The 109,325-nt window shown below is 49.3% G+C and overlaps 2 protein-coding genes across 2 annotated transcripts; one reads left to right on the forward strand and one right to left on the reverse strand.

The window, feature by feature from the left end:
- Positions 1-6,963: 6,963 nt before the first annotated feature.
- Ezr (ezrin) lies at positions 6,964-50,255 on the forward strand. The gene is made up of 13 exons (XM_021635715.2): positions 6,964-7,113; positions 27,063-27,146; positions 31,205-31,300; positions 32,238-32,512; positions 33,131-33,214; positions 34,099-34,245; positions 40,135-40,231; positions 45,827-45,990; positions 46,236-46,366; positions 47,096-47,256; positions 47,553-47,645; positions 48,779-49,030; positions 49,210-50,255. The coding sequence occupies exons 1-13, from the start codon at positions 7,102-7,104 to the stop codon at positions 49,372-49,374; spliced, it is 1,761 nt and encodes a 586-aa protein (XP_021491390.1). The 5' UTR covers positions 6,964-7,101; the 3' UTR covers positions 49,375-50,255.
- Positions 50,256-50,359: 104 nt separating this feature from the next.
- On the reverse strand, positions 50,360-104,440 carry Sytl3 (synaptotagmin like 3). Its single transcript, XM_021635727.2, has 16 exons — positions 104,233-104,440; positions 101,787-102,005; positions 89,633-89,697; positions 79,072-79,123; positions 77,584-77,653; positions 75,995-76,073; positions 72,462-72,586; positions 69,294-69,428; positions 62,785-62,963; positions 59,771-59,873; positions 55,158-55,328; positions 53,768-53,873; positions 52,824-52,926; positions 51,726-51,931; positions 50,735-50,875; positions 50,360-50,510 (listed from the first exon to the last, which is right to left on the reverse strand). Exons 1-15 carry the CDS (start codon positions 104,340-104,342, stop codon positions 50,766-50,768), a joined length of 1,833 nt encoding a protein of 610 aa, XP_021491402.1. The 5' UTR covers positions 104,343-104,440; the 3' UTR covers positions 50,360-50,510; positions 50,735-50,765.
- Between the last annotated feature and the right edge of the window lie 4,885 nt (positions 104,441-109,325).

The raw sequence follows: 109,325 nt of genomic DNA on the forward strand, positions 1-109,325 counted from the left end.
GCCTAGGAGTGGCAAGCATGCCCTGAGAGACAAATGTTGGACCTAATCCATACAACAGATGCTAAATCAGGGCCGTGGAACATAAGGCAAAGGAGATACACACACATGGTCTGTGCACATGCTTTATCCGGCTTGAAGAGTGTTTTGAAGGAAAAACAGAAAAAGGTTCAACTCATTGTCAATATTTAACAATTGAGAGATTCATATAAAAATCATGGTTTTAGGTTTTTTGGGGACATGGACTATTGGCAGGACAGGGCCCACATTCCAGCTTTACAGCAGCCCTCCCAGATGTCTTGCTTCTCCAAGTCCCAAGGGCCTTAGTCCACCCGCATCCTTGTCTGTCACTAGGCCAGGGTCTGAAGTGACTGCCAAAGCTCACAATTAATGCTGGGGCAAGGGCCAGACCCAGTTCCTGGAGTCCTTGGGCTCTACCACCCACTGTCCATGCATTCCTGAATAAAATTCCCAGGGTCACCTGAGGACCCAGTTTGAGGAACTGGCTTGGAAATATAAATCACCCAAGTGACAATGCCAATTTCTTAGAAATGCAGGGGAAATCTGGTAAACCCCAAACAGCCAAAGGCCGAAATGAAGTGTAAACTTCAGGGTTTTCTCCTTGCAGCTAGCCCAGCGCTCAAGGAGAGATCATGTAGCTCAGGAAACATTTGTCAATGAAATACATGGTCAGATGCAGTCATGTTGCAGACTAGGTCAGAGCATTGCTTCAGATGTTATTAAGGCTGGGCATGTTGGCGCATGCCTGTAATCCCAGCACTCCAGAGGCAGAGGCAGGTGAACTGTTTTAAGTTCGAGCGAGGCCAGTCTGGTCTACAAAGTGAGTTCAGGACAGAGAAATCCTGTCTCAAAAAAAAAAAAAAAAATCTTAAGATGAATTTATTCTGGAGGGAGGCGCCTATATGTCAAAGCTCAGAGTCCAGACAGCTACACATTGAACGAGCCATCACCAGCACCACAAAGACATGCAGGGTTCTGTGTTTGCTTCACTTCACAGACCTTCACTGAGCTCCACCCTGTGTGGGGTATCCATCCTGGGCACCGAGGTACCAGGACTTGGCAAATGATGGCCCTACCTTGGAGATGGGACAGACAGACAGACAGAAGAGACTCATGATTTTAAAATGCTTAATGTTTTGTTTGCAACTAAACATGTAATAGCTTTTTTAAAATCTGAGAACTAGTGTGTGTCACATAAACAGATTTCTTTCCATGTAAGTCATGACTCTACACAATAAAGACATGACATCTTTAGACTATCCACTGTTCTGATGAGGGCTACGTAGACTTTGTCTAGATAGAAGACTTCTTTCCTTGAAAATCTGAAGATAATGGGATGAACTATTAATAGTCATTGAACCTGTAAATCGTGGTTATCTATCTGTCGACTGAAAATTGAAAACATCAAAACCTTTCAATAGCAAAATAGGGGCTGGGGAGATGGCTCAGTGGTGAAAGCAGTGGATGATTTTCCAGAGGAGCTGGGCTTGACTCCCAGTACCACCTGTATCTCCCTGGAACTCCTGTGTCCTCTTTTTTGACATCCATAGGGTACACAGGCATACATGCAGTAGACACCACACCCATATACACAACAAAATTAGATAAAAATATTAAAAGCTGAAAGACTGCATTTTCTGACAGTACAGAGATGGTATATGCCCTTGCCTTGAGACATCACTGCAATTGTCAATCCACTCCCAAGTGGGGCCACCAGCTCCTGAGAAATGTGCTGTGCCTGTGAGCTCAGGTGGTATACTCTAAATCGGCATCTGTTCCGTATCAACTTCTGCCTCATGGTGATCAGCTGCCCCCGCCTTAGGTGGCCCTCTGGTCCGCTATGCCCTGGGGAAAGGAGACCAGTGATGGAGCCAGGGCTGTAGTTGGTAGAGTGCTTGCCTAGAATGCACGAAGCCCTCCGTAAAACCAGGTATGGTGGCACACAAGCCCACAATCCTAGCACTTGAGAGGTGGGGGCAGGAGAATCAAAAGCTCAGTTGGTCTCAGCTGTATGGCAAGTTCCAGGTCAGCCTGAGCTAGGTAAGACCTGCCTCAAAAACAACAGCAAAACAAACAAAACACAGAATGAGGATGGGCAGATGAGAGTTGGTGGGCAAAGTGCTTGCATGGAAGTTTAAAGGCCGGAGCTTGGCTCGCCAGAACCCATGTGTAACTGGACAGGGCAGCACATGTCTGTGAGCCCAGTGCTCCATGGGAAGATGAGAGGCAGAGAGGAGAGTCCCCGGAAGCTCATAGGCCAGCCAGCCTGACATAGGCAGTGGTGAAAGAGAGGGTACCTTGAACGAGGTGGGAGGTGAGGTCCAAAATCTGAGGTTGTCCTCCGATCTTCCTATGTGTACCATGACACAGTCACTCCTGTACTTACACTCTCGAACACAACATCACTCATCTACACACATTCAAAGGTACAAAAACAAAAGTAAACAATGAAAATGGTAACCCGTGGACTTTAAGAGGAATCCAAAAAACCTGTAAACACACATGTAAATTACTGTTAATATTTTGGTTTGGGGCAGTGCCTTGGGGAGTCAAAGTGGTTAAGGAAAGAGACTTCTAGGTAAGCCATGTCATGGCTAGTCATCATCCTAGCAGACAGGTGGGATGGCGAATGGAAGGTAACCTAACCTGAGAGCCCAGCTTTGGCAGTAAGTAGTAGTGTCTGTTCATTTGCTTATGAGACATTGCTCAGACATCTACAGGGCCCCAGGCACTGGCCCAGTGCTGAGGGCCTGATCTGGAGACCAGACAGACAGGAGGACTGGCCTTTGTTGGGGCGAGAGCAAACAGGAGCCAGTAAGTGAGGTAAATGCAGAACAGCCATGGGCTGGAAGGGAGTACCACAGATGAAAAGCTAGCTGGAAGTGCTCCCGGAGCCAGGCCTTTGGAACACAGAAGGCTGCTGGATATGGGTCCTTCCTGAGACGGCTTGAGGAGTGGGAATCAAGAAAACTGGGGAAGGCAAGGTCAGAGCTAGAGATGTGACCGAAGCCCTGGGAGCTGAGGAGATGACCTAGGGGCAGCCTACCCAGATGAGGGCCTGATCTGGGTACACAGAACTGGGAAAGACTGGGGAAGAAGAATGAAGGCAGAGGAGAGAACACAGACACCCTCGGAACAGAGTAGTGTGGGTTCAAATGTGTCCAAGGTGAGACAGGGAGGTGTGGACCCTGGGACCAGCAAGCAAGAAGTAAATGGCAGCCCTGACAAGGGAAGTCTGCTAGAGGAATGAGAACTATTCACTCAATGGCCCTGGCTTGCTTTGTGTAAAATGAGGGTATCCGAACAGCTATGACATGGCATTCCTTTCTTCTCCCGGGTGTACTGCACACAGAATTGAGAAATGTTTCTCTTTCAAGACAAGGGGAAAATGGTCAAAAGCCAAGAAAACATTGTAATATCAGAAGATACGCTATCTGGGACTTATTTGCCAAACAACTACTCTTTTCCCTAAAAGGCTATTTATGCAAACTGTTAAAATAGAACAGCGATGGTAGTATTCCTCTCTGCAAGCTGTGCTGTCAGAACTGACCTGGGACATAACCTTGTTCACTGTCCTGGACAGCTCCTTACCAAACCTTCTAGATGTAACACACACTTGGAAATAGCTGAGGGGCACCTTCAGGCTGTTGAGCCTCTGTTGTTTAAGCAACCTTTCACCCACTTGCTTCGAGGGGACCTGCTACCCTTCAAGAAACAGAAGGGAATTCCAATGCTATCAGGAATTCGCACGAGCAGTTCACGGGACTTCAGTGAAAAGCTTACCCTGGGGTTATGTTTAAAAGAAATATCTCAGGGCTGGGGAGATGGCACATTGGCTGCTCTTCCAGAGGACCTGGGCTCAATTCCCAGCGCCCACACAACTGTCTAACTCCAGTTCCCGAGGATCTGACACCCTCACACAGACATACATGTAGGCCAAACACCAAATGCACATAAAAAAAAATAACTTTTTTAAAAGGAAATATTTTAGTCCTAGAAAGAAGGCAACAAAAGACCTTGACATAGCATTACTAATGCTAACAGTTCCCTAAATGCCCCATCTCTCTATCCCCAGAGTCCCCTGTCCTCAATTTTCACCCAAGGTTAAGTGCTGAAGGCACACCCATAGCCTTGGTTGGCCAAGGGCATGCTACATTACATGTGTTTGTTTCTCTGGCTTATTGACTGTCCTTGCAAAGCTAGAGATTGACGTACTCTTCGCAGACTTGTTTTAATTGGTTGAGATTAACCTGGCACCGCTGTGGAGACAGGCTCGCAAGGGGTCTGATAGAAAGACCAGGGGCTATGTCAGAGGAAGTAGCTGTTCTCAAACTCTGGTGGCCAGGGGAGCCTCTGTGTGCTTTGGTTTAACCTTGTCCCAAGAACTCCAAAGCAAGGTGCGTGGGGCCTTTCTCCTGGCTCTTGCGGAAGACGTGATCACGCTCCCCCGTCTGAAAAGCAGAGAGCCTAAGACAGGGCTTCAGTCAGAGTACACAGCCAAACTAATAGCTAATGGGGCCGTGTCTGGAGTCCTGGCTACACTGTTTTCTCTTCGCCTGCAGAGGCAAAACCGATTATCCTGCTATCAAAACACTCCTTTCAGATACAGGTAAAACCTCACAAAGGGCAAAGAGACATCGATATGTCCTAAGTCAGAAGTTCTCAAAATTTCAAAATTACGTGTGTATCACAATCACCAGGAGAGGGGTAATGGGATGGCTTGTCAATTGTATAGATTTATTTCTGTCTTGTGAGTCTCATAGACTGCCTTGGAGTTCAGATCCTCAAAGTGCTGGGTTGAGGGAATTTAGGTCAGATAAACACAGATGACCCCCTGAAAAATTCCTTCTAAAACACTCATATGATATAATGTAAGTGCCTTTCCCGGAAGGAGGTTTTTATCCTGCACAGTAATATCCTAGTATAAGTTTTAAGGATTATAATCATGGGAGCTGCATGAGAAGAGCACACACAGAATGTGGCTTTGTATGCTACTTCATGTGAGAAATAATATACAGACGTTGAATATTCCTACGTGCTCTCCCCTGAGACTCAGCAGCCTAAGGAATCTGTTCGGTATGTACTGTCACCTTACTTTAGGATCGAGGAGATGCACTGGGGGTGCATGATGACCAGCTGGGAAGTGCTGGAGACGGAATACAGTTTTTGTCTTTAAACCCGGACGGAATACAGCTTTTGTCTTTAAACCCGGTCATCTTTGTCACGACACCACTCAGGGCTATTTTCCAAAATTCCTCTGGAGGGTAAGGTTCAGAAAAGGGGTCTGGAGGCCTCAGGCCACTGCTATTTCCACCGTCCTCTCAAGACAGCATACTGTAAACCGACAGAGACTGAATCTGGATTAGATGCCCCTACCAAAAGGCATCCTGGGAGTAAGGCAGCCTAGGCTGGGTGTGTTAGGGTATGTCCAGTCCAGGAGGTTCTTGCTGTAGGTGATCTGAAAATCTCCATAGCTTCCTTTCAACTCATTATATATTTATTCTAATAAAGAAGAAATTCTGTCTTTCCAGGGAATAAAGCCCGCTGGTGAGAGGTCATCTCAGCCATGGCCTCACTCTTTGCCAGGCCTCTGAAGTGCCCAGACGTGCCGTTACGAGTCATGTGACCCACGGCAGGCTGAGTTTTTCCATTTACCCAGCACTCTGCTAACTTCACATGTGTATTTCATGTAAGTCTACATTTGTGTGAATGTCGCTCCTGGGAGGCCAATTGCACAAATCTGCAGACAGAGTCCCAAAGGAACTTTTCCCCGTCATTAGTTATACTCAGTCCTGGAATGGGGTTGAGCGCATTTCACATTCAATACACTTAATCCTCATTACAACCCACGGAACAGATGCCATAAAATCGGGCACTTTTGCAGCTAAGAAAAACGAGCAACCTACCCTCCCTTCCAGTCCCGCACCCCACCACTGGCCACACCATTAAGAAATTCAGGAGCAGCTAGGGTCTCCTCAATCACCCAAGACTCTCAATCCTACCCCGACCCCAAGTAATACTTTAATCACAGTCCAACAGATTCCACACATCATCCGGGTACGTGTGCCTGGAGTGTTAAGGGGGGGGGTGTCCCCTTGAGAACTATTGGAAAACAAAACCCCAACTTTTGGAATTAGTTCTTAGGACGACTTCAGAGACGACTACCTGCGGAGCCTTTTGCTACAAACTAGTTCTTTAAGGCGTGCGGTCCCAGGGTCTTCCACGCGCGTGTCCGTCTCGGGGGCTGCGCAGGCCACGTGTACCGAGACTCGAGACTCGGGGCCGGGACCGGAGCGCGACCCGGCAGCCCCACCCACGAACAGGCCCGGTGGCCGCCGCCCCACCACGTGGAGGTGCATTTCCTCGACTCCGCTCGGGGCAGCGTGGAGCATCAGCGCCACGGCCCCGCGGCCCACCCGCGGCCCCGGACCCCGCAGAGGGGCGAACGAGGGCGCGCGCAGGGAGGTCCCGGGTCCCGTCCCGTCCGGGTCCCGCCGGGCCGCGGCCATCTTGGCGGGCCCGCCTCGCCGGCCGTGCGCTCGGGCCGGGAGAGGGGCGCGGCCCCGGGGGCCCGCTGGCTCGGGCCGGGACGGGGAGCGGCGGATGGGGCGACCGCGCGCGCGCGGGCTTGGGAGTCCCCACGCGCGGCGGAAAGCGGAGCCGAGCCTCGGGTGCAGCCCGCGACCCTCGTTCTCCGGGGCTCCTTCCCGGGGCCAAGGCGTAGCGCGGGCCGCGCGTGGACACGCCCTCTCCGGGCTGCAACCAGTTTGTTAAAAAAAAGAAAAAAGTGGTTTGTTTTTTTTTTTTTTTTTTTTTTTTCCAAAAAGGTCCCGCCGTTGCGGTTTCGGCTCCAGGCAACGGTTGCTACCCGAAGTGCAACCCGCCGGGCGCTCGGCCCCGCCGCCCGCGACCCCGCCCCGCGCCGGGCTGGGCGGTGACTCACGCGGCGCCGCCCGGCCGCTTCTTAAGCTCGGGGCTGCGGGGCGCGCGCAGGGCTTCCCTCCGCCTGCAGGTCCGGACGCGCCTCCGCCGCCGCCGCACAGCCGACCCTCCGGGCACCCACGCAGCCACCGACCCGCCAAAATGCCCAAGCCAGTAAGTGGTCGTCGTCGAAGGAGCGGGTGGCGTGCGCCAGGCTGGCTTTCCTCGGGGAGTCGCCTTGCGTGGGCAGTTTCTGGGGAACAGAGTTGCTGGCTGCCCTCTTGTCGCCTGCGGACGCCTTTAGCCCCGTTGGCTGGCGCTCTCGGGTGGCGGGCCGCCCCCGCGCCCACCCCTCGGGGTCTTCGTCTGCTTTAAAAGTGTCTTGCTGATGGGACTTCCAAGTTCCTCAACTAGTTCAGATCGCACGGAGCCCGGGCGGCTTCCTAACGCCCTACACCTGCTCGCCCGGTTCCTTCGAGCGACCGAAACCACCTGCAGCCCACACCTTCCTGGGCGGCTTGAAGGGCATCTGGGAGAGGAGCGGCTCTGCCTGGGCTAGCCTGGTCTCAGTCTGTTTCTCGGAGGCTGGGGAGGAGCGGCCGGGCTAAGCTGAGGTTTTTTTGCTGGTCGCAGCAGGATCCCTATCGCGGGGAGGGTTGGCCGTGGACATGAATTGCAGATGAGGCAGTCCCGAAGGCTTGATAAGGAGGCTCGCTGGGTTCCGGTCGTGAACTTGGGCTAATTAACGAGCAGCGCGCTTGCCTCTCTGATCTTGAATCTGATTGTGTTGAGATTGCTGGCGGGACGGGGTTGGGGAGCAGGGGAGAAACGACCAGCAAGGCAGTTCTTGAGTGTCCACATTTCACCTGCCCATACACTGGGGAGCTGGTGAACGGGTGGAGGCAGTTTTATGTCTTTAAGTTGAGATGGAGAACAGAGTCAAGATTAATAAAACTACAAAGAGTTTTAATAATTAATAAAACTACCAATCATTAAGCTACAGTTTGTTTCTAATCTTTAGGGCTTACCTGGTTTTTACTACTTTTACATTTTATGTTCTCTGAAAGTAGATTCTTCTCTGGAAATCTTTTTTTTATTCAGTCAGGTTAAAGAAATTACTCATAAAATGATCCAGAAAAAATATAGTTTTTTATCCAAGTTATTCATGAGAGAGTATTTTGGCCCCACACAAAATGCATTGCAAACTCAAAAGTGACTCATCCAGGCTCTACAGTGCTGTGGTATAAAGCTGGCCCAGGATGTGGCGCTGCAGCAGCGGGTGGGGGTGGGGGTGGGGGTGGGGTCAGTACATTAGTTCCGGGCGTGGTTTTCTTGATTTCATTAAAACCTACAGAGATGGGGGGTGGGGGGAAGAAAGGGGAGCAGGAGCCTGTTTCCAGTTACTCCTTTTTTCTTCTCTCCTTACAAACTGTAATTTCTCTTTCATCCCTATTTTTAATTGTGAGCTACCGGTAGCGTATACTTTATCTTTATAACCAGTTTTAAGTGTGTAGTTCCGTGGCAGAAAGTATACTGTTAAGCAGCCATCACCATCGTCCACTTTTCCGATCTCGCTGTTCTAAACGGATTCTCAGTACCCTGCAATACAAGTCTGCGTTTTCCCAGACCCTGGCGATCTCTGTACTGTTCTACTTGTGTGTATTGAGTAGGGACCTCGTGAGGACCGAAACTTACCCAGCCCATCCTGTCTCCATTAGTGTAAAGTGTCAGAAGCCCAGGTCCTGCACTCTGTCAAAACTGCCTCATTTTAAAGGCTTTCTCTCACCCCCCTCGCCCCCTTTTATAATTGATATGTTTCAATTTTAAAGGTCTCCTGTGGTTAAGAACCTTGTTCTGAAAAAAAGTGGAGTTGTTTAGCTGTTGAGGACGAAGCTGTTGTTTAGCCTGTGAGTGTATCAGCTTCAGTTACAGAGTAACTTTTTTGAATAGGCAGAGTTAACCATCTCCAGACTTTGCGGAGAGGGCCCCTTTTAGGTGCAAGGTGCGCGCCTGTGAAAGGAAATCCCCACCGGCCCTCTGCAGGTGGGGAAGGTGTTAGAGACCGCGGTTGGACTAACCTCTGGGATGGCCTAGTGGCCATCTCTAAGGCTGTTACTGGGAAATTGAATTTGTTTAGTTTGTTGGTGTGTGTGTGGGTGATTGGGGTTTGCTTATTTCCTGCCTGGGTTAAGTGTTAAGCGAAGCATCCACCAGCAAACTCTGTAGGTATGTCCTTTAAACAAAAGGTTATTGACTCTGTTTAAGCCCAAAATGAGAATTTTCCCTGTGTGGCTTGAGTGGGGTTGGGTGCTTTACTGGATTAAGGGGCAATGACAGTTAACCGCAGACACATCTGAACTTTGGCTTTCCACATGGTGGTTGATTTCTTCTCCAGGCTGAGTCAGATTACTTTGTTCCTAAAACAGTACAAATGACATGATATCTGCAGCCTGCTTATTAAAATGTTGGACGTTATTCCTTCAGCAGGCAGGGTGGCGGCACAGAGAGCCAACATGGCTCTTTTCTGGGGGGAGACTCACAGTCTGGTTCTCCAACCAAGACAGAACTTAGCCAAGAAGGAACAGTCTCCCAGTTAAGACAGCCTCTGGGTGGGGCGGGGGGACCGTGGGCCTCTGGAGAAGCCTGAATTTTGGCTGAATCCCCTGGAAGGCATTGGAGAGGGTCTGGTTCTCAAGGAAGGACAGCTGTGGTCTGTGTCTGCGCTTGAACCTCCTTGGTCATTTTGGAGATCCATGTGGTAGGAGTAATGGGCTTCTGAGGAAGGCAGTCCAGTGCTCTGGAGTGTGCCTTGGCCCGTGCTCTTACGGTGCCTGGATTGGGTGCTCTGTGGCCTCCTTGGGGACACGGGTGGGGTTGGTTTGATGAGTCGGTGCAGGAAGCAATTGCACAATCTTTTCAGGCAAAGTGGCCCGGGAGCTCCTCTCTCCCTTCCTTCTCTCCGTTCTCCCTAACCTGCTATCCTGGTCTGGTGGGAAGCTGCAGGCAAGCCCCAGAGAGAAGGGTGTTGCCTTTCAAGCGGCCATCTCAGATATCCCGCAGCTTCAAGGGGAAATGCCTCCCCGACACACCAATATGCCTTAACCAGGCTCAGTCCAGAGTGGTGCTATGGACCCAAGACTTACCCTTTGTTAGAACTTAGAAGCATGTTTTCACATCCACTGTGAACTAAAACTTTGTTTTGCACTGCTAAGGACAGAACCCACCGCTTCGTGCATGCTAGGCAAGTGAGTCAGGGTAATTTCTGAGCAGCCTCACCTCTTTGTCAATATTCCCTTTCACTTGGTATTTTGACAGGGATAGATTTCAGTGAATATACCTACGGGTTTTAAGTGCACACGTGCCAGCCCGCACACACCCCTTCATTGAGAAAAGCACACGGACACGCTCCCTGCCCCCTCCACATCCCCTCCACCCAAGGCAGATGGTGAATTAGGTAGCTAAGGTTTTGGGCATGTGGCACTGGGAAATGCTGGCTAGGGTTACTGATCCGCCTTGTCATCACACAATAAGCCTCGATGAATATTTATAGCTTGGCCGGGAGTTCGGCAGACATTTGCTAAGTTCCCGTGAGGGGTGTTGAGGCCCCGGATGGCAGACAGAGAAGTAACCCTGTCACTGGGGTTCGTGGTCTGGTTTCGGGGCAAACTGTAATCGCGGTAGATGCTGAGCTGTGGCTCTGGCAGTTGTGGGAAGGATGCTGACCAGTGAGGAATGAAGGGTATTAAAAGGGGGTAAGCACCCTGGCCCAGCCGTGCTAGGAAGTGGGAGGAATGAGGGTTCCGGTCGGAGCCTGGTGTGGCGCTGTGCCGTGCCAGCCTTACTCTAGCTCGCTCTCTTAACTCAGGTTTTGGAAGGAGCAACCTTCTGGAAGGAGCAACATGATGAGTGGCATAAGAGACTGTGGGACCAGGGGAGGTAAAACTGAGAGAAAGGGAAAAAAAAAAAAGCCATTTGTGGTAGATTGGATACACAGGGCGACACAGGCTGGATAGGTGGCCTTCCGGTTTCTGTCTTGCACAGATGAATGGGTGCTGGGAAAGAACCAGCGATGGGGCCTGCCCAGAACCTGCTTTTGTCCATGCTAATAAAGTTGAAAACAATTCTTTTTTTTTTTTTTTTTTCTTTTTTTAAAGTCTGACCTCATGCTTATTTTGCTGTTTTGGGCTGTGGCTTGTGACTGAGGTAGGGAAGGTTCTCGTAGAATGGGACTCTTAACTTCAGGAGGACAATGCTAGCCTTTGCTCTGCATGGGGTCCAGGAACGGAGCCTAATTTGGAGTTTAATTTGGCCTTGGCTCTTTGTGTGTGTGGGGGGAAGAAGACTGATCCTTTCCCTCTTTATTTCTTCGGTGTTGGCTTCTGTCAGGTTGCCACCCTAAAGGGTAACATTGTGATTTCTTACCATAAATGTGGACCATCTTGATTAATGTTTAGAGCCCGGATGAAGAAAACAGCACCACCTAGTGAACTGTAAATCTCTTCTTAGTTTTTGAGACTGAAACTTTTGTGACCCTTTGACCTTTTGGAGATCCCCAGCATGGCGCAGTGTGCTGGGTCTCCTTTAGTCTCTGGGACAGTCGGCTGTCCTGTATGAAACAGCTAAGTTCAGTCTGCTCTCACAATTAGAAAAACACAGTTAGACCTTTGCTTTCTCTGCAGCATTAACTGCGTGCAGATTCTTGGATCTTATTTTTAATTTGCACTATCGCTGTTGAAATATGAAATGCTTTTGGAAGAGACCAGAAGCATCCTCCTGTAGCATCCTAACTAACATGCTTACCCTCCATTGAGGTTGACTTCCGTAATTCAGGTGTTGGTGGAGAGTTCTCATGTAGCCCAGGCTGCTTAGAACTCACCTTGTGGCAGAGGATGACCTTGGATTTTTGCTCCTCCTACCTCCAAATCCCAAGAACTGGGGTTTCAGGTTAAATCCAGTGCATGCTGTGCTGGGGATTGAACCTAGGACTCTTGTGCTCAGTAAGCAAGCACTCTGCCAACGGAGCTACATCCCCAGGCCAAGAGCTTTTTTTTTTTTTTTAAGAACCAAACACGTGCGGTTCTTGCAGAGGACCTGGGCTTGTTTCCCAGCATCCACCAAGGCGGTTCACGACTTTTGTAACTCCACTTACAGGAAATGTGACACCCTTTTCTGGACCCCTCTAGAATGTGTGTGATGTGCAGGCAAAACACTCATATAAAATAAAGATAAAGGACCAAACAAAAGCATCCTGTTAAAATGTGACTTAGAAACTTTGACTGAGATATTTATTATTTAGCGAATGTACATTATTGCTCAATAAAAATGCAGAGAACCACAAAATCTCATCAAGTATGCAGCTTGCCCTTAGAGAAGCCTTTTAGCATCTGCAGGGCTCAGTCTGCCATCTTGAGTAAAAAAACGCTTCAAGTGCAAAAGATGCTACCTAGATAAACTGAGGCAAGGCTTAAATTTGTGACATTCAGACAGCCGATCTTAACACACCATAGGTGTGTGACTCTGGCGTGCGCCTCTCGGTATGAACTGTCAGGGAAACCGAGTTCTCGTTCAAGCTTACCCATCATCTTCACAGGGAAAGGGCCACAGAAAATGTTCAGTAAGAAACGAAGCCTCTGTCTCCCAACCTGCTGCTGTCAGGATCCCCCGGGAATTCTGCTTCCTGTGTGTGTGATTTGTCACGTGGTGGGCCTGGTGCTGGGTGTAGAGGATACGAACACTGGCTTTGCCAGGGAGGAGTTCTGCTGGAAAAGGTGAGTGTAGGCAAAGGTCATAGTGAGGTAGGAGAGTGACCAGGAGCAAGTGGGGCCAGGGCAGGCCTCCTGTTGGCCAGTTGCTAGGGGACAGATAAGGGATAAGGTGGAGGGCTAGGAACTTTTCAGGCCACTGGCTAGTTCCTTTTTTTTTTTTTTTTTTCCTTTTTTTAAAAATTTTAATTCAGTAAGGCCTTTTATTTTATTTTTTAAACTTTCCTACAGATAGGTGGCAATGGTGTTTCAAAGGAAAAGGACAACTTCATGACTGTGTTACCCTTTTAGTTTAACATGTCTGAGAGAACAAACTTTTAAGGTGAAACAAATTTTCTGACTACAGTTTAGCTTTCTCTGAGGCAAATTAGGGGTCAACAGGTGTCTCTTGGAATGGCAGCACACAGGTCAGGACAGGACAGGCATAGTTTGCCCTTTCTTGTGAACTGGAGGTCTCTTTCCACAACCAAGTGCTTTCTGGTTTTTGGTTTGTTTTTTCCTTTGGCCTGGGGTGGGGAACTCATCACAGTAGATGGTGGAGATCTCTCTCTTCATTTAAGGAAAAGGACAGGTGAAGCATCAAGAACAGGCCAACCTTTTCTTTTTAAGGTCTCCCAGCTAAGAATGTGTTTAGGTTTTTGAAGCCTTGTTTTAAAACAACAGTGTGTGTAAATGCCAAATAAGACTCTTAAAGCCTAAGCTTTTTTTTTTTTTTTTCTCCCTGTGGGCCTTCACAGAAAAAAAAAAAAAGGCCGAAAAAAAAAAAAAAGGCCAATTCCTTGCTTCCAGGTTAAAGGTAACTAGTGTCCAGCTTATGTTAGACCTTGTGTATATTTTATGACTAGGCCAATATTTGGAAGGAGAACCACTCCTCTGTTTCTAGTTTTTACAAAACTGTTCTCATAAAGCAATCTGTTTGTGTCAGTAGGTTCTAAGTGCATCCCATGTCCTGAGCACAGACTCCGGCTGGACAACCTGTCAGGGAGTGCAGGCAGGGTTGGGGCTGAAGTTATATTGTAACAAGACTGGCGAGGGCTGCCTTTTGTCTCAGGGAAAGTGGCAGTATCTTGTGTCGTCTCCTAGCCATTGTCTAATGACAGATCTTTGGCACATGCTGAGAGCAATTTGTACCTGATATTTGAGTTGGAAAGAGAATATCTATAAGTAAGTTGCTTTTTTTTTAATCATTGAAAACTTAAAAATTAAACCTATCTAGAATGACACTGACCCCTTACTCTCCATTATGTTTCACAGACCTTAGCTTTGTCTGTCTTGATGTTTGATACTTGTTCATTTGTGCCTTTCCTGGCTGTACAGTGAGATATCAGACAGTTGAAAAACCAAAAAAACCCAAAACACTATCTGCTTCCAAAAAGACCTTTAAATTCTTGTGTTATTGGCTGATACATAGGGGATGGTAGAGAAGGTACAAGCCTGCATTTCCCTGGGAATTCAGCTCCCTCTGTGCCCCTAAACAAGAACCTGACTGCCTACTTGTAAGGGCTGGGGAGAAAGGGCTGTGTGTGTGTGTGTGTGTGTGTGTGTGTGTGTCTGTCTGTGTGTCTATGCACGCGCAGTGGGTATTTCACTTACTCAGCCTTGTGCCTGACCCTGGTGGGTTCTACTTGCAAATACAGAGTTCTCATTTAATTGGAAGTTTTCTCATCCCATGACAGTCATTCTTTTCCCTCTCACTTAGACAGCCCAATGAACTAGGCAGACAATAAAGTTTGCTTTTGCTTTTTTGCTCTCGTGAGTACTGATCACACCCCTCCAACGTATGGCAGCTGTCTACTACCCCAGGGTTTCAGGAACTGGAATTACATCAGCTAACAACAAAAGGCCTTCTAAGCCTGGATCACTGTTGCCTCCGTGCCTCTCTCTACACAGTCACCACATGCATCATGGCTGACCAGTTTCCATCTGATGTGCATTCTAGCCTTTCCTGAGCATGCCCCGCCTTCTCTTAGTGGCCAAAGGCCAAGGAGAGTCAGTACAGGCCTGAGATAGCATTTCTGCCAAGGGGTCATGAGGAGCAGCACCTCCCGCTGCCCCTCCCTAGGGAAGGACCTACCAGCTCTCAAGAAAGGTTGATACGAGACGGGGGTAGGGAGTGGAGGGACAGATTCTTATTAAGATGTGGAAAAGCAGACAGATGGCTGTTACATACTTTGCAGCCTTGTCAAGGGGTAGTTACCCTTCTTTCATTTATTAAGTGTTTTTGGGTGAAGAGTTACAGCTATGGGGCAGAGTGACCAGAGTGGGTGGGTGGGAAGCGGTTCTTGTTTGTTCCTAGTAAATCACTAGCGCTGTCCGTGCATGAGCGCACTGCCTTGAAAATTCTGTTTTCACATAGATTTGGTGGTGGGTGTACGTCCGAATCTTCCAGGTCCCCTGAGACATGCATCATCTGTCGGATCTTGTGGGTCAGGGGTGTTGCTTGAGAAGCGTCTGCCTGTCTCCCTGTCTCCCTGGGGTGGCTGTGATTGCTCAGTGTGTCTGGATACGGGATCCAGTCTTGGTCCTGGGATGGTGTTTTTCAGCACAGCTTAGAGCGGACTGGACTGTCTTCACGTGCTGTTAGTGTTCTCCCCGTGGTGCGGAGGTATGGGTGAGCCTCCTCGGTGAGCCTTAGCCAGGGAGGGAGGGTTGGGACAACTGTGCATCTTCCTAAGGAGCTGGCTGGAGAGGATGGTGGAAGTGCCGGAAAGCAGGGCAGCAAAATGTAGTAGTTGAATTTGGATAGACCAAGCATAAAAGGACTCGTGGGTCCACATGCTAAGTGTGTAGGTGATAGGATTTGAGATCCTTAAAATGCACAAAGTTCACTCTCTCTCCTCTCTTTCTCTCTCACACACATTCGTTCTCCTTTTCTCTCATTCCCACCCCCCCCAGTAGATGAAGCCTTCTGAGAGTCAGTGGTGGTAGAAATAGGAAGTGCACCGCAGTCTTACAGCAGCTCGCTGCCTTTCTGCTTTTGTGACTGTTTCAGTTGTCTGTAGGAGAGTTTGTGCCTTTAAAGTATGTGACGGGAAAGGAGGCGAGATGGCTCAGTGTGTGAAGGAGCTTGCTGCCAAGCCTGAGGACCAGAATCCCCAGAGCTCATGTGGTGGAGCAAGAGGAGCAGTTCTCTGCCGTGCATGCACAGAGCACACACGCACTGGCACAAAATATTTGCATCTGCGTCTTCTTCCACCCGGAAATCCAAACAAGGCCCTGAAGTGACTTCACAGTACTGTAGGTGACCTGTAGGTGCTGATCTAATGAACAGCTGATGTCACTGTACCTGGGCTTTCGGCCTCTCCTCAACACACACTTTTTCTTGTCTTCTTTTTCCAGACACGGTTTCTCTGTGTAGCTTTAGACTGTCCTGGACTTGCTTTGTAGACCAAGCTGGCCTCAAACTCACAGAGATCTGCCTGCCTCTGCCTCTCTGAGCACTGGGATTGCAAGTATGTGCCATCATGCTCAGTGCAACACACACATAAAAAAAAAAACTATTTATTTATTATGTGCACAATGTTGTACCTGCATGTACACCTGTGCACCAGAAGAGGGCACCAGATCTCATTATAGATGCTTGTGAGCCACCATGTGGTTGCTGGGAATTGAACTCAGGACCTCTGGAAGAGCGGCCAGTGCTCCTAACCTCTGAGCCATCTCTCCAGCCCCGCAACACATTTTTAAGGCAGCCTCTCATCAGAATTGCAGTTGACATGGAACCCCACAAACTGTTGGTTCCCAGCCATCCTGCTGTTAGTCTAGAATCCAGTACTTGGGGTGGGGAGGAGGTGTCCCAGGACTGGAAATTGGAAATGAGCATAATAAAGTATGAGGCATATACTGAGTGGAGGTCTTCTGCAGCTGTTAAGGAGGTCTGTCCTGGTGTGGGAAGGCAGGCCAGGTGGGGAAGGGGCAGGGAACACAGATGATCTGGGCAGGGTTGGGGGTCAGGAGCTGAAAAGTGTGCAACCTTGTGTTCTCACCCCCATGCCAATTACTTGCGTACGTAACCCCTTTATGGTCGCTGGTTGTGACAACATGGAAATTGAAGAGCTTGGTTTAACCTAATATAACTTCAAAAACAGAGAAGTTTTAAAAATAGTCTTTTTTTTTTAAAGTCTGCCTATTCAAGCAGAGTTTATAAACATGCTGATTTACAATGGTTTTTTTTTTTTTTTAAGTTAAGTAAGCTGTTGGGGGCTGGGCTGTAATTGCTGCAGGCAAAAGGAAAGACTTCATAGGAGTAGCCTAACTCTCCTCTAAGCCTCCTTTAGGAAAAACGTTCTTTAAACTGCAAAATATTCCCGCTCGTGTGGCCTTAACTGGGGGCAGATTTGCCTCAGAAATCACAGTGGATCTGAGTGTGGTTTGCGTTAGAGGCCTGGCCCCAGAACAACATGTTAGCAAGGAAATCAGGCTTTCCTAAGTCCCCATGTGTTCCCAGCCCGTCCGCCTCCACATGACTGGAAAAGACTTTACAGACTTCTAAGTTTACAGAGAAAATAGGATGTCCCAGGTGGGTTTAGTCTGCAGGCCTTTCATCTCCTTGTGCTGTGAGCCGAGAATTAAAACCCAGGATAGTGTGTAGTAGCCGCCCTGGCTTGTCCCCACCTCTGTCTTTACGGGAATCTCCAGTTTGTGTGTATAATTAGGCAGGTATTTCGGCAAGCTGCATCCAAGCTGACGTATGTGTGACACAGCTAGTGAAACCAAAATCAGATGGCGCGGGACCCAGACTCCGCTAAAGAGAAAGTGACCTTGAGCCAGAATTCCTTTTGTCTACCTTGGTGGAGGGAGGTGGGGGTCGGGCTATCTGGGCTTCTCCTTAGCAGCAGGTGAAATGCTTTGGTTATTTACCCCCCTGCCCTACGTGGAGTGGTTTCTGAGAGTTATTGCCTGATTCCCATGGGAATCCCAGGCTGGAAGGAATGGGGTCTGTCCTGACAGACAAGCACACCCAAGGGTGTGAGACGCTCCAGGAAGCCGTGGCCCAGAGGCCTCGCAGTCCAGAACGCGTCCTTCAGAGTGTTCTGCCCACAGGGCCTCCTGCTCTGGTGTGGGCTGCCCGGAGATCAGTGGGGAGGCCTCAGCACACCCTGTGCCCAGCCAGGTAGAGGGGGAATGGACCCTCTTTTTTAATCTGGATGCTCAGAAAGTTCCCTTCGGGTTCTAAGGTCAGACTTTTTTCCCTGATCATAATGAGCACAGACAGGACTGGTTTGTCTGCTCTTTGTGACTGTTAAGCAGCGCAGCGTTGGTCTGACAGGAAGTAGGTCTGGGGGCAGGAAGTAGCTTACGTTCTGAGACAAAAAGGAGCTATTGAGAAGAGTTAGGATCTCGTTGCGGGTTCTCAAAAGTTATGGGAAAGCCCATCTGAGCCCTTAGCCATTTTCACTCTGGAATTCACTAATAAAGATTTTTCAGTTCAGAAGCTTAAAACCATTGACTTAGATACAACCTGAGAGATAAAACACAACGGCTGTATATGGAGAGGTGAGTATCAGAAGTTGAGAAAGTTGCCTAAGACCTCTGGGTCTCAGTTCCCTCTGTTATTAAAAAGATTTGACTGTCATGAGGCCAGGTGCCTGCCTGCTGCCCAGGGGGCTGAGGCAGGGGGCTGGGAACTCTGAGGGTGGACTGGGCACTTAAAGAGACAGACACAGAGCAGAGATACACGCCAGCACTCACGCTTGTTGTGGGTAGGTGTGCGGAAGGAACACGTGTGTGCACGCCCCCCCCACACGCACACACTAGGAATGCCTAGGAAGGAAGCAGTAGCCACTGAGCGTCACCTACAGAAGGGCTAGCCTTGTCACTGTTGTAGTGACAACGTACACATTTATGTTACAGGGTGGGACCCTGCCCGGGGACCGTCAGCAGTAGTTTCCAGGCCCAGCATCCGTGCGGGTATATTGGGAATTTGGTGTTTATAGTACCGTGGTGCTGCAGTGAACAGCTTGGAGAAGGGCGTGGGAAGGGCGTTGCGTTAAATTTCATAATTCAAGTTACTCACAGCACTCCCTCGGAGTGCACTTGTTATCTGTTCAGGGAGGTGTGCACCTGCCCCAGGGGTTAGATGTAAGGTGTTTGTAGACAGCTGTGGTGGTGAACATAAGCATGAATCATGAAGGGGGGGGGCTTAAATTTGGCAGCTTCTGTTTTGTCAGTCGAAATGATGACTTGAGACTTTCATTTGATTTAAAGTTCATACTCGTGTTTTCTAAACACCGAGGAAAGACAGTACCTACCATGAACTGAGGCAGAGAGAGAGAGAGAGCTGCTTGCTTTTCATGGAGTCAGGCCGGCTCCTTTGGCTTTGGCCTCTGTGGGTGCCGCTCCGCCCTTCGTTGGTGGTTAGTGCCGGGGCGCGCTCCAGTCGGCACTGCGGCAGTAAGGAGGCAGTAGCTCGGTGGAGTTGGTCTTAAGTCATCCCCCGCCAGGAATTCCGTCCTTCCTGCATCCTTGCTGCTTGACCGTCTTGCTACTGAGCCCTAAAAACAGAGTGCTCAGTGGAAAAGCTGACGCTGGCCTGTGCTCCAAACCCTGCCCCCAGGTCTCTGACTGTATTTCTATGAATGGTCTGACTGGCATTTGCGGTTCCTGGGAAAGTTGAGGAGACAGCAGAACTGCAGGCCAGCACTTTGACCTCTGTGGCGCTGCCCTCTGGTTGTGTGACAAGTGGACTCTTCTCGGCTCTGACACTGGATTTTTTTTATTACTATTACTTAGGCAGTAAAACATGTATAGCCCGGTGTTGTATCATCCTATGGAAACTGTATTTCTCTGACACCATGCATCCTCGACAGATGTCTTTGTTGGCCTGCTGTGTTAGAGACAGTGACACGTACAGGTTTTCCTGTTTGCCTGACTGACAGTTTTTGTAGTGGTGGACCCAAGGCTGAGCTTCCTTTTACGGATGGCAGACTTCCTGAACGTGTTGATTACGATGCGCTGTACACTGTTGGGGAGGCAGTATGACGCGGTGACCAGCTCTGACTTAGAGAGACGGAGAGCTTGGTGTAAATGACCAGACCAGCCGAGGGTGCTCCCTGGCTTCCGATGAACTGTGGATTCTCCTTGGGGCCTTTTCATCCCTACTGTGTGTTTCTCCTGCTATTTTCTCCTTCTCCACACATCAGCAAAAGTGTTCCAGAGTCCTAGCAGCAAGAATGCTTAGACGTATGCCGGCCTGCCCTTGATGCCCGGTGACGGCTGTAGCTGTGGGCAGGAAGTGTGGGAAAGAGCCGCCGTTGCCGATGCTGGATTAACAAGCACCACTCCAACAGTGTAACAGATAAGTTTCTTAAATAAAGGACCCCGTATCGTGGAAATTCTCTCCACAATCTTGTGATATTTCGGTCAGCTCTGGTTCAGCAGAGTAGTTTTGGCCCTCTCCAAAGGAAGGGGTAGCTTTGTGGGATTTTCAAAGGGTGGAGTGCTACAAGTGAGTGCTTTCTAGAAATAGTAACCATAGAAAACAAGGCCTGAGAGTTGCCCTGCGGCAGTTTTACAGACTTTATATAGGTTGTTGGCCATCAAGGTTTAGGGCTTAAGGATAACGGGGCGGGTGCGGACAGGCACCAGGTTTCTTTTTGAGATCACTCTAAAACTAGCTGGGTGTGGCGACACACACTTGGAAGCCTGGATTGGCACAGGAGGATTGTACGTTGAAGCTGACCATACTATGTAGCAGTATCCTGTCTCGAAAAATAAAAAAGTCTAACACTTGATAGCAGTGTTCATTGTGTAACTCTGTGAATGATTAAAAACCCCAAATTGCATATTACAAATGGGTGAATCTAATGGCATGTAAATTATATTTCCTCAAAGCATTTTAAAAAAGCACAGACTCGACACCAAAGTGAAAATATAGACTTGTCTTAATTATCCCGGCCAGTAGCCTGAAAGAGCAGGTGAGCACACAGCCGGCGTCATTTGTGCACCTCCACACCCCCCTCTGAGGAAGAACGTTACTATGCCCACTTCCTATTTAGAGCATTTCCAAGCGTTTAATACCCAGATACCTGAAGGTTGTTGGAAGTTGCTGAAGTGGCACCCCGGGCTGGAATGCTGGGAAAACTGCCGTGATAAGGAAAGCTGGGCCCTCAGCACAATCCTGGGCCCACACTGAGCTTTGAGCCCAGGCAGGTGATAACGGGCGCAATCTTATCACTGCATCCCCTGCTGCCTGAAATCCAAACATTCAAGAGCCACTGTTTGAATTGCCTCCCATTCCATGGTGTTCCTGATACTTGCCTATAGCAGAAAGGAGAGGTTTCACCGCAGCGGCCATTGAAGCTCGGCCTGCCCCTTGGCAGCTGTGTGTTTGGAAGAAGTCAGTCCAGAATGTATTCCTGTGTCAGGACTTGTAGGGTTTTTTTCTGTTTGGTTGGTTTTTGTTGTTGTTGTTGTTTTTAGACAGAACTTGTATGAGTGTTTTACACTGACTGTAGAAGTGAGCGTAGAAGCTGGCCATGATGGTGCACAGCTTTAATCCTGGCATTCAGGAAGCAGGTGTCAGATCTCTGTGAATTTGAGGCTAGCCTGGTGTACATATGGAGTTCCAGGGCAGCCAGGGTTACCTGGTAGAGAGACCCTGTCTCAAAACAAAACGAACAAAAAGTGTAGAAGAAATCTTAAGCTAAGTTCAAGTCTTTCGTGATACTACCCAAAGGAAAGTTGCGTAACAAGATTGATTTACCAGAGAAAGAGCTGGGAGATAATTTAACATAAATCAAACTTGGTAATTACACATGGGACAGATAGGATTAGATGGCACAAAGTTTCACAGTTTGCCTTAGCTAAACAAAGGAGCCAGAAACTTACATGACCTTGAGACATGGTCCCATCCCCATGCATTCCTATTCCTGCTCTCTCTCAGCTTTTCCAGACAGGGTTTCTCTGTGTAGCCTTGGCTGTCCTGGACTCGCTTTGTAGATCAGGCTGGCCTCGAACTCAGAGATCCACCTGCCTCTGCCTCCCTGAGTACTGGGATTACAGGTGTGTGCCAAACAACACATTCGTCTAGAGAACCACACGGCCACTGACACGGCCAGAAAGAGTTGCCAGGCGGATTTCAGACCTTACATGTGGCTCAGGTTGGGGAGTCCACGTAGCTGGAGAGTGGGTCGTGTGGGAGAACAGAGCGATTCTGGCCTTTCTGCCTAGTTATTGGGAGACCGGCAAAAAGAGAGGCTGGGTTTATTTGCTCTAACAGGGTAGCTGCTACTGGTTTGTTCATAACAAAACCAGGTTGGGTGACTAGGTTTTTAATCTCCATGGCACAGAAGTGGTTTGGCCTGCCCTGTGGCGTGGCTGCCAGGAAAGGTCATCCCCAAACTTGAAGTAGATGTCCATGAATGTGTTCTCCTGGCTGCCTGCTACTAGGCTCTATCTGCTGTTATTTTCTTCCTTGTGGTGATGTTATAGGCTGTCCTGTGTTTCGTCTGCATGCCCCTAAGAAGGCAGGCCATCTGCACCCTCACTTCCTACCCCACATCTCTGGACAGACCTTGTTTCCCCTGGAAACGGTCCCCCAGCCAGCTGAAAATATCAACCTAACTTGCATCTAGCCTTTCTTTCAGACCTGAAAGGAGGCAGGACTCATAGCTGTCCTTTTGCAGCTTAGGTGACTGAGGCCCAAGGACAGAGCGTCCTCTGCTCTGGGTTGAGGAGCAGTCCCTGACACCTCCATTCTTGCCAGTGTCCCAGTGATGCCTGCATTTGGCCTGCGCTCAGAAGCTCTTGGCTTGATTTTAAGAAATACAAATCCCTGAGCCAAGCACGGTGGCACACACCTGTAACCGACAGCATTCTGGAGGTCACGGCGGGAGGATCATGAGTTCCAGAATAATTCTATATGCTTAGACCTTGTCTCAAGATAACAAAAGGAAGATAACTGGCTCCTAGACTCTGAGACTGACAGGTCGGTATTTAAGTCCAGGGAAGCTGTTGAAATCTCCCCCAAGGGAGAGGACGGGGCAGAGGTGACAGGATAGTGTGTGTTTGTATGTTTGCGGGGGTGGGGTGGGGGAGGCCTGTGCTGTCTGCTTATGGTGCCCACAGATGCCTATACATCTTGAATGAGCAAGGACATGGGAGATGCCCATCAGTAGGGTCAGGCCTGTTTAAACTCATCACTTCTGGGAACAGTAGGTTTAAACTGAGCTAACCTAGACTTACTGGCAAACAGTGCTTTGAAAAGATTTATTATTCTGCAAAGGTGGGTGGAGTCAGGGCGAACAGGCCTCTATTCAACCCTGATGCTAAGTAATGTGTGCATTTTGTGGTTGAGTGGTTCTTGTGAATGCTTGTGAAAGGCTGGTTGCTCTTCATTAAACAAAAAAACAAAACCACAAAGCTTTGTTTAAATTTAATTTCTACTGGCCAGTTTCATCCTTATTTTTGGTTTTAGGCAGTTTGGTTCAAAAGAAGCCCGGCACCCTGATCTGGCAGGAAATGAGAAGAAACTAGCCCTTGCCACCAAAATAAAAACCATTCAGCAAATTTGTGCTGCTGCCTGGGCTAGGATCAGTGTGAAGCATACACATGTTTATTAGAGACTCACTTTCTTCCTGGGGCTCGGCTACCATCAGTACCACGTTAGTGTGGCTTGCGTTCAAGACAGCCTCCTTTAAAAAGGAAGTTTAAATTAATGAATTTGGGGTGGAGAGGGTGTGTTCCTGCTACTGGTGTGCATGTGGAGGTCAGAGGACACGTCAAGAGAGTCTGTCCTCTCCTCCATCAGTCACGTAAGTGCTAAAATTAAAGTCAAGTCGGGCTTGGTGGCCGGCGCCTTGACTTAACGTGCCGAGCCATCTCATGTCAGGATAAGTCATTCTAAAGCCGCTGTAGGAAGACACCATTATTATTAACCTGAAGAATGCTGCCCATGTGCACACATCTGTACCTTTCCATCTGAAGCAGTTGAGTGTGAGTATGTTGCTTTGGGATTTCAACATTTTAGAACCCTAGGTTTGAATTCTCTCACATCGGCCTCACCATTGTAGAACGGGCATAAGAAGCACATGTGTAATCTTAATCTCCACTGCGTCCCTGTTCCCACACACACACACACACCCAGATAGGAACTAAATGGGTGATTTATAGTATTTTGGTAAGCCTGAGATAAATCTTACTCTTTTGGGTATTGGGGTTGGATTTAAAATGACTAACTGGTGTGTGTGTGTGCGTGTGCGTACAAGTGTTTATGCTGACATCGATATTGGCAATGCTGAGATGAATATCCAGGAGCTCAAGCGGAAGAGCCCTGGGCTGCACCCCAGCCCTTCAGCATCGCGTCTGACAAGTATTAGATGCAAATTATCAAGACAGTAAGAACTGCCATGGGCCCTCTGCTCTCCAGTCTTTGGGTTTGTCAATCAGTTAAATTCTTTGTGGGCCCATCCTCCTGTCAAGAGGACCATTTAATGCCCCTTTATTTCTGTGACATTGCTGCCATTCAGACACCAGGTGCATCTAAATCCTCAGAGTTCATTAAAAATCATCATTTACCACACAAACCCAGCACTGGGGTAACGCGAAGCGGGGCGGGGGGGGGGGGTTGTTCCATGTGTGCCCTCAGTTGTCGAAGACTGATCTCTCTCAGGCTCCCGTAACGTGTATATAAACAGTCCTGTTAACGGTTAGTAAAGCTCCAATTAAAATTTTGATGAAAGTTTATGCTGCGTTGCAACATTATTAAAGACTTAGAAACTGAAAACAACCCTAATGGTCTCTCTAAACACAGCACGGTTTAGCGTGCTGTAGACGAAGGCGGTGGGCGCCATATCTGGGAATGTGTGCTTGGGGAGTGGTGCTTTTGGATGTGCTTTTAGGTGACTTGTCACACCTGAGCTTAGACACTTCCTCCAAGGACTATTGACGGCTCTGTGGCTCTTGGGATAGTCTTGTAGAAAGATCACCGTGTCCTGATGCCAGCAGGGTCCTCAGTGGAGACACTGGTGGGCCATAAGTGCTGAGCGGCGCACACCCATCAGCTGAGCAGGGTAGCCCTGGGCCTTCAGGGCTCTGCTCCTCTTCCAGACCGGTGCCTTAGGGGTAGCTCCAGCACACTGTTGTGAGGACCGGGATTGTGGAGATGGCACTGTGTGTGTGTGTTAATGTTGACTTGGTCCCTTCAGGGAGGGTTCTTTTGTTTGTTTTTCGTTTGGTTTGGGGTTTTCAAAAGAGGGTTTCTCTGTGTCGTCCTGGCTGTCCTAGAACTCACTCTGTAGACCAGGCTGGCCCCAAACTCAGAGATCTGCCTGCCTCTGCCTCCCAAGTGCGGGGGTTAAAGGAGTGAGCCACCACACCTGGCTTAGGGAGGATTCTTAAAAGTTTGGTGTATGCCCAGATCAGAGCTAGGGATTGCCCTTTGGATAGGGCTGGTGGAGGGAAGCCATCTTGTGTTGCTGAGGCTGTGGAGACTAAGCCTCTGCCATGGAAGATGGGGACTTACAGATTCTCACAGACCTGAGCGAGCTTTAGAGGCATGCTTTGTACACTCAGCTGAGCTATGATCGCCTGAATCCGCACAAGTGGTTATGAAGCTACACACTTTCCTTCCAGAGTTGTCTGGACTTTGACTCAAATCAAGCCTAATCAGAAACCTAAGGGGGCACATGGCTGGGTGTGGTGGCACAAGCCTCTAGCTCTGGCAGAGGTCAGAGGATGGCCCGTGAGTTAGAGGCTAGTCTGGGCCACATAGTGAGCTCTGGACCAGTCAGGGCTACACAGTGAGACTGTCTCAAACAAGCCTCAAGAGGAGATGGGTATTACATTTTAAATTACTAATAATGTGCTGTGTGTAATTTCCAGAATGGGTGATATCAAGTGTGTGGTGTGTGCATATCTGTGTGTACAGGTGTGGACACATACATGTATGCAGGTGTGTGTATGTGCATGTGCCTGCCAAGGCCTGAAGTTGATGTCGGTAGTTGTCTTTAATTGTTGTTCACTCTATGGAAGTCGGGTCTCTCATGAAACTCTTAAGATCGCCAACTCCAACTACTATAGGCTTCTGTATACCCAAACTCTGGTTGCCATGCTCTGATGTCAGGTACTTTACCCGGAGCTATCTTCACAGCCCTACAGCATCTTTTTGTGGTAATTTACTGGCTTTGGTGTTATCTCCAGTGAGATGACTTTGTTTTTTCAGAACAGGGTTTCTCTGTGTAGCCTTGGCTATCTTGGACTCGCCTTGTAGACCAGGCTGACTTTGAATTCATAAAGATCTACCTGCCTCTGCCTCCTGAGTGCTGGGATTAAAGGAGTGTGCCGCCACCACCACCCAACTAAACTTTTTAGTGTGTGTGTGTGTGTGTGTGTGTGTGTGTGTGTATGTTTTGTCTGCATGTGTGCCTGGTGGACATGGAGATCAGAAAAGGGCATCAGATGCCCTGGAATGAGTTGCAGACAGTCATGAACCACCATGTGGGTGCTGGGGAACTGAACCTGGGTCCTCTGCAAGAGCAACAAATGCTGGAGCCAACTCCCCGTCACCTGGACCCCCTCAGTTCAGGCTGTCCCCATCACCTGGACCCCCTCAGTTCAGGCCCTCCCCATCACCTGGACCACCTCAGATCCCGGGAGTGTTTGTGAGGTGCCATTCTAATGGAGCTTCCTCTACCTGCTCTCATGTCTACCATATGAGCTAGTGTGGATAGACTCTATACCACTTGCTTATCACAATTTTAATTTTAATCACCTTTTTCTCATTTCTGCTTTAGCATTTTAAATGGCTGCATGGTGTTCTATTCTCTTTGAATTTGATCTTATTGTATCATTTTTCTGTCAGTTACTAATGTCACCAAACTGTCAGGCACATAGCCCCTCCTCCCCCCTCTATGCTTTGCCTTGGTGTGAACCTCCAGCTGGCACCTCAGGAGCCCTGTCTCCCTCAGCTTGCTGTTATGGGGGTCATGAGATGGTGTATGGGGAAACGTGTTATTAAAGATTTTACAGACCTAGCTGGGCGTCAGTGGCACATTCCTTTAATCCCAGCACTCGGGAGGCAGAGGCAGGTGGATCGATGTGGTTCGAGGCCAGACTGGTCTACAGAACAAGTTCTGGGACAGCCAGGGCTACACAGAGAAACCCTGTGTCGGGGGGGGGGGGGGATTTTGCAGACCTCAACATGAACATGCTTTATTGATGCCCAGAACCTGTACTTGCTGAACCTTACTTCTGCCTGCTGTACCTCATTTTGGGTCTGTGGCTGGTGTTTTGTGATTGGCATGAAGACGTGTTAAGAGTGTGCAGCTTCTGTACGACTGCCAAGCAGTTTAAGGGTGGGGGGGCTGCCAGGAGAGAAGATTCGGGGAAGTTTAAGGGTTTTTATTCTTTTCTGTTTTCCAGATCAATGTCCGGGTGACCACCATGGATGCAGAGCTGGAGTTTGCTATCCAGCCGAACACCACTGGAAAGCAGCTGTTTGATCAGGTCAGTCTCCTACGTCGGGGGGGAACTGATTGCTTAGGACAGGTCTGTGATGGACCAGTCCTTTTGTCTTCTAAGCAGATTGACTTGTTTTGTTCCCTTGAGGTTGACAGAAGAAAATGGCCTTTGAGAAAGTAGAGTGCTGTTCTAGTTCATGATAGCATCCACCTGGAGATACCTGGAAAGCCGGGTCTTTTTGCTAAATATTCTTAGTTGATAGCATTCATTTGCTAACCGGGCTTGTTCATAGCACCACTACTCCAAATGCAGTTTTGTCAAATGGCTCAGCCCTTCCCAAAGTGGACTAGAAAACATTGTTTAGCGTTGTCCGACAGCTGTGTGTCAGGGTCAGCAGGGCTCTTTTGCAGAGGGGCCAGATAGGCAGTCTCTTAGGTTCGAAGACCATGTGGTCTGTGTTGTAACTGTTCATTCTTTCCTCTGTTGTTGAAATTGGCCACAAATCCGTGAACTGAATGAGCATGACCTTGTTCAAATAAAAACTATATGGGGCACTGAATTTTCAAAGGGATTTCCTGAACCTTCCAAAGAGACAAAAGAAGACAAAAGAAGAGAACCGCATTCTTATCTTGTGGGCTGCACAGATAGTCCACAGGCCAAAGACTTGGCGTCCAGCCTGCGGAGGCTGTCTGCTGCCGCCTTGTGTAGACTCCTCTTCTGGGGTCCAGACAGAAGCAGCTCTGCTAATGTGAGCACCGTGACAAGGACAGGGCAGAGCGCATCTGACACCTCGTGGTTCTGGATGCATCGCCCTGTGGTCCCTCTTGCTTTTGTGAGGAAACAGAATATCCTGTGTTCTGTTTCTTAACAAAATACCTCAGGTAGCCGGCTCCAGCAGGCAGTTCCTCTGCCAAACACTTGGTTTTGGAAAGCAGCTTTTCCGGAATGTTCTGCGCGGCTCTCACATAGAATGGAGAGAGGGGTCACCCCTTGTTCCCATCTTGTGGTGCAGGGCTTGGGGAAAAAAAAAAAAAAACCCTTTTTGGCTCCTTGTTCTGTGCCCGACTTCATAGACTAAATGGGCCCAGACAGTAGGGGAGGGATGACCAAAGATGCCTGTGTAATGCTGCTCAGTGCATCCGGGCCCTCAGTGGGATCTATAGAAACCTTTTTTGGGAGGTGGCAGGGGAAGTGTGCCCATGCCTCCTTAAGCCTGAGGTGAGTGGCAGAGATGAAGGAAGGCAAATTCTAGAGAGTAGAAAAGGGTCTTGGGATACAAGGCCAGAAGTGAGTCACACAGCACTTCTCTCCCCAGAGCTTGTCATCCCAAGTGGCCCCACTGCCTCAGGGGTGGCACATAGCATTCAAGGTCCAAACCAGAAGATGGGACTGCTGGCGCTGGGGAGACCTGGGAAGGGGGTTTCGGCACCGTTGGAGGCTCCGGGTGCCGCTCACTGCCCGTGCTCAATCCAGTCTTCTCTGGAAAGTGACACAGGGCAGTGCAGGGTGGCCCTGCAGCAGAATGCTGGTGCCAAGGCATGCCCAGACCTGTTCTGCAGGGCTGGGCGTGGGTCCGGGCTGTCAGTCACTATTATTTGAAGGTTGTTCTCTTCTAGTGAGATTTTAGATATTTTCTGCTCCAGGGTGAGGCTGGATGAAGGATGAAATCTAAAAGGGTCACCTGAAAGATCCCCAAAAGAAGCTGGACACAGGCCCTGAACCCTGGGAGGCACTGTGTCCAGGACCTGAGCCTGAGCAGCGCTCTGCCTGGCCCCCAGCTTTGGCTCTTGAGCACCACCATCCCTTGTAATCCAGTGCTGGGCCCAAAGGCAGAACTGCTTTCAGAGCAGAGCAGGGAACTGTAGTGTGAGTGGAGAAATGAGACCATCGTCATAGACCCAAGGTGGAAGAAGCTTGTTCCATAACAACCCTCTAGCCTGATGAAGCCAATCGAAAGGGACCACGAGCACGTCAGCCCCCCACTGTGTCAACACCCTCACTGTGTCAGTCAGTGCCCCCACCATCCTGCCTCTGCAGCAGCCTCTTCCCTCTCAGTCTGGGCTGCAGCGTGTTACTGAACTACAGCTGGAGAGCCTGACGGAGCAAGAACTGGCATTGGATGTTCTGTGGGACAGGAGGGCTGGGACACAGCGCTTCAGCTGCTGCTTGGAGTTGACTGATCAGGCATCCCTGTCCTTGCCGTCTAAAGCTGGTCATGCAGACCCTTCCCAAGGCAGTGGGAAAGGATGGCTTCATGGGAGTGTGGGATTCCCCTATAGGGAGGACCTGTGACCTATGGGGTGGCTTCGGAATGGCGTGAGCTGTTTAATATGGTATTGTGGAGGGGATGGGGAGCCCAAGTTCTGAAACAAAATACTGAAGACCATTTATCAGGAATGGTAAGGAGTGGGCGGCACGTCAGTGAGTGTGCTGGCCTTGGCTGTGCTGGATGCTTGCAGACTGACATGTCTGTCCATCCACACAGACGCAGGAGAGGACTCAGAGCAGTGGAGGAGCAGGTCAAATGGACAGGAGGCTCTGACCAGCCGCTCAGGTCTAGGCAGGAGCTGCAGTAGGGTAGATGGGGTGGAAAGATTAGTGCCAGCACCTGCTTGTTAACATGTGTGGGATTTTCCTGTGCAACCTTGTGTCACCTCAGATAAGGCGCGGGTTTGTAGGTAGGATGTCTGCGCTCAGCACAAAGGGCATGGACTTCACAAGGCCCTGGGAGCAGAGCACTGTGAAAGAGACCGAATTCCTTCACTCCATGATAAAATCTTGAATTTGGTGTATCCCTGCTGTTCTGTGGGCGAGTAGGGGGAGAAAATGAACAGGGCAGCCCTTGGCAGTTAATAAGCAGAGACTCTGGAGTGGTAGCAAGCATCTGCCCCCTACAGATGAAGGTAACAGGCGTGGCCAGGATTTTACTGGAGATTTCAGGCTTAATTTAAGCCGTTGCCTTGTGTATCTGGTTTCTTCCTCTTTTTAGGGAAGATAATCTCATTTCGTAGCCGGGGTGATCTCTAACCCTCACCTTCCTGCCTCACGCCTCTTAAAGTGGGATTGCTGGGTACCATGACACCTGGCTTCCTGTCAGTCTAGTGTGTTCAGTCAGTCTAGTGTGTTTAAATATCACAGGAACTCTTAAGAAGCATGGAAACCTTTTCTAAAGGTTTAATGTTGCCTGTCATGGCATTTAAAATCACAACATCTAAGATTTGGGACTTAGTTCTTTTAATTTTTTTTAATTACATGTGTGTGCGTGCATATGAGTGCAGGTGCCTGCAAAAGCCAGAAGAGGGGGTCAGAGCCCCTGGAGGTAGAGTTGCAGGCTGTTGTGAGCTTCATGACTTGGGTGCTGGGAACCAGACTCAGGCCTTCTGCAAAAACAGCATTTGCTCTTAACCACGGAGCCACCTCTCCTCCCTCAGGGATTTAATCCAGATGATGTTTGGACACTGCTTTTCTGTCCCCAAGACACTCGTGAAGATAACCAGCCTGGAGAACTGTAACGATATAACACAGGAAGTTTTCCCCCTCGTGGTGTCCCTACTACAGTTTTGGATTGAGATCTTAGCGTAGCAATGAGGATTTCACCTTTCTGGAGGCTGTTGACATGTGAACATGGCCCCCTACCCATTGCACTCTTACAACCCTGGAACCAATGACACCTACTCCCTGCCAAGGGCCTTTGCCTGTCCTCAGGAAGGTAGACTCCAGTTGGCTTACAAGAAGATGGATCAAGTCTTGTGCTGGTTATTAACAGCCATTTTCCACCTGGGTGCCCTGGTGCGGGGCAGTATGCCTGGCCATTCCTGGAGATGGACTGGTGGTTCTGTGCTCTCATCACAGCCTGAAGCAAGAGGCTTTGGGTGAGAGTTTGTAAAACTTAGATAACCCTGAGTCTGGCCAGATTCAGGCTAAAAATGTGTTGTTTGTGCTTTCACCTGACATCTGTGGTTCAGAGGTTAAGGCTGAGACTCTAGTCCTGTTCATTGTACCACAGTGTCAGTCTCCGGGGCCTGCTGAGCTCATGCGGGAACTTGCTGTTGCCTGCCTGTGTGGCTTCTCTCTCACAGTGGGCCTCTCGCTCTCTCTCGCAGGTGGTGAAGACCATCGGCCTCCGGGAAGTGTGGTACTTTGGGCTCCAGTATGTAGACAATAAAGGATTTCCTACTTGGTTGAAACTTGATAAAAAGGTAAGTAGGGTTAACTATTTATGGGCTATTAATCGGAAGCCGATTCTGTTTAAAGCCAGAATGCTTTTACTGCATTTTTGTCTTTTTGTTCCTTGTTATTTATATAAAGTTTTTGTAGACAGAGGCTACAGGCTTCCAGGAAGGGACAATATGGAATAGAATTAGATCTTGGCTAATTCTCATCCCTCCTCCTGGTTCTCTCTTCCAGGCAGGAAATGGTTAACTGCTTCATTTTTTTTTTTTTTTTAGTTGGCCTTAGTTTTGTTTTTTGTTTTTTTTATGAGTCATCTATCATATTGTCAGAACCTGATGCTGCTCTGTTTGAGACTGTAGTAAATTATCTTCTAGCTCCAAAGATTAGATAACCCCGCTCCCAGTAATGAAATCATCAGCTAAGTGTATTTTCTTCAGACCCTTGGCAGGCTGTGCATTTTCCCCACCTCACTTTCCATGTTACTGTAAAGGAGGGTGAGGGAGGGTCATGACATTCATGGTCCAGGACCAGACTAGCCTCAGGACCGTGCACAAAAGGAAGGACATGCATCACTCCTGAATGAATTCCCTGCAGTTTGAAAGCGTGGTCCCAAGAAATGAGGATGGGGCGAGTAGTCCTGCGGCCCAGTAGCTGGGTTTCCAGCCGAGGGGGGGTGTTATGGACTGCCTGCCTGCCTCAGGCTACAGCCGTGGATTCCAGGGCGAGGGAGTGTGGCTGAGTTGCTTCCTGGTATGAAACCCTGTGTAAACCAGGCGTGGTGGGTCCCGCAATCCAGGACTCAGGAGGTAGAGGCAGGAGTATCAGAAATTCAAGACCCCCCTCCATAGTGTGACCTCTGGGATACTCTCGGATGATGACAGCAATGATTATGTGATAATTTTGAGTCACTGGTGCTCAGGGATGGCCTGGAGTTGGTTCTGAGCACTGCCGTCTGTCTCACAGGTCTCGGCACAGGAGGTTCGGAAGGAGAACCCCGTCCAGTTCAAATTCCGGGCCAAGTTCTACCCCGAGGATGTGGCTGAGGAGCTCATCCAGGACATCACGCAGAAGCTGTTCTTCCTTCAGGTCAAGGAGGGCATCCTCAGCGACGAGATCTACTGCCCCCCAGAGACGGCCGTGCTGCTGGGCTCCTACGCAGTGCAAGCCAAGTTCGGAGATTATAACAAGGAAATGCACAAGGCCGGGTACCTCAGCTCCGAGCGGCTGATCCCTCAGAGGTGAGCTGAGGCTGGCCTGGGTGAGCACAGGCCCCGGCCCGGGGAGGAGAGAGGTGCGAAAGGGAGCAGGGAACTGTGTCACAGTCCAGCGAACTTTAGGCTGGTACTTTCCTGAGTGCTCCCTTTGGAATGTTCTGAGCCAGCACGTTCCTCTGATGATTAACTGTCCCTTCCTCATGGGTCTGTTGACCAGGCCCTTCTGACCTGCCAGGTATACAGTAACCTGGCCTCTGGCAAGCCTGTCTTTTCTTACTAATGGTGATTAAATAAATAAATAAATAACACCCTCTTTGGAAGAAAAGGTCATTTAAAATAATTTTTTAAAGACTTCCAGTGGGATTGTATTCACTGAAAGGCTAAACCTTTAGGTTTACGCTCAAGAAAGAAAACCAGAAGAAACAAAAACTTGCCATGATGGTATCATTCAAAAGAACAGTAAGGGGGAGAGGGGTGGCCTGGAGAGATGTCTCAGCGCTTAAAGGCACTGACTGCTCTTCCAGAGGACCCAGGGAAAAAAATATTAAAAAAAAAAAAATGTGTGTGTGGGAAGTGGCCTCGTGGCTCACAGCTCACAGCCCTGAAAGGTGACAGTTCCATGTTCCTCTTTTTGAATCCCAGAGTCATGGACCAGCACAAGCTCACCAGGGACCAGTGGGAGGACCGCATCCAGGTGTGGCACGCGGAGCACCGGGGGATGCTCAAGTGAGTGGGGCCTCTTCAGCTTCCCTTCTCATGGGACTCTGGGCAGCACTCTTGGAGAGGTCAGCTTTTGGTCTTCGTGCTTGGTAAAGTCCAAGACAGACAAGCAGGGCTCCCTCGGGAGAAGACTGTCTGAGTTGTGTTTTTTAAACAAGGCCTGGTGGTCTAGCCTGGGGGAAGAAGCAATGCGGTTGAACCCTCAGCTGGCTCTGCCCGTCCCTTCAGAGCGAAAGCCAGGGCCGACATTCGCTGAGGGGAGCACTGGTCACCACAGGGGTGGGGTCTTCCACCCCTCGTCAGCTCATTTGCTTATTAAAATAAAGTTATTGATTCAACACTAATCATAATGTAAGCATGGGCTGCGTGTTAGAAGGGCAGTGAAGCTTGAGGGACAGGAGCGGGGCTTTAGGGCACTCAAACGAAGACCAGTCCCTGCCTTTGGCCTTGTGCACACCCCTCACTACTTCCTTGCAGTTTTGGGGGTTGGGGACTGTGCCACAGAGACCTTGAGTAGGCCAGGAGCCTTTGATTGTCCTTTGTTGGGATCCTTGGTTGTTCCATGAGTGCAAGAAACAGGGTTATCCTAGCAAGAGAATAAAAAGAAAGAAGTCTGTCTCCTCAGAAGCCGGGGCAGATTGGTCTGTTCTTCCTGAATGTGTGGGGTGGATACATTCCAGGGCTCAGGATAGCACAGGCCCCTCTCAAGGAGCTGCTTACAGGCTGTCCGGCTGCCTTGGTTGGTCCACACCTCACCTGCCTGTCCGTCATACCTCCACATGTCTCCATGTCTACTCGACATGACTGGCCTGCATTTCCAGCATAAGCAGAGGCTTGGGGGCGGGGGTGAATGCTGCTAACTGGAACCCCTCTGTTTTCTTTCCCGTTAGGGACAGTGCTATGCTGGAGTACCTGAAGATTGCCCAGGACCTGGAAATGTATGGGATCAACTATTTTGAGATCAAGAATAAGAAAGGAACAGACCTCTGGCTTGGAGTTGATGCCCTTGGACTAAATATCTACGAGAAAGATGACAAGTGAGTTGGAGTTGATCATTGATTTTAGCCTGGAAAACAGGTGAAGTGTCAGGGTGTGTGTGTGTGTACGTGTGTACATGTGTTAGACTGTGTGGAAGCATCTTATGTGGAGGCCTGGACGTTAGCACCTTGTACATCCAGGCTATTCCACACTGCAAGGAGCCTGTGTCAAGGGAGGGCCCCGAATGCGGTGACTTTAGGGCCCTGAGCGCCTCCAAGTAGAGAGAGACAAACGACTTCCCCCTCCACGGCTGTTCCTAGGCTGTTGCTAGCCAGGGTGGACTCCTGGCTGCAGGCTTGTGCTAATCCAACCAGGAATGTTGATAATGCCACCAGACACCCCAGGATTCTGTAAGCAGCCGAGCAGCCTTCGAGTCTGAACAATTAGCTAAATCCCCTGAGCCTGCACAAGGTGTCTAATTGCTTCACAGCCATTACCCTGTCGAGCTAGGTCTGTGAGCCGAGACAGACAGCTGCCTGGCACTGGGAGCCTCTTGTCAGCTGCAGGTTTCCATCCCTGGGCCGCCTTCTTCCCACCAGCGAGAAATCGGCCCACTTTACCACAGGTGAGCCGCTCCTGGTGGGTGCCTGAGCTCAGAGGACAGGCTCTGGCTGAGGAGGTGTGACACAAGGGTGCCTCAGGTTCTTGATGTCCAGTTCGTGGGACACGTTTGTGAAATGGAGGCCTAGAGCCCTGAGATGCAGCCAAGCCCCGTGAAGCGTGTCAGGGTGTGCCACTCTCCCTCAACTCTTGTCAGTTCCCCATCTCTCACTCACCCTGTCCCCATGGTCTCTCTGGACTTACCAAGGAGAGTGGCCCCGTGATAGTAAATGACATGCACAAAAAGAATGCAGCTAGTGGCCGGGCGTGGTGGCACACACCTTTAATCCAGGGCTCAGGAGGCAGAACTCTGAATTTAATGCCAGTAGGAGATACACAGTGAGACCCCGTCTAAAATAATGAATGAGTGAATGAATGACATTATTTAGAACCATTCAGAACGTCCCAGGCACCCTGAACTCTTGGAGTCCAGGGGAGCTATGGAGGGCGCTCTCAGAGCCAGCCCGCAGACTTTCCTCTATCTCGTAGTGGAGGCCGGGCCCATGAACCGTCACCATCCAAAAAGCTCCAGCCTGGCACCAGAAAGTCAGAGCACCGGGCCCTGCCTGGTCCTTGTGGAAATGCATGTCAGAAGCTGCCTCTGTCTTTCAGCTCCATTTCTGAGCGGCCAGATTTTGTAACAAGCCCTGGCAAGGGCTGTCCAAACAGGTTTTTCTAGCCGTAAGAAACAGCGATAGGCAGGAACTTGCTGATGTCAGTCTGTAAGCACCTTAGTTCACAGAAATGTCACGTAAGTTTGAGCTGGGCTGGGCTGGGCCCTGCCGTTGCCCCTCAGGCTCCCACTCAGCAGCCAGCTGCCGTTCTCGGCAGTGGTTCTCAGTGGCGGGCAGCAGGCCCAGCCCCGTCACCAAACCTTCTAAAGAAGGCACACCCGCTCCTCAGAGGAAAGGCGTTTAAGTAGACATTGAATCCGTTGACAGCTCCGTTTTTTCCCAGGTTGCAGTAGCTGCTGGAGACGGTTCTGGGCTCCCAGGGACCAGGGCTGTAAGGGCCAGGGTATCGGATTGCATCCTTCACCAATAGCACTAATGGTGGGGATTGGATATTCTTGATGCATTGTTAATAAGGGCAATCTGATACGCAAATAAACAGATATATCTCTATCATAGCCTTTTTGAAATTAAATGGGCTCCGGCTGGGCAATGTCTCCCAGGACCCCCTTTTCATGGTTATATGTCACACAGTTCAATGGGAGCGTGGATTCCAAAGGCCTTTGTCTCTCCCTTTCTCTAACCCTTGGCTTGGAAGGACGAGGGGAGCTAGGCCAAATCTCCCCTCTCTCTCCTAGGCATTATTCACAGAAGTCCAGATGAGCTGGATTATAATTCCTCCTGACACTCTCATACCAAAACACTCTGACACAAAGGTAAATTAAAACTGAGGATACTGAGGCTGCCCAAATCCGTAGTCTTTGGCCAGTGACTATCCCCCACTCCCTTAGTATAACCACTCTCTGTGTCACTCCGTCATGAGGTGGTTGTGTAGGCAGCCTGGCTCAGGGCCTCACGTCTTTAGGAGAGCAGGACCTGGGAAGCTTGTGGACGGGTTGGAGACTGTTCTAGCAACTTGCTCACTGAGAAAGGCTTACTAGAGTAGTGCTTTCTGGCCTGGAGCACTCTAGCCTGGAGCTGGTGTTATGTCTCCCGATGAGTTGTGGAATCTGTTCTCATCCCAAGAAATGGAAACACAGATTGAAGGGTAATAGAACATAGCCTTGTATTTTATTTGCTGAATTTTGACAAATACACCCGAAAAAAAAATCACAAATTCTACCAAGACATAGAATATTTGTCATCTTCAGGCCTGCGGACCCAGGTGTAACCATTAGAATGCTGGTGGCGCTGCCCTGTGGTGACAGTCTGTGGGTCTCTGTTCCGCTTGTTCTAACAGCTGTTTCCACTTCCAAACCAACATTGACACAGTATGCAGCTGTCCTTGGGTCTGGACTGAGGTGGTCTTTGTCATTGCAGCTTGCATTGCCTGAGATTTGCTCAGGGTCAGATTTGAGTTTTGCACTTTGGGTGAGAATCCCACAAAAGTGCCTCAGGGCCTCCCACAAAGCGACACGTGGTGTTTTTAAGTCAGGCCAGCCTCCAGCGGTGAGTCAGTGCTGGCCGGGACCCTTCTGACATGTCTGTCCTTCTCAGTATAGCTGGTAAATACATTTTGGTGAGATTCTGTGAAGCTCTGTGCTTACTGACACTCGTTCTAAAACTTTCAGTTGTTGATTCTAATGTTCATGGATAGAACTTTCCTGGGATTAGTACTGTGTTAAGAAATGGCAATCTGGGGCAGGAGAGATGTCTCAGAGCTTAAGAGCGCTGTCTGCTCTTCCAGAGGTCCTGAGTTCAATTCCCAGCAACTGCATGGTGGCTTATAACCATCTATAATGAGATCTGGTGCCCTCTTCTGGTGCGTAGGCATACATACTGGCAGAGTACTGTGTAAATAATAAATAAATCTTTAACAAGTATATTAAAAAAAAAAAAAGGTAAACTGGAAGGGACCAGCTTTTTTTTTTTTTTCCTGTTTATTCAGTTCTCTGTATTAGCGTGAACTTGTGGGCATTTGTTCGCAGTATTTATTTTGTTAATGAGGTTGTTTGGGATTCAGCGTGTAGGAGACCTCGGCATTGGTACACATGTTCCAATGACCCCATCGTGCTGAGGGTGTCCTTACCCTGTTCTGTGCATGTCCAGCAACGAGCCATCTCCACATTCCTCTGGTTCTTGATGGAGAGTCTCATCATCATTAGCCTCCTCCTCCTCCTGCTGTTCCTCTCCTCCTCCAATTCAAGAGCTTAGAAGTAGCCCAGGCTACCCTAGAGCTCGCCAGTCTCCTGCCTCAGCTTCCCAAGTGCCTGGAATCTAGACATAAACCTCCATGCCCAACTCTTCTTCCCAGCTTTTAAGCAGGTGACACATGAGGCACATAAATCCTGCAGCAGCCTTCTGGGTGGACAACGCTCACGTCTTACATGTGATCTCTTTCTAGACAGAGAGAGGAAAAGAGGATCCTCGTAGGCTTTCATTTTCCAACTCGTTAAGAAGTAAAGGAGGTTCTCTAACTCAGAAGTGAGTCACCGCTTTCACGCTTAGCCCCTGCTTGGTACCACAGTTACACTTACGAGCAGCTCCGGCTTGTTACACGTGTGGGCTGTCAGAGTCTTGAGGGCCATGCTGGACCCAGCCTTTGGAAAACAGACACCAGCTAAGGTTGGAGGCCTGGCGTTTCTAGGTCAGAAGCTAGAGAGACCTGTATAGACAGGAGCTGCAGCACAGAGCCTGGCCTCCGTGGGATTGGGGGGTCGGTGTTGTTGACCTGGCTGTGTGGCCATGCAGCCATGGGCTGAGTAACTGTCTCCTGGTTCCTAGCTCTTCTGTGGCCAGCTTTTGCTCATAGGGTCTGGGGTAAGTGTTCCAGAAGCAGCTGCAGCTGCAGCTTTTCCCTGTGAGGGGGACACAGGCAGAGATGGTAGCAATGCCAGGTCATAGCTGTATTTCAAGTGTTCTTCGACTTGTCAGCAAGACTCTATTGGTGAAAGTCCTGCATCCCAGGGGTGATGGTGAAGTGATGGCTGTGCTGCGTTTGACGCCATGGTGCACGTTGGCATTGGGTTAGCAGCAAAGGTGAGAGATCGGTGAAGACAGGCCAAAGGCCTAGCGCGTACACCAGGCTGGCTGCCCAGTGTCCTACAGCTTCTGCGGTGCCCTGGATGCTGTCCCTGGAAGCCACCTGCCATGCTTCTTTAGAAGTCTTCTTGTGGCCTTCAGAGGCTACCTTGGGTTTTTGACCCAGCCTTCACTGCCAAAGCAGGACCCATCCTGCCCGTTAATGTTAGGCACTGAATTCCACCCCAGACCCCAGGCTATCTGTCATCTGCTCAAAGTGGAAACCATAGGAAATGACTGAGGTTTCAAAACTATTTTTATTTTAGGGGTGTGTGTGTGTGTGTGTGTGTGTGTGTGTGTGAGAGAGAGAGAGAGAGAGAGAGAGAGAGAAAGACAGAGACAATGTGTGGGTGGTATATGCACACATGGGTGTGGCTGTGTGTGTACAGGATCCAAAGGACATCAGATGTCACGATTGATCACGCTTCACTTTATCCCCCTGAGACAGGGTCTGTCATTGAAGCTAGTCTGGAGGCCAGGGGAACTCAGCTTTCCTGTTGTCTCTGCGGCCACAGTGCTTTTCATATGAGTTCTGTGGATTTGAACCCCGAACTCCAATTTTTACACTTAGGCAGAGAACACCTCACCTGCTAAGCCATCTCGCCGACCCAGGGATGTTTTTGATGGCAGTACTTGTGGTTTTTAGAGAGTCTGTTTTAGAATCCGGCCTTATTCTGGTAACGTGTTAGAGAGAAGGGTGGGACACAGTTAAGCAAAGCAGTGTGGTCTTGACATCTCTTGATGGAAAAGTCCGAATTGAGGCCAGTGAGGTAATGACGTTGAGTAGTAAGGCCAAATAGGGCTTTTGTATAGTCTCTGACAGGGCAGCATCTAGCCAGGCCATGTGCCTGGCCGGGATGAGAGCCGGAGGGTGGAGAACACCCCTGCTCACCCCGGGAGTCAGCACCTTCTCTGTGAGGAAGGCCCATATGGAACACAAGGCATGTTTTTATAACACTTAGAGTATCACGGACTTAACACTTCACTGGTTTCTGTTGGAGAGGAAAGAAGGGGGGGGGGACGAGGAAACGTGTCGGCAGCCCAGAACCCTATGTTGGAAGTGTAGTTTTAGAGCTGAGAGATGCTCTCGGGTGAGTAAAAACTCTGTCACATATCTGAAGAGAGAACTGGCTGGCTGATAGGGAAGTGATGAGACCAGCAGGATGGACGTGGGCTCTGGCCGTGTGAGAAGATGGTTAGTGCAGATATGTGGGGATTTGGGTGCCAGGGAAGAGGGTCAAACAGAACAGAAGATATCCCTCATTAAGAACCTTTTACCACAAGGTGACCCAGGTGACCACCGCAGCCACCTGAGACAGAAAAACTAGAAAGTGGCTGCACCAGAGTCACTCCTACATTTGGTTGAACCTGGGATGGCAAAGGCTGTTTAAACGTGGTGTGTTTGTTGTTGTTGTTTTAATTATACTTCTTGGACTTGCTTTGTATTTTAAATTAAGGGGTTTCCTAAGGTCTCTCAGTCTGAGTATGCGAGCTCGCGTGCGTGCGTGCGTGTGTGTGTGTCTGTTTCTGTGTGTGTGTATATCTGTATCTGTACCTGTATCTAACTCACCACTGCTTTTCTTTTTATAACCTCAGATTGACCCCGAAGATTGGCTTTCCCTGGAGTGAAATCAGGAACATCTCTTTCAATGACAAGAAGTTTGTCATTAAGCCCATCGACAAAAAGGCCCCTGTAAGTTCAAGTGTAGACCGGGTCACTGCTTATGGTCTCATAGCTGACTGGGTTTTCAGAACACTGAGGCTCCCCAGTATCCTGGGAAGCCTGAGGAACAGGCTTCCCTCTAATAGAAGCTCAGAGACCTCTGAGTCACGGGACTGACACTGCAGTGGGAGGTTGCTATGGAAACCAGATGGCGCCATCCAAAGCTACATGATGTAATCCTGGTCTTCATACAGAGAAAAGGCAGTTCTCAGTTCTCATCGACCTTGACCAAGCAATGATAAGCATTTCCCAAATGACACGGTTCTGCCGCGGCGCACCCAGCTTGCCCAGTGTTTGCGTGGGCAGCCAGCCTACCCCTGGTACCAGCTTGTGGGTGGAGCTCGTGCTAGTGTCTCCTCAGTGGCTGTTTGGAGCACAGATGATAAGACTTTTAAGTCCAATGAACAAAAATGGGGCTTTCTGTAAGGCTTTGGGCTTAACAGTCAAACTTTCCAAGTGTTCCAGAGCCTGGTGGTCCCCAGGTTTCTACTCTCCCTCTTGCTTCCTCCTTACCATGGGACACCCCACCTTTCCCCTGTGGTCACTCTGTCCATCACATGCTCTTCACTCAGTCACTGTGCTCAGCACGCGTGGGAAGCAGAGTGGAAAGTAAGAAAAGACCAATGGATTATGAAACGTTGAGGGTTTTTTTTCTCCACTTTTTTTTCCAGTTTATTTTACATCCCAGGGGTGCCCCCTCCCTCCTTTCCTCCCAGTTCTCCCCTTTCCCCTCTTTCACCCTTCCCTTCTCCCCTTTCCTCTAGAAAAGGGGAGCCTTCCCCATATCAACCCTCTCTGTACATCATTAGGGCTGAGCATATCCTCATCCCCTGAGGCCAGGCAACAAGGCAGTGCTGCCGGGGGAAGTGATCCAGAAGCAGGCAACAGAGTCCATGTTAGAAACAGGCCCCTCCCCCTCCACACGTGCCACATTTAAAGAACAAGCCACCATTGGCCACATAAGTACAGGGGGCCTAGGTCCTTACGTGCACACTCCTTAGTTGATGTCTCAGTCTCTGTAAGCCCCCATGGGACTGGGTTAGCTGTCTCTGTTGGTTTTCTTGTGAGGTTCCTGTCCCCTCCAGGTCTTTCATCTTTTCCCCACAATACTTCCACAGGACCCCTGGAGCTCCTCCCCACGCTTGGCTGCAAGCACAGCAAAGCATCATTATTAGTGTCCGGGGCTGCTCTCTACCGTGGGGTGGGTCTCAGGTCGGGCCAGTCATTGGTTGGACATTTCCTCAATCTTTGTTTTCCCTTCATCCCTGCACTTGTAAGCAGGTTGATTTTTGGATCAAATTTTGTCAATGGGTTGTTGCTCCCCTCCCTCCACTAGCCCTGCCTGGCTAGGAGGTGGTCACCTCGGTCTTCATTCCTCCCCCACCCTCCCGGGTAGGAGTCTCAGCTAGAGTCAAACCCATATCCTCCCAGGACCCCACCCTGCTGCAGGCCTCCAGCTTGACAAAGAGATGTCCCCCTCAGTTTCCCTTCTTATTCCCAGCACTCTTACCTCCTACCCCTTTTCTCCCCACATTTGATCTCCATCCTTGTCTGCTTCCCCAGTTCCTGCTCTTCATCCACGTCTGCTGTCTATTCTATTTCCCCTTCGGAGTGACATCCTGGCGCCTTCCCTTGGGCCTTCCTTGTTATTTAGCTTCTCTGGGTTTATTTGAGTTTCATTCTGTCAACATGTAAACTTTTAGCTGATCTTAGCTCAGAATATTGAAGACCTGTAGATATACCTGTAACACGGTGGAAATGGCAAGAATTCTGTTTAGTTTGGAGGTATTTTTTGTTTTTAAGTGTGTGTGTTTTAAGAGCTTGCTCTGGTTTTTAACCACAGTTCTAGGTTGGGAAAGACCTTGAGTCTGTGTATCCACCCCCGCCCCCCTTGGTTACCTAGTTACAGTGGTTACCTTAGAGCAAACATGTGCTGTGACCATACTGTAGATGTCTGCTAAGCCTCTTAGGGCTGAGTGCCGCTTTGCAGTGGCAGAGCCACTTGGAACACTTTGGTACTGCCAGTTACCCCCTGCCTCCCCCATCCTCCCACCCCCCCACATGGGCTAGGCAATCAGAATTGTAAAGTCAGCAGGTCTCTCTCGACTTGGCTTGTGTAAGTATTTTATTGAAATGTTTCCTGCTGTTTGTAAACTTGTGACTCCTCCACTCCCCTGGCACTCACATAGTTCTTTAAAATTACACTGTGTTTATTACAGACTCGGGCTCCATGGTGACGGCTCCATCAGTATGCAGCCCCACTAGCCGAGGGTCAGAGCGAACCCATGTTCTGTGGGCAGTGAGGTGGCCTGGCTTGAAAAGCCAGGCAATTAATTCTGAAGTCTGGGTAGCTTGGTTTCTGCTCAGTGTGGTGCTGATACATTTGCAGAACTTTTTTCTTTTTATTTCAGCTGACAGTAGAGGAGGTCTTTAGGGCCAGGGTGTTGAAGAATGTGCATGCACTTTGCTATACATTTTAGCTTTTGAAAATCAAAAGAATGCAGAGGCAGTCATGGTTGGTGTGATTAAATTAGTGTGCACATGGCCACTATCAGCAGCCCCGTGGGAAGCTTTAAAGAAATGGGTGCTGTGGAAGCACGAGACCCTGAGTCTGGGTCCCAGTGCCTACATTAGCGGCAAGTGCAGTTGGAGGCTTGTGGAACCCCAGCGCTGAGGGGAAGGTGAGATGCACACAGGCAGCTCTGTGGAGCTCGGTGGCCAGCCAGTCAAGCTCAGTTTCTGAGCTCCAGGTTGGAGGACACCCTGCCTCAGGAAAAAAAAAATCAGGTGGGGAGGGAGAGCTATAGAGGAAGACTCATGACATCGGTACATCCCTCCCCCAGCACACGCCCTCTGGCTGTGTTCCAGGATTGACCCGTGGACGTGGGCAGTCGCAGGTCTGCATTGTGGTGGGAAAAGCGCTAAAACCAGGCAAAGAGTAGGATTCTCACGGTGAATCTAGCAATGCCTCTTAGAGGAAAAGTGACGCTGGCTGAGGAGAGGGAAGGGGATAGCTGGGCCTTTCAGTGTAGGCCCGAATTGTGGCAGCATTAGCTCGGGAGCTGATGGAGGAGGCAGTGATCAGGTGACCCTCCCTACCCCTCCAGGGCTGTGGAGTAGCCATGCCCAGTCCCAGTATTTTACTTTGTGCACAAGAAAGCCACATTTTCAAGGTTAGGCTTTGACATAAAAGACTACAGAAACCCTGAAGGTGATGAAGGAGGTATAGGATTTGCTACTGGGTGTAGCCTTGTGAAGGGAACCCTGGGAATTTACAAAGCTTCTCTAGAGGGCCAGGAGGCACTTTGGGGCCTGGTTTTGACTTTTAGGTGGGATCTCCGATCTCCTTTCCCAGGCAGCCTGTGAAGGGCCAAGCAGGCACCTTTCCCTTCAGAATAGGCCCTACTGTTCCTAAAGCAGCCAGGGAAAGGCCGAGAGCTCTCGGACACCTTCAGTGGCTTTTGAACTGTTAGGAATCTGGACTCTGCTCAGCAGAAGGCTCAGAGCAGCCTTCTTTTTTTTTTTTTTCCTTTTTTTTTTATTTTATTTTATTTTTATCAGTTACATTTTATTAACTCAGAGCAGCCTTCTTAGGAGCCCCTCTGACACAACAGAGGGTCCTGGAATTGGGCTGTGGCCTCATGGGAACTTCCTGGGAGTGTACCGTGGCTTGTCTTCTTTGCCTGACAAGATTTTGGGGTGTCTGGAGGTCCCCTTTCCATGCTTTTCTTGTGCCTGCTGTTAATTTTTAGTACATGGACTGCCTGTCCACTGAGAAAGCCTCCGCTTGTCCCTTCTTTTTGCATTAAAAGGAACATTGGGGAGGTAAACTCAGGACTCTAACTTGAAGTCATAACTGGCTTCTTTCAAAGGCGTGAGAGAAACTCTCTCCCCTCACCCATCCAGCTTGCCAACTAACTCTAGAGTGTTTTCCAGTTTCTGGGTCCGTTTCTTGCAGGCAGGGTTTGGGGCAGTCTCCTGTAACTTGTAGTTCTGACTCTTGAATCTTTGTGATTTTTTTTTTTTTTCCTGAAGGGGAGTTGGTGCATTTCCTTGCACGTACTTGTGAGTCACAGTGGAACATTTTTGGGCTGTGTGCCTCTGAAGCCTTGAGCCAAGGTTGTTTTCTCTTGTGTAATAAGAGATAGGTGGCTCATAAAAATTCCTCCTTGTCTTAGCACTATGGACTCCTCCCAGGAAAAGCCAGTCTGTGAAACCAGAGCCCCACCCGGGAAGTTGAGGGTTCCCGGTGGCCTCACATAGACAAGGGGGACTAGCTGGGTTGCCCTTTGCCTGTCCCTTGGCTGTTCCAGCATGCTGTCAGTCTCTGAGGTGGCCGTGGATGGGATGCACATTGCTGGCTTCCATCACCTTCCTTCCAGATGGCTGGAAAGCCATCTGTCCCTGAACTAGCCCTGGAAGGAGCGAGAAGTTAGGAGACAGAGCTGTCTGCCATCTTCATGGCCCTAAAACCCTTGTAGCCACTGGTGACAAAGCTCCAAATACCATGCTCTGCCCTCTGAGAAAGCAGCTGCTTGCATTGTGAGTACAAAGGGCAGCTTGCACTAGTAGCCCCTGTGCATGCCAGCCAGTGTTTCCTGTCCCAGGTCCTACTTAAATCTCTTATGAACATTCTCTGATCCAGTACTTATGTTTCCATTATACTGTCACCCACATTCCATGACCCGAGGCTAAATGATGGAGTGGCTTGCTTGGGTTATAGAACTCAACTCAGCTGTGGTGCTGAGCATTAACAGCTGTCACCCAGCAAATATTTGTTGAGCACCAGTAACTACTGAGTATTGATTTGGTCCTAGGAAGACAGATGAGTGGACGGCCCCTGGTCTCGGGGAACTGGGAGTCAGATGATTACTAGGCAGTGGAGTGCCATGCTAACACAGTGGCAGACCCCTCTACCCGATACAGCAGGCACAGAAGCAGGGCTGGGATCATTGGGTGGATGGGGTTGAACTGGGATAGGATGCTCGGAGGCACGACAGTGCAGCTCAGGAGTTGACACCAGTGTTAGGGCCGGCGCTATAAGGCTGTGGTGTATCTCTGGCCCAGGAATCTGGAGCAGTGAAGATCAAGGCAGTGACCAGTCTGTAGCAGTGTGACAGGCTTGGCAGGAGACAGGAAGCTCAGAAGTTGAGGGGTAGCGTACATGCAGGAACAGGAAAGGAAAGGATGGATGGTGACAGGATGGGGGGCCTGAGGAAGCAGACACCAAAACATGCTACCCTGGGAGGCCAGTGATAACCAGCTTTCTCAGTGCGAGAGAGGCCTCTTGGTAGAGCGCTATAGGTGGAGATTTAGCATATACACACTGATGCTAGGCACAGCACACAGACCACACATATACAAATGGATGGACACACATGCACATATACAGATTACCCCCTCCCCCCAATTGACCCACTGAGCGTATATTCCACATACGAGGAGTAGACATTTCTGATCGCCTTTGGCCTTTTAGAGAAGGCTCATGAACTCTGAGAAGTGTGGTCTTGGGAAAGAAGGCTGTTGAGGGAGAGGAGGCTGAGCCCACCCTGTTCTGTTTTGTAGGACTTTGTGTTCTACGCCCCACGCCTGAGAATTAACAAGCGGATCCTGCAGCTCTGTATGGGGAACCATGAGCTGTACATGCGCCGCAGGAAGCCCGACACCATTGAGGTGCAGCAGATGAAGGCCCAGGCTCGGGAGGAGAAGCACCAGAAGCAGCTGGAGCGGTGAGTGAGGGGCCTGTGGTGGGACACAGTCCCTGTCGGGGACGCCAGGCAGACAGACAGCCTGGCAGCATGGGACCCAGTCTGAGCAGGGACTGTCCTATGAGCTGTTCCCACCTGACTCGTCACCATCAGGCACAGGCTGTGGCACCCCTCTGCTTGCTGCAGTAAGCAGCAGCTTTGTCTGCAGGTCTGGTCTGCCTGAACCTCACCCTTCCTTCATGTCTGCTGCCTCTTCCCCACACCAGACAACAGTTGGAAACGGAGAAAAAGAGGAGAGAGACGGTGGAGAGAGAAAAGGAGCAGATGCTCCGGGAGAAGGAGGAGCTGATGCTCCGGCTGCAGGACTATGAGCAAAAGACCAAGAGGGCCGAGAAAGGTCAGCAGTCACGCCGCCTCCCCTTCCCACCCTGCCCCCACAGTCACTAAGGGGTTGGCTGTTCCCCCAAGAGAGCAGGGCAGGGCTGGCTCACAGCCAAGAGGGAGCTTGTTCAAGAGTGCTGTCTCTGTTTAGCACAGTCCCCCTAAAACAGTCGAGCCATGACAACGCCGTCATTGAGGGTAGAAAGCTTCCCCCCCCCCCACTTCGCTGAGAACGTTCAAGTCCAGTGAGGTAGATCCCACGTCCCCTCGGCACATACACAGCAGTCACAGCCAGCCTGTGGCACCTCCACCATTCATCCCAGGGTCACAGGAGCAGCCCTGCCCTCTGAGGACATTAGAGAATGGGGGGAGGGGCGGTGTTTGGAAAGACAACACAGGCTATTTCTGTGTCCCGAGTCAGTGTCCAGGTGATGAGTGAGTCGTAAGGGTGTTCCGCCTTAGGGTGCCACTAGGGACTATGGTGCCATTAGGGTGTAGCAGGGTCAGACCTGGCCTGGAAACGGGGTTTCTGACTAGTTGCTCTTCAGTATCCTCTAACCATACTGAAATTCATAACAGCAGCAGGAATGAGCCTTGAGCTGTCCCTGCTCGCAGCCCTGTGACTTGGCGCAGGGCTTTGTGAGCTTGGCTTTCTCTCCTTCAGCCCACTTTGGGTGGGACTGGAAGGCCAAGGTTCCTTTCCTGCCTGGGAGTCTGAGCAGCTCTGACTCCATGTTCTCTGCAGAGCTCTCCGAGCAGATTGAGAAGGCCCTCCAGCTGGAGGAAGAGCGGAAGCGAGCCCAGGAGGAGGCTGAGCGACTGGAGGCTGACCGTGTGGCTGCGCTGCGGGCCAAGGAAGAACTGGAGAGACAGACACAGGATCAGATAAAGAGTCAGGAGCAGCTGGTAGGGATTGCCTGGTTTCAAGATGCTGAATTATGGAGAGCCTTTCAGAGCTTTTAGCCAGGGCTTGTGAGCAGATCTGCTGTGGCAGCGGCAGGGTGGGCTGGACTGGTCTGAGTCCTCAGTGAGGGAGGTGGAGTGGGTGCTCCGGGCCCCACAGAGACAGAGAGAGGTGCGGATAGGGTCCCCTGACCATGAAGATGGAGGGAGCACAAGGCATCATCAGGAGGCCATTCATTCTTGGGGGTGAGTGTTGGTTCACCAGAGAACTCTGCCACAAGGATTTGCCTTTCCTCTAGGCTGCAGAGCTGGCTGAGTACACTGCCAAGATTGCCCTGCTGGAGGAGGCTCGGAGGCGCAAGGAGGACGAGGTGGAGGAGTGGCAGCATCGGGTGAGTTGAACCCCGGAACCATGCGTGGCCGCGGGGCACATCTTGGGGGAAGAGTATTTTGAGCTCAGCTGCAGGTCACATCCCAAATTTCTGGAACCTCTTAAAATCCTCTGCAGATGCTTTCTTTCTTAATGAGGCAGAAATCCCCAGAGGAATGGCCTGGGCCCCGTTCACGAGGTAGAACGGCGCGCTGGCGTTGGATTCGCGGAGGAACAAAGGCCCACTTATTCCTTTCCTCCCTGTGTTCCACATCCCACGCTCTTCAGCCGCGATCAAACCCCCCTGATCGGGAGCTGGTTTTGATTCTAATTGCTTGGGTACTCCCTGCGATGGGGTCACGGAGCCTGAAGCAGAATGTGACCCGTGGAGTATACCGGAGAACTTTGGCGGTTTCCAGAGCAGTGTGGCAGCCCAGGCTCCCCGATGGGCGACGGGAGGCTCACCTTTGAGCTTGCTTCCTCGGAGCTGGGGCAGCACGTGGCGTGGGGTTCTACCTTTTGCTGTACACAGGGTCAGTCTGCAAGAGCTGGGATTGGGAGTCCTCGCAGAGCCGCGTCTGTGTTCATGTACCCTGGGACATCAGAGCGTCCAGCTGTGGTTCTTACCATGGGCTTAGCCCTAGGCTCTGAGAAGCCCCTTCTCCACGTCTCCTGCTTCTAGGGATCCCTTTCTGGAGCTGCTCCAGGCCTGCGTCCCCCATCTATTCCTTCCGTGCTCTCCAACCCATGGCACGCAGAAAACATAAGGTTCAGGGAAAGTGCTCATTGTAAAAGTATTAGGTGAAGAAAGCCATTTATAAGGCAGGTCAGACTGAGCTCACATCTAGAAAGGGGGTGCAGGTGGATGAGATGGGCTCTGGGCCCCTGACTGACAACCCGAGAGCTAGATGCATGCGCAGACTTACTCCATGAGGTGGAGTACATAGCTGGAGAACATAGCCCGTGAGCCTGTTCTTCCAGGCAGAAAGAACCGGTGCTTTCCGGCATCTGGAACCCTGATTTGTGTGTGTGTGGACATGTGTGCTGCCGCTCTGGTGAGAGCCAAGTGGAGGCAGAGCCCTGGCTGGCAGGCCACACCACCTCTGCCAGGACGGGCTGTGGCTTCTCACCTGACCAGTGGTCTCCTCCCCAAAGGCTAAAGAAGCCCAGGACGACCTGGTGAAGACGAAGGAGGAGCTACACCTGGTGATGACGACGCCCCCGCCCCCGCCACCCCCGGTCTACGAGCCTGTGAACTACCATGTGCAGGAGGGACTGCAGGATGAGGGGGCGGAGCCCATGGGCTACAGCGCGGAGCTGTCCAGCGAGGGCATCCTGGATGACCGCAACGAGGAGAAGCGGATCACGGAGGCGGAGAAGAACGAGCGCGTGCAGCGGCAGCTGCTGGTGAGTGGGCAGGGGTCCTCGGGCCCTCGGGCATCGCTTGCAATCATCTCTGCAAGCAGGCGTTAGTGAGGACCCCTTTCCTGCCCTTCCGCATCCCTATCTCCGGGCCACTCCCCGAGGTCACACCATCAGCCCGTAGGGGAGGCAGGTGGGTAAATGTAACGTGCTTCGTGTTGCAGACCCTGAGCAACGAGCTGTCGCAGGCCCGGGATGAGAACAAGAGGACCCACAATGACATCATCCACAATGAGAACATGCGGCAAGGCCGGGACAAGTACAAGACGCTGCGGCAGATCAGGCAGGGCAACACCAAGCAGCGCATCGACGAGTTCGAGGCCATGTAGAGACCAGGCTGGGACCAAGGGCGGAGGGCACCTCATGGCAGGGCGCTGTCACGCTGGGCCCTGTAGCTCTTAAGTCTAGAAACCCCCTGACGTGTTCTAGCCCCTTGCAGTTACCGGCAGAAGCGCTCTGCCCCAGGACCCGTTGGGGGGTCCTCTCTGGTTACTTCCAATTGTATCGTAGTGCCAAACAGGCCAGATTGTTAGAACAGCTGCCGACACTTCCTGTTTGGAGCAGGGATTCGGGTGGCTCTAAAGTCTAAAACTTCACGCCGGACCGTGTTCCACGAAGCTCACTGTCACCAGGGACAGCTCTGTGGCTCACACGGGTGCCATACTTTCTCTAGTTTTGAAATGAGCTCAGATCGATTTTGTTCTTGATTTCTATGAAGGATCCATCTCTGTGTTTTGAGGGGTGAAAATGATTTTGAAATTTGGGCCTAAGGTACGCCCCCGCACAGCCTCCTTCCTCCAGGGCGCTGGCAGAGTCCGCGGCGCCCCTTCAGAGTGGACGGTACAGGACTCTCCGATACAAAGCTTTTTCCATGCTTACCTGTTAGCATACGTCGTTGGACTTACATACCTAATGATCTGCTGTAGAGAATAGTATTTATATATAAGTGATGATATGGGTTTGTAACATTAGTTTTAAAAAGGGAAAGTTTTGTTCTGTATATTTTGTTACCTTTTACAGAATAAAAAGTAAATATTAAGAACCATGTAATCGCGACACTTGATCTGACGTGGGGGCAGTTGGGAAACTGATCAATCACCGCTGTACAAAATGTTGGTGGGCTTAGTGCACGTAAAATGCACACTTCAATTTCCTGTCAGTTTCTTCTTTGAAAAAAATACAAAATACAGACTGAGAGCATTCCGATCCAGCCCTGAAGGGAGTCCGGCCTGTTTATTGTGAGCGCCTTGTTCCTGTTCTCACCTTGTCCTCCCTTCTGTGCGCCACACCAGATTTACACACAGTGAAAGCGCTCCAGGGCCTTGCGTCCGCTTGCAGGGGGTCCTTTCGGGACTTGCCTCAGGCGTCGCGGAGCATGCTGACTGGACAGGTGCCTTCCCGGGCTCCTCTCCCTGGGAGGCTCGCTACAGCAGAGGAGGTGGGCAGTGTCCACTTTCTTTCCCCTCTGAAACACATACAACAAAGCCTAAATTCCTGTTGTTGAAATGCCAGGAGCCGTGGACTGCTGTTGAGCATGTACTGAAATCAGGACGTTTCCACGTGTCCGGGCAGTAACCCTCCCCGACTCCCTAGACAGCAGTAACTGTGCGTTCCTCTAACCACACACAGCCGTAGGCGGTTCCCGGTGATCCAGCGGGGCTGAGTCTGGTGACCCCACATCCTGCTGACCTTTGAAGGTAGGCGGTCACCTCAGGATCGCTCAGTGCAGGACGAGGGTCATGTCTGTCCATAAGTTGGGGCTGGACAAGACTTTCTGCCACTGAAGCCTGGACTGTGAACACGAGTCAGTACAGCCTGCAGCGCCTCCCTCTGCAATGAGAGAGAAGGCCATGGGTGAGAAGGCTAACCCTGTTCTCTCCCTCACCCCAAGCCCTAGGCTTCCAGGCTCGAAAGCAGCAGTTTCCAACCCATGGGGCCCACCCCTTTCGGGATCGAATGACCCGTTCACAGGAGTCGTAGATCAGATATCCTGCACTACAGTTATGATGTAGCAACAAAAGTTTTATGGCTGGGGTCACCACAACAGGAGGGACTGTCTTAAAGGGTCGCAGCGGCGGGAAGGTTGAGCGCCACGGCTCTGAAGGGAAGTTTGGTTTGTTGTTTTTGAGGAAGGGTCTGCTTGTTGGCTCTCCAAGGAATGCAGCCCCAAGCCTGGCAGCCTCACGGAGCTGTGCGTAGGTGACTGCCTGCGTCAGGGCCCCACTGAGAACGAGATGGGGCCCCAGACCTGCCTGTTCCCAGTAGGAAGCCGGCCGGCCACACAATGCCAGCAGCCTCCCCGTGAGCCACACTGAATGGCGCCCTTGTCTGTCGCCTCAGTGACGTCCTTCCACATTTATGTTTGTCTGGACTAAGAGATTTTCCTTAAGAAAATAATCCTCTTATGATTGACACCAGGAACAAAAGTAAATACTGCCGTGAAGCCTGGAGCTTGTTTCTTTAGCTGATCCAAATCTGATTTAAATTGCTGAAATACTTGGCTGTATCAGCACTCTGTTACAGAGTTAGGCCTGGACGTGGGAGTTCCCATTATGGTAGGACAGGGCAGGTTCAAAGCCAGATGAATCATTTCCACTATAGAAACCGAGTGTCCATGTTGGGCGATCTCCAAGGACAGAAACCTGATAAACTCTGATCCACAGAAAGTGAACAGACTTACGTGAACCGAGCCTGACTCCCCCAAGGAGACGGTCGTTCATGCCGAAGACGGCCTGGTCCCAGACAGTCAGCTCCAAGCTGGACTGCCGCAGCTGAGAGCTGCTTACGCCACTAAACACGAAGGAGTGTTTCCACTGGGGACAGGCCTGCTTCTTCAGCACGGGGGACTTCACCCGCAGTTTTTGGTGGTCTGGCAGGGTGAGACAGCTGAAAAGGGAAAACAGGATCCTTGAGGCCAAGCTCAACATGCAGCCTCCTTCCCCACAGGTACCCACCCATCCTACGCTGAACTGGGTTAGCATCCCAGGGCCTGTCCACAGTCCCTCTCCCTGGGATGTGCCTGTTTCCACAGAGCCCTCACTGTAAGCTCTCCTCGTGGCCACACCACCATTAAAACCAATGCCTAGGGACCAGTGCTCTGTATACAGATGGCTTCATTTTGCTCCAGTCTCTGGAAAACAGATTCAGAAAAGCAAACTTGCCATAGGGCATACACAGTGGTAGCGAGGGGTTTCGTCCTGACAAGACACCATGTAATTATCAGTGTTTCCTTTGAGGACCCTAGCACACCTGTAGTGACTAAGAATGACAAAGACCATATGATGCTTAATCCAGGAGGAGGTGCTGAGCTAGGGAAACGTTAATTGATTTCAAAACCAATTCCTGGTATTTCAAGAACTGATGAGGTCGCGGTTCCTGGTTAAAATGTGCTATTCCCAAATAAACCTTGCTTGACCAAATTTTACTTCCTGGAAATCATGGCCCTTCAAAATGTGCTATATTCCATTTTCTAAAATCGAATCGCAGTGTTTCCTGCGCATGCACGTAAGAAGAGGTGTGCATGCCCCACGTGTGTGGTCACAGAACAAGTTGCAGGAGTTGGCTCTCCTTCCAACCGTGTGGCTGGCTCCAGGGGCCTGGCCTCGGGTCAGCATGCTTGGCAGGTGCCTTAATCCACAGGGACAGCTCACCAGGCCTGTTTGAAGGTTTTCAAAGGAAAGCTAAAGCGAGGTGAATTCAAACAGCCTGGCCTTTTTGGTGTTTCCTACAGATTTTGGACCATGCTCAATACACACTCACCAACACATCTAATACCAACCCTTTAACAAACGAGTTTAAGGTGCCGTCCGGCCTCACGGGTAAATTCTTGGCTCCCAGCACGACCAAACAAAGTTGACCAGTAAGCACTCGCTGACCTGTTCCTGGAAGGAAAGTCAGAGCTGAGTTAGGCCTGTTTTCCCGATCGGCGCGTATGCAGTATCAACACCCGGAAGGTGGTAGCTCCGAGAGGACCCACAGCCCCTGGGCCTTAAGACAGCGGGAGAAGGCACGCTTCTCCCACCAGCTTCGTGGGCTTTGGGTACACACTGCCTCTGTGGCCAGTGAGAGGACCAGGAACATGCCCACAGGAAGGTGGCAGTTAGAGGACTGGGGAAACCATGAGGAGAAAAGCTGTGCAAGCCGACTGTAGCTGGTGGTTGGAGAAGGGCTCGAGGAGCGGCTGAGGGAGGGCTTTGGTGACCACCGGAGGGTGCACGCTGCTGGCCCTGGGAGCTCAGGAGAGTGTCCCACTCCTGCCAAAGTCACCACTCTACCCGTCGTCTTGTGAGTTCTCTCCATGTCCTCCTCGGCCCTCCTGTGTCCACATACCTTGCATTATCTAAGTTAAATAGCTGGAGGATATGCCCTTGACCCACTCCATCCTGATGTCTGAGCACTGGGGCTCCCAGTGCCCTGGATGCACTCTTGGTTCTTAAAGAGACTAGCTCTGACCTCTGGATTCATGCTCTTGCAGTGTCCCTTTTTCCCCCTCAACAAGGCCACCAGAGACTGGCCCGTCTATATTTTCAGAAGGATGTTGTGTACACTGGAGGCCTCTCCTGTTCTGATCACCTGCATTGCCTCGCGTCACGAGTTCCAGGGACTGGGATGCACAGGATCAGCGGGCAGTGGGGAAATCTTTCGCCTACCTCAGACTGCCTGCCCTCCGGGTTTGGGGGACAGTGCCACAAACAAATGCTCACAGGGCTGGAGGCCACCAACCTTCTTGGGCCTCCTGGAGCTTTCTCGGCCCTGCAGGAAGGACCAGTTTGGCTCGAACAGCAAGTTCTCCATTATTCTGAGGAATATTCTCTTCGTATTTCTCAGCCTGGGGGCAAGAGGCAAAGCTCAGAAGCCAGATCCTTCCCGGTTGCCCCTCAGAAGCACCTGTACTGTGCAGGTAGTCTCAACGCGGCCCACAGAGGGCCCACCCCCACAGACCCTCCCGAGCCCAAGGCATGGGGTGGACCCGCCTGGTGGACTCGTCCTGGTGGACTGCCCCATCCCTGCCACCCTCAGCCCCTCAGCACGGGAGGGGCAACTCACTGTCCTGACAACATCCGAAGCCACTGGGAAGAGCGTGGCTGTGGGAAGGCCGGAAAACGATTAAGGTCCTTCCCTGTCCACCAGCTCTAGGTCGAGCTAGCCTCCCATGCCAGGGTCTCCTTCAGGCACTGAGGGCAGAGAGCGTTGCAGACTATGCCTGAAGCCATAGGCAAGCTGTATAGGCTGTGGGTTCTAGCCCCTGTAGAGATGCCATTCAGTCTACAGAAGTGGCTTCTCTGGTCACGGGTGATTTTGTCAGAGTGAGAAGCCCAGAGAGAAGATGATCCTGGATTTGATGGACTTTCCATCCTGGGTATGGAGAGGTCTACTGGGAGGGAAGGTCATGTCTGCCACCACCAGAAGCGAGAAGCTGCCCTCAGGGTACCCAGGACGCCAGGGAGCCTACATGGGCCTGCACCGAAGCATTGAACAGGTCCTTGGGTGCCAACAGAGACCCTCAAGGTCTAGGAAACAAGCACCTGCCCCAGAGTACCCCAGTGGTAGAGCTCCGTGGCAGGCCTCTTCCTATTCAGTGGCAGGATGCTACGCTCTTAGCCAGCGTCACGTAGGGTGACTTTAGCTTGGCACTCTGCCACAAGCCCATTCCACCAAAGGAGGCAGGATGGGACACTCATAGATGCCAGCCAGAGATAACCTAGTCATGTTCATGTCGCCAGTGTGTGTGTGTGTGTGTGTGTGTGTGTGTGAATGAAAACGCCACTTCATAGACTCAAGTTGGTGGCACTGTTTAGGGAGGTCACAGAACTTTGGGCATGTGGAGCCTTGCTTGAGGAAGTGGGGAGTGGGCTCTGATGGTTTGTGACCTCACTCCATGTCTAGGTTGCCCTCCCTGTTCCTGTGTGGCCTTGGGATGTGACCTCCAAACTTCCCACTTCTGCTGCTTGCTGCCATGCCTCCCTGGAACCATAAGCCACAATAAACTCCTCCCTAAGCTGTTTCCAGTCGTGATGATTTATCACGGTAACAGAACAGTAACAAATACAGCCAGCACCCCCACCCCCATCCCACCCCACCCCCACCCCACCCCACCCCTGCAAAGTCAGACCTTGGCCCGAAGTGGGTACCATCTGGCATTCCGGGTCTCGCTGTCCTCAAAGTCCCACGTGGCCAGGGGAAGGATCACCTCTCCGAGGAACGCCCTCCGGGCAAGGGCGCCTAGGTGCCACACAGAGACCTGAAGCCTCCGGGTAGCCAGCTGGGCAGGGTCCACCTGGTACTGCAGATGCGAGGACAGGCTTGTCAGCCAGGTCCCCCAGAACCACCCCCAGAGCCAGGGGCCAAGACAGAGCTCTCTGACGCTTGCCCAGCACCTCTCACAGCCCATTTCTCATCCCCTCCCACCCTTGTTCCCACCTGACACCCTTGCCTAGCTCAGGACTGCTGCAGACCAAACCAGGAACTGTGTCAACACAGGCTCTGCCCTTGCAGAGGGCCACACCTCACCAAGCCAATATTATGCCAAAATACTAAAGACCGGGCTTCTGATTTTTTAAAAATGCAATGGAACCAGGCAGGGCTGGGTTTAAAAGATAGGTTTGACATGCCTCAAGTCCTAGGATCTGTCCCCAGTGCCACAGTAAAATAAACAAATAATGAAAAAATGCAAAACGTAACGCTTTCATGCCAGTGTGTTTACCTTGACTAGAAAATGCATGTGAGCGGAACGTGGGGCCAGAGATCAGGACTGTGGGTGAAGGCTATGCCATGGGGAGCACCCTTCTCAGCCTCTGAGAACCTGCGTTGTAATCTGTACCTTGTACTTTTTTGATAATGAACACAAAGGCCAGGTGCCGGGCCCTCGTCTTGTACCAGGCGTTTTTGACCTCCACAAGTCCTGGCGAGGTCAGTACCATTTAACATGAGTGACTCAGTTAAGGTGGGTGTGCCACCTCCATCTGGAAGCCACCGGTGGAGGGTGGCGATGCCCTGACTTCTCACCCTTGACCTTTGCACCGCGCTGCCTTACTCAGGGGTTGTGGCGTGGTGTGGGCAGACCACAAGGGTACATGTGCAGTCTAATTGAATTTTGCATCTTTCCTGCTCTCCGCACCTTTCTTTCCCTCTGAGGGACAAGAGGGAAGGAGACAGGAACCGAAATACTGTTTGCAGACAGAGAAGGGGGGTGGTGATGGGTGCTGTCCCTACCCATCTGGCTGGCCTCCTCTTCCCTCGGGGATCTGCATGGCCAAGGGTCTAGGCACTCTAGCCATGTTCCCGCTCCACAGCCCTTGGCTCTGTTTTTTATTGCTTTCCACATTCCTGTTTCATTTCCTTGTTGTTGTGGTTGTTGTTGTTTTTGAGACAGGGTCTGACTGTGTAACTCTTACTGTCCTGGCACTCACTATGCAGGCCAGGCTGGCCTCAGACTCACAGAGATCACCTGTCTCTGCCTCCCACATGCTGGGTGGGATTAAAGGTCTGTGCCACCACACTGGTTCCCTTCTCTGTTTTCTACCTCTGTCAAACAACTAAATCATCCCAAACTTCATCCTGCCCCTTCCCTCATGAAAGGTCAGTTAAGCCCTGACCTCAGGCTGTGCCTGCTTCCCTGTGAGAAACGAAGCTGTTCCAAGAAGAGCCAGCTGTGGGCCCATGATGCAGTGGGGGCCATGGTGCTGGCTGAGGGCCGTTCCCGATTACGGCCCTGCAGGCCCCTGTGGGGCTCCAGGAGACACTCAGGCTTGGATTTCCTAGATCCCCGCTGGCTGCGCGCCCCTAAATGATGAACAGTAATTGAGCTGACTGGTTGGACGAGCACTCTCTCCCCTTGGGCTCTCCAAAGCTGCACCAGCGGCCCGAGGCTGCTACCCACCACGGGGTCCAGCACATATGCAGGGCCAGAGAACAAGAGCAGACAAGGACCAAACCCCCAAATGTGCTGTCTCTGTCCCCTCTGATTCCCATTCAGATGGTCTCAAAGGGAGTGGAAACCTCCCTGGAGCCTAGAGGGACCCCAAAGACATTCTGTCCCGAACACTTTGACAACTGACTTTTAGACTTGTGTGTGTGCAGAGTATGTGTGTATGTGGGGTGCATGTGTGTGTGTCCCATGTGCGCATCATGTGTGTCCAGGATATGTGTGTGTGTGTGGTGTGTGCACTCTATGTGGAATGTATGTTGTATGTGTGCATTTATGTTATGGTGCGTGTTGTGTGTGTGTTTGTGCGCAGTGAATATAGTATATGAGTGTGCTGTATGCAGTGTATGTGGTATGTGTATGTGTGTCGTGTGGTGTACATTGTGTGTGTGTATGCAGTGAATACAGTGTTTGTATACATCATGTATGGTGAATGCGATGTGTGTGGTATGTGTGGGGGGGTGTATTTGTGTGTGTGCGGTAGGTGAGATGTGTGTATGTGTGGTGTGTGTATGTGTGCTATGTATGAGGTATGTATGTGTGCAGTGTGTATGGTGTGTGTATGGCATGTGTGTGTGTGAGGTGGTGTATGCTGTACGCAGTGTGTGAATGGTATGTCTCTGTGTTACAGGATGTATTGTGGAGATGCATGTGGAGACCAGAGGCTGAATTAAGCGTCTTCTTCGATTGCTCTCCCTTTTCTCTTTTGAGACAGGGTCTCTGAGCTGAGCCTAAAGCTGTTGGGCTAGGCTGCCTGGGTTCTGGGTCCCCCGTTACTGTTCTAAGCACTGAGGTAACACACACATGCCAAGCTCTCTCTACGTGGGTGCTGGGTCCTCATGTAGCATCTCTCTAGCCCAAGCCTCAACTTTCATACGCACACCTCTGCTAAGAGGGGGGAATCAGGGCGGAACGGCTGTCGACTCACATCTCTCAAAACCAGCCAGAGGTGGTTCTCACGGCCCTCTTCCCTCGTCTTACAATCCTCCTGAGTGTCAAAGCCAGAGGGACGGGTATCTACCACAGGTTTTAAAGACTGACCTGGCACTCACAGGCTGGTCAGATCTGCCTGCCTGTGTCTCTCCTGGGCTGGGATTAAAGGCATGCACTACCATGCCTGGCTACAGCAGTTTCTTCAAGATTAAGCTTGGTCTGTGTCAGAATGCTGTATAATTAAGTTAAAGACATTATTCTTTCACAAAGATCTAAAAGTTTCCCAAAGACCATAAACTCTTCCTAACAGACTATAATTGTGGTTTCTTTGAGATCGTGCATGTAATTTAAATAAGGCAACTGAGACTTTTTAAGTTGAATTACCTAATTAAATACTTATCTAAAACAGTTCACATCTCATTTCTTGGGCCTCAGTCTTACACAGAATAGCTTATTAGACTTATGACGAATATTTTAATATCAACCTAAATGTGCCAGGCAGCACATAATTCTCTCCCAGGAAGCAAGTGGCCTGCATCGTCTGTGGGAACAGGGCATTTCAGGCCCTACCTACACCTGCTGAGTCAGAATCTGCAATCTAAAAACTGGGGATTCCTCCCTTCCCACCTCAACCTTTCAAGGACAGCCTCTCCCTTGTGAGTTCCTGCTAAGCTTCTCCAGCTCCCCAAGTTTAATTTCCCCGTTGGCAAGTGAAGCTTCTTAATACCGTCCTCAGTGCTTACCCGAAGCACTGGAAACAATGGCTATTATGATGATGATTTAATGAATTCAAGGCGCCCTTCCAGCCCCCACATGGCCCCTAACTGCTGCTACTTGCCAAGAAAGGCAGACAAAGCCCTCTTCACCTGCCAGTGCCAGGGCAACTTTGTTGCTGCCTGTACTGGCTGGGGTTTTCCTTGGGGCCAGGCAGCCCATGGCTGGAGCAGCCACAGCTCATGGCTGGGACTTCCTCCACCTCAAATAAGGCTTGAGGCCCCTGGCTCAGCTCAAAAGCTTAACCTTGTTTTTCAGTAGGACAGAAAGTGAAAATTCAAATAATTCCTTTAGAATTTCTTGCTTATCTGCACGTGTGATATGTATATAATGTGTGTATATGATACGCATATGATGGGGATGGGTGTGTAGGGTGGGCGTGTCCATGAATATGGGTACACATGAGCACACGCACGAACACCTCTGGAGGTCACAGAACAGCCTCGTCCCTTACCCTCTACCTTGTGCGAGACGGGGTCCCTTGTTTTGCCGCTGTGCCCACCAGGCTAGCTGGCCTGCCGGCTTCTGGGGACTCTCTCCACCTCCCACCTTGCTGAAGGAGACTACAACAAGTGTTGTGAGTCTGGCTGTATGTGGGTTCCGAAGACTTTCCCTACTGAGCATCTCCCTGATCACGCAATTTGTTGTTCTTAATAAAAATGACATTTTTTTTTTCATAAAAGGAGAAACCTATGGCTTTCATGTATTTCAAAAAAGAGGCACTTCTCCCAAGACTAAAATGCATCAGCTTCATTCCCAGAATCCTCTGCTTGAGAACACCTCTCTGCTATTCAGGCAAACGTTACAAGACATACCACTCTTTCAGGTCTCCTTGCACACCCAGCTGTTAGCGTGAGACGTGCAGTTCCTCAGAAATCATTAATCCAAAGCTGTTTCCAAGTCAGGCAGAGTACAAAGGCTCATGTCTGCCTTTCTTCAACTGGGCACTGATTGACAGAACCACGAAGAAAAGTATAGGTGTCTGCATTTATATGTAACTGACTCAAGAATTTCAAAGAGGCACCCTGGACTCTGACCCTGGGCCCCACCTGGGGTGGGGAGGATTCAGGAATGTTTGCTCGCCCAGCGAGTACCTTCAAGGTTTCCTCAAAAGTTGGGTCCAGAGTGCTCTTTTGGACTCGAGTCTTGCGTTTTCCCTGGGAGGACCTGTCAGGCAGCAAGTAGGTCTTGACATACCTGGTGGGGCAGAGCCAGAAGGACAAAGAGGCAATTCAACATTGGGTGAACAGAGAGTTCAGGGGAACAGAACACAGCATCAGCGTTTTCTCTGCCCTGATTCCCTGTTGGAGCTTGAGTTGATAGGCAAGACACAAGGCATTCTGATGTGTGTGTGTGTGTGTGTGTGTGTGTGTGTGTGTGTTGTGCCTATGAGCGCATACACATGCACACATATGTCTAACATATGTACCTTCATGCGTAGGCCAGAGGCTGATGTTTGATGTCTTCCTTAATTGCCTTCTACATTATTGTTAACATGGTTATCATCATCAGGTCTCTAGACTGGTCTGTACGCCCCAGAGCTCCTCCTGTCTCTACTTCTCCATCACTGAGATTATGGAGGTGCCTCCACGTGCACAGCTTTTTACATGACTATTGGGGATCCAAACTCAGGTCCTCACACTTGCAGGGCAAGCCCTTCATTGACTGAGGGATCCCTTCACAGGCCAAGTGCGTGTGAGCAACTTCTGCCTCACACAGCTTCAGCCAAGTGTTGGGCAAAGGTCTCGACCTTGCTCTCTCAGACCCCATGTCTAGAATGTCTCAGCTCCTCACCTCCAGTCTGATAATGACCACAGAACCAGTTGTCCCAAGAATGTGCCAGGCCCCCTCTTCCCACCTCCACCCATTGCTACCCTTGAGCCCTCAGAACTAAGGAGGAAAATAATTTATAAAATTTCCCCCACTGATATAAAAAAGAAATATCACTTTTATGAACAAAGTTCCCCATAGAGGCGTTAGCCACTTGGATTTCCCTGTGGTAAACCTGTTCATATTTTTAAAAGTTGCTTTGTGTGTGTGTGTGGGCGTGTGCGTGCATGCGTATGCGCGCATGCATGAGTGTTCGTGCATGCACACACCTGCCTGCAGGAAGCTAGAAAGTGATACAGGGCCTCATGCATGCAGAGCATGTTCTCTATCACTAACTTACATCCTCAGTCCTTTCCCAGCCCTTGGGGATGTGTTTCTTGGTGCAGAGGGTGAGGCCTCGGCATCCTGGACACACACACTATTGCTGAGCTAGACCTCAGGCCTAGGAAAATGGTTTTTAAGCCCTATTTCAAATAGACTGGATCCCTGTTTACAATAGGGCACTAAAAGTTCTGCTGTGTGTGTGTATGCGTGTGTGACTTACTCCAGCTATTGCTCCTTTTCTAGGTTATTTGTGATGACTTTTCTTGGAGAGAATCTGATAGGATAAATTTTTCAAGCCTTTGCCTTCTAAGGCGTTTGAGGTTAGGACTCAGAGGTGGAGCATGTTCTTTGCATGGACAAGGCCCTGGCTGTGACCACCAGTGCTGAAAGAAAAAAAGATAGAAAGAAAACTCAAAACAAAAGCAAAGTATGTATGTACGTGGGAGGGTGAGACAGGAGGCCTTGTGAGTTGAGGCCAGCACGGGCTCTATTGTGGGTTCTGGGACAGTCTGAACTGTGTAGCAAGATCCTGTCTCAAGAAACCAAAACCAAATCTCTTCAGCAACAATAGTTTTTAAAAATCTGCTTTTTTGTGTGTATGGAATCCCCATGCCACTTGAAAATTATTGATGCATGACTATGTTTCTATTTTCTTCTAATATATGAATGCATGTATGTATGTATATATATGACATATATATATATAAAATTATGTGTGTGTGTGTGTGTGTGTGTGTGTGTGTGTGTGTGTGTGTAGTACTTAGATCATCTCATATTAAAAGTAGAAGAATTGGTTTCCTGGCAAGGCTTAAAGCAAGGACTTCCCCCTCTCTAAATTGTTTTAATTTCTAGTTGGCAGGTGATGGAAGCAAAAGCAATGGACTGATAAGTTAATCAAACTCGCCTCCATTCTGAAGTCTTCAATAGCTCCTCAGTCATGCATACCCATCAAAATACAAATTTATAGAGAGATTACATTTTTTCATAAAGACCCTTTATTGCCTGGTCTCAGCTTCTGTCCTTCTGCAGACCCCATAGCCTGGGGATCTGGTATAGTCTTAGTTCCCAAAAAACCCTCTGACTTTCACATTTCAAAATTTGGGATATTTTGTCAAAGCAATGTTTGTTTTTACAACGAAGAAAGACTTAAATTAATTTTTTTAAACTTTAACCTTAAAATACTAGAAAAAATTCTAAGGATATTAATTTTACAAATAACAGAAGAAATAAAAATAAAACACAATAGAGAAAATAAAAAAAAACCAAATGTAGGACACGTGGGCACTGCATACATGTGGAGCCCATGCATACACGCAGGCAAACCATCCATACACATAAAAGAAATAGATCTTCAAGAGGAAGTCATTATGAATTGCGGGAAGGAAGATGCTAATTTTGGTTTTCTTGTGTGAACTCCAATTCCAACAGCCTTTACTGCAGGCCTCCTTTCCCCACGGACTGGCTGCGGTTCTTTGATGTACTCGGAATGTCTGTGCCCCTAAGTTTCAACTCCTCTGTTGGAACTTAACTCCCACGTGATTATATTTGAAAGTGGAGCCTTTGGGAGGTGAATAGGCGTAAGAGTGGCCTTCCGGAATGGGATTTGCTCTCATAAAGGAGTCCTCAGACTGCTTGCCCTTCTCCCGTGGGATGACGGGCTCAGCTGTCCACCTATAAACCGGGAAGCTGGCCCTCCATGAACACTAGCTTTGCCAGCACCTGGACTCCCAGCATCCTCAGCTGCAAGGATAAACACCAGCCTTCTGTCACAGCAACTCCGATGGTCTAAAATACTCCCTGAGCATCCAAAGACCCGTAGAGCCGAAGGGCCTTAAAGCCGGACTTTGATTCTCTACTAACCCACCTTTGCCCTTCCGTGAGCCATACATCAAGGTGCAATAGCTGCCTGACGCCAAAATTTCAATTAAAAACAACAGCAGACAAACCCACTTACGGATTGCACTTTCTCTTCTTTTCTTCTCCGTAGGCGAGGTTCCTGCAGGTCTTGATGCACACTTCTAAAGAATGGCTTTTAAAGCAGTAGCGGATGGCAAATTCTATTTCTCCAGTGACATTAGCATTGTCAAAATTACCCATCTCCGTGCAGGTGCTGTTAATGCTAATTAAGCTTCCCTGAAATCGATGGCAGACAAAATAAATTACTCCACGGCTTATAAATACCTTGCAGTTCTGTTCTCACAGTGCATCACAATTCACACGGCGCACGTGCCCTGACTCACGTTACACGGGTAAATGCATCCCAGCTTGTACTTTGCTAACCGAAGTTGCCGTCCAGTGAACGGCAAGGTGATGGGCATCCTCAGCAGGCCTCGCCTCCTTACGCCTCTGCCTGGCAACAAAGGGCTACCCAATCAGTCTTCACCTCGGGTCACCGGGTGAAGTGGACTAGCTCGTGTGCCCTTCTTCGAGAATAACTCTTGGGCCTGGCCGGACAGTGTGTACATAGCAGCAGAGAGACAAAGTGGCTGGGGTTGGGGATCAGAGGGAAATGGGATCCAGGGCTGACCCTGCCACTCACTGGCTGTGGCAAAGTCTAACAGAGAAAAATATAATACTGATCTCAGAGTTACAAAGGCTTCACAAAATAACTTATGTGGACTGCACAAAGATAACAGTAAATTATATTTAAATTTTATGGGCACCTAAAGTAAAAATGAAATTACCTTCAAATATTAGAAGAGTCTAAGCTTAAATGATACATGAAGTATCACAGGATGCCTGTGACTGAAAGATTAAGTCATCTTCCCACTGTTAAATCTACTGGGCTGTCCCCATTTGTGACTAGTTCATCTCATCACATTGACTTTATAGGAACCGTGAAGCTTAAATAATTTCTGCTTCTAATACCTGACTGGCTCCTCTGTACCAAAAAACTCCCTGAAAAGAAACCCAGAAACCCTACAGCAGACTGAGAGAAAAACCAAACCAAACCAACTCAGAGGGCCTGGAACCTGAACCAACCAGCCAAGAATACGGCCAGCTCTGCCACACCCAGCCCCAGAAAAATGTCTTCTTACCAAACCACATGAGTGCCAGAATAGAAAACAACTCTGAAATGGCAGATGCTCAAGGACACATGGCATAGTGAGGCAAGGAGAATGAGTGAGGGTTAAAAATGAAGACCGGGGAGATGGGGAGAGGGGTTGGCAAGAGAAGGGAGCTGCCCAGGAGAAGGAAGAGGTGGGGAATGGAAGAACTAAAGAATCCTAGTCACTAAAACAACATTTGTGCTGGGACTATAGCTCAGCCATACAGCAATTGCCTACAATGTAGGAGGTCCTAGTTTTGTTCCATGCCCAGGACTGGGAAATACCCCAAGGGGCCCTTTGCCTAGAATTCAGCCAAGGAGAAGTACTTTGCCCTCTGCACAAAGTCCTTTGGCAGTGGCTGCCACTCTACCATGGCCTTGTCTGAGCTCAGTTCTGTTTTCCCCAGAGCCAGAACAGAACTTCAGAGCAAGCTTCCAACTTGAGCAGTAAATCAAGTCAATCAAAAGGTTCTGGCCCAAGGGGGCAATGGAGAAGGGCTGCCTGACTCCCAGGAGAGCCACAGGCACTGTCTGCCTTAGAAAGGAAACCCAGCTCACCCACCAGTGGTCAGGAATCTATCTCACTTGCCAGGGACCCCCTGAAGGTCACAAGGTCATCCTGGGCCTGTCTACGTCACAAAGGCAGAAAATCTAGAAAAAACTGTAGCAATGTTTGTTTGTTTGTTTGTTTGTTTTTTAAGTAATAAATTCTGAAAACCAAAAACACATGAAAAAGTACTACGAAAGTATTGCAAAGTACTACAAAGGAGGACTTTCACCCTGGCCTAAGCCCTGATGGCCGTCTGGTCTCCAGCAGTTTTCCTCAGTTTCCTCATTTGTAAAACAGAATCTCTTTCATACGGCTGTGTTGGCTCAGTTATAAGGACAAAGAGGCTTAGAACCCTGCCTGTGGACAGCGCCCAAGTGTATGGGCACCATCTGGGCCCTTTGCAAGCCAGGCAGACCTTTTCCTTCGCTCTTGTCTTCTTCTTGGCTGCAAAATGCATAGGGTATCAAACAATGTGTGTAGTGTACAAGAGTGGTTAAATAATGACAATAAGAATAACATCTATCCCCGCCCCTGTGTTAAGAACCCTGGGGCTGGGGAGTCAGGTCCCCACAACCCACACACAGCCACATCCGTAATCTCACTGATCCTACAGGCGCAGACAGGAGAACCCGATGGAAGCTCTCAGGCCAGCTGTCCTGGCACAAGCCGTGGGAGCAAGGGACCCTGTCTCAAACCAGGGAGAGGGTGGAGAGCGATGCCTGTGGTTATTCTGACTTCCACACGTGGGATACAAGGTGTACACGCCTCTGTCACATGCATGAGCACATACGCACACAAGATTTAAAAAAGGAAAAAAGCACCACCAGGCTTTCAGAACTATTCCCCTTCTTTAGTTACTCCCTTCCTTCCTGTCTGAGCGCAGGCTGCTTCAAATCCACCTGCTAATCGACCTTATCTAATCAACTTTATTTTTCTTCATGGTTTCATAAGAAACCGTGTGCCAACAGCCCCTCCCAAATACTCTGCCTTATGCTGGTGTTCACATAGTTAAAAGCATCTTATGTACATATGAACCACAACTTGTTTCTGTTTGGCTGCTGTGCTGCCAAATTTCCAAAATTAAAACAATTATAAACAGCGCTGCCCTGGACATCCATACTGTACATTCGGGGCATCATTCAGGGAGCTCTTTAAAAATGTCTCCTGTCTGTTCAATTATTCAAGAGGACCCACAGGGCTGGGAGTGAAACTCGGTGGTAGCGGATGTGCTTAGCATACACAAGGCCCTTGTGGCAGAAGCAGGAAGAAGACACCTCAAGGCTTTTGAATATATGCATGTATCTCTAACTGCCCTCCGGGGAAGCTGCAACCATTTCCACCCATCATGTGGTTTCCACATGCCTGCTGCTCTGTGCCCCAGCCTTGAATTTTTTAGACGTTATTAACATCATCCCAAAATAACATTTCGCTATAATTTTGCCCCGATTTGACTCCTTGGGAGGAAATTGTCTCTATTTTTTTTTTTTTTTTTTTGCCCATGTCTGTGTGTAAGTGGAGATTTCATAAGCTTTTCCTAGCCCAGTTCCTTGTTTCTAAGGGTTGTGAATTCCTCTAGGAAGGGCAGACAATGTATTTGGACAAGAGATAACAAAGTAAGCTGGGTGCAGTGGTGCACTGTAATCCTGAGGCAGGGGGATCTCTGTTAGTTCGAGGCCAGTCTGGTCTACAGTGTGAGTTTCAGGACAGCCACGGCTGCACAGAGAAACCCTGTCTCGAAAAACTAAAACAGTGGGTTTTTTGCCTTATGGAAGTTTGAATCCCTCAGGCAAGCACTGCTTCAGTTTAAAAGATGTTACAACAAGACAACAATCTAAACTCACCATCATAAACTTGGAAGGTACACACCAGGAAAAAAAGTGAGAAGAGATGAGAATGTAAGGCCTATTGAGAAACTATCCTAAGAAAAAAGGCCTATGGCAGTGTCTTTCTCCTCAGTGTCACGGCCTTAACTCTTCCCAGAATACCTTCTAAAATTTCATTTTCTTGGGCAGGTGCCTTTAATCCCAGTACTCAGGAGGCAGGGTCAGGCAGATTTTTGTGAGTTTGAGGCTAGCCTAGTCTACAGAATGAGCTCCAGGACATCTAGGGCTAAAACAGAGAAACCCTGTCTCGAAAACAAAACAACAAAAATAATTTTTTGTATGAGATTTGGGGGGGGGGGGATATGTATGTGAAGGCACATACACCACAGTGCACATATGAAGGTCAGAGAACAAATCTGGGTGTCACCTTCCACCTTCCACCAGGCTAGCTGGCATTGAGCTTTTGGGATATTCTCCTGTGTCCACCACCCATCTCACAGTAGGGGTGTTGGGTTTAGAGACACATGCCACAGCACCTGGCTTTCATAGGGTCCCAGGGATTTGAACTTAGGTCATCAGGATCATAGTTTTACCCACTGAACCATTTCTTCTGCCCAACCTTAATTCTCAAAGGTTTTCCAGGCAAGGATCAGCTATAGGGAGAGAAGAAACTGGGACAGTGCAAGTAGGAAAAACCAGTCCATACAAGAGCTCCACAAGCATATCTGATAGTCTGTGGTCCCAAGTTGACCACAAGTCCCACAGCCCCTGAAGGACTCTGGGAAGCCATCTGACCCTTGGACTCCAGGCTGCTCAGTTGTGAAGTGGACTACCAGTGCCCTCCACGACGGGGTCACAGGAGAACGTCTGAGATGAGAAGCCTCCAATGTAGGCTTTCAGAGCACGAGAGCTGTGATGGGTGATTGACCCGGTCATCTGGTGCTTATCTAGGATCCCATGGGTGTGAGACACTGCTCAGGGGACTTGGGAATTACATTCTGACGAGCAGCTGATAGAAGGCAGGTAAGCGAAATAGAAGCATCATGCAGAAGATGCTAGGAATGTGATAATCCTGGAGCTCCCACCAGGAGAGGACACAGCTTGGAGATGCTAGGAGGAAGCAGGAAACGGCCCCTTAACAGGTTGAGTCTGCCACTGCCTTGATCTTGGAATCCCATCTTCTAGAACTATAAGCAGTGAACTTCTGTTGTTTTCAAATTACCGAGCCAGTGGTGTTTTGTGGTAGCAGCACAAAACCGATAAAAACTGTCAAGAGAGGCAGTGTTCCCTCACTAAAATTCTAGGCATAAGTACCATTTAGTTTTGTTTAGTAAATGAGTGAACAGGTGACTGCAAATGCCAGTCTCGAAACAAGACAGAGTTTAAACATAATGAAGCCATCCTGAAAAAGAAGAGTAAAATTGGAAGACTTACGTCTCAAAACTTACAAACAAGACAAGATGGTCTGGGCATAAGGAAAGACCTTGTGACCAGGGGACAGAGTCCAGGACCGGAATCTCCCTTATAAGACTTGATGGGACAAAATGATCAAGTCTCTAAGGGAAAGACAGTCTTTTTAAAACAAGGGATACTGTACTGATTAAATAGCCTAATAAAATTAGCCTTAGAGCACAGATGAAAACATAAAAAGGAAATTTCTTATTAAAGCTTCTACACAGAACAGAACGCTACCTCCACAGCTCATGAAGCTATAAACCACAAGAAAACTCAGAGAAGAAAACCTTGATACATGAGATCATCAGACTTTAAAACATTTCCTCTGAGCATGGTGGCGCATGCCTTTAAGCCCAGCACTTGGGCAGCAGAGCCAGGTGATCTCTTGAGTTCCAGGCCAGTGTGGTCTACATAGCGAGTTCTAAACCAGCCAGGGCTATGCACAGAGACTGTGTCTCAAAAAAAACAAAACAAACTTTAAAACTTTCCCTTGAAACACACCCTTATTTTGTTACTGTCCTGGTTTGCTTTCTGTTGCTATGATAAACATCGTGACCTGAAACAATGTTGGGAGGAAAGGGTCTGTTTTCGCTTACAGGTCATAATCCATCAGGAGAAAGCCAGGGCAGGAGCTCAAGGCAGGAACCAGGAGATAGGAACTGAAGCAGAGACCACGGAGGGACACTGCTTACTGGCTTATGGTTTCCTCAGCTTGCTTTCTTATACAACCCAGGACCGCCTGCCGAAGGGTGACACCGCCCACAAAGGACAGGGCTGCCTTCTGGCCATTTATCACCAAAGAAAATGCCCCACAGACTTGCCCACTGATGAGCCAATCTGATGGAGGCAGTTCCTCACTTGAGGTTCCCTCTGTTTTGTGTGGAGTTGACAAAAACAAGCACAATCACCAATTACTTTCTGAGGATACAACAACGCTCTCAACAAGATGACATTTTTAAAAAGGTGAAAAGACAAGCTGGCCTCAACATAATTTTGAGGCCTTCCCTAGCTCCAAAGCTCACAGAAATCACCTCCTAGCTCTACCCTTAGAGTCTGACCACAAGACCATAGTTTCTTCCTTCCTGTGTGTCTTTACTTTTCTCTCACTATCACTATCACCAAGGCAGCTTATGGAAGAAAGTTCCTTGGGAGCTTACGGTTTCAGGGGGTGAGTCCATGACAATCATTGGTGGGGAGCCTGGCAGCAGGCAGGCACGGTGCTGGAGCTACAGCAGAGCTCCTGTTAGCTTCACAAGCTTGAGGCAGAGAGAGAGCTAACTGGGAACAGCATGGGCTTTTGAAACTTCAAAGTTCAAGCCAGTGACGGTCCTCCTCCAACAAGGCCACACCTCCCAATCCTTCCCAAACAGTTCTATCAAACCGAGGGCCAAGCATTCAAATATATGAGCCTACGGGGGCCGTTCGAGTTCAATGCCCCGCACCTCGTCTAGCCTGGCGCGGAGGATCAACACAGAGCCGTGCTGCGTACCTGCTGGGCCTGTGCCCTGCTGCTGAGCTGCCTCTCTACACCCTGATGTCTTCACAACCTCACGGCTCATTGTGTAAGGTAGTGGGACTGGACTCACGTGTCTCGAGCCTCCAGAGAAAACAGTGCTGTGTGTTGGACTCCCTTGGAGAGTATCTTGCTTCAAAACAGGGCGGGGAGGGTCCTTGGGATCTTCTTGATGGAACAATTTGAGAATATCGGGGGTGCTGGCCTTCTAGAGAGAGTAAAAGCAAACATCATAGCCCATCGTGCCCACTCGACTGAGAGTCCAGCGAGCCCAGCCTTCACCTGTGAACTGATGCTTCCAACACATACAGTTCGAGTGGCTGAGGAGCCAGACACGTGTTCGGATGAGTGTATGCCCCACACACCAGCAGGCCCCGAGACACCCGCGTTAGGGATAGCCAGAAGAATTTGACGGGTGGGCCGCTTCGGACTCTAGAATATGTTAAGGAAGTTTAAATTCGGACTTTAATGATGATCGTGGCATGTAAGCACATGAAATACATTCATACTGAGAGACTTTACTTCCAACGTGCTCGTAAAGCAGGGAAATGCATCTTTAAATTGTATTTATTCCTTTTTTTTTTTTCTTTTGCTAATGATTGGTGTTTCTTCTATGTTACAGCTGTACTTCTCGGAGCTAACCACTGACCTCACAGGTGATTTCCCACTCAAATTAGTTGAAGGGAAATAAAATTGATAAGCGAGGTTCCACGCTGAGACTTTGGCCACAGAGGACATCCGAGGGGTGGGGTTCACATGGTCGGCGATGTCTATCCACAGCCTTCCCTGCACTTCCTTGCTTGGAGCTCTCAACTCCCACAACCCATCAATCAAGCAGCCACTGGGCTGTGGCTGCCTGGGAGGCAGCAGCGGAGGGACGTGCCAAGGATGCCATGTGACACCGACATTCAGAATGCCAGGCGTGAGGCCTGAGGAAAGCTGGGATATCCCTCATGGAGCACATTGCACCACAGGGGAAAAGACACAGCATGTCTCATCACAGGAGCTGGAACACTGGCCGGCCCCTTCTGACCACACTGTTTCCTGCCATCTCTCCACCCCAGTGTCCTCATGTGGCTAGCCTCCGGTCAGTGACGCCATCACACCAGCTTCAACTGCCTGGTCAGTGTACTTCTGGAGTTCCCTTCCTTGAACCCTTCTCTGTCAGGCCTCACAGGGGAAACTGAAGCAGCCTAGAAATTAGCAATGTCTAAACCCAGATTCTACGCCTGGCACCGTCTTTCGCTAGCCGTGAGCCACTGGGTGTGTTGGTTGGCCTCCAAGTGAAGCTCAGGTTTTTTATCATGGTCACGGGAGACGTGGTTATCGTCTCTGATAACATAGCAGCTAAGGTACCATCAAGGTACCATCTGCCCAGGACAAAGTACTTTGGAAATGGACCTTACGCTAGCTTCCACCTATCCCCCTGAAGAGAAGGGTTTGGCTCCAGGGAAGACACTGTGAGCTGGTGCTTGTTTGCACTTAGGAACTTCAAAAGGCCTGAAGAGTAAATCTCAAACTTGAGACACAAGTCATTGGAAAACCACCAGCTCTGGCAGCTCCTTATCGCCCAGAAGCTCAGCAGAGATGCCTCCGAGCCTCTGAAGCTCATACCCAGTGAGGACTCCATGATGTGGGAGTCTGCATTTGAAGAGCCTGGGGACTCTCCTACAGCCACAGCACACAGCCGGAGCAGCTACTCCAGAGCTCAGACGAGACCAGTTCAAACACAGCATTCCCACCTCTGCTGTGAAACTGTGGGCACCAGCCCTAACCTAAGCCTTCATGTCTCTCGGTGTAAAACAGGGCTACGTTTAATACCCATTTTGTAGGATCGGCAGCCCGTGAAAAGCTCTGTGTACATTCAGCGTCTAGCACATCGTAACAAATGCTGAAGTTTAGAGATTCTATCAGGGGACTTCGCTGGCAAAGTAGAGGCTGCATTGTCTCGCTGGCTGCATACAGGAACTCCATGCTGGGCAAACGGAGACTCCTGCTGTTTTCCTCTTACCAAGGAACATCCTGGGCTCAGGTGAAGGGCAGCAGATGGAGGCAGGGCCTGAAATCTCTAGAGCAGGGATTCTCAACCCTCCTAATGCTGCGACCCTTTTCAGTTCCTTGTGCTGTGGTGACCCCCCACACACACCATAAGCTTGTTTTCGTTGTGACTCCATAACTGTAATTTTGCTACTGTTATGAATCGTAATATAAATATTTTTAGAGGTAGAGGTTTGCTAAAGGGGCTGAGACTCATAGGTTGAGAACCACCGCTGTAGAGCTTGTTCCAGAAGGAAAGTAGGTTAAGCTCACCATCATCTCAAGAAACAGACAGTCTGGGGGCACCATGGACGGAGCCCACAGTCACAGAGGGGGGACATAGGTCCCCGCAGGGCTCAGCAGGCAGCCGCATTGGCTTGCAGACAACAGGCACTACCCTGCCAGCCAGGCCAGCTGGGCTGGATTGAACCCTGGTATCGACTCCAAACCTAGCACTCTCTGGAGTCCGGTGCCCCTGCTTTTGGCATAACCCACGAGGTAGAAAGCAGAGTGATGGCTTCCCTAACAGCTCCCCTTCCCCAGTGGTGAGCTTTCTTGCCTTAGATCACCCGGCAGGAGCCTCCCTCCTGTTTGCCCATGCTTGTGTAGAGTTTATGTTTTTCATTTTCCACCAGGGGCCCAGGCAGAGTCTTTGCCTTGAATAGGCATAGGAAGGCCTCCTGATCATGAGGGGAAACTTGCAGACCCAGAAAATGGCCAGTGAGCCAAAGACAAGCAGCCTTGGGAGCTTCTTAAAGCTTGTACAGGAATACAGCTGCTTAAAGCCTGTACAGGAATACAGGCACAAGCTATCGCTTCTGGCTTGGATCTTTCTTTCTTTTTTTAAAGATTTTATTATGTATACAGTACTCTGCCTGCATATACACCTGAATGCCAGAAGAGGGCACCACCAGATCTCATTATAGATGGTTGTGAGCCACCATGTGGTTGCTGGGAATTGAACTCAGGACCTTTGGAAGTACAGTCAGTGCTCTTAACCTCTGAGCCCCCTGGTTTGGATCTTAAACTGTGTGCCTCCTTTGCTCAGGTGTACCCCCAAACAGACTATGTAGAATTAGGTTTTCCTGGCTGACTGATGTTTTCTATAAAAAGAAAAGTAAATGCAGAGGAAAACAGGGCAGAAAACTCAGGAAAGAGGACATGAAGGTGGTCAGGGCCGAGACCGGTAGACCTCAGTGCTTACCCTGAAGGTGACGTTGACAGCAGTGTCTGACTGGCTCCGCCTCTCTGTGTGGCCCACACACTGCCTGGGGTCCATGGCGAGAAGATGCTTCTCAGAGGTCATGTCATTCTGGGACTTGGAGAGCTCTAGAAGACAAGGGATGACAGTCGGGAGCACAAAGCTTTGCCAAGACTCGAGGGAGCCCTCCTCTGGAGTCCCCTCTAGCCACAAATCCTAGGGCCCAGAAAAGCAGGGAAAGATGGCCAGGCAAGGGTGGCAGGCCCACAGCTGAACAAAGGACACCAGGCTGACCAGACACTGTGCTGAGGCAGGAAGAGGAAAGGCCGGACCCTTCGGGGTCCTCACTGTCCCGTGCTCTGTGAGCAGTCACTGTGGAAAGGGACCCCCCAGCTTTCCTGCACCCCAGGCCATCTGTATGATAAACCACCTGTCCAGACACAAGCAGCTTGCCTTCTAGGTGTTCCTGACAGACTGTTGACAAACTGCTTTCTCTTGTGACTACTGGAAGGGAGTAAGATTTGAAGTGGTCTAATAGTTGTTTTATGATGCCCTGGAAGAAAAAAATCACTTAAACTTTGGATCTCTGTATGATAATCATGTCCAGGCTTTTGGCTTCTGTGGTCTATGCTGAATGAGGAGTTTTCTTGGGACATACATTAAAATAACTATGAACAAAGTATGAGGAAGGGAAGCCCATGCCAGTGAAAGGCCCCTCAACCATCTTTATAGCCGTGTTCTCTAAAGATGAAATTTAAATTACCTTCTATTTTCCCTTAACGACACTAAGAACAGGTGACATTAATTTTTAACTCCACACTTCACTTAACCTTCAGCTTATTAAGATAGCTCATGAATATTAAAATTACTCGGGAGATCATTTACCGACTACCCCATGTCTCTGAAGCCTAAGGTATAGCTGACTCCCAGCTGCGGTCCTTGCGGCAGCCCCCCCCCTTCCCGGGATCGCACGAGCAGGATGTGTGCTGGCTCAGCCTTCTGCTCCACACATGGAGAAGAAGTCACGGGGAAGAGCCCAGGCTTCCCAGCCCGTGGCTGTCCTAGACCCGCTTCCCAGCCCGGAGCACTCAGTTTGCCAACCTCACTTTCTGGCTCCTTTTCTCCGGGAGCCACGCCACCCCAGCATTCTCAAGTCTATCCAGAAATAGCTTGTGTGTGTGTGCGGGGGAGGGGGCATCAGTTGATGCCGGCAACTGGAAAAAGCTGGCATATGGTGGCAATCCTTGATGACAGCCACCTTAGCAGCTTCAATGTGAAAGGAGCAAAAGATTGTCAACTCTGGTCACTGGGAGAAATTGTTTGCCATCAGTCTGCTCACACTAGCCTGGGGCTGTGCCTATTTGGTCCATTTCAAGGTAGAGGAAACTTCTGTCAGTACGATTGGTTGAATGGGGGGGGAGGGTGAAGGAGCAGAAAGAAAAACATTGCTCCCAGGGAAGAATCAACCCCTCCGCTGAAGGGGTCCAGAAGGAGGTGAATCTCTGAGTTCAAGGCTAGCCTGGTCTACAAAAGCGAGTCCAGAACAGCCAAGGCTACACAGAGAAACCCTGTCTCAAAAAAACCAAACCAAACGAACAAATGAACGAACAGAATCTCTGGTTTCTTCCAGCTGCCGTGGATATCCACTCTGTGTAGTTATTCTCAAGCCCTGTGGTTTCAAACCAGCTTTAGCATCCTGGGCCACTGGTCCTCAAATTGCTTCAGGCCCTTTTCAAGCCTGCCCCTGGGGACCCCAGGCACTAATGTGAAAGGAGCAAAAGGCTGTCCTGTCCACGTTCCCCACCTCTAAGGCTGGGCTCTCCTCTGTACCTGCTTCTGCAGGAAAACAGAACGACGAACACACACAGAGAATCTAAACGAGGACATGGGAGCCAGCTCAGCAAATGCTAGCTGTCTATTCCCAGGGCACAGACAGGTGGCTGTGGCTGTCCTAGTCTACAGCTGATAGCAGGCCAAGGGCAGAGGCTGTGGGCTGCCCTCGACTTCCCCTCTCTGAGGACAGGTGGGGCCGTCACCCCATCCGAAGATCAGCTCACACTGTCTACCCAGACAAGTGTCAGGTGTCAGGGCAGGCGTGTAGACAAGATGACATCAGGTGCACTCCTGCACTTACCTTCGCCTGGAGGGCAAGTGTGATGTGACATGGGTGTGCTGCCTCTTTGGATTGTAGTGACTGAGGAATCTCAGTGTTGGGATTAATTCTGAGGTGCTGATTCCACAGCAGTCTTGGCCTGAGGTGTGTGAACTAGAATGTCCAGAGAAAAGTCTTGCCTATGTTAAAGACCGTACAAGCCCCAGTGGCTAATTACAATTAGTCTGTGATTGTTCAGAGTTTGAAGACTGCAGGTTCAAAGCCAAATTATCTTAGGCTCTCTTTGGTCCCCTTAATAGACATTTATCGCCAACCTCTATGTGCGATCTAACGTTTATCCTTGTGGCTGTTAGGTAAATCCTTTCCCAGCTTCCGCTGGCCCCAAGGCTGAGAATACCATCAGATAACGCGTGAGGCCTACAACAGAGATTCCCCACTTTGCCATCACCCAACTGTCTGTGTTCCCACCAACATTTGCAGTGTTTTTGACTTACGACTTTCCTTGTGTTGTTACTACAGATTTTCATAAACTTTTACCACATCTGATTGTAGTATTTGGGGTAGGCTGGACCACTCGTCTTTGGCTCTGGAACAAACTATCTCTTATTTCCTTAAGAGCTGTGCTTTTGCATTGATAGAGAAATCACGTAAGCCACATGGACCTGGGCAGGGGTCTCATTTAGAGGCTGCCATGGGACCAGCACCAGCCATGTGGCGAACAGACAGCTGTCACAGCTGGGCTCCTGTCCAAAGAGGGGAAAATAGGCTCATGAAATTCAGTGATTTCCTCCTCCTCCTGAAAGAGACCCAGGACAGCCCACCACTTATCTGAAGAGCAGGGCTCTCATTTCAGCTGTCTGTGGAGAGGAGCTTGTGTGGAATACAGACAACTAATTTAAATTGTAGAGTTTGGCTCAGAGTCAACAACAAGGAGACCATCCACAGGCAACTACAGAAAGATGGCAGCAAGTGGAAGATAAAAGAAGAGAGAGAGAGAGAGAGAGAGGTGAAAGCAGATCTGAAGAGAAGAACCACTGGAAGAGATGGGGTGCCAAGCAATGGCAGGCCAGGGTTAACTGCACCGCAACTGGGGGATTCTACCAACCGAGGAAAAGTTTACCAGTGAGAAGAATGGACAAGTGGCAGATACTGGGTTCAGCCAGCTAGAAAGGCCCTGGTTTTGGATTCATTGCGAGGTATTTTTGTGTCATGTTTTCATTCCTCTGGAATCCTTTGTGCTGCTGAGCTGAGCAGGTTTGGGCAAGACAAGCAGGAGTCAGGATGAGGCTGATAGAGTGAAATGGTGCCTGCCCTCCACAAGGAGGCGGAGGCTGCACCATTGACCCACGGCTTTCCCATCTGAGCCTGCCTGGGCTGGTCTCTACAGGGCAGGGTAGAAGAACACATCCCAAGTGTCACTTACTCTTCATCTGGGTGGTGACAGATAGAAACAAGTTTTCCACGGACTTATTAAATCCTTTAAAGTGACCGAGTTCCTGTAACTAAAAACAGAAACGGGAGAGTGCACTGTTAGATCGCCACCTCTCTTTCCCCCACCGTCTCCAGGCTGCCAGTCTTCAAACCCTGCAGGCAAGAAGGGGTGGGAAAGTGTGTGGGCGTGTCTAGGGGATAGGGCACAGACCCCAGGAAGTAGGCATCCCTGGCACTCACCCATCACTCTCTGTGTTTCGCAGCCTTATTAAAGGAGTTCACAAGATAACTACTCCCTAGACATAATGACTGACATTTCACTGGCTCAAAGATGGTACTCAGTTAATTACTGCTCGTTTGACCTCCTTTCTCTTCTAGCCCTGCCCAAACCTTGTATAGAAGGAACAGAATGCAGGTGACATGGGGGTTGAAGGTATTAGGGGCAAGGTGACCACCCTGGAAACAGAGAGTTCTCACTCCCAAAAGAGAACACAGAAAAGGGGAAAACAGTAACTTTGTCTAGGTCTATCTATCTATCTATCTATCTATCTATCTATCTATCTATCTATCTACGTATCATCTACCTACCTACCCATTTATCTATCCCTCTGTCTACCTATCCATCCATTCAACATCCATCAATCTAGCCATCCACCCACCCATCCATCCAGTTTCCACTTGTCTATCCGCTGCCTCCTCAACATTCTATGTACCATCCACCCATCCATCCATCCATCCACCCACCCATCCATCCATCCAGAGACCATCTGTCCATCTACACACTCACTGGCTACCCATTTGGTCACCTTCTCACTATCCACTCATTTGCCTTCTTCCATCAACCCATACAACTATCTACCCACCCAGCAGTCCATTTAGCTACCCTTCCAGTGTCCATCCATTCCCCCAAAACATGTTCTCAGAACACAGTCACAGGAGAAAACAGAATTGGATTGTGCGCTTCACTCCAGGGTGTCTGGGAACTTGAAAAAGAATGAACATGCTTTTGTCTCTCAAACAGACATGACGTTATATCCATGGAAGACACAACTGTTCCCTCTAACACACGGATTGATGAAGATAATCAAAGCCATGCAATTTCACAGCACTTCAGGTTCCAAGTGCACCCAGACACTATCCTGTGACCTGGATACAGGTCAGACAAAGAGTTAGTTCCACTCCATGCAGCTACATTCTTTGGACATAAATGGTTCTGGTCCCCCTAGAGCCTGCAAAGACTGAGATACAGTTCTCTTCTCTCAGGCACACCACACACACACACACACACAACCTGCCCTACACACATGCCAGACCCACACACATTTGAAAGCACAGTTGAGAGTTGGAGATGAAAGCTGGCGACAAGACTCAGGACAAGATATCTCAGGGCGGAAGCAGAAGGAGCCAGCAGTGACTGCAGATGGTCCCTGGCCACAAAATGAAAAGGAAATTGCTTTTCCACCTTCGGCTCTAGCTAAGTCAGATATGCATGCTCTGAGGCTGTTGGGCTAACTCTCCAGCATCCTAGTCTGGCCTTCCTGCCCCGCCCCCCACCCAGGGACCCTTGGACCGACAAGTTACCCTGCTGGGGCTGCGGCTGCACTGGCTCTCACTGAGAGGTGGTGGCGTTGGAGGAACCACAGAGATTTTGCTGCCAAGGAGAAACACAAGAGTAATGGGTTAGAACTCCTCATGTGTGTGCTAATCATTCAAGCTCTAGTTTTGTTTTTATCTAGTTTCCTTTTAAAGGAAATGCCAGCTGAGTGGTGGTGGTGCCCATCTTTAATCCCAGCACTCAGGGAGGCAGAGGCAGGTGGATCTGTGTGAGTTCGAGGCCAGCCTGGTCTACAAAGTGAGTTCCAGGATAGCTAGGGCTACACAGAGAAACCTTGTCTCGAAAAACCAAAAAGAAGAAGGGAAAGAAGGAAGGAAGAAAGGAAGGGAGGGAGGGAGGGAGGGAAGGAGGGAGGAAGGGAGGGAGGGAGGAGGGAAATGCAGCAGCAGGACTGCTTGATCTCTCTTCCCAGTGTGCTGGGGTCTGGGTATGGACATGAGCCTGTCACTGTCTGCAGTCCAGTCATTCACTGAGTTCTCCAGCATATTCTAAAGCCACAAGGCTACCTTGACGCCCCCACTGAACTGTTCTTGAACCCAGACTTCATATGTGGAATCCTATTCAGACTCTTGCATTCTTAGAGTGAACCACACCAGCAGAAGAGCCAAAGGAAAAGCCAAAAAATGAAATACTTTGAGAAATACTGGGAGCATGAGCTAAAAGTGGTCAGAACAAATGGGGGCAGGGAAAACAAGAAAGTAACAAGCGGATGCGGTCCCGACCCTGTAATCTCAGTGCTGGTAGGCTGCAGCAAGAAGACTGTCAGGACCTCAGGGCCAGCCTGGACTAAATAGTGATGACCAAACCATAGGGCCAACTGGCAAGACCCTAGGCAAGGGGGAGGAAGAGGAGAAAGGGAGGGAGGAGGTTAAAGGGAGAGAAGGGAGGAGGGCAGAGATGAAGGAGCAGAAAGAGCAGGAGCAGCAGGAGGAAGAGGTTCTAAGTTTTGAGATTGGATACATTTCACCATAAGCTAAAAAATGTAGCACCCGGGGGAACTCTCAGCGATGGTCTCTAAACTCAGGTGAATGGGGGGGGGGGCGATTCCAGCTACTTCAAGGCTGCAAGCAACAGCCAATGGGTGGGTGTTGTTTTTTTAAATTCCACAAACATATTAGGTATAGGCCTGGCACCAGGGAAGATGCCAGAGGAAGAAGGGAACTAGAAGCAGCTGCTTGGGTTTAGAGTGTCATCAGACACACAGTCAAAACCATATTTCATTCTTTGCAGCATCTCAGAAGAATTTGAGGGGAAAAAATGTTGTGAGTAAAAATGGGATAGCTAGATGGTTCCTTATGAAAATCTCCAAGTTTCTTTCAACCTTTTCCAGGAGCTTCATAATTTAAAAAGCTGCGTCTCAGAGCAGTGACCTCAGAAGGCCGGGGTGTGTAAGCTCTTTCAGGGTGTCCTCTGAGCTCCTGCTGACATGAAACGCTCTGTCCTTCCACGCTCACCTCAGCCTCTGATAAGATTGCAGCAGCTTCGCCCCAGCGGTCTCCCGTTTGCCTGGGGGAGGAACAAGTCAAGGTCAGTCAATACTGCGAATATACTGTACTGGACGCAAACACAGGGATCCGTGTATTCAGATTACTTTAATATCACGTCTTCTTATAAAAAAGAGATCCTTTGGGGTGACAGAAATGCTTCAAAGTCGGATCGTGAAGGACGGGTGACATGGCTCAGCAGGTGCAGGCACTCGCCACCAAACCTGCCAAGCTGAGCTCCAGCCCCAAAGTCCGAGTGCCGCAGGGAGAGCAAGAGTCCTGCAAGTTGTTTTCTGATCTCTACCCATGTGCCTGGCACAGTCACGCATGTGCACATGTGCTCCCTCTCTGTCTCTGTCTCTATAAATGTAGGCTTGGAAGGAGCACTGATTAATCTTCCAGAGGAACCAGATTTGATTCCCAGGCCCACATGGTAACCCCCAACCATTGGTAACTCCAATTCCAGGGGCTTCAGTGCCCTCTTCTGGCCTCTGTGGGCACGCCTGTGGAACACAGACTGAACACCCATACCCAGAAAATAAAAAAATAAACATGAAAATATAGATGCTGGGGATTACTGTGCAGCTTTCCATCTACTGGACAATCATTGTCTTGTTTAAAGCCCCCCCTAACACACACACACACACACACACACACACACACACACACACACACCACAAGCCATCGGGTCTGGGAATGACTGCTTCTATTAGAAGTTAACGTTGAATTAGATTTTGTAAATCTTGGAAATTTGAAACAATCCCCAAGTTCCCCAGTTCCTTCCCCCAGGGAACACGAATAATTGAATGTATCCCTCAGAGCGCCCCTTGTGAGGAAGACTTAAGGTAATCCCTTTAAAAATGTAATCTCCTTATGTCCAGTCGCAGTGACTAATAGTTTCCTAAATCAGACTGCACCTGCCACAGTAGCCCTTTTTTGCTTCTTGATGTACTAACTCTCCAAACAAAAATTCTGCCGGTCCACAGTCCTGGGACCACAGTGGTTCTTGGCTACCGGCACGAGCGTGGCTGGGCTGCACTGCGGTAGTGGACTTTCTGCTGGAGACCTTGAAAGCCTCCACACAGCACCACTCACCAGACCCCGGCTCTGGGAGGACAAGATGGCGCTTGTGTTGTTTGGAAGATTTTAATTCATATCACAGATTTGGGTAGCGGTGCTACTTAAGGACACACTGACCGAGTGGGATGTTGAGAATGCCGGTATAGGCAAGGGGACCCCTAGGACAGACAGACAGACAGCATCTAGAGTTAAGTCCTGACATCAAGCTCCTGATGTCAAAGCAGGATGTAGCCCCAGCTCCGGGTCCTTAGTCAGGCTGGCCCCAGAAGGGGCAGGAACCCTTAAAATCATATCTAAGGGATTTTTGTCTTGTCTTGTTTTGAGACAGGGTCTCATGTAGCCCAGGCTAGCCCTGGACTCACTACATAGTCGGAGGAGGCTTTGAACTTCAAATCCTGGTGTTTCTACCTCCAGGCTGTGCTCACAGGTGTGCACCACTGCCCCCAATTTCTTAGCGTGAGTGCTCAGACCTAAGGTCATACCCCAGCCCTAAAGTCTCCTTGCTGTGTACATTTTTGGGCTTCATAACTGGAAGCAAGCTGGGAGCATCCCCACTTGCTGCTGTATTAAGTGGCCCTTCTCCCAAAGGCTGGAGGCCAGGCTAGTAAAAGCAGCAGGCAGAGCCTGGAGTCCCTCACCTACGAGAGCTGCCTTGGTGGCATCGTCTGGGCAGGAAATGAGGGCGAGACGGCCTCACCGCACGGTGATGGAAGGCACGGAGTCCGAGGAAAACAAGGAAGGGGGAAGAAAGGGAGACAAGACCTGATAGCACTGCATATCCGTCAGGACCCCAGGGCAGAGACGCAATGGACAGTGAGCTCTGAGCACCTACTTCATGGCCCGTTACCCTTCCCTTACTCCCTCTCACCCTTAGACATCTGTAACACCTGGCCCTGAGGCACAACCCCCAAGGCCACTGTTCTCCACCCCCGCACCCCCAAATCTGATGCTATGTTCTGTCACTCAAAGCCTAAGTCACAAGCCCCACATGGTGCCCCGGGTGTTCTCATCTCTCGGGGCTCCTCCACGCCGTACAACCCTCGCTTGCCCTTTCCACCTAGGTTCTTATTGCCTGGAGTCCTGGCTGCACCTTGTTTCTTTGTTACTCCCCCAGGCATTCCAACCTCACGCTCTTATCTCAGACCCTCTGCTAACCCCCAGCCTGGCCTCCACTTTTCATAGTTCCCCTGCGGCCACTGAAAGCTGCCTTACTACTGTGTGCCTAGATCTCTGCTGCCCCCTGCTGGCTTGGCAAGCTGAGGCTCACAACCAAATGGGAAGCGCTTAGAGCTCTGGGGCTGGAAAGATGACTCGGTGGCCAAGAGCACTCACCCAGACTCAGTTCTCAGCACTCACAAGGTGGCTCCCAGCCTCCTGTAACTTCAGTGCTGGAGGATCTAATTCCCTCTTCTGACCTCTGTGGGCACCAATCACACATGTGATGCGCATTCATACATGCAGGCAAAACCTTCACACACGTAAAACAAAGTAAAAAATAAAATCTTTAAGAAAAACCTCTTAGCTTACAACGTACGTAAGCTTGCCTCAGATCCGTGTGTCATATTTCGGGAAAAGGGGGGCTACCAGAACCCCTGATCCACCCTCTCTTGCAGATCAGAACCTACACGACATGAGATGCTAAAATGAGGGTGACTGGGGGCACACAGAATCTGAGGCGTGCCGCCCTGTCTGGCTTTGTCATCTACTCATGCCCATTTCCCTCGCTCTTTGCTTTTACTTCTCCAAAACTACTGAATCTTCGTTTTTTAAAAACACGCTTCTGCTTCCCGTAGCCTCCGAGGGGATGTGCAGACTGCATCTGTGTCCTGCCCCGCTGCAGGCAAGACCAGGTCCTGGATGGTGAGGGCTTTTTGCAACCACAGGATTTATATCTTAAGGGCAGCTCCAGTAATCGTGTGTGCGTGCACACACACAAAAATTTTTAAACATTAGAGGGATATTCTCCCTCTGGTCACATTACTCTCTCTTTTTCAAGAGTCATCAGAGTGAAAGCTCAGGGCTCCTAAGTCCCTCAGGGCTGGGAGTCCCTTGCGTTCTTCTGAGACACTTCCCACAAAGCTGTCTCTTTTCTCACCACAGAACGTGGGGGAAATAGAAATATTTTATCTGTTGGGGGCAAGTAAGAACAGACATGAAGCCTTTACAGTCCTTCTCTGGTAGGGCTGTTATCTTATAAAGAGGGAAACCTGAACCCAAGCTGGACCTGCTCAGCGGGAGACTACATGGAGGCAGCAATGGAGGCAGAGCTGGGGTGAAGCTTCTAAAAGCCAGGGATGCGCCAGGGCTGCTGAGATGAGCACGAGGAAGCCCCATCTCATGCTCACCTTGGTCTGAGGTTTCCAGCCTCTAAATTATCAGACAATAACTTTCCATTGCTTGGAGCAAGGAAAGTAACAAGGGCCATGGCACTTTTCTGTGGTGTCCTAGGAAGCCAGCCTAGAGAGACCCCTTGTGACTTAGTCACCGCCTTCCTCTCCAGGGTCACCTGCTGCCACGACTGACCAAATACTTGGTCTTGGCCAGGCCGACTTCCCAGACTCACTGTACCTAACCCACACCTCATATTCTCCCAAGGTCTGTCTCCACTGGAACTGGACCTTGTCTGTACTTCCTGTTCCTGTCTCCATTAAAGGTTTATTTATAGAGGTATGACTGTTGGGTGCTATTAGTTTTAACTGCCAACTTGGCACAATCTGAAGTCACCTGAGTCAAGTTTCAATAGCTGAATTGTCTAGCTCGGGTTGGCCTCTGGGCATGTCTCTGAGAGACTGTCTTGATTACTAATTGGAGGAGGAGCCAGCCCACTACAGGCAGCGCCATTCCCTAGTTTGGGGCCCTCGCTTATGTAAGACTAGAGAAAGCTGGCTGGGTGTAAGAAGCAAGCAAACAAGGGTGTATTCGTTTCTCTCTGCTCTTGACTGTGGATGTGAAGACACGAGCTGCCTGAGCTCCTGCCCTGACTTCCTTCAGTGATGACTTTGACCTGAAACTGTGAACCAGATAAACCCTTCCCTCCCCTAAGCTGCTTATGGCTTTTTTTTTTTTAAATCACAGTAGCAGAAATGAACCTGGAATGATGAACGACTGTCATCTGGAGGTGACCTGAAGTCCCTGTGCCCACCGAAAGCTGTGTGTATGTTCATGTCCTCCATTAGACTGAGGACATGAGCCTCATCTCATTTATCCCATCTCCCCAGAAGGCAGCTTGCCACCCGAGGGTGGTGATTGTGAGTATAGCGCTGATGGAAACCAACACTATCTAATTATTGACAGGAGGCTTGCCAAGGCTTCCTGACCAACGAATCATTCAGAGGTATACCAGAACAAAGCCCAATGGGGTGATCGAGAATGCAGGAAGGTTTTACAGAGCTGGGAAGGAAGGAGGCAAAGGTCAGGGAGAGAGTAATCAGAATGCATTGTATACATCTGTGACGTTGCCAAAGAACAAACTAAATTGGCTTTTTTTTTTTTAATGGAAAAAAAAAACTTCAAGAATCTGCTTTGAGAGGATTACTACCTATGGAAATCGGGTAAAAGCAGAAAGTGTAAAGGCCAGGGTCTTATTTTATCTATTGATCATGAAATCTGACTTAATAACCTATGCTCTACCGAGTCTGGTTGAACCAGTCTAAAATTCCTAAATTCCAGGGGCCTGACAAGCACCCAGCCTGCTGGGAACAGAGCTCACAGTTCCTTCTGTGGTGCTGTCTGTAGCCTTTCCTCTTAAGGAGGAATATCAAACAAAAGGCAATCAAAGACGGGATTCCATCTTTTCTTTGAAATAAAAAGTGGAACGTTTTCTTTCTGGGAAATAAATGTGATTTAATTAAAGATACCAGTAGGAGCGTGAACCCCCAGCTATCAGCCCTGGCTTTGCAGAACCACCCCTTGCCGAGTCTCTCTGATGAATGGGGTAGGCAGGCCTTGGCTGAGTGAAAAGTGGGGAGGGACACAGGCAGTCCTGGACAGAGTCACACATGTACGCGATGGAACCTAGCTCCTTTAAAAAAATTGTATTACGTTTACAATTTTTATCCTTCACTGTGCAAGTGACACATTTGGGAGTGAAATCTCTGTCTGCACAGCCTGGAGAGCAAACAGGTCACCAGGGTTGGGAATGGAACCATCTCATCACCCGACTTACTTTCTGTCCTCTCTGGACAGGGGATGGATAGAACCCAGTGCCTTGTTTGCTGTGGGCAAGCCCTCTGGCCAGCGAGCCATGTCCCCCGCCCCCACCTTCCCTTCACTCATGAACCCAAGGGCTTCAAGCCCACACCTGTCTTCAAACTCTCATGACCAGACGGCACTGACTATGTTGCCTGTGTAGAAGAACAAGACCCTCACAAGTCACTTGAAAGATTAAACCCTGCTTGCTACCAGAAGGGGGTAAAAATCCCTGCTCCTCCACAGGGACCAGATGCCAAATTCATCTGGTTAGTGATGCAATGAGTCCTGGGGACAGTAAGCTGAGGGTGTGTAGAGGGCCAACCTCCCCAAACCATTTTATCTCCAGTTATCAACAACAGCGCAAGTCTGAGAAGGTGTTTACTTTAACATTTACCCTATTTAACGTGAAACTCATGTTGAAGTCTTACTCTTTGTTTTGTTTTGTCTTTGAGACAAGGTCTCGCTGTAGAGTCGGCCTCAGCCCCTTGGGTGCTTGAACTGCAGATGTACAAGATGCCTGATTTTTATCACTCCACACACACACACACACACACACACACACACACACACACACACACGAGTCAAGGGACCAGGTAGTCCAGGTTGGCCTCAGACTCCCTCTGTATCTGAAGATGACCTTGAACTTCTGATCCTTCTGCTTCCAATGCCCAAATACTGGGATTACAAGTTTGCACGACTGTGCCTTCTTTTGATGGTGTAGGGGATGGAATCCAGGGTTTATGAACATTATGCAGACACTTGACAAACTCATGACTATTTTTTTGTTTTGTTTTTCAAGACATGGTTTCCCTGTGTATCCTTGGTTAAGCTGTGTGCCACCATGCCCAGCCAGACTCATGACTGTTAAGGCCTAAAAGTGTCATGCTTGCAGAATGAAATCAAAAGCTACTGTTGGCACCAAAGTAAAGATGTGCACTTACAGCCACCAGCCAGAAGGTGGAGCCAAGAGCAAAGGTGGATTTCCAGTTTCAGCTGTGGCGTGACCTAAGAAAATGTCCATCATAATTAACACAGCCACTGACGGGTGGTTCTCCAACTCACAGTGCTCATAAAGTGCCTGGGGACCTGCCCATCACAACCTTGTCCAGGTCGCACTGACTCCATCTAACATACCCCCAACTGCTTCACTGAACTGAACTTCAGTATGTGAAGCTAGGAGATACAAACCTGAAACACTCTCAGCTGACGGTGAAGCCTGGGTCCCAGAAACCATGTTAAAAACTTTCTGCACACACCACAAATACTGTGACAGCAGATCTGGGGGGACACTGTCAGGACAGCCAGGGAAGCTTCCTAAAGACCCTTCCGAGACAGACAGACAGACGCTCCCATGGCTCAGATAAACCCCAACAACAATGTTTCAGAATAGGGGTGGGAGATGGCCCGGTGGATAAGCACATTTGCAGCCTTGGCAGAGAACCTGGGTTCAGATCCCTGCACCCACATCAAGTATCTCCAGCTCCAAAGGATCCAACGCCCTTTTCTGGCCTCCATGGTCACCGAATATACATGATGCACACCCAGGCACACACATAAAATAAGTAAATTAATTAAAAAAAAATCACAAAACTAATTTAAAAGTCTTAGGAAAAAATGTACTATGTCATCAGAAAAAAAAACAAACAACCAAATGCTTTATACTGTTTCTGTACAGAATGCTTATTTATTTATTTTTTTAATTTTCACCAATTTGCCTCTGTGATCTGAGCTTTTAAAGTTTTTATTTATATTATTTTGCTCATCCTTGGATCTTCATTTATTACGTGTGTATAAATGTAGTGTACTCACGCGTGGCGCTGGCTTGTCGCTCTCCACCTTGTTTCTCCGACAGGTTCTCTCACTGAACCTAGAGAGAGCTGCCGGCCAGGAAGTCCCAGCCGTCCCATCACAGTCCTGGGGCACCAGTGCAAACACAGTCACACTAGCTTCCTGCCGTTTCTGAAGACGTGAACGCACAACCTTGTAGATGAGCAGCAAACGCTCTTCCCCACCCTGATCTCACCAGCCCTTACGCCATTTTAAAGGCTGTGAGATTGGCACAGGAGACAGTCCAGCTATCCATCACTATTACTCTTTATTGAATATTATTCCTATCTAGTCTACTTTCAAGGGAAGTTTGGTAACACTTATCTTAAATGGCACGTAGCTAATAGAACCATTAAGGGAGAAAAGTAAAGCATATAAAAAGGAAACTAGTGCTGAGGGCATAATGATCCCTGGAATCACAACTAACCATTAAACTTGGCTCAAGGTTTCCAGTGCTAAAAAGAAAAAGCCCAAGGTGGACACTCGTGGATTTACCCCATCATCAAATAGCCCTGTCCTGCCCACGACCCACAATCATAACTTGGTTAAACAAATGATGGGACATTCTGAGGACGGATGAGATGTGGTCATCAGAAATCATGATGTTTAAGTATCCGGAAAACATTCTTTATGAAGTACTATACAGAAAAATATTGGGATAAAATGAAAGGTGAGCTGCTCCCAATTACATAGCAATATCAAGTTGTCTCCAGTTAATTTTTAAACCCAAGTCTCTGATGATTCAACTAAATGGTTAAAGATTTTAGAACATTTTAATTTAATGGGTGTCAGAGGACAACTTGTGTGAGGCGGATTGAGGGTTCCGGGACTGAACTCGGGGTGTTAGGCTTGGCAGAAAGCACACTTCACCCAAAAGCCATCTCACTAGCCTCTAGTTTTTTAAATGTGAATATATGCCCATGAGAGCACACGCATGCACGTGGGCACGAGTGCACACACACACACAGAGCAGAAGTAATGTGTAACACAGTATTAGCAACTGTTCTCTGGGTGTGACTGCTTTTAACATTACTACTCTCCATTTTCCTCCTCTTCCTGCTCTCCTCCCGTCCCCCTTCTCCTTTAATGCCCCCCTTTTGATGGGGAGATTGAACACAGGGTCCCACAAATACCAGGCAAGTGTTCTACCAAGCCTTATCACCAGCCAGCCAGTCTCGCTTTCCAATTTTTAAATGAATACATAGTACTTAGAGTCAAAACCAAAGCGCACGTAGAATCTGAGATCATGCTTCAGAGAGCACCAGAGTATGAGGAGAAGGCAGCTGGCCCAACCTGTCAGGAGACAGCCTTCCTAGAAGGTGCTTTGGCAAAACATAAGTGTTCCTGCCTCCAGTCAGCCAGCTGACCTCCTAAGAAATGTATCCAAGGGAATTACACAGAACTGCCAAGATCCCAGAACAAGATGCTCACCACAGTGAACCGGTATAGTCACTGGCAGTAGCGAAAGGGCTGACCAAATTGTAGGCTCTATATTTGGTATATGGTCACCTATACATTTCAGACGACGTCTGTGGTGGTTTGAAGGAGAAACGTCCCTCGTAGGCTCAAGTGTTTGAGTACTTGGCTCCCAGTTGGTGGAGGGTTTGGAATCTTAAGGAGGTGGGGCCTTGCCAGAGGAAGGATGTGGATTTGAGGGTTTAGAGCCTGGTCCCACTTCCTGTTTGTACTCTCTGCTTCCTGTGTGTGGATATGGTGTGACTGGCCCACTTACTTCCCCACCACCATGCCACACCTCCCTGCCGTGAGGGACTTTCTCCACCTGGAACCATAAGCTATAATAAACCTCTTTCTTCCCCCCTTCACCCTCCCAGGCAGGATATCTCTGTGTAGCCCTGGCTGTCCTGGAACTCACTCTCTAGAGCCTTTAACTCTGAGATTCATCTGTCTCTGACTCCTGAGTGCTGAGATTAAAGCTGCCTTGGCCCCCTGGCTAAATGCCTTCATCTTAAATTGCCTTTGGTGTGAGTGAGAGAGAGAAGAGTGAGGAGTCCCCACCCCAGTACTCCGGTCCCATTCTCGTGAATCTCGCTCTCTACGCTGTGACAGCTCCAGCCAGTGACCTTTTAAGTTTACTTACTTACCTTTTGTGTGTGAATGTGCGTGTGTGGGGGAGGGGAGAGCAGCACACACATGCTGTGGGGTTCCTGTGGAGGTGAAAGGATCACCTCTGGTGGAAGTGCTGCTCACTTCTCTCTTGTTTGAGCGAGAGGCCGGTTATTCAATGCATACAGCAGGTGGAGAGGGGTGCTCTCCGAATTGTTTATGTGATGCAGCTTCTCTCATTGGCTGCGTGCTTACCCCGGGGAAACTGGCTGCCCCGAAAGCCCTAAGTCTCTGCCGCCACAATGATTATGAGCTTGGACCACCATGCCCAGCACCCCCCAACCCTTTTATTGAGCTGAGTTCTGGAGGTAGCTCTCAATTGAGCCTGGATCTAGGCCAATTTATTTTTTAAATTAAGGATCATGAACAAAATACTGGATAAACAAGAGTTCAAAAAATTTTTAAATGACTGCAAAAGCTCAAATTCTACTGTAGAAAGAGGCGGCAGTGCGCAAAAGTAGCCTGCAACAACCCAGAAAACCATGAACAAACCAGATGCTCTGTGTTCAGAGAAACAGGGCTCCAGAAGCACGGAGAGCCTGGCAAAGCACAGACTTAGAGAGAGTGCCTTCCAGAGGGCGAGAGGGGGCAGACACGGAGGAGCCTCAGGTGAAGGCAACCAATGGGCTCAGTTCTGGAGCAGGAAAGGGCAGACAGGTGGATGGGGAGCACCAGGTAGGTGTCAGGGTCACAGCTGAAGTCCCGGAAGGCCACTGCTGTGGTCTGAGACCAGAGCAAACCAAAATGGAGTCACCTGTGCTAAATAAGTATCCCTAAGGAAGAAGAGGGATCCCAAACAGATGGCTGAAAACAGGAGGATCTACTTGGTCTGAGTTGCATACGAAGTCCTTATCAGTAACCTGGTCCTAGCCACTGAATTTGTCCCCGCCTCTCGAACCCCCACTCTCTACTCAGGAGTGACTGCTTAAGGTGCTCTCATTTGACTGTGTACACCAGAGGCTCTACTTCACGATGCACAAATGACAGCCAGATCTATCACTAAAACCCTGTAGTTTCCTGTTTTGACAATTCCAAGACCGTGAGGGTTTGTTTGTTTGTTTTTCCTCCTTTCAACCAAAAAAACTTAACTCCAAATATTTTATTTTAGGTTTTTCAAGACAGGATTTCCCTGTATAGTCCTAGCTGTCCTGGAACTCATTTGGTAGACCAGGCTGGCCTCAAACTCATGATTCTCCTGCCTTCTCCCCTTTCAGCAAATTCTACCAGTGTGTGCCACCACAACTGGCGCCAAATATTTAAAAACTAGAAATGATCATTTTACATGAGTTAGAGTTTTAAGAGTATTTACCTGTAGTTGGAAATTTCCTGGCTCGTTCCTCAAAGAACCATTCTCCGGTTTTGATTTTCACGTTTCTGAAACGCAAACAGAATTAATCTATTTGAGAGCTGGCCTTGCTCTCCAGCTGAGGGTGACTTATAGCTGAGCATGCAGCCCAGCCTCAGAGCCAACCACCCATGCCTCGGCTTCTCAGGTGCTGGGATTACACGCGTGAGCCATCTTCCGAATTATAACACCTTTAAAACTATTTATTAAACACTAGTATCATTTTTGTACGTGTGCATGTCTGTGTACTGCGTACTTACCTGGTGCCTTTGGAGACCATGAGGCAGTGTCAGAGTCCTTGGAACTGGAGTTACAGAGAATTGTTAGCTGCCTGGCCTGCCCCTGACCTCTCTCTACGTAGCCCATGGACATCCAACCTTTTGGTTTCTCTGGATGGACTGAACGAGGAAGAGGAAGAATTGTCTTGGGCCACACATTCAGAAGTATTCAACCAGAGGCCCAGCATGAAATTGTAAACAGACTAAGAGACTCTTTTATTATCTGTGGAATGCTCAAACACGCTGTCCTAGTTTGCTCTCTGTTGCCGAGAGAAAACACTGACCAAAAGCAACCTGAGGAAGAAAGGTCTGTTTGGGGTACATGCTACTGTCCATCACCACCACGGGAGGACAGGGCAAGAAGTCAGGGCAGGGACTGAAGCAGAGACCACTGAGGAATGCTGCTGGCTGGCCTGCTCCCAACTGACTTCTTATACAATGCAAGAGCGCCTACCCAGGGACTGGCACCACCCGCCATGGGCTCGGCCCTTCCACATCAATCATCAATCAAGAAGATGCCCCGCAGGCCTGCCCACAGGTAAACCCAATGGAGGCAATTCTTCCATTAATGTTCCTTCTTCCAAGGGGACTTTAGTTTGTGTCAAGATGACAAACACTAACCGGCACAGGGGTCTTTGTAGATGACAGTGTTGTGTACAGATGTCACATAAACGTATACAAACTCTTGCAACCTGAGAGCCACAGGATGAACATGCATGGAGGGCAGTCCCCACCTGAGGGAGGCTGGAATTATAACCATCTCGCACCTGATGCCCCATCTGCTTCCGGAAGCACTGGCAACCATCTTTATGGGCTTCAACCCTGCTAACGCCGGATTAGCAAACGAGCAATAACTGTTGAACATGCTTTGAAAATTCCAGCACACAGATGTCTCCTAATGAGGAGGCAGGAGGAGCCTAGCAAGAAAGACATTTTTACCTCACTGCTGCAAGCAAGCAGCAAATTAAATAGGCATTTAGAGGGGAGGACTTCACTTTGCATCAAACTGCAGCACCTGCAGGCACGGAAGCAGTTAATTTATGCTTCGTGCAACTGATGAAGTGGACATGAGGTCTGCAGAGACACTGAAGACATTTTCACCATCCCACTGACAGGAGGTGGAAGACGGGTCTGTGTCTACAGAATTGATTGAATGTCTGAAAATGGCACATCCCTGTAGGTCTGTTCTTTGGCCAAGGCCCTGATGGCAAAGAAACCCCAAGAACACTGCTAAGAGACCCTGGTGGCTTGCCGGATGCTGAGGCTGCAAAACCTCCAGATGAAGCAGCCAATGCTGTGAAACATAGTGGCAGGGTTCCTGTGTGGGCCAGTCCGGCTTCAAACTCCTGCTGAGAGCCGTCTGTGCACTCACCCAGTTGAAAGCTTTTCTTCAAACAACCTTGCAGCTAAGGTGCTTCACAGTGATGAAGCGAAATCAGCGTGGGCTTGTTTTGTCTGCCCACAAGCCCAGCTGAGCTGCTTTTGACGTTGGTACAGGAAACAGACAGAAGTTTGTGATTAAATCCTAGGCAACTATGAAAAGGTGGAGACTTGTGATGAAGATAAAGCCATGATTTTATCGCGCTGCTATCAACCCTTCTTGCAAAACATCCCCAACTGTTCCTTTCTTAACCTCAGGAGCCCTGTCCATGGCACCCAGAGACACCCAGCACAGTGTACCGATGAATAACGAATATTCCCACCTCTTCCGGGAGTCCCTTAAGAAAGGGAGGAGGTGGGATTCAAAGTGGATAGAGCCTGTAGCAGTGTGCTTTCAGAGGGGTTTGTGCTGCCTAAAGGACGGTGCTGAGGGCACAGGCGAGAAGCACACACTCGTGCTTAATCTATATGTCTGTGTGTTTGATCTGCATGCAAGCATTGCCCCATGTGACTGCATGGTACCCCTGAAGGCCAGGAGACGGTGTCAGATCTCCTAGGGCTCAAGTTAGACAGTTGTGAGGTCTAAGGAGATGGCAAAGAGCCACTGGCAAAATGCCACAGGTAATCTCCACGGGGCCTGCAAGACCAGAGGGACTGCCTTGCTAAGAAAGCATCACCATGGCAACTAGAAAGGGCTAGCAGCTTTCAAAAACATGGCTGCTGCCTCCATGCAAAATGAACCACAACCACAACAGGTAGTCCAGCTGGAGGAGACAGGGGACAGAGTGGAGGGGGGTTGGGACACTGACCAGACCCAAGCCCAGGGAGGCCTGTTGACACCCAGTAAAAGGCAGAACCAAATCAACTAAGTTCAGACTGAGGTTGACTTGGTTCAGCTGCTTTCCCAGAACACAAAACAAGGAAAAGCTGTGAAATGCAGAGGAAAAGATAACACGTTTTCTGGCCTCTGGTTGGATACTTCTGGATGTGTGGCCCAAGACAATTCTTCCTCGATCAGTCGATCCAGAGAAGCCAAAAGGTTGGAAGTCCATGGACTACATAGAGAGAGGTCAGGGGCAGGCCAGGCAGCTAACAATTCTCTATAACTCCCGTTCCAAGGACTCTGACACTGCTTCCTGGCCTCCAAAGCCACCATGTGTATATATTCACGTTTTGAAAACTAGCTTTTGGGTGAAGGTGTTTGCTGAAAAGCCTGACAACCCGAGTTCAATCCCAGGAACCCATGTGGTAGGGGAGACCTGATGCCCACAAGCTGTCCTGACACTCACACCCCCACAAAATTAAAATGCCCTAAATGTTTTTAACTATTTAATTGAATCATAAAAGAAGGGTTTGAAAATGATTGAAGATAATTTTATATTATATTTACGTCATTGGGGGCAGCTTATCTTTAATTTTATCCAGATATTTCTCTGTATAGTACTTTTTAAATTTTTTCAGAAGGATGTACCTTGGTCTATAAAGATCAAGTGGAGAGACCCCTTTCCCAGACACACTTTACCTGTAATGATGGGGGGGGGGTCATCTCCAGGGCATAAAGAGCAGGTGATAAGAGCAAGGTCAGCTCCTCTGATATTGCATTACAGAAGACAGAGAGGCATTAATTGGAATTCTTGATTAAAAGGGTAAGACCCAGGACTAAAAACCCAGTGAGGTCACTCCTGGTGGGAAAGCCCCTTGAAGGCACCCTGAAACCCACTGACTTGGGAACTGGGTGGAGGGTAGGCAGTTGGGGGAATGGGAAGGTCCACCGCTTTCTTATGAAAGGAGCGCTTCGGTGGCTTCTGAAAACCAGTAAGTATGCATTTGAATCAAAGAAATTCCAGAATCTAACCCTACCATCACCCAATCACCACAGCGTGGGAGGCAGTTCAGAGCAAAGCAGCCTAAGGTCAGTTCCATGACTGGGCCAAAACCCGGGACAGCTCTCTTCTGCAAAAAAGAGGCTCATTCATAACGACACTGAAACAGCTGTGTCAGTGGAGCAGGACGGGAGCTGAGTCATCAGGAGCCGTATGACGTCTGCTGGCCTGGGGCTGCACTCTGGTCTGTCTTGTGGACTTGAATAAGTTCTTATGGAAAGCCTCATGAAAACACAATGTACAGAAAGACCCGCCCCAGCTGCCCGACCTCTCAGCCCCAGCCCCGCTGCGACCGTGAGTGCCCACCGGGGAACACTTGACCCCATTGCCATGCCAAGTGGCAGCCTGGGTAAACTGCCTCCTTGTATGGTGACAGGCTCCACTGAACTGAGTAGATGACAATAGTGAGGACAGACCAAAGGCATCATAGAATCAAAAGCTCACTCATTCTCAAAGGGGGCTTAAAGCCAGGAACTGGCTTCAGGTCAAGCACTGACCACAAAGTGAGCCTGGCCTTCAACAAGAAGGGTACGCATAACCGTACGGAAGCATTCTTAAGGCCAGCATGGCCCTGTCTCAAAAATGTATTCTCTTCATTAAGCACTAAGATGCAATCTAGGGCTGGGCTCAGTGGGTACAGTCAGTGACTGCTTCACAAGTGTGAAGATCTGAGTTCAGATCTCTAGATCCCACATAAAGTTACATGTGGTAGCAAGAGCCTATGGGAGGAGACAAATTCTCAGAAGCTCAGAGGCCAGCTACCCTGGCATACGCAGCTACCCTGGTGAACATTAGATCCTGTTTCAGACAAGGCAGAAGAATGGAAGCCAGGGCTGGAGAGACGGCTCAGCAGATACACGTACATAAAGAGGACTTAAATTTTAGTTTTCAACACCCATGTCAGGCAGCTCACAACTACCTGTGACTCCAGCTCCAAGGGATCTGGTGCCTGGGGCCTCTGAGGGTACCAGCATTTACACGCACACACTCCATCCCAGACACTAAACTAAACCTTTAAAGAAAAAGATGGAAGGTGAGGACCAACAACTAAGGTTGTCTCCTCTGACTTCTACATGTGTGCCATGGCACATGTGTACCTATCCTTACACGCATGCAAACAAGCATGAACAGATACACTTTCAAGTCATACAAATTATTTTATCATTTTGGTTTTGTTTGTTTGTTTGTTTGTTTTTTGTTTTTGTTTTTGTTTTTTGCTGTTGTTTTTTGAGACAGGGTTTCTTTGTGTAGCCCTGGCTGTCGTGGAACTCACTTTGTAAACCAGGCTGTCTTTGAATTTACAGCGTCCTAAGCGCTGGGATTAAAGGGCATGCGCTTCCACCGCCCAGCAATTTTCTACATTTTCATCGTCTGCTTTGGATTCAAGCATATTAGGAGTCTTTACCCTCTCTTTGTATGTGGATAAAATGTCAGAAGCCTGTAAATAATTTCCCTGCTCTTACACATATTCCATATGAAGTAGCATGCGCTACACCACGACAAGTAAACACATAGCCCAGCCCTCTAGGAACTCTTCCTGGCTGGTGTTTGGCCATGTGAAATTCTTTATCCACTGTCTCAGACTTGTTTCTATGTCACGGGGAACACATAGATCCAGAGAGGTAGCTCAGTGGAGGGCTTGCCTCACTCACAAAAAGTCCTGGGTTCCAGCCCCTGTGCGTCACCTCCAAGAAGCACAGACACATGGTCTCTGTTCACTGCGCTACACGTTTGAAACAAAAGATGGGCCGTGAGGGGACTGAACTCTGCTCTCAGCACGGAGTGAGCCCTGCTTGGACACTCCTGGTTGACGTCACTTTGCCGCCTTTTGGATGGCTGGTCCTTCCCTCACAGGGCTGTGTTCACTGACAGCAGTGAATGGGAAGTAGGTCACCTTCACAGTGGGTCATTTCAGTTATCTGCCATTGTGGGCGGCAAGTGGTAACGCAGGATTTTGTCTAAACAGTGGACTCATGGAAATACTGAGAGTTAGTCTGAAATTTACTCAACTCTGGAAGTTTTACCTTAATAGGAAACAATCGTTTTGGGACCTTCATTAAAATGTCACTTGATTTTCAATAAAATTTTTCTCATGCCATGCAGAAAATACAACATGCCATTCCGTAAGAACACGCTAATGTCCAATCCAAATCCCAGCTTATCAGGGTCTGGTGATAGAGGCCTGGAACCCCAGCCATGGGAGAGGATGACGCAGGAAAATCACAAGCCAGAGTCTAGACTACAGAGAGAGTACAAGGCCGAGTGAGGCCTCTTAACCAGACCTTGATCAACATATAAAAACAAACAAGGAAATTGGTGAACATTACAGCTCAGCAATGGAGCACCTGCCTAGCATGTGTGAGGCCCCCGACTCCCCAAGTCCAAATCTAAAACATGATTTAATCTAGGGCTCAGTGGGTAGCATGTTTACCTCAGACAAACTTTGTGCTGGAATTCAGATGCCCTTTACCCACATAAATGTTGGGTAGGTGTGATCTCTTTCTATAACCCTAGCATACAGGAAGTGGACACAGGGGTCCCTGACGGAAGCTGGATGAGCTCTGGTTCACATGGGAAACCCCACCTCAACCTGTAAGGTGGAGAGCACTGGGGGAAGATACCTGATAGCAACCTCTGCCCTCCACACGCACATCCATACACATGCATGTACATGTACATGCAAACACTAAAAAAAAAAAGGAAAAGTATTTAGTCCCTTCTAATAGATCCCAGGATCTTATGGCAATCATTTCTGCTTTATAGGAGTAATTCAAGAGTGGGATGATGCCAAGTCCAGGGTCAACTGAACTCACACTTCTCTCCACTGGCATCAGGGCTGGCACATCCAGGACACCTGAGCAATGTGAAACAGCCCCTGAAAGCATCAGCGCCACCTGCCTCAGTCGGGACCTTCCCATCTCAGACTCTGAGTCCCGGCTAGTTTTATGTGAACCTGACACAGGCGGGAGCCATCTGACACCGGGGAGACTCAGCTGAGAAAGGGCGTCCACAAGATTGGGCTGTAGGCAACTTCCGGCATTTTCTTAATTAGTGATTGATGTGGGAGGGCCCAGCCTGCTGTAGGTGGGGCCATCCTGGGGCTGGTGGGCCTAGGTCCTATAACAGTGTTTCTCCCCCTGCGAGTCACCGCTCCTTTCAGGGTTGCCTAAGACCATCAGAAAACACAGATGTTTGCACTATGATTCAGAACAGTAGCAAAGTTACAGCTATGAGGTAATAACCACATACTTTTATGGTGGGGGGTCAACCACAACATGAGGAGCTGTATTAAAGAATGCAGAGTTGGGAAGGTGGAGGACCACTGTTCTATAAGAAAGTGCCTGAAAGAGCACGTTCTGAGCAAGCCTTGAGGACCAAGCCAGGAAGCAGCAGCCCTCCATGGCCTCTGCATCCCCTCCTGCCTCCAGCTTCTTGCCCTGTTTGCATTCCTGTCCTGTCTTCCTTTGCTGATGAGCAGTGATGTGGAAGTGTATGCTTAACAAACCCTTTCCTCCCCAACTTGCTTTTGCTCATGGCGTTTCATCACAGCAATAGAAACCCCAACTAAGACACTCTGCTCAAGTTATTTTATGAAAATTCCAGAACACACTTATTGCTCAAATATGTTCAGACTTGGAGAACTCCCTGAGTTTCAGGCTTGAACCTATTTGGTCCAAGCAGGAGTGACCAGCCTTTTGGTATTTAGCATGGCATTGTCATCTACAAAGTTCGTGTCTGAGAAGCACAGTGGAAATCTGTTTTTAAGTTAGACAGTCTCCTAAGGTTTTTAAGCCAATCTACGGTTTGCTGTTTGGCCACATCCAGAGCTGGGGGTGGAGCTCTCAGCGGCATACTGGCTTTCTGACGCCTGTCAGCTCACTCCCACTGTGAAGTGAGTCCCTCAGGCTGTGTGCAGGCAGCTGCTGGAGAATGTAGCTCAGAAGTAGAGAGCGCTTGGTCAGCATGCATGAGGGTCTAGGTCTGAGCCATGTTAGCAGGGCAAAATGACTGCATGCATGTGGCCCTGGGTTCCATAACACCACAAAAACACCATCACAAAGGACCCCGAAGAAACAGAGAGCGCAAACCCACAGGTACCTAAAGAATGAATGACTTCTCCAGCTCCTAAGCACGAACAAAGCAATAGACGAAAGCATACAATTTGAGGAAGGGAAGGACTGGGCAAGAGTAATTCCCCAGAAATCCACTCCAGACAAATGAGCAGGCTTCTTTCAGGTGTGATGGATTTGATTTCGTGTCATATCTTAAAGGGGAAAATCAAAGCAAACCTTGGCAGCTTTAGTTGCCTGACATTTCAGCAGTTGCTACCTTATACCATACCATGGCAGAATTGTCAATACGTCAATCGGAACCCAGGGGAAGCTCCGCAGCCGGCTCCCCTGCTTCCTTCTGCTCACGCTGTTCCACACCTCCTGATTGTGAATGCTCTAGTCCAGCGGTTTTCAACCCTCCTAATGCTCCGGCCCTTTAACACAGTTCCTCGCCTTACAGGGACCCCAACCATGAAGTCATTCTTGTTGTTGCTTCAGAACTGCGATTTTGTTACTGTTATGAATCCTATGTGTAAGTGTTTTTGGAAATAGAGGTTTTCAAAGGGGGCGAAACCCACAGGTTGAGAGCTGCTGCTCTAACACAAAGTATTCCCTCTCCCTAAGGACCCGCCCCCTTTCCATGGGAGAACCCCTTCCTGTTGGAGTCACCCTTCCGGGGCGGCAGCTCCCTCTTCCTTTGGTAGTCAGCCCCTCCTACAGGAATCACCGCTCTCCCAATTTCCTCTCGCTGGAATCACCCTCCTCTTTGCAATGAAACTGTGCCTTTTCAATGGAGTCAGCTTTGCTCTTTCCAGAAGGCGACTTCCAACCGATGGGCCATGTATCCTTCTAAGCCCTTTCAACCGTGTCTCTGTTTATGGAATTCCTTCTATCGCTTCCCCACATCTCTACTTCTTTTGATTTTACCATACCCTATGATCCACTTCCACAAGAAACACTATCGCTTTCAAAGACTCAGGATCAAGACTCATTCTTCCCTCCTTTACCTGCTAGAGCCCAGTTCCCTTTGAGCCACCCTCGAGTTTCTTGTCATCCCTGCCATGCACCTCCATACCTGATGCCTCATTCATTGCAATGGAGTTTTTATTACATTAAAACAATTATACAGGTTGTTGACCCCAGGACCCTGAACACACTAGCTAGGCAAATGTTCTACTCTGAGAGGCATACCCAGGCCTCTTTATTTTTATCTTGAGACAGACCTTGCTAAGTTGTCGGGCTTGCATTGACAGACAGCAAACCTTTGTCCAATAAGCCACACACAGGCCCCAAGGCTGGTCTTACACCCTGTAGCCTTGGACTTGTGATTCCTGTACTTCAGCTTCTGGAGAAAGCAGCAGTACAAACCCACACTCCAGGCCCAGCTCCTGTTGCTCATTTAGTCTTCCACCTCCTCAGGCCACCAGATAACATAGCCACAGACCCTTGTTGTGGCTTCTTTAGAGTATGCACATTAACAGCAGTTGCCATGACCTAGAACAGAGGCTTGCATGGGCCTCTTCACACTCTGCTTTTCCCAGGGCTGCATCCTGTCAGGCAGGCTGGGATGATAGCCTGGGCTCCAGCCATGATGGTCTGGAAGCCACTGCCAGCTCTGACTCAGCCCGGCTCCCTTCTCCCTCCTGGTTCTGAGCTTTAAGGGACTCAGGTCTCTAAGAGTAAAACTTGCCCTGAAGGAAGAAGCTGCCAAATGTCTCCTGGGGCCTCCTGTACCACAGCCAGCACACTTCACAGGCCCTTTTCCCGGCCGGAATCTAAGTTGTCTATCATTCTTTAGGGAGAGAGTGTCACTATGTGGTCCTGGGTGGCCTGGAACTCACAGAATCCACCACGCCCAGCCCTTCTTTGTATACTTAATTGGTGTTCCCTTCCAGTCTCCTCTTTCCTGATGTAAAAAAACCTACTTTCCTGGTCCAGTTCTCATTTTTACTGAGGGAAAAGCAAGGGGGAGAAATGTGGATGGAATATGGACCTTTCCTAGGTCCCCGTCTGTGATACCGGGAGAGGGGACCAGCTGAGCTCTGTGAGGTGGTGACCCCGAGTGGACAGTTACAGCCAGGAGCGAGGGTGTGACGTGAACAGAAAGAAGGGAGAGAAGGCCTGAGTTACTGCAGACAAGCTCTCTTCTAACACAGCTTCCTTCACGAAGCCACCTGGCATGACACAATTGCGACAGGTATTTTGAAAAACATCCTTATTGCAAAATAAGGAAGCCGAGGGTTATAGAAATGACATTTTGTGTGCTTAGTGGCTCGAGTTACCATTCTGGGCGTGATGCCGAGTAGAGGTGATGCCGCAGAGGGCAGAGATTTCAGCACAGTCACGTCCTAGGGGAGTGCCTCAGCCCAGACCTTCTGTTTTGATCCTTAGTTTGCAGCTAACTATCAGAATGGGAAAACCTGCTAAAGGTTCACTGTTATGGCTGACTGCAGACATCAGAGCCAAGTGGCTGATGAGTGGGGAAGAAAGTACCTGGGCCTTTCTGGAGATAGCTTGGAACCAATCCCCTCTCTAGGCCCACACCCCCACCAGGTGGCCAGGGCAGTGCATGGTTCTGCTTAGGGTTTTTCTCTTGAACTAAGAAAACCCTGAAGGGCCCTGACTCCAGCAAGACCAAGAAAAGAGGGCAACCAATCCAGGAAGGGGAGATAGGTGCTGTGACAGAAAGACGGGGCTAGTTCAAACAAAAAGGCCTCTTCTTGTCGGGAGCCGCATTCGCCATTACGAGATGGCGCTGGCTTCTTGCTAGAACTCGCCTTACAGCGGCGCATGCGCCACATGATGCTAATACGGATTTGAGTGCTCTCCCTATCAGAGAACACATGCTAATTGGGTATTGTGCGGAGCACCAATCACAGACTTGAGTGCTCTCCCTATCAGAGAACACATGCTAATTAGGTATTGTGCGAAGCACCAATCACAGACGAGCACGCCGCCCTGCAGGCTATTTAAGCAGAGCGCTCTTGGGGTTTGGGGTCCTTCTCCATCTACCTACAAGAGCTCTACAATAAAGATTCTGCTGGACAAATCTTCGGTTGCCGCGTCATCCTTATCGGCAAAGGCTGCGCGCGACATCTTCTGTCATTTGTTGAGTGACTGATATGTTTTTAGCCTTGCAAAGGGACAGGAAACCAAGCGTTCATGTCAGGGTACCCAGGAAGACAGGCTTCCTGATTTAGAAAGGGAAGCCAGCTCAAATGCTGCTCCGTGTGACCAGGCATGGTGCGTGTGCCTCTAATCTCAGCTCTCAGGAGGCAGAGGCAGGCAGATCTCTGTGAGTTCAAGGCCAGCCTGGTCTACAAAATGACCCCTCAAAAAAAAAAAAAGCCCTCATGAGAGACACCTCACTGGCTAAGAACACTGACAGCTGTTCCAGAGGACCTGGGTTCAATTCCTGTGCACCCACATGGTGGTCCATAACCATCTCTAAGTGTCCTTCTCTGTCCTTAGTGGGCACCAGACACGCACACTGTGCACAGACATACATGCATGTAAAATATATACAAATTTAAAAAAATTAAACCTCTCAGCGTCAAATGGTTAAAACAGATGGAGACTCGGTACCAACAGGCACCACCTATTTCTGCATTAGAGCCCACTTTTCTCCTTCAAAACACGGTCCCATGGGCTCAGGATCCCACTCCATCCCTGACACTTTTCCTGAAGGGGATAAGGTCTAAGAAAACCCAGGCATCAGGCTGGGTATACAGTGCTGTAATGGCAGCACTTGGTGGAGGCTAGAGGAACAGGAGTTCAAGGTCAGCCTTAGCTACATATATTGAGTTTGAAGCCAGCCTGGATTGCAGAGACCCAATCATATATGGATGAATAAAGCTGGGCTACACACACGCACATATACATACACACACACATATACACACACGATATATATAAAACCTAAGGCACTAATCAAGAAATCCAAATAAATCGCAAGTTGTGGGTCAGTTTATCATCAGTAGCCAAACATTCATAACTAAAAATGTTTTTATGGCAGCGCATGATAACACACAGCTTTAATTCCAACACTCATGAGTCAGATCTCTGTAAATACAAGGCCAGCCTGGTCTCTGTAAACCCCTTGAAACCCTGTCTCAAAAGAAAGTGTACACAACAAAACCTTTTTTTTCCCCAGAGCTGAGGACTGAACCCAGGGCCTTGCACTTGCTAGGCAAGCACTCTACCACTGAGCTAAATCCCCAACCCCTTTATTTTGCTTTTTTTTTTTTTTTTTTTTTTTTTTTTTTAACAAAACCTTTTTTAAATCAAGACGTCTCAATCCCAAGTAGAGAAGAGTAGCTCTGGGGTAAGCAGCCTGTGGGTCTGTATGGATCAGATTTGGAATGATGCTTTTAGGAAGCAGCTATTGACGATGGAGGTGTGATGGCTGCACACACTGAGTCTGAAGGTAGCCTGTGTGTTCTGGACCACCCCGAGTCCTGGGCCAGAGGAGAAAAGGAGCACTCTTGCATATCCAAACACATGCACACCTACCCACGATGCTTACCTGTCCTCAAAGCACACGGTGCACTTCCACGCCTGAGTCCTCCGCAGGAACACACGGCACTCGGAACACACACGGTGGCTGCAGCCCTGGCACACCGCCCCACGGTTCAGCAGAAGGCCCAGGGCCCGCTGGCAACGCGCACAGCTCTTTTCCTTGTATTCCTGGCTGGAGCTCTTCGCCCCTTTCCACCGAAGGTGCTGCAGGTGTGTTTTCAGTTTCCTGTGACCCAGTGAATTGAATAATGATTGAGTGGAGTAATGGTTACCTTTAGTTGTCAACTTGGCATAACCCAGAATCATCTGGGAAGAGCCTCAGTAAGGACTGTCTGCATTGGGTTGGCCTGTGGACCCACCTGTGGGAGACTGTGTTTAGTTAAACTGGTGTGGAAAGAAATGGCCCACTGCGGACAGAGCCATCCCCTAGGCAGGGGTGAATTATATGAGAACGGAGAAATGGAGCTGAGCAAACAAGCATGTACACACACACATATAATACATAGCATATATTTATATCATTATATAAATTTTATATAATTAATAATATTGCTATATTCAGGTATCTAGCAATAGAGGTAAAACTAGAACAGATAGGAAGACATTGGACTACAGCCAGGAGCCTCCACAGACCCTGTGGAGACAGAAGGCTTTGGTATCTGACTATAAGAGCTGGTCTCTCACTTAAAACCCAGGCTCAGGATTTTCTGTGAAAATGGTACCTAATCTCCCAGGGTGGCTGTGAGAATTTCATGACAAAGGATTGCATGCCCATCTCAGGCTCCTTATGCTCTGTTCATCCTTTCAGAATAGAACCTTCCTTCCCAGTATCCATGAGGCTGCTACTATTCCAAATAGTCTCTTTAATCATCACAGAAAGTTCCATTTTTCTCAGACTATTATTATTTCAATGAATCAGAGCTTATAAGTATATTTAAAGGGTTTTGAAATAAAGGAGGGGCCAGGTATCTGGCATACCCCTTTAATCTCTGCATTTGGGATGCAGAGGCAGGCAGCTCTCTATTATTTCCAGGACAGCCAGGGCTATAGAAAGAGATCTTGTCTCAAATAAATAAATAAATGAAATAAAAGAACATGGGGGGGGGGGCTTTGTATCTTTGGTTAACCAGACAATTTCTCTCACTCTTAAAAAATTTTATCTTATACGTGTGGTATTATTATTATTACTATTATTATTGTTATTATTATTGTGTGTTTTGCCTGCGTGTATGTCAGTGCATCATGTGCGTGCAGTGCCTGTGGAGGCCCGAAGAAGGTACCGGGATCCCCTGGGACTGGAGTTACAGATGATTGTAAACTGTGGGTGCTGGAAGCAAACCCTGGTTCTCTGGAAGAGCGGCCAGTACTTGAACTGCTGAGCCGTCTCTCCTGTAACTCCGAAGCGGTCTATTAGAAACGCCTGTCTGAGCACTCCCTTGCACCAGGACTGAACCACCGGCTTCTTCCATCTGAGCACATGCCCTCTCATCCAGCTGCTGCATTTCAAACATGCCTAATAGCAGAAAGATGACCTTGAACTTTTTTTTTTAAATTAAAACATATTTAGATTTCTTTCAATTATGTGTGTGTGAGTGTTTTGCCTGTGTGTATATATGTGCGCCACGTGAGTGCCTGGTAGCCACAGAGGCCAGAGAGGGCATTGGATCCTCCTGGAACTGGAGTTACAGATGGTTGTGGGCTACCATTGGGGTGCTGGGAATGGAACCCAAAATTAGATTAGATTACAAAGTGGCCTCAACTGTTGAGCCATCTCTCCAGCCCCGACTGACCATGAACTCCTGATCCTCCTGCTTCTGACACCCAGGTGCTGGGATTTCAGGCGTGCCGGTGAACACGGATGTGTTTACAGAAGGAACCTCCCAGCTAACAGTGGGAGGCTCTGACGAGGTCCAGAGCTGCCAGTAAGTGTAACCTCAAACCAAAGGGCTCCTGCAGCCCAGCAACCCCGCCAGGCCAGACAAGAAGCTCCTGTTGATAAAGGGGTCAGGGAACAGGCTGAGCAGGTTCGCGGTTCCTCCCTCCAAGCCAGCTGTACTGCACAAGTGCACAAAGAGAAAAGACAGAAATGGATCCCGCAGGCTTCTGGTCCGCACCCCCTCCCCTTTGTGCCTTCAGATAACACGGAAAACAAGGGGGGAGACCTTAACTGGAGTCTTCCCTTGGGGGGCTGCCAGAAGCCTGTCCGTGTTCCTCTAGCTACCCCCTCCCAAAAGTGGGCAAACGCACAAAGAGCAAACAGCCTCAAAGGCACCTGTTCCAAAGAATCGTGAGATTAATTTAGTCCCAATGCAAAAATAATCCCCATCCCCACACCTTCACTGTGACCCTTCTGGGTCAGAAGCTCAGCTCTGAGCTAGCAGTCACAAGAAAGCGGGTCACTCTGAACAGAAAACCCCAAGCCCCACAGCACCACCCCAGGTAGGAATGCTTACCGGACCCTTTCCTCCTCGACGTTTTGAACAGCTTGATCTCGATATAGGACCCGGAGAATGACCTCCCGTTCCAGCTCCTTGAAGGACTCCAGGTCCACTTCGTGGGCCATTTCCTGTCCCCACGGTGGAAGAGCTCCACAGTCCGGCTGCTTCCGTGGATCCCGCAGGAGCCCCTCTCTGGTTTCAGCAGTGGCCGAGTTTGGCTTGTGGCTCTTCCTCCCTTTGCGCGGTGTCTCAGCCCTTCGGAGAAGCAGGCTCCACGAGGCTGCCCCCCTCCTGGAGTCACTCCGCCCGGGGAGGGTTTTTACTGGGCTCTGCCCGTTGATCGGCAGCGTATCTTTTTCTGAGGTTTTGCCAGAGATTGATATAAATGATGCATGGCTGCTGAGCAGATAATTTCTGTAAGGCGCTAGTAATCTCCAGCCCCAGGAAGTTCACAAGCAGCACCGAGAGAGCGCCAATGACTTACTGCAGCCAACTTTCCCCAGAAAAAACATGTCCAGGACAGCAGAAGCGACAGGGAAAATCCAGTCTGGATAACTCAAAATCCAGTCTGGATGGCTCAAAGACTGTTAAAAAAAAAAAGTACAAACAAAACTAATGTCAGTTTCTCTGATGCTTCTGCACCGTGCATCTTTTCAATGCTTCTTGTCATTCCCAAACTTGGATTTTCCTACCAAGAATTCCGGATCTTCAGTTGTGAGAGGACAAGGACCTGGGTTTAATATTCCAAGAGATGAGCTGTTAGTCGTTCCTTCACCAGCAAACTAGACTTCACCAGGTTAGTTACACAGACCCAGAAGGCCTAGCCTGCTGCATGCTGGAGTGATGAACAGGACCAAACAAGATGAGATCAAGCGTGAGAGAAAATGCCACCAGGAGAACTGAAGGGGATGGGGGTTCTCAACCTTCCTAAGGCTGCGCCCCTTTGATACACTTCATGTTGTGGTGCTCTCCAACTGTAAAATTATTTTGTTGCTACTTCTTAATTGTGATTTTGTGACGGTTACGAATTATAATGTAGATATCTGATATACGCTCTCCAGTGGGGTCACGACCCACAGGTCGAGAACCACAATGCTAGAGCAGCAAATTACTTGGCAGTGAGTTTCTTTTATTTGCCTTTTAAAAAATAGAAGACAAACAGGACAAGACGAAATTTCAACTGTGGAGGCTACAGAGTTGGCTAAGCTGGTGAACTGTCTGGCAGGGGGAAGACTGGAGCTTAGTCTCCAGCAGCTGGGCGAAGAAGCTGGGCATGGAGGCCCACACTCACAACCCAGGAGGTGGAGGCACACAGGTCCCAAGGCTGGTTGGCCAGCAAACCCAGCCCAATGGTTAGTTCTTGGCCAGCAAAGGACCCTGGCTTTAAGAAAATCAGTTTGGGGGAGGGGGTCGAGGGTAATGTCTGAGGAGCAACAGCTGGGGCTGCCATCTGGCTCCCATTTGTATGAGCGCACAGGTACACCTGCACACACATGAACAAACATCCACCTCACAAACACTCGCGTGTGCGCGCACCCCCCCCCCCCACACACACAAACAGCCGTGGTGTGGTGGGCTGGAGAGATGGCTCAGTGGTTAAGAGCATTTGCTCCTCTTTCAGGGGACCTGGCCTTTGCTCCCGGCGCCCATGCTGGGCAGCTCACAACTGCCTATACCTCCAGCCCCGGGATCCAAAGCTCTGGAGATCTGGCTTCTGTGGGCTCTACATTCACATACACAAACATACACTCACACATAATCAGAAGGAAAAATACACTGTGTTAAATGCATTACCTTGTACCACAGTCATTTCTCATTAAGCATCATTTACACAATTAGACACATGCATAGTTGTATGTGCTATTCCGGCCACACAGTAGCTGTGCTCGTACCAAAACCACTGCAAACAAGCAGAACAAGACAGGAACTTCCCATCTCTGTAATAATTTTATGGAACCTATTATATATATGTTATATATATATGTTATATATATATGTTATATAGTTGTTGACTGAAACCTCTTACAAGCACAGGACTGACTTTACATCACCTTAATTGAAAACGCATTAGAGAAAAGATGTCCTCAGCTGTGGGCTATTGTTCTACAAGTGCCGTCAAAACTCAGAGATGCTGTAATAATCAATTAGGGGAATATGCATAACCACGGCAACCTCAACTTCTCAATTATTTATGTCCTGTAATAGTACTACGAGCATCGCTAGGCACCACGCCCTCTTTCTGTTTAGTTCAAGTCAGAAGATTCTGCATGTCTCCATTCTATCTAGAAAGTTATAGATGACTCAAGCAATATGCTTCCTGTAAAGCCATTTTCATTTTCCAGCCTAGCGGCACTTTAGGAGTGAAGTCCTGTCTGGACTTTGACAGATATATTCCTTTTATATCCATGAATGATAAGCAGCAGGCTCCTACGGCCTATTCTCTTTCAACAAATGTGCTTAACCCTTTTCTTAATTTGTGGTAGTCTGTGGAGGTCTATGTAGTTCTGTGCATTAATAAAGTACATTGGATTATAAAAGAAATTGATTGCACCGAACTATTTAAAAGTTGTTACAGAAGCCAAGCATGTTGGTGCATGCCTTGAATCCTAGCACTGGAGGGACAGGTGTATCTCTGTGAGTTTGAGTCCAACCTGGTCTACAAAGCAAGTCCAGGGTAGCCAGGGCTACACAGAGAAACCCTGACTCAAAAAACAAAAACAACAAAAAAAGGTTACATAGTAGCATTTGTATTCATTGATATTCCAGTTTCAGAGCTCTGAGTCTCCACAGAAAGGACAACAATAGAAAAGACCCTGCTGACCCGTGCTGGTGGCTCGGAGATGGTTCAGTTCATAAAGAATTTGCCTTACAAGCATGAGGACCTGAAGTGAGCATCCCTGTTAAAGGCCTGATCTAGTGGCGTGGCTTGTAATCTCAACACTGGGAGGTAGGCAGCAAGTTCCAGTTTTGCCTAGTCAGCAAGCCCCAGGTCCCAGTGAGAGACCCTGACCCGAAAGACAGCACGAAGGCCTACCGGAAGTAACAACAGCGGAGGGAGACCTCACGCTCGTGTGCACAGGAAGGCATCTTCATGAGTGTGCACTGGCACACTCAAGCACTCTCCATAACCCCAGAACAGAGTGTGACCACATGCTATTAGGAACAATTTAGTATTTATGCCACCAGCTTCACCAAACGTAACCTCCCAAGCTCACCCCTGACTGTCTTCTCCTCTCTGCTAGTAAACATGCTGCTTATCCAGGTGCTGTTTTGCTTGATTCTCAGTTGTTTTAAATGAATATTTTTGTGCACAGCTCAAACCCTGGATGTGAAGTTTCCTCTTCCCATGGCTGGATGCGCACTTCTCTGGCTCGGGTCTCCAGCTTCTCCGCCAGGCAGCGCCCCAGTGAGTGCCGTCTACGAAGGATGACGACAGGGTTTCCACAGGTGGACCTCTGGAGCCCTCGGGCTCATGCAGCAGGTGTCTTACGCATTTCAGAAACACACAAAACTCTACTCCACCCCCATCCTTGGCCGCCCCCGAGGGAAGTGGAAGTATGCTGCTCAAGAAGGAGAGCTCGGGCTCCGCCTTGTGGCAGGAGAGTGAGACTGTCCTCTTCGGATGTTTGCGCAGCACCTTCCGAGCGCCAGGCACTATTCTGGGTGCCTCCGTTTGAAATTTATGACCCTGTTCTATGACAAAAGCATGGAAAGAAGAGAATAAAGTCAGAGAGGCGTCAACAGTAAGGAAAAGGGGCTGGAGTGAAACAACCATTGATCCTCAGCATTAGATAGACTTCTGACCTTCCTAGTTGCCAAGGCAAAACACAACAAGCCAGAGGGCGCACAGAGAGAATTTCAAATATAGGCCACATGGCCTTCTGGTATTCAAGAAGACACAGAGACAATGGTTGGGCAGTCACAAGAGTGGGTATTCCAAATCCACGTCCCTGTGGTTACTCTCAGCGCTTGGAGACTTGGATCCCAGCTTCTTCATACATTCAGCCAAATGAGAGACTTTATTCTCATTCCTACGTATTTTTAGTATCTCAGGTACTTAGTAAGGAATATCAGTAAAGCCTTCCGTTGTTTGAAACATGTCTTTGTTTGTTTGTTTGTTTGCCTTAGAGGACTGTCCTGGCTAGTTTGATGTCAACTTGACAAAAGCTAGAGTTCTCTGAAAGGAGGAGACCTCAATTGAGAAAATGCCTCCATAAGATCTAGATGTAAGGTACTTCCTTAGTTGCTGATTGTTGGGAGACGGCCCAGACCATTGTGAGTGGTTCCATTCCTGAGGTGGTCCTGGGTCCTACAAGAAAGCAGGCTGAGCAAGCCTTGAGGAGCAAGGCAGAAGGCAGCACCACTCTATGGCCTCTGCACCAGCTCCTGCCTCCGGGTTTCTGCCCTGTTTGAGTTCCTGCCCTGGCTTCCTTCGTTGATGAGCTTCAATGTGGAAGTGTAAACCGAATAGACCGTTTCCTCACAACTTGCCTTTTGGTCATGGTCTTTCATTGCAGCAGTTGAAACCCTAACTAAGACAAGGGCCCACTTCAAAAAAAAAAAAAAAAAAAAAAAAAAAAAAACATCTTTTCAAATCAGTGATACAAAACAATATCCCAAGGTCATCAATGATCAGAATTAACTAAAGTTGGGGTTTGTGGTGCACACCTGATCTTTCACACTCAGGAGTTAAGGTCAGAAGGATCACACATTCAGGGTCAGAATGAACTACACAGTGAGACCAGTTTCAGAAAACAAAAACAACAAAAAATTGTCTGGAAGGCCAGGGATGTTTGGTTTTTAGTTGCCAGTGCCTTTTCCTGGCACCAGTCACACTGGCTCTGTGGCTTTGAACAGTCTGTTTACTACCAATGAAATTAGGGAATTTGCCCCAGGCTTTCTCTGGGGACAGGACCACACCTGGTTTAAAGATGTGCGACTGTTTCTGCTGTGTTCTGTTATTTCAGCACTGTGTGAATCCCATCCATGGTTACTATCTTACCAGACGATCAAAGGAGGTGGGAAGCACATGCCCTGGAGAGGAAAGTAACTCACAGAAGCACCAGAGATGTTTTGCATACCCTGGATTTTCAAGGAAAGCAACTACT

The sequence above is a fragment of the Meriones unguiculatus genome, chromosome 20 (assembly GCF_030254825.1).
Source record: "Meriones unguiculatus strain TT.TT164.6M chromosome 20, Bangor_MerUng_6.1, whole genome shotgun sequence".
Lineage (NCBI taxonomy): Eukaryota > Metazoa > Chordata > Mammalia > Rodentia > Muridae > Meriones > Meriones unguiculatus.

What these genes read in the sequence shown, in the direction of transcription:
- Ezr (XM_021635715.2), top strand. An exon ending in CACCAGAAGCAGCTGGAGCG is followed by an intron (nt 45,991 to 46,235) that starts GTGAGTGAGGGG and finishes TCCCCACACCAG; the next exon opens with ACAACAGTTGGAAACGGAGA. An exon ending in TGGAGGAGTGGCAGCATCGG is followed by an intron (nt 47,646 to 48,778) that starts GTGAGTTGAACC and finishes TCCTCCCCAAAG; the next exon opens with GCTAAAGAAGCCCAGGACGA.
- Sytl3 (XM_021635727.2), bottom strand. Translation starts at nt 104,342, where the DNA reads ATGGCCCACGAAGTGGACCTGGAGTCCTTCAAGGAGCTGGAACGGGAG. An exon ending in CAATCTTATCAGAGGCTGAG is followed by an intron (nt 77,654 to 79,071) that starts GTGAGCGTGGAA and finishes TCTCCTTGGCAG; the next exon opens with CAAAATCTCTGTGGTTCCTC. An exon ending in TCTCTGGAGGCTCGAGACAC is followed by an intron (nt 62,964 to 69,293) that starts GTGAGTCCAGTC and finishes CATCGATTTCAG; the next exon opens with GGAAGCTTAATTAGCATTAA.